General features: G+C 42.4%; 3 protein-coding genes across 3 annotated transcripts; 2 read left to right on the plus strand and 1 right to left on the minus strand.

Annotated features, from left to right (window-relative positions):
* The first annotated feature begins 238 nt into the window (after window positions 1-238).
* selenoe (selenoprotein e) lies at window positions 239-2,338 on the plus strand. Its single transcript, XM_065026814.1, has 4 exons — window positions 239-421; window positions 617-693; window positions 1,259-1,337; window positions 1,999-2,338. The coding sequence occupies exons 1-4, from the start codon at window positions 308-310 to the stop codon at window positions 2,140-2,142; spliced, it is 414 nt and encodes a 137-aa protein (XP_064882886.1). The 5' UTR covers window positions 239-307; the 3' UTR covers window positions 2,143-2,338.
* A 105-nt stretch (window positions 2,339-2,443) lies between these two features.
* zgc:112294 (transmembrane protein 17A) lies at window positions 2,444-5,098 on the plus strand. Its single transcript, XM_029678963.2, has 5 exons — window positions 2,444-3,443; window positions 3,635-3,738; window positions 3,849-3,962; window positions 4,262-4,431; window positions 4,757-5,098. The coding sequence occupies exons 1-5, from the start codon at window positions 3,311-3,313 to the stop codon at window positions 4,938-4,940; spliced, it is 705 nt and encodes a 234-aa protein (XP_029534823.1). The 5' UTR covers window positions 2,444-3,310; the 3' UTR covers window positions 4,941-5,098.
* Window positions 5,099-54,975: 49,877 nt separating this feature from the next.
* Window positions 54,976-103,808, minus strand: LOC115140615 (calcium-binding protein 7-like). Its single transcript, XM_065026062.1, has 5 exons — window positions 103,697-103,808; window positions 62,203-62,346; window positions 61,297-61,409; window positions 56,767-56,917; window positions 54,976-55,106 (listed from the first exon to the last, which is right to left on the minus strand). The coding sequence occupies exons 1-5, from the start codon at window positions 103,806-103,808 to the stop codon at window positions 54,976-54,978; spliced, it is 651 nt and encodes a 216-aa protein (XP_064882134.1).
* Between the last annotated feature and the right edge of the window lie 40,371 nt (window positions 103,809-144,179).

Genomic DNA, 144,179 nt, shown 5'->3' on the forward strand with positions numbered 1-144,179 from the left:
AGTTAGTCAGGGGGTTTCAATCCTGACAGAAAGTGTTCATTAGCATCTTTATTTATATCCAATCCATTGCAAGTAGAACAAGTACTATTCCCATCTGGTGACAATTCCCCATAATGTCTGTCATTGAGTATAACCCCCCCAAAAAATAGGAGAAAAAAAATCAAGGGACCCTCTCCCCCCTCAGCCCTGCATCCTGGTTCAGTCCAACCTGAGCATAGGGGTCTAGTGTCACCCCCAAGGTAATTTCCTGTGTCATTTGTCGAAAGAACTCCACTGAAGACTCAAGAAGCAAGGTTTAGGCTGGAACATGTGGACCTTTTTGTTGCTCACGCTGGCCTTTTCTGCCACAGGAATGACGGAAGAAAATGTCACAAATACAGCTATTGAAGAGAGACCTGTAATAGCCAAGGGCATACTAAAGGTAAGTCTTACCGATGTGGTGATTCAGTTAGTGAAATGACTGTACTTGGTTAAACGTCATACTGCGGAGCAGGACACATATTTATTGCTAACACATGGAGGCTACACTATCTTTAATCTAACTGCAGAGAAGCACATTTGACATGGTGGTCGTGGTGAATGACGAATGCTCATTGTCTGTTCCTCTTTCCCTCAGGCTCCAAGTGTAGTTGGATGAGCCATCAAGAAGATGCCTGAGCTCTATACGTTCCTTATGGAGCGATGGGCATTGTAGTATCCTTCTATTGTGGTTCCTGTGGAGGTTTCAGATAGAGTTATGGGCATTGCAGTAGCATTTTATTGTGGTTACTATGTAGATTTGTAACAGGCTGATGGCTTCTTGTCAGATCAAGTCTGCATTGAACTGTACTGAGTTGTCATTACCTCAAATGGTTACAAAGCCTTTTTGTATTTTCTCACAACCTCCCAGATAAACAAGGCAATTTGTGTTAGCGACAGCCCAGTTTTATACCAGCATGAATTGGCCTCAAACCACAAGTGTGTCTAACCAGGCCTTCGGGAAACATAATGATTTGAAACCATCATGTGTCAGTGTTTAAGTATGTTTAATGATGTTTGACCTCAGTGGAAATATATCCAGAAGTAGATTGTTCTTGTATTCTACAGACAGAGATTGAGCCTAGTCCTGGACTTAAACTGGAGAATCAGGGAATGAACATCAGAGAATGCTTTATGGAGAATCTTCTTAGAAATAGATGTTTAGTCCAGGACTGGGCTTAATCTGTCTTCAGGATATCGGCGGTACATGTTTTTTCCTTGATCCTCCTTTCCACTGAAGTCACAACCTGGAATATGATTCAGGAGAGGAGAAGAATCCACGTCTGATCTTCTATGATGATAAGGATGAGGTTGTTCAGGTTAGATATGGATTCCCATTCAAGGTGTTACATGTCATCTACTGTACGTGTCAGACAAAGATTATCAGCAAAATGCTTGGGGAAATAACATCTATTTTCCTGAGCTTGACTCAAGCCTGGCAAGATTAGGGAGGGATAAATAACTAATTAAAAAAGGCATTACGCAAGGAAAAAACAAGAGCATATCAGTGTAGTCTGAAACAGTTAAAGAGAATGTGATGTTAATAAATCCTCTGTGTCTTTTGTGAACCTGTTGCATTACAGTCATTATGGTCATTATGGTTGTTATTGTTATTATGGTCATTATGGTCATTATGGTTGTTATTGTTATTATGGTTAGTATGGTCATTATGATCATTATAGTTATTTTGGTCATTATAGTTATTATGGGCATTATAGTAATTATGGTCATTATGGTCATTATGGTTATTATGGTCATTATGGTCATTATGGTCATTATAGTTATTATGGTCATTATAGTTATTATGGTTAGTATGGTCATTATGATCATTATAGTTATTTTGGTCATTATAGTTATTATGGGCATTATAGTAATTATGGTCATTATGGTCATTATGGTTATTATGGTCATTATGGTTATTATGGTTATCATGGTCGCTTGCCTGTACTGAATGTAAGCATTTTGTGTGTGTTGTATCAGACTGTCCCTGTGAAGAAGATGAAGGTGGATGAGATCAGTAGCCTACTGGACTCTCTGGGTTTCTACAAGAGATCTCAGAAGGGAGAGGAGGTGCCAAAGGAGTTTCAACACTTTCCCCTGAGAGCCCCCAGGGACGAGTTGTGAGCACAATAAGATCTGGTGGCCAGACTCTGTCACTGCATCCAGTCACAGATGATGAGAGGGGTCCCAAGGCCACAACATGAGCCAGGCCCTAATTTGAGAACAAACGACTCGGTGCAGCTATGCAGAGCAGAGCCTACCACACTGTCTCTTTTAAAATATACATTTGTCAATAAAAGTTTAAACAAGTTACGTAGAATGTGTCTCATGCTGACACTGTGGTATAATATGCTGTCTGTCTTCCATCCCAATAAAACGCTGTACAGTAGAGTTTCAGCAGGTAATGACAGCAGTTAGCGTACCAAAAAGGTAATGTTGACTTCAAAGATTACCTTCATTAATCCTGAACCTATTACAGGGTACTGTTTCATTGGTTTTATGTATACTGAACAAAAATATAAACGCAACATGTAAAATGTTGGTCCCATGATCCCTGAAATGTTCCATATGCACAAAAAAAAAACACACACAGATGCACCTTCAGCTGGGGACAATAAAATGCCACTCTGAAATGTGAAGTTTTGTCACACAACACAATGCCACAGATGTCTCAAGTTTTGAGGGAGCATGCAATTGGCATGCTGACTTCAGGAATGTCCACCAGAGCTATTTCCAGAGAATTTAATGTTCATTTCTTTAGCAAAAGCCGCCTCCAACATTGTTTTAGAGAATTTAGCAGTACGTCCAACCGGCCTCACAACCGCAGACCATGTTTAACCATCCAAGTCCTCCATGTCTGGCTTCTTCATCTGTAACTTACTAAAATCATTGAAATTGTTGCATGTTGCATTTTTATTTTTGTTCAGTATATTTTCAGTTTTTTCCTTATTCATTTTTTAATTTGTCATCTAAAAACCGCTGATTGCCATCATACTTTCTCCTCCCACATATTAAACCCTGATAATAACGTAGTGAATACAGAGACAGAGACACGCTCCTAGGTCTGTCAAGGGTGCTAATCCCCTGTCTTCCTCCTCCCACCACTCCGATAATCTGATTAGCAGACGCTGCTGTCTGGTTCACTGACTAATCCCTGTAGTCCTCAATCAGGGACACACACACTCTGTCTTCTGTTTCTATACACCAATTTATTTTCTATTAGTTTAAGAATAGCATACATTTTTCTGGACACACACAGAGTGGTAGCGGTACATGGTTGTATTGGGCCACAATGCCTGTGTTCTACTCCCCCATACCCCAGAACCTCCGGATGGGCCTGGCCTCTGTCGGTGGATCTGTGTTCACTAACAACAGGACAGGGGACTTTAGCAGTGACTACAACAAGGACCAGGATGATAAAACAGGTTGCCTGCTACAATATATGGAGTACTGTATGCTGTATAATGCCTGTGTCAAATATTATTTGGGATTTTGTTTTGTTTTAGGAAAGTATTTTATATATTTTTGGATATATTTTTGGATATTCAGGAAAGCATTTGTATAATTCAAATTGCGAAACTTCAAATATAAATAGTTTTATGTTTTTATATTCCAGTCAATGAGTTGGTGTCTCACCTACCCCTTCAGATGATCCTGTACTTCAACATATTCTATTTCCCATGCTGGTGGGTCTCTGCTGTTCTCATGCTGGATCTAAAGGTGGCTTTTTCCCTACTGACTTCAGAGGTTTCCCCCAAGGTTTCCCAACTCTCAATTTATTATGTATGGAATACCCAGATCAATAATACAATATGTATTTCTTGTCATAGTTGTATTACCTGCCTGGGTACTACCAGGCTCTACTTGTGACTGGAGTGGTTCTGCTTACCATCTGTGAAATCACCAGGCTCTATCTGGGCTATATCGGAAACCTCAAAGAGAAGGTAACTGAACCTAACTTCCTCTCTGGAAACGCTTCTCCTCTCCTTCTCTCTCCTTCACTGTCTTCCCCCTTTCCCACAAACTCAATGAATATCTGATCTGATACACTGCCTGTTTAAGTACCCTGTGTGAGTAGGTGTGTAAACCTTCCCACTGCGCGCACACTTGGCTAGGACGCCCCACTGAGTGTCTGACTGTGTGTGTGTCTTCATACATCTGTGTGTGTACGTCTCTTTCTCTCTGTGTCTCTTCCACTCTGTCGCTTCAGTCTCTTTCTCTGTGTTCCTCCCTCTGTGATCAGGTGCCAGAGCTGGCTGGGTTCTGGCTGATATCCTTCCTGTTCCAGCTGCCCATTCTACTCTTCTTCCTGACTGACGAGGACATCATCATCCTCCCTCTGGAGAGGGCCGTCCACTCCATCTACCTCCTCTTCATCCTCTCAGAGCTCCTGGCTTCCTTCTTCGCCCTCAGGTAGGATGATGCACTGTATAGTACTGTATGCCATTTATCAGATGCTTTTACCCACAACATTGGCGTTTCTAGTGCCATGCTCTATCACCTGAGCCATATAGGAGCCATCACAGAGGAGTGTCTATGGAAAGCTGATGTAGACTTATACTGTCAGTGGAATCAACCAATCTCATGCAGAGCGTGGACAGCAGAAAAAAGTCTATGTTTACCTCTCAATGGTCATGGCATCTGTTCAGAGACAGTCATGATATGTAATATATTCCTATTCTCTCTCTCCCTTCTTCTTCTGCTTCTACTGCTTCTTCCTCTTCTTCTTCACCCTCAGGGCCATGACCAGGAAGTTAACCCTGCTGTTCCACCTCAGGCAGTTTGGGGAGGTGGAAAACCTTCATCACCTCCACCATCACCACCTCCACATAGCGGGAAAGAGCCCAGCCTTCGGCATGCCATATTATGGGAGGACTGTTCTGCCCATGCCACCACACACCAATAACGTTCACAGTCACTGATAGAGCACAGAGAGACAACCAGGAACACTGTGACTGGGATGGATGGGACTGGGAGATGGGGTATGATCTGGAGTTAAAGGCGTAGGGGTGAATAGTTTAATGTGGAAGAGAGTTCTTGTGAATACAGCCTTGAAATGATTTTCCAAAGAGGGAGGAAGCTTTTGGATTTTGTGATCTTTGTGAAAAGATGAGTTGATGCACTGTTTTATAATTGTTGTGTTTTCATTTCTAGATATAAAACACATGTAAAAAATATTAATGGACACCGGTAGTAGTGATGGTCATAACATATTAGAACCACATGGTGGCACTAAATGGCCATAAGAGGGGTTAGTAATAAACTGAAAAGTGTTGCAAAGTCCCAATTTGTAAGGCAGAATAATCACAAACTGTCATGCTGCACAGATACGGGTTTTTCTGATTGTCTATACAAGTGAAGCTTGTCAGGAGCTGTCAGAAGCTGGTCAGAAGATGTCAGGAGCTGGTCAGAAGCTGTCAGGAGCTGTCAGAAGCTGTCAGGAGCTGGTCAGAAGCTGTCAAGAGCTGTCAGAAGCTGTCAGGAGCTGTCAGAAGCTGTCAGAAGCTGTCAGGAGCTGTCAGAAGCTGGTCAGAAGCTGTCAGGAGCTGTCAGAAGCTGTCAGAAGCTGTCAGGAGCTGTCAGAAGCTGGTCAGGAGCTGTCAGAAGCTGGTCAGAAGCTGTCAGGAGCTGTCAGAAGCTGGTCAGAAGCTGTCAGGAGCTGTCAGGAGCTGTCAGAAGATGGTCAGAAGCTGTCAGGAGCTGTCAGAAAGTGGTCAGAAGCTGTCAGAAGCTCAGGAGCTGTCAGGAGCTGTCAGCTGGGAGTTTGTCAGAAGCTGTCAGAAGCTGTCAGGAGCTGTCAGAAGCTGGTCAGAAGCTGTCAGAAGCTGTCAGGAGCTGTCAGAAGCTGGTCAGAAGCTGTCAGGAGCTGTCAGAAGCTGGTCAGAAGCTGTCAGGAGCTGTCAGGAGCTGTCAGAAGCTGGTCAGAAGCTGTCAGGAGCTGGTCAGAAGCTGTCAGGAGCTGGTCAGAAGCTGTCAGGACTGTCAGAAAGTGGTCAGAAGCTGTCAGAAGCTACCAGGAGCTGTCAGGAGTTTGTCAGAAGCTGGTCAGAAGCTGTCAGGAGCTGTCAGAAGCTGGTCAGGAGCTGTCAGAAAGTGGTCAGAAGCTGTCAGAAGCTACCAGGAGCTGTCAGGAGCTGTCAGAAGCTGGTCAGAAGCTGTCAGAAGCTGTCAGGAGCTGTCAGAAGCTGGTCAGAAGCTGTCAGGAGCTGTCAGGAGCTGTCAGAAGCTGGTCAGAAGCTGTCAGGAGCTGTCAGAAAGTGGTCAGAAGCTGTCAGAAGCTACCAGGAGCTGTCAGGAGTTTGTCAGAAGCTGGTCAGAAGCTCTGGATAAGAGCGTCTGCTAAATGACTTAAATGTAAATGTAAATGTAAGCTGTCAGGAGCTGTCAGAAGCTGGTCAGAAGCTGTCAGAAGCTGTCAGGAGCTGTCAGAAGCTGGTCAGAAGCTGTCAGGAGCTGTCAGGAGCTGTCAGAAGCTGGTCAGAAGCTGTCAGGAGCTGGTCAGAAGCTGTCAGGAGCTGGTCAGAAGCTGTCAGGAGCTGTCAGAAAGTGGTCAGAAGCTGTCAGAAGCTACCAGGAGCTGTCAGGAGTTTGTCAGAAGCTGGTCAGAAGCTGTCAGGAGCTGTCAGAAGCTGGTCAGAAGCTGTCAGAAGCTGTCAGGAGCTGTCAAAAGCTGGTCAGAAGCTGTCAGGAGCTGTCAGGAGCTGTCAGAAGCTGGTCAGAAGCTGTCAGGAGCTGGTCAGAAGCTGTCAGGAGCTGGTCAGAAGCTGTCAGGAGCTGGTCAGAAGCTGTCAGGAGCTGTCAGAAGCTGGTCAGAAGCTGTCAGGAGCTGTCAGAAAGTGGTCAGAAGCTGTCAGAAGCTACCAGGAGCTGTCAGGAGTTTGTCAGAAGTTGGTCAGAAGCTGTCAGGAGCTGTAAGGAGACAGGAACAAATGCAGCACAGTTTAAAAGAGCGCTTTAGAAAATATGCTGGATAACACATCTCAAATTAACATGAATTAAATGACCATCCTGTACACCAGACAACAAGTTATTTGTTCGAAAAGGAAGAAAGTGGTTCTCTTCCAAGATTTAAAAGTTTTCTTTCAATAACACATTTCAACTAAAAACATCTAATAACCAGCATACAAGCAACCTTGTACCTGACCACCAATCCTAAAGGTTGTCTACAAATAACAAAATGATTATATATCACTAAATAGAAATCACAGCCTTAATGTGTTTCGAGTCAAGCTTATCTCTCTCTAGCCGATCAAATCGATCTGATCACTATCTGATCGAGATTTGTGGCATCTACACATGGTAATAAAATGTGTCTCTTATCTTCGTTCATATTGTGACCAGATTCAATGGCCCCTCCCTGTATGCAAATGATTCCAACCTGCTTTGCACCCCTATTATGGCATAAGCTGTATCAATTGAGAGAAAATAGCACACTTTTAGAGTCAATACTTTTATACTCTCATCATTACAGCCTACTTTTGTTATGCAACGATGTAAGACTGGGCGTAATAGGCTACTGTTCCCTATGACCTTGACCTGTCCACAGCCATATAAATAAGTATTAAGGAGAATCTCTCCCATCCCTAAAATAGTCACCACACAAATTAGCTGAGTATCTGGATGTGTTTACAAAATACAATTATTGCACCGTATAAATAAAAATGACTCTTAGCTCCTAATGTAACCTAAAAACAGAAACATGTTCCGTTAAAGAGTAGGCTACAAAGTGCGTCTCTGAATGGCGCAAAGCGATGTCCAAATAGGTCTGGACAGGGTTGTTCTTTTCGCATGGATGTTTATATACGTTGTCTTTATATAATTGTAATCTTGTATTGCAATAACCTTTAGCATAGGGCTAAACAGTACCAAAGGGAAAAAAAAGTGACATGCTGACAGAACGACCCTGGTTTAGTTTCCGCCAATGAATTGACCAGTGATAATTCGCTGACGGAACATCAATATGATAACCTATTGCGAGACGCATGGGGGAAACATCGCTAAAAAGTGCAATCGATAAAAAAAGAGCAAAGGAGCACACATGTAAAGAAAATGGCTTTATAAAGGAATAAAGTGTACATCTAGAAATAGCCTAAAGAGTCCTTCGTTTTGAAGCCTACATAATATTGGACAGTGGCCTCGCTCATGCTTCCAGAAAGCTATGCGCCGTTATGCATCAGTTTGGACATCTTCTGCACTTTATTGAAAGCTGGAAAATGCTAAGACTATTCACCACCCATCCACCGTTCATTCTGACTATTTTTATTTTATTTCACCTCTATTTAACCAGGTAGGTTCTCATTTACAACTGCGACCTGGCCAAGATAAAGCAAAGCAGTCCGACAAAAACATCGACACAGAGTTAAACATAAACAAACGCACAGTCAATAACACAATAGAAAAACTAGATCTAAACATTAGGCATTCATATTATACCTGACCATACACTTGTCATGTACTGCGCTCTTCTGCAGTGACTCCATCATAGTCTGTCCCATGGATCACTAATACAGTTTGAGATCAGTTCTGCTATTACAGTCATTGGCCTTACTGTAGCCTACGATGTTTTTAAATATTTGATGTTGCGTTGGCACTGGACGTGGGAACATGATAACCATTTTTCTCTCATTCTGGATGATATCTCTTTACGCATATTTTTATTTCTATTTAATATAATATGCCTATTTTATTCTGAGCTGGACATGGTATTGGACAGTGGCATCTGACAACAGTCCAGTAGGCGCATAGTGTCTAATGAAGACCATGATCGTAATTCAACTGTCCAGTGTGATTTTTTTGAGAGGGCGTGACAACCGTGACTTTAGCCAAATGTCGAGGCTTTCTTGTCCGTATTCGTTTACACTTCAAGGATAAGATGCATCTTCGACTGGCTCTGGTGGTCAGGAAGATCTAATCATGATCAGATCACAATACGTTTTTTGATTTTCTAAACCTCTTGACAAATCAACTCAAATGTATTTATAAAGCCCTTCTTACATCAGCTGATATCTCAAAGTGCTGTACAGAAACACAGCCTAAAACCCCAAAGAGCAAGCAATGCAGGTGTAGAAGCACAGTGGCTAGGAAAAACTCCCTAGAAAGGGCAGAACCTAGGAAGAAACCTAGAGAGGAACCAGGCTATGAGGGGTGGCCAGTCCTCTTCTGGCTGTGCCGGGTGGAGATTATAACAGAACATGGCCATGATGTTCAAAAGTTCATAGGTGACCAGCAGGGTCAAATACTATTATTATTGTCGAGGGTGCAACAGGTCAGCACCTCAGGAGTAAATGTCAGTTGGCTTTTCATAGCCGATCATTCAGAGTATTTCTACCGTTCCTGCCGTCTCTAGAGAGTTGAAAACAGCAGGTCTGGGACAGGTAGCACGTCCGGTGAACAGGTCAGGGTTCCATAGCCGCAGGCAGAACAATTGAAATTGGAGCAGCAGAACGACCAGGTGGACTGAGGACAGCAAGGAGTCCTCAGGCCAGGTAGTACTGAGGTTGTCCTGAGGCATGGTCCTAGCCTCCTAGGGCTCAAAATCAGGACAATGGACACATGTTAGAACCAGGTATGAACGGAACTTTTGACTGATGTAGCCTATTGAATCCAACCCCTGCTTATGAAATGTAGTCCTGTGTAATAGCATTTTCCTCATGTTCTCTCTATTCCAGAGAAACTGCTCACCAGATGACCCTGCCCTCCCTGACCTTCTCCTGAATCATGTTTACAATGTTTGAACACCATTTGACATTGAAAAGGAATATGGAATAGAAACCATGGTGAGAAAAAAAGAGTTCCAGGATTTATCTTAGAGACAGGCCACTCCGGCTTCTCATCAAATTTCCTTTCATTGGATGAGTGTGGTGAATAAAAGCCTGCTCACTACCTCATCAAATATATTGTTTCTCCTTGTGCTTTCACCTCCCTTTGAAATGGATCTGCGAGTGTCTGAGTGTGTCTCTCTCTGTCTGGAACCCAGCATACTTTTCATTGTATTTCTTCTGGATTTTATTAATCTCCCTTCAGAGTACGGTCTCTCTCTCTCTCTCTCTCTCTCTCTTCTCTCTCTCTCTCTCTCTCTCTTTCTCTCACCATCTCTTTCTCTCTCGCCATCTCTTTCTCTCTCGCGCTCTCTCTTTCTCTCTCTCTTGCTCTCACTCTGCTCTCTCTTCTGAGGTAGCAGACCCGTCTTCTCCTTAATTATAATTGGGTGCAGCTTGAAGGTAATCACAAATGTGATCCCTGGGACATGTGGTGGCGGTGCTGTGAGAGCTGTGTGAAACCTGATGAGAAACAACATCCTCCTGGATCTGAGTGTGTGTTTTTTTGAGAGGGTGGGACAACCGTGACTTTGGCCAAATTTAAAAGATGTCTTTGTCTGTATCCGTTTACATTTCAAGGATATCCTTGTAAGATGCATCCTCGACTAGCTCTGGAGGTGGTCAGGAATATCTCATCACGATCAGATCACAATGCGCCTTTTGATTTTCTAAACATGTTGACAAACGTTGGCAGAATCAGAATGTGGACAAAATCAGGATAACTGATGCATGTTAGAAGGGGAATTTGACAGATATAGCCTATTTAAAAATCCAACCCTTGCTTATGAAATGTAGTCCTGTGTAATAGCATTTTCCTCATGGTCTCCCTGTGAATGAAGCCACCCCTGATCACCCGCACACATTCATTTTTATAGCACCACTTTGCTCGTATAATTCCTTTTTGCATTTATTTGCTCTCCTCATCTCACCTTGTCCCTTTGCTTGTGGACTTCAGTGCACAACACAACAGCTGTCTGTGACCAGGATTAAAAACCTCTCCAAACCAAATCTTCATACCATAAGCACTAACTGCTACACAGCCCACATCATTGTCACCATATTAACGTTATTGTCAACAAACTAGAACTAATGCGCTAGTAAACCCACAATCCAATCCATGACTGGCCCCTGTGGCAATAAATGTATAAACACGAAAGCTTACCTTGACTTGGAAGACTTGCAGTGTTGGATAACCTTAGCCAGCTTAGTTTACATAAATAGCATTCCTCTCTGTTTGTCAGGTTGTTGAGTAGACTAAATTAGCTCTATTAGCTAGCTAAGTAAGTGAAAAATATATGAAATATAGCTAGCTCTTTCTTGCTCTATCTTTCTCTCTCTCCCTGCTACATCACCTTCATTTTTGAATAAATATTTTTTTTATTTTACTCTCTTTGAATCACTACTCACCACATTTTATCCACTGCAGTGCTAGCTAGCTGTAGCTTATGCTTTCAGTACTAGATTCATTCTGATCCTTTGAATGGATGCACAAGATGTTAATTCATACTGACAGCACTGATAGGTTGGAGGACGTCCTCCGGAAGTTGTCATGATTACTGTGGAAGTCTATGGAAGGGGGTGAGAACCACGAGCCTCCTGGGTATTGTATTGAAGTCAATGTACCCAGAGGAGGAAGGAAGCTAGCTCTCCTCCAGCTACACCATTGTGTTACCCTACCGAGTGCTGTTGAGGCTACTGCAGAACTTCATTGCAAAACAGTGTGACTTAATCAGTCATTTGGTGACGTGAATATATTTTGTAGAGTTTATTACAAAAGGATAACTTTTTTAATGTTCCGCTATTTTGATTTTTATGTAATTCACTGAGTAGGATGGTCCTCCCCTTCCTCCTTTGAGGAGCCTCCACTGATGTATTCCACTATTTTTACAACTAGTAGGGTGCATATGTCACAGGCACAATCTCAGTATAGACAATACCAAACATGGACACCTTTCTCAGCCAAATCTTTATTTCTATCCCATCTCTAATGCTCTACCACTGAGCTCAGAGATAATAAATAGATTTTGACACCATCCTCTTATGTATTGGGATGCAGGTGAAGATTGGCGGCGGGAGATTGCCTGTGTTAGGGGAATGCCAGGGCTCAGACTAATTCACTTCCTTTAGTCAGTGGTTTAAATGGCCACTCAGGATTCTGCATTATGAATATGACAGCAGAGTGGGGCAGCTGGGCTCGTTGATATTGCCATGCATCAGCTAACTGAGCGTAATTTGAAAAAATCTATTTCGTGAATAGTATTTCGATTTTTGCAATGATTTTTAGTGTTTTTTTATGCCTGTATTTACCTTGGTGTATTACGTTCATTTAAGTTAACCATTTACTGCAGTGCCACTGCTACTTTCTGGACAACTGTCCCAACTAGTGCAGCTCACCAATCAATGAGCATAATATTACTGCTCTTATCTTAGATTGATCTATATCACAGCTGATAGTCCTCAGAGTCAGAACTCACCTCAAATGAATCACAAAACTACAGTACACTAGCAAGTTCCAAAGACTGTCCAGAATGGGGCGCAAAGACATGTTCCAAAGACTGTCCAGGATGGGGCACAAATCCATGTTCCAAAGACTGTCCAGGATGGGGCACAAAGACATGTTCCAAAGACTGTCCTGGATGGGGAACAAATACATGTTCCAAAGACTGTCCAGGATGGGGCACAAAGACATGTTCCAAAGACTGTCCAGGATGGGGCACAAAGACATGTTCCAAAGACTGTCCTGGATGGGGCACAAATACATGTTCCAAAGACTGTCCAGGATGGGGCGCAAAGACATGTTCCAAAGACTGTCCTGGATGGGGCACAAATACATGTTCCAAAGACTGTCCAGGATGGGGCACAAAGACATGTTCCAAAGACTGTCCAGGATGGGGCACAAATACATATTCAACACTAGGTTGAATAGTGACCATATGCTTGTCTTGCTGGTGTAGTTTTGCTGGTGTAGTTTTGTGATCCATTTGAGCTGAGTTCTGAGGACTCTCAGCTGTGATATAGATCAATCCAAGATAAGAGCAGTCATCATGCTAATTGATTGGTAAGGTGCACTACCTGTGACAGCATAAAAACAAGTAAATAATTGACCTCATCTGAGTTTCACCGGATGGAAACAATTCTCTGCAATTAAATGTAAACAGCAGATACCTTGAGAGTGAGTGACATTTCTGACTGTTTAGTTGTTATATTTTTAAAAGAGGGAGCAGAAGGAGCTTGACGTTTTGATGAGCGTGTGGTTTGAGGACGAAACCAGTAGAGGATTACTCACGATGAGACAACACATCTGGTCTAATAGATCTCCTATGGATTCATCCACAGCTTGATTCACACACTCAGACACACACGCACGTACCGATCGCAGACACACACATACACACACACAGGCACATGCGCACACACACGCACACGCACACACACACAATAATTTCAGACATGCAAATGTGATGTGTTCTGAAATCCTTTCAACCCTTCCCTTCTATGTACTGCAGGCCCCCAAAGCGTCAAAGATGAAAAACAAACAGCATAACTCGTAGTAAAATAACTTAAAAAAGGAAATTCTGTGTACATCAGAACATTTCTTAGGGTTGTAGCTAGGGTTAGAGTTAGGGGTAGGGTTGAGACTAGGGTTAGGTTTAGAGTTAGGTGTAGGGTTGAGACTAGAGTTAGTGGACTCCATCAGAACACAGTGGACTCCATCATTCTTAAATGGTAGAAGTTTGGAACAACCAAGACTCTTCCTAGAGCTGGCTGCCCAGCCAAACTGAACAATCGTGGGAGAAGGGCCTTGGTCAGGGAGATGACAATAACCCGATGTTCACTCTGACAGACCTCCAGAGTTCCTCTGGGGAGATGGGAGAACATTGCAGAAGGACAACCATCTCTGCAGCACTCCACCAATCAGGCCTTTATGGTAGAGTGGCCAGACGGAAGCCACTCCTCAGTAAAAGGCACATGACAGCCCGCTTGGAGTTTGCCGAAATGCACCTAAAGGACTCTCAGACCATGAGAAACAAGATTCTCTGGTCTGATGAAAACTCTTTGCTCTTCGCCCCCTACCATGTCCGTAACAATCCTGACACCATCCCTACGGTGAAGCATGGTGGTGGCAGCATCATGCTGTGGGGATGTTCTCAGCGGCAAGGACTGGGAGACTAGTCAGGATCGAGGGAAAGATGAACGGAGCAAAGTACAGAGAGATCCTTGATGAAACCTGCTCCAGAGCACTCAGGACCGCAGACTGGGGACCGCAGAAACCTTCCAACTGGACAACGACCCTAAGCACACAGCTAAGACAGCACAGGAGTGGCTTCAGGACATGTCTCTGAATGTCCTTGAATGGCCCTGCCAGGGCCTGGCCTTGAACTGATTGAACATCTCTGGAGAGACCTGAAAACAGCTGTGCAGCGAAGCTCCCCAACCAACCTGACAGAGCTTGAGAGGATCTGCAGAGAAGAATGGGACAAAATCCCCAAATATCGGTGTGCCAAGTTTTTTCGTCATAGCCAAGAATACTCACGGCGTAATCGCTGCCCAAGGTGCTTCAACAAAGTACTGAGCAAAAATTGATGAAGGAAAAAAATGATTTAATCCATTTTAGAATAAGGCTGTAACATAACAAAATGTGGAAAACGTCAAGAGGACTGACTTCTTCCCGAATGCAGTGTAACTGTAGCCTCCTCACATATTACAGTGATGCAGTGTAACTGTAGCCTCCTCACATATTACAGTGATGCAGTGTAACTGTAGCCTCCTCACATATTACAGTGATGCAGTGTGACTGTAGCCTCCTCACATATTACAGTGATGCAGTGTGACTGTAGCCTCCTCACATATTTACAGTGATGCAGTGTGACTGTAGCCTCCTCACATATTACAGTGATGCAGTGTGACTGTAGCCTCCTCACATATTTACAGTGATGCAGTGTGACTGTAGCCTCCTCACATATTACAGTGATGCAGTGTGACTGTAGCCTCCTCACATATTACAGTGATGCAGTGTGACTGTAGCCTCCTCACATATTACAGTGATGCAGTGTGACTGTAGCCTCCTCACATATTACAGTGATGCAGTGTGACTGTAGCCTCCTCACATATTACAGTGATGCAGTCTGACTGTAGCCTCCTCACATATTTACAGTGATGCAGTGTGACTGTAGCCTCCTCACATATTACAGTGATGCAGTGTGACTGTAGCCTCCTCACATATTACAGTGATGCAGTGTGACTGTAGCCTCCTCACATATTACAGTGATGCAGGGTGACTGTTGCCTCCTCACATATTACAGTGATGCAGTGTGACTGTAGCCTCCTCACATATTACAGTGATGCAGTGTGACTGTAGCCTCCTCACATATTACAGTGATGCAGTGTGACTGTAGCCTCCTCACATATTACAGTGATGCAGTGTGACTGTAGCCTCCTCACATATTACAGTGATGCAGTGTGACTGTAGCCTCCTCACATATTACAGTGATGCAGTGTGACTGTAGCCTCCTCACATATTACAGTGATGCAGTGTGGACGTGACTTTTTCTTTATTTGACGAAACGTAACAGACGGGACACACGTGTAGTTCAACATTAGTGTTTATAAAGTACAGAACGAAGAAAAATGTAAGTAAATATGTAAAACACTCGTTTTCTAAACCTTGTCCAATGTCGTTTCAACCCATCCCACTGTTTCATACAGACACAGAGGTATAGATCTGGCTCTAGAAATAATATTACAAGGTCTTCTTCTAATGTTATTGGGAAGCAGAGGAGGCTGATCGGCAGAGATTTAGGAGGACAGGCTCATCGTAATTGCTGGAACTAAAGAAATGGAATTTTATCAAACACATCAAACCGTTCCATATATTCCGTTCCAGCCATTACAATGAGCCGGTCCTCATTTCATCCCCCTGCTGCCTTTTTCTAAATATGTTTTTTTCTCACGCAGAGAAGATCACCTCCAAAATATGACAAGCTAATATCTAACAAAAGCACTATCTGTCAACTGCATACAGTGCCGTGAATCATTATTTCCCCCCTTTATTATTTTCTAAATTTTTTGCATTTTTTTTAAATACTGAATGAAATCAGATCTTCAATCAAAACCTAATATTAGAGAAAGGGAACCTGAATTTACAAACACCCCCCAACAAATTGATACTTATTTTATTTATTTAATCAACAAAGTTATGCAATACCCAATTCCCCTGTGTGAAAAGTAACTGACCCCTTACACTCAATAACTGGTTGTGCCACCATTAGCTGCAGTGACTTCAGCCAAAAGCTTCCTGTAGTTGTTGATCGGTCTCTCAAGTCGCTATGTGGGAATTTTAGCCCACTCTTGCATACAAAATTGCTGTAACTCAGCAACTTTTGTGGGTGTTCAAGCATGAACTGCTTGTTTCAAGTCCTGCCACAACATCTCAATAGGGATAATGGGACCCACGTCGTCCAAAAGTTCTACTTTTGAATCATCTGTCCATACAACATTCTTCCAAGAGTCTTGATGATCATCCAGGTGCTTCCAGGTGTTTTTAGACAAACGTAATTCAACTTTTTGAATGACATGTTTAATTGCCTGGTCATGTGACTTCAGCTGCACATATTTAAACACCTCTGTTTTGTGTTTGTTGGCGGCCGCCCACAGGAAGTGATGCAGTCTGGAGGCATGGCGGACCCTTTTAGAAGAGTATGTGATGGCTAAAATATAGTTAGTATGATAAACTAGAATGTATGAAGAGATGGTTCCTTACCTGCTGGACTATGTCGCTTTTTGCTTGGTTTGTCGTGTTGTAAATAGCTTGGTTTGTCATGTTGTAAATAGCTTGGTTTGTCATGTTGTAAATAGCTTGGTTTGTCGTGTTGTAAATAGCATGGTTTGTCATGTTGTAAATAGCTTGGTTTGTCGTGTTGTAAATAGCTTGGTTTGTCATGTTGTAAATAGCTTGGTTTGTCGTGTTGTAAATAGCTTGGTTTGTCGTGTTGTAAATAGCTTGGTTTGTCGTGTTGTAAATAGCTTGGTTTGTCGTGTTGTAAATAGCTTGGTTTGTCGTGTTGTAAATAGCTTGGTTTGTCGTGTTGTAAATAGCTTGGTTTGTCGTGTTGTAAATAGCTTGGTTTGTCTTGGTTTGTGTTGTAAATAGCTTGGTTTGTCGTGTTGTAAATAGCTTGGTTTGTCGTGTTGTAAATAGCTTGGTTTGTCGTGTTGTAAATAGCTTGGTTTGTCGTGTTGTAAATAGCTTGGTTTGTCGTGTTGTAAATAGCTTGGTTTGTCGTGTTGTAAATAGCTTGGTTTGTCGTGTTGTAAATAGCATGGTTTGTCGTGTTGTAAATAGCTTGGTTTGTCGTGTTGTAAATAGCATGGTTTGTCGTGTTGTAAATAGCTTGGTTTGTCGTGTTGTAAATAGCATGGTTTGGAAATCTTAAAGTATAATACAATTATACGAAGTGTCAATGATTTACGGAACTGAAATAAGAATGTGAACTGAGAACATGCTTCAACTTGGATTGCAACTTTTTTTAAATGTTAACTGTCCTTATGTCTGCCACTGCTTCACTCTGCCTGCTCAATCCAGACTTAGAACCTGTCACATTCCACCCCGTGACACTCACATTAAAATCAAAGGAACGTATTACTGTATACTCCCAAAGAACTTCTGAATTGACTGAATGGTTTTTCTACCAAAATATTTCTGATTCTTAAGAGGAAAAATTATTTTTAAACCTTGGCTGATGGAGCTCTTCTCTCTTCTGGAAAGTCTGCATCTGTCACAAATAACTGATGAGGGGTCATTTACAATAAGCACATAACAGAGGCTAAATGTATGGACATGGAGAAGGTACTTTGTTTTCCCACATTCAAAACATTTTCCATCTCATGTCCTGAACATGAGCCGGGTCTATTAAGCTCAGATTGTACACCTGTGAGTGAGAAACAGGTGCAGCAGGTCATTACACCAATGCGAATGGTTGTTTGGCAGGACTAATGGAGATTTACAGTCTGATTGATGATCTTCTGTAAGTGACAGTAGCTAGGGAGAGGAGATTTCCTAACCACTTGACTGGGCAGTAAAAAATAACTGATATAATTTAGGAACTATATTCAAAATATAAGGTAATTGCCAGGGGTGTTGATTGGGCATGGCAGGGCATAGCAGGGTACGGCCGGGTATGGCAGTCGCCATGACCATACTCAACACCAACAATTTTAAATATGCTACTAAAATCATTCAAATCCCAATTTAATATGCAATTTAGCGGTAACAGGGGCAGACTTTAGGAGTGAAGGCTGTTTGTTTGGTTGTCTGGCTTTATGGAGAGCAGAGATCTGTATATAATGACAAGATGTGTATGTCTGCGCCGAAGCAAAGGCGGGAAGGCAGGCGACAAGTTTACTACCAAAATAAACCCATAGAAACGCATTGGTGTTATTTTGGATAGATTTTGGCGTTTGTGCTGCCTACAGAGAGGTTTCAGTTAGATGCAGCTACAGGGAACAGCGGGACTTTTTCTCAACACATTGCAGAGGTAAAAATGGCTGTAGTCCATGGCATTGGCTAGGTAACTGCTGTTTGACATGACATGAAACTAGAGTTTAATCCCGGTGCTGAGCTAGTGGGTAGCAGGCAGCTGATTATTCCTTGTATGATGTGTTTGTAGAATGTTGAATTCCCTATCGACTGAGGTGAATGGAGTTACAGCAACAAGGTGGTAATGGCTGGAGTCAATTTAGCTCATTTCAGCTGTTCTACAAATTGCAGTAAATTAGCTTTAAAAAAGTGTGTTTCCTTATAGAGCAGCTGCCAGTCTGGTGCCTTTATCTCATGTTTAGAAAGCGGAGACCTTGTCAGTTTGCTTTGTCGGTCAGCCGTTTAGGGAGTGCGCAGATTGCTTTGAATTTGATGTAGGCATTTGAACTCGGCCTTGTAAACCTTGTTGTAATCTGATAGCCAGAGGTTGATTAAATTGGGAATTGGCCCAGTAGGCTAGTGCAATTTTGGTTTCATGTATTGAAAATAAACACAACTGAACAACTTGCAATTTAGAGCATTTCCCCAAAATGCATGTCCTGTTTTTATTTTCAAAGGCAATAACAAGCGTAGGCTGTATAACAAATAATGATTACTTAGTCGGGCTAACTTTTTTGTTGTTGCTGTAGGCCTACTTCATCCTCCTCTGTCTGCATCCCTGATTCCTACTTGTAGCCTACCTGCCTCAGCTATAATGCATTTCCATCTTTCTGAATTAAAATGAGATGTTCTAACAGATCAATCTTGCTGGCAAAATGGAACAGTTTCCAACTGCTGTGTGTGTAGGCAATACAATAACATCAGCCAGAGAAAAGCTGCCCTGGGGAAAAATGTGCACCCCCAATTTTCTCTTTTTGATTCCCTTAAGTAGCCTAGAATTATTCTTCATGTATATGTGTCAGATAAACATAATTTACAATTGATACCACCATTTCTAAAGATCTGCGTGTCAGTTATGATTTTAATATATGCCTACGCATTGTTGGCTACTTAACTGTGCCCTCAAAAATATCTTAACTATAGAGTGAGTAGTGGAAATGCATTATAGATGAGCCAGGTAGGCTACAAGTAGGAATCAGGGATGCAGACAGAGGAGGATGAAGTAGGCCTACAGCAACAACAAAAAAGTTAGCCCAACTAAGTAATCATTATTTGTTATACAGCCTACGCTTGTTATTGCCTTTGAAAATAAAAAGAGGACATGCATTTTGGGGAAATGCTCTAAGCACAAATGGAAGAAATCTGTATGTTGTTACTTGATAGCATGTCGGCCTTGTAGTGAGCTAATAGCATGTCGGCCTTGTAGTGAGCTAATAGCATGTCGGCCTTGTAGTGAGCTAATAGCATGTCGGCCTTGTTGTGAGCTGATAGCATGTCGGCCTTGTAGTGAGCTGATAGCATGTCGGCCTTGTTGTGAGCTGATAGCATGTCGGCCTTGTAGTGAGCTGAGAGCATGTCGGCCTTGTTGTGAGCTGATAGCCTGTCGGCCTTGTAGTGAGCTGATAGCGTGTCGGCCTTGTTGTGAGCTGATAGCGTGTCGGCCTTGTAGTGAGCTGATAGCATGTCGGCCTTGTAGTGAGCTGAGAGCATGTCGGCCTTGTTGTGAGCTGATAGCCTGTCGGCCTTGTAGTGAGCTGATAGCGTGTCGGCCTTGTAGTGAGCTGAGAGCATGTCGGCCTTGTTGTGAGCTGATAGCATGTCGGCCTTGTTGTGAGCTGATAGCGTGTATTATGCATCCATTTCATGTATTCCCCATTCCACAAGTAAATTAGTCAATTCATGAAGAGGTTGAGTGGTGGTTGACATTGTAGGCGTACACTCCATTCCACAGACCTTTAAAACTAATGCAGTAAAATATCCCCCCCGGCCAGTGCTAGAGTTGTGGCTCCTGGCCAGTGTTAGAGTTGTGGCTCCTGGCCAGTGTTAGAGTTGTGGCTCCTGGCCAGTGTTGTTGGCTCCTGGCCAGTGTTTGTGGCTCCTGGCCAGTGTTAGAGTTGTGGCTCCTGGCCAGTGTTAGAGTTGTGGCTCCTGGCCAGTGTTAGAGTTGTGGCTCCTGGCCAGTGTTAGAGTTGTGGCTCCTGGCCAGTGTTAGAGTTGTGGCTCCTGGCCAGTGTTTGAGTTGTGACTACTGGCCAGTGTTCGAGTTGTGGCTCCTGGCCAGTGCTAGAGTTGTGGCTCCTGGCCAGTGCTAGAGTTGTGGCTCCTGGCCAGTGTTAGAGTTGTGGCTCCTGGCCAGTGCTAGAGTTGTGGCTCCTGGCCAGTGCTAGAGTTGTGGCTCCTGGCCAGTGCTAGAGTTGTGGCTCCTGGCCAGTGCTAGAGTGTTTGTGGCTAGTGGCCAGTGTTAGAGTTGTGGCTACTGGCCAGTGTTAGAGTTGTGGCTACTGGCCAGTGTTAGAGTTGTGACTACTGGCCAGTGTTAGAGTTGTGACTACTGGCCAGTGTTAGAGTTGTGGCTACTGGTCAGTGTTAGAGTTGTGGCTACTGGCCAGTGCTAGAGTTGTGGCTACTGGCCAGTGTTAGTGTTGTGGCTACTGGCCAGTGTTTGAGGCTTGGCTAGTGGCTAGTGTTAGAGTTGTGGCTAGGTTTGGCTAGTAACAGGGTTATTACAGACATTACATTTCTTCGCATTCTTTTGTTAGCTTCTCAGAAAATAAACATTTCAATGCTCAATTATAATTCCATGAATATCAAATTTTCCAATTAGTGTTTCTAACCCAAAGGCTACAGCTTCCTGTGGAAAGAGAGAGTAGCATTGATTCAATCACAGCAAGAAGTTAGGTGACTTCTGATTCAATTCCCATCTTGGCTGTGGTCCATGACTGTGCCCTGCATGAGAATGTACTCACTTCTCCACCAACGACACACAGACAGGACGTCAGACATCGGCAACATGACACAGAGTCTGTCAGCGTTCATGAAAATTCATGACGCTGCAAATAAATGTAAGATGGATGAGACAAAACATATGTCGATAGCCCACAGCAGCTTGTAGCCCAGCTGTCATGTGTTTACGATGACAACACGATAGGAATTCAAATGGGACGTGATAGGCAAAAAAATATATATCTGTATAGTACATCCTTGTATGTTGCCATACTCGTAACAATATTATAATTTATAGCATCCAATAGTATTATTATGTCCTGCTAATATTGTTAATTCCATTGAAATAATGCAATGTTGATTTCCATTTTTTGGTCATAGAAGACTTGAACCATTTGGCAAACATAAAGTACTATAATAGCAAACCCTAAAAATTCTGGCTACACAACCATAAACCATTTCCAGCCCACGCCACTATTAAGAAATACGCTGACAGACACTGATACAGGCAAGCCTTTTTCTCCAAACATATTTTTCATCCCAATGATGAAATAAAATATAATCCCCCTCAACACAAACAATCCAGTGCTGACTCCCGTGTCAAATTGAGTGACATTTCCCCCTGGCTGGAAAGGTAACAATGTTTGGTTTCCTTGCAGTCGGTTGATTACTCCACAGTCACTGACCTGTGAAATTAAAGGGTGAGGGAACAGGGGAGAGTTAAAGGTTGAGTTAACCTAAATATTTCAGATTTGGTGGTAGCCTATCTATGTGGAACGAGTTTGCTTGTTGCACCAGAACATGTGGGACAATAGTGAGAAATATCACTAATGTAAATAGTGTGGCTTGTTAACCTGGCAAGGAGCTGGGTGAAGGTAAGATGGATCGCTGTATGGCTGTGTGACTGTATCGCTGTGTGGCAGCCCTTTGAAGATGGCTGTGTGTCAGATGGTATGCAGGGGAAGTGGACTGAGGTAGGGTGTAGAGAACTTCACTATGACCATTTGCAGAAACATTTGGAAAAAACCCCACATCTTAAATGGTGTGGACAGGACAAAGGCCTTGTGTAGCTCCGTCCAAACGGAGGGGTCAGGCAAAATGTTAAGGTAATTTTTATCAATAATGACTAATTATGTATACATTTCAATCAGGACTGACTAATCAGAATAATATTATGTTACTGTATATGTACTAATCAGAATACTATTATGTTACTGGATATGTACTAATCAGAATACTATTATGTTACTGTATATGTATGAATTTTATTTTTAATCCTAGAACTGAATATAATGTGTGTAAATATAATCAAGAATTAGAACAATGACTGTCTGTTCCTTGGTAGAAATGAGTGAACTATATCGCCAGTCTGGCTAGAAGGCTTATCTACACAAGCATGGCCTTGGCTCGGTCATATATTATCTTAAATAGGGAGAGACATGTGAGAACCATACAGCCATTGTACTACAGCGGAGATGACATGAGCTGGTACTGAAACTAATGACGTCATTTTCAGTTTATAACCTGTGGTAAAATGTGTAAGGAGCAGTACTCTCGTGAATAAAAGCTGCTGTTTGACTTTAAGACTGGGCTCTGTCCATTTCTATAAAATAAGGGTCATACAAATCCTTATGAATTGACAGAGTGTTTGATTTTAATTTGGTGTTAAAACAGAGGAATTTAATTCCTGCAACACAAAATAAAACAATCCCATCATTATCAGAACATCAGGGCTTTTAACCACTGTGGACTCTGTGAGGTTATAAGGACTGGACTGGACTACTAGCGTTCTCATCCATACACACCATCCATGTGTACGCACACCCACACGCACACGCACACACAAACACCTCAACACACAAGCACACACACACACACACACACAAACACCTCAACACACACGCACACACACACACCTCAACACACACGCACACACACACCTCAACACACGCACACACACAAACACCTCAACACACACACACACACCCACACAAACACACACACACAAACACACACACACACACACACACACACACACACACACACAATAAAGGGCTATCTGACCACTGCAGTGTTCAGTGAGACAGAAAGCTAGCTTATGTAATTGGTAATAAACTGCTGCTTTATCCCATCTTGGATTGGGGAATACGCATTATGATCTGTATGGAAACTTGAGAGGTTAGAATTGATTGTGGTTTACAACAGGTAAATTGTTGCGCATGTATGAGAGTTAAAATGGTTTTTATTTATTTATTAGATTTTTTTAAATGTATCCTTTATTTAACCAGGTAGACTAGTTGAGAACACCTTTATTTAACCAGGTAGGACAGTTGAGAACACCTTTATTTAACCAGGTAGGACAGTTGAGAACACCTTTATTTAACCAGGTAGGACAGTTGAGAACACCTTTATTTAACCAGGTAGGCAAGTTGAGAACACCTTTATTTAACCAGGTAGGCAAGTTGAGAACACCTTTATTTAACCAGGTAGGCAAGTTGAGAACACCTTTATTTAACCAGGTAGGCAAGTTGAGAACACCTTTATTTAACCAGGTAGGCAAGTTGAGAACACCTTTATTTAACCAGGTAGGCAAGTTGAGAACACCTTTATTTAACCAGGTAGGCTAGTTGAGAACACCTTTATTTAACCAGGTAGGCAAGTTGAGAACACCTTTATTTAACCAGGTAGGCAAGTTGAGAACACCTTTATTTAACCAGGTAGGCTAGTTGAGAACACCTTTATTTAACCAGGTAGGCTAGTTGAGAACACCTTTATTTAACCAGGTAGGACAGTTGAGAACACCTTTATTTAACCAGGTAGGCTAGTTGAGAACACCTTTATTTAACCAGGTAGGCAAGTTGAGAACACCTTTATTTAACCAGGTAGGCAAGTTGAGAACACCTTTATTTAACCAGGTAGGCAAGTTGAGAACACCTTTATTTAACCAGGTAGGCAAGTTGAGAACACCTTTATTTAACCAGGTAGGCTAGTTGAGAACACCTTTATTTAACCAGGTAGGCAAGTTGAGAACACCTTTATTTAACCAGGTAGGCAAGTTGAGAACACCTTTATTTAACCAGGTAGGCAAGTTGAGAACACCTTTATTTAACCAGGTAGGCAAGTTGAGAACACCTTTATTTAACCAGGTAGGCTAGTTGAGAACACCTTTATTTAACCAGGTAGGCTAGTTGAGAACACCTTTATTTAACCAGGTAGGCAAGTTGAGAACACCTTTATTTAACCAGGTAGGCAAGTTGAGAACACCTTTATTTAACCAGGTAGGCAAGTTGAGAACACCTTTATTTAACCAGGTAGGCAAGTTGAGAACACCTTTATTTAACCAGGTAGGCAAGTTGAGAACACCTTTATTTAACCAGGTAGGCTAGTTGAGAACACCTTTATTTAACCAGGTAGGCTAGTTGAGAACACCTTTATTTAACCAGGTAGGCTAGTTGAGAACACCTTTATTTAACCAGGTAGGCTAGTTGAGAACACCTTTATTTAACCAGGTAGGCAAGTTGAGAACACCTTTATTTAACCAGGTAGGCAAGTTGAGAACACCTTTATTTAACCAGGTAGGCAAGTTGAGAACACCTTTATTTAACCAGGTAGGCTAGTTGGAACACCTTTATTTAACCAGGTAGGCTAGTTGAGAACACCTTTATTTAACCAGGTAGGCAAGTTGAGAACACCTTTATTTAACCAGGTAGGCAAGTTGAGAACACCTTTATTTAACCAGGTAGGCTAGTTGAGAACACCTTTATTTAACCAGGTAGGCTAGTTGAGAACACCTTTATTTAACCAGGTAGGCTAGTTGAGAACACCTTTATTTAACCAGGTAGGCTAGTTGAGAACACCTTTATTTAACCAGGTAGGCTAGTTGAGAACACCTTTATTTAACCAGGTAGGCTAGTTGAGAACACCTTTATTTAACCAGGTAGGACAGTTGAGAACACCTTTATTTAACCAGGTAGGCTAGTTGAGAACACCTTTATTTAACCAGGTAGGCAAGTTGAGAACACCTTTATTTAACCAGGTAGGCAAGTTGAGAACACCTTTATTTAACCAGGTAGGCAAGTTGAGAACACCTTTATTTAACCAGGTAGGCAAGTTGAGAACACCTTTATTTAACCAGGTAGGACAGTCGAGAACACCTTTATTTAACCAGGTAGGCCAGTCGAGAACACCTTTATTTAACCAGGTAGGCCAGTTGAGAACACCTTTATTTAACCAGGTAGGCAAGTTGAGAACACCTTTATTTAACCAGGTAGGCTAGTTGAGAACACCTTTATTTAACCAGGTAGGCAAGTTGAGAACACCTTTATTTAACCAGGTAGGCAAGTTGAGAACACCTTTATTTAACCAGGTAGGACAGTTGAGAACACCTTTATTTAACCAGGTAGGACAGTTGAGAACACCTTTATTTAACCAGGTAGGCTAGTTGAGAACACCTTTATTTAACCAGGTAGGCAAGTTGAGAACACCTTTATTTAACCAGGTAGGCAAGTTGAGAACACCTTTATTTAACCAGGTAGGCAAGTTGAGAACACCTTTATTTAACCAGGTAGGACAGTTGAGAACACCTTTATTTAACCAGGTAGGCTAGTTGAGAACACCTTTATTTAACCAGGTAGGCTAGTTGAGAACACCTTTATTTAACCAGGTAGGCTAGTTGAGAACACCTTTATTTAACCAGGTAGGCAAGTTGAGAACACCTTTATTTAACCAGGTAGGCAAGTTGAGAACACCTTTATTTAACCAGGTAGGCAAGTTGAGAACACCTTTATTTAACCAGGTAGGCAAGTTGAGAACACCTTTATTTAACCAGGTAGGCAAGTTGAGAACACCTTTATTTAACCAGGTAGGCTAGTTGAGAACACCTTTATTTAACCAGGTAGGCAAGTTGAGAACACCTTTATTTAACCAGGTAGGCAAGTTGAGAACACCTTTATTTAACCAGGTAGGCAAGTTGAGAACACCTTTATTTAACCAGGTAGGCAAGTTGAGAACACCTTTATTTAACCAGGTAGGCAAGTTGAGAACACCTTTATTTAACCAGGTAGGCTAGTTGAGAACACCTTTATTTAACCAGGTAGGCTAGTTGAGAACACCTTTATTTAACCAGGTAGGCTAGTTGAGAACACCTTTATTTAACCAGGTAGGCAAGTTGAGAACACCTTTATTTAACCAGGTAGGCTAGTTGAGAACACCTTTATTTAACCAGGTAGGCAAGTTGAGAACACCTTTATTTAACCAGGTAGGCAAGTTGAGAACACCTTTATTTAACCAGGTAGGCTAGTTGAGAACACCTTTATTTAACCAGGTAGGCAAGTTGAGAACAAGTTCTCATTTACAACTGCAACCTGGCCAAGATAAAGCAAAGCAAAGCAGTGCAACAAAAACAACAACACAGAGTTACACAAAAACAAACGTACAGTCAAAAACACAATAGAAAAGAAAAATAGAAAAATCTATGTAGTGTATGCAAATGTGGAAGAGTAGGGAGGTAAGCAATAACTAGGCCATAGAGGCGAAATAATTACAATTTAGCATTAATACTGGAGTGATAGATGTGCAGAGGATGATGTGCAAGTAGAGATACTGGGGTGCAAAAGAGCAAGAGGATAAGTAACAATATGGGGATGAGGCATTCGGGTGTGCTATTTACAGATTGGCTGTGTACAGGTACTGTGATCGGTAAACTGCTCTGACAGCTGATGCTTAAAGTTAGAGAGGGAGAAGACTCAGCTTCAAAGATTTTAGTAATTCGTTCCATTCATTGGCAGCAGAGAACTGGAAGGAAAGGCAGCCAAAGTAAGGCTTTGGGGATGACCAGTGCAATATACCTACTGCAGCGCGTGCTATGGGTGGGTGTTGCTATGGTGACCAGTGAGCTGAGATAATGCGTGGCTTTACCTAGCAAAGACTTATAGATTACCTGGAGCCAGTGGGTTTGGCGATGGATGTGTAGTGAGGGCCAGCCAACGAGAGCATACAGGTTGCAGTGGTGGGTAGTATATGGGGCTTTGGTGACAAAACGGATGGCACTGTGATAGACAGCATCCAGTTTGCCGAGAAGAGTGTTGGGGGCTATTTTGTAAATGACATCGCCGAAGTCAAGGATCGGTAGGATAGTCAGTTTTATGAGGGTATGTTTGGCAGCATGAGTGAAGGAGGCTTTGTTGCAAAATAGGAAGCTGATTCTAGATTTAATTTTGGATTGGAGATGCGAGTCTGGAAAGGGGGTTTACAGTCTAACCAGACACCTAGGTATTTGTAGTTGTCCACATATTCTATGTCAGAAGCGTCCAGAGTAGTGATGCTAGTCGGGCGGGAGGATGCGGGCAGCAAATGGTTAAACAGCAAACCACTTAGTTTTACTAGCATTTTAAAGCAGTTGGAGGCCATGGTAGGAGTGTTGTATGGCGTTGAAGCTCGTTTGGAGGTTTGTTAGCATAGTGTCCAAAGAAGGGCCAGACGTACCTAGAATGGTGTAGTCTGCATAGAGATAGATCAGAGAATCACAAGCAGCAAGAGCGACCTCATTGATTATATACAGAGAAAAGAGTAGGCCCCAGAATTTAACCTTGTGGCACCCCCATAGAGACTGCCAGAGGTCCGGACAACAGGCCCTCCAATTTGACACACTGAACTCAAAACAAATCAAATGTTATTTGTCACATACACATGGTTAGCAGATGTTAATGCGAGTGTAGTGAAATGCTTGTGCTTCTAGTTCCGACAATGCAGTAATAACCAATGAGTAATCTATCCTAACAATTTCACAACAACTACCTTATACACACAAGTGTAAAGGGATGGAGAATATGTACATAAAGATATATGAATAAGTGATGGTATAGAACGGCATAGGCAAGATGCAGTAGATGGTATCGAGTACAGTATACACATATGAGATGAGTAATGTAGGGTATGTAAACATTATATTAAGTGGCATTGTTTAAAGTGGCTAGTGATACATTTTGTTCATCAATATTTCCATTATTAAAGTGGCTGGAGTTGAGACAGTATTTTGGCAGCAGCCACTCCATGTTAGTGGTAGCTGTTTAAAAGTTCTTGAGATAGAAGCTGTTTTTCAGTCTCTCGGTCCCAGTTTTGATGCACCTGTACTGACCTCACCTTCTGGATGATAACGGGGTGAACAGGCAGTGGCTCGGGTGGTTGTTGTCGTTGATGATCTTTACGGCCTTCCTGTGACATTGGGTGGTGTAGGTGTCCTGGAGAGCAGGTAATTTGCCCCGGGTGATGCGTTGTGCAGACCTCACTACTCTCTGGAGAGCCTTACGGTTGTGGGCAGAGCAGTTGCCGTACCAGTCGGTGATACAGCCCGACAGGATGCTCTCAATTGTGCATCTGTAAAAGTTTGTGAGTGCTTTTGGTGACAAGCCGAATTTCTTAAGCCTCCTGAGGTTGAAGAGGCAATACTGCGCCTTCTTCACAACGCTGTCTGTGTGGGTGGACCAATTCAGTTTGTCCGTGATGTGTACGCCGAGGATCTTAAAACTTACTACCCTCTCCACTACTGTCCCGTCGATGTGGATAGGGGGGTGCTCGCTCTGCTGTTTCCTGAAGTCTACTATCATCTCTTTTGTTTTGTTGACGTTGAGTGTGAGGTTATTTTCCTGACACCTGCCCTCACCTCCTCCCTGTAGGCTGTCTCGTCGTTGTTGGTAATCAAGCCTACCACTGTAGTGTCATCTGCAAACTTGATGATTGAGTTGGAGGCGTGCATGGCCACGCAGTTGTGGGTGAACAGGGAGTACAGGAGAGGGCTCAGAACGCACCCTTGTGGGGCCCCAGTGTTGATGATCAGTGGGGTGGAGATTTTGTTAACTACCCTCACCATCTGGGGGTGACCCGTCAGGAAGTCCAGTACCCAGTTGCACAGGGTGGGGTCAAGACCCAGGGTCTCGAGCTTGATGACGAGTTTGGACGGTACTATGGTGTTAAATGCTGAGCTGCAGTCAATGAACCGCATTCTCACATAGGTATTCCTCTTGTCCAGATGGGTTAGGGCAGTGTGCAGTGTGGTTGCGATTGCATTGTCTGTGGACCTATTGGGGCGGTAAGCAAATTGGAGTGGGTCTAGGGTGTCAGGTAAGGTGGAGGTGAAATGGTCCTTGACTAGTCTCAAAGCACTTCATGATGACGGAAGTGAGTGCTACAGGGCGGTAGTCGTTTAGCTCAGTTACCTTAGCTTTCTTAGGAACAGGAACAATTGTGGCCCTCTTGAAGCATTTGGGAACAGCAAACTGGGATGAGGATTGATTGAATATGTCTGTAAACACACCAGCCAGCTGGTCTGCGCATGCTCTGAGGACGCGGCTGGGGATGCCGTCTGGGCCTGCAGCCTTGCGAAGGTTAACACGTTTAAATATTTTACTCACGTCGGCTGCAGTGACGGAGAGTCCACAGGTTTTGGTAGCGGGCCGTGTCAGTGGCACTGTATTGTCCTCAAAGCGAGCAAAGAAGTTGTTTAGTCTGTCTGGGTTGGTTTTCTTTTGAAATCCGTCATTGACTGTAGACCCTGCCACATACCTATTGTGTCTGAGCCATTGAATTGCGACTCTACTTTGTCTCTATGCTGACGCTTAGCTTGTTTGATTGCCTTGTGGAGAGAATAGCTACACTGTCTGTATTCGGTCATGTTTCCGGTCACCTTTCCCTGGTTAAAAGCAGTGGTTCACGCTTTCAGTTTCACGGGAATGCTGCCATGAAGATGGAGAGGAAAGCACTTTTGAAGAAAAACAGTTTGATGGTTGTTCCATTCTGGGTCATTGGGTCATTGGTCCAGAACAGAACGTCCAGGTTAAGGGTCAGTGGCCCAGAGTAGAACATCCAGGTTATGTGTCGTTGGCCCAGAACAGAACATCCAGGTTAAGGGTCAGTAGCCCAGAACACAACGTCCAGGAACATTACTTTTGATTTATGTTTTTATTTGATGAGCTACTAGTACTGCTTGTTGATTTTTAGGAGGCAGCTACAGTAGCTGGAAGATATTAATATCTTCGTTTTTATTTCATTTAATGTATTTTCTTTTATCTGGGTGCTTACATCACCAGCTAGCACCCTGGTACTACCGGCAGCTTCTGTTCTCCTCAGTCCATGGAAACACAGAAAGAAAGAACAACTTGTCAGATTGTGCATCGAAGACTGATGTGTTTCTGTCCTGGACAGATATATACGACAGCCCTAAAACACAGCCGTGGTGTAGCTCTTCATTTCTTTATGTATTTAGCTTACACAAATAGCATGAATGTGCTCAACACCAATTGGTAGGTGATAATGATTTTTGGTGTGTTCTAAAGCTCAAGGGACTGAAGGCAATTTGCAGGACTAGACAGGGCAAAGCCTTTTGCACACCCATACAAAATGACCCATACCAAACGACCCATACCAAACGACCCATAACAAACGACCCATACCAAACGACCCATAACAAACGACCCATACCAAATGACCCATACCAAATGACCCATACCAAATTACCAAATGCTCTAGATACATTAGGAGAGATAGATGGTCAACTTAAATCTATTCAATAATGGATGCTCTTCAGCTTTCTGGGTGCTGATGGTGTTATGTAATCTAATCTAATGTTATCTAATGTTTGGTTATACTGTACAATCAAATAGAAAGTGTTATAAAATGGGAGGGTGTGTAATGGAAACCCTACTTTTGCCGGTGGTGATCTTTTTTTATTTATTTATTTACTTTTCTGCTCTTTTGCACACCAATATCTCTACCTGTACATGACCATCTGATCATTTATCACCCCAGTGTTAATCTGCAAAATTGTATTATTCGCCTACCTCCTCATGCCTTTTGCACACATTGTATATAGACTGCCCATTTTTTTCTACTGTGTTATTGACTTGTTAATTGTTTATTCCATGTGTAACTCTGTGTTGTCTGTTCACACTGCTATGCTTTATCTTGGCCAGGTCGCAGTTGCAAATGAGAACTTGTTCTCAACTAGCCTACCTGGTTAAATAAAGGTGAAATATATTTTTTTAAAAAGACTTAAAAATATATATATATATATAATAATGGTTATCAAATCAAATCAAATCTAATCTAATTTAATTATATAGCCCTTCGTACATCAGCTGATATCTCAAAGTGCTGTACAGAAACCCAGCCTAAAACCCCAAACAGCAAGCAATGCAGGTGTAGAAGCACGGTGGCTAGGAAAAACTCCCTAGAAAGGCCAAAACCTAGGAAGAAACATAGAGAGGAACCGGGCTATGAGGGGTGGCCAGTCCTCTTCTGGCTGTGCCGGGTGGAGATTTTAACAGAACATGGCCAAGATGTTCAAATGTTCATAAATGACCAGCATGGTCAAATAATAATAATCACAGGCAGAACAGTTGAAACTGGAGCAGCAGCACGGCCAGGTGGACTGGGGACAGCAAGGAATCATCATGCCAGGTAGTCCTGGGGCATGGTCCTAGGGCTCAGGTCCTCCGAGAGAGAGAAAGAAAGAGAGAATTAGAGAGAGCATACTTAAATTCACACAGGACACCAGATAAGACAGGAGAAGTACTCCAGATATAACAAACTGACCCTAGCCCCCCGACACATAAACTACTGCAGCATAAATACTGGAGGTTGAGACAGGAGGGGTCAGGAGACACTGTGGCCCCATCCGATGATACCCCTGGACAGGGCCAAACAGGAAGGATATAACCCCACCCACTTTGCCAAAGCACTTCAACCACCAACCACCATCCTGAGACAAGGCCGAGTATGGCTCACATATATCTCCGCCACGGCACAACCCAAGGGGGGGCGCCAACCCAGACAGGAAGATCACATCAGTGACAAACCACTCAAGTGACGCACCCCTCCTAGGGACAGCATGAAAGAGCACCAGTAAGCCAGTGACTCAGCCCCTGTAATAGGGTTAGAGGCAGAGAATCCCAGTGAAAAGAGGGGAATCGGCCAGGCAGAGACAGCAAGGGTGGTTCGTTGCTCCAGAGCCTTTCCGTTCACCTTCACACTCCTGGGCTAGACTACACTCAATCATATGACCCACTGAAGAGAGAGTCTTCAGTAAAGACTTAAAGTTTGGGACTGAGTTTGCGTCTCTCACATGTGTAGGCAGACCATTCCATAAAAATTGAGTTCTATAGGAGAAAGCCCTGCCTCCAGCTGTTTGCTTAGAAATTCTAGGGACAATTAGGACAATTATACAACAAGACTCTGGAGAGCTACTCTCCTGTTTGTTTTCGGTCCAACCCTGTTCCTGGAGAGCTACCGTCCTGTAGGTTTTCCCTCCAACCCTAATCTAGTTAGCTGGTTGATAAGCTGAATCAGGTTAGTTACAACTGGGGTCTTTCTTATGTCTCAGAGTTAGGATAGACCCTTCAGAACAAACTTCCTTTAGTTTTCTGGGAAGGGACTATCTGTTGTTACATGTAGTAAATCTGCTGTTCAATGCATTTGTGTGGGATAATAGCAGTAAGTCTTTCTTATACACTATATATATACAATTATGTGGACACCCATTCAACACCACTTTTTTTATTCTCCTCAATTAGGTTGGAAAAGTATGCTCGTCGGAAGACTTCCAGTTTGGTGGAGAGCCATTTTCATTCCAATCTTCTGGAAGCTTGCTTCTGGGCCCGGGTATCTTCTGTATTCCAGGAAGCAAATGTTTTATGACAAATGTTTTAGGTTTTTAGAGGTGCAACTGTATTTAGGGTATTACGCAAGGTGAAGTTTAGATCCTCGGTTAGGTGGTTAGCTGATTTTTGTACTCCGACATCCTTGGGTAGGTGGTGGGAGTCTGGAAGGGCATCTAGGAGTCTTTGGGTTGTCCAAAAATGCATAGTGTGTCTTTTTCCAATCTGTGATTGGGGTCTGAGCAGATTATTTGTTGTGTTTTATTTCTTTACTAACCTATTGTTCACCTAACGCCTTTTTTGCACTATTGGTAAGACACTGTAAATAAGCATTTCACTGTAAGGTCTACTACATCTGTTGTATTCAGCGCACGTGACAAATAACATTTCATTTGATTGCAAACATTATAAAATAGTGATCTGATAGTCCAGGATTATGAGGAAAATCATTCAGATTCACAATATTAATATATCTACAAAACTAGATCCAGGGTTTGACTGTGGCAATGCGTAGGTCCGGAGACATGTTGGACAAAAAGAGTCGATGATGGCTCCAAAAGCCTTTTGGAGTGGGTCGGTTGACTTTTCTATGTGAATATTGAAGTCACCAAAAATGTGAATATTATCTGTCATGACTACAAGGTCTGATAGGAGTTCAGGGAACTCAGTGAGGAACGCTGTATACGGCCCGGGAGGCCTGTAAACAATAGCTATAAAAAGTGATTGAGTAGGCTGCATAGATTTCATGACTAGAAGCTCAAAAGACGAAAACAAAGGGAGGGAATATGGTCACTAGTGTAACCAGGATAAGAGGCCTCATTTAACACAGTAAATTCAGCAGGCTTGAGCCATGGTTCAGTCAGGCCGATCCCATCAAGGTTATGATCAGTGATTAGTTAATTGACTATTACTGCCTTGGAAATGAGGGTTCTAACATTAAGTAGTCCTATTTTGAGATGTGAGATATTACCACAATCTCTTTCAATAATGGTAGGAATAGAGGAGGTCTTTATTGCAGTGTGATTGCTAAGGCGAACACCGCCATGTTTAGTTTTGCCAACTTAGATTGAGGCATAGACACGGTCTCAATGAGGAAAGCTGAGCTGACTACACTGACTGTGCTAGTGGCAGACTCTACTAAGCTGGCAGGCTGGCTAACAGCCTGCCGCCTGGCCTGCACCCTATCTCATTGTGGAGCTAGAGGAGTTAGAGCCCTGTCTATGTTGATAGATAAGATGAGAGCACCCTTCCAGCTTGGATGGAGTCCGTCACTCCTCAGCAGGCCAGGCTTGGTCCTATTTGTAGGGGAGTCCCAGAAAGACAGCCAGTTATCTACTAATTCTATCTTTTGGGAGGGGCAGAATACAGTGTTCATCCAGCAATTGAGTGAGACACTGCTGTATAGCTTATCGCTCCCCCTAACTGGGAGCGACACAATTACTTATGCCAACACATCTTTCTAGCTAAGTTACACTCTGAAGTTATGTTGTGCTTGGTGACCTCTGTCTGTGTCATCCTAACATTGTTGGTGCCAACATGGATGACAATATCCCTATGCTCTCTACACTCGCCAGTTTTAGCCTCATCCAGCACCATCTTCAGATTAGCCTTTACTCCGGTAGCCCTGCCCCTCAATGTATGATCGCTGGATGATGATTTTTTAGTCTAATATTGCAGGTAATGGATTCGCCAATTATTAGGGTTTTCAGAGCTAATGGTGGGAGGCTTCGGCGGCTCAGATTCGGGGAATGGATGGAGGAGAGACCTGAGACGGCTCAGACTCTGACTCCAACTTGTGCGCTTCGTCACCCGTGTGTGTGTGTGTGTGTGTGTGTGTGTGTGTGTGTGTGTGTGTGTGTGTGTGTGTGTGTGTGTGTGTGTGTGTGTGTGTGTGTGTGTGTGTGTGTGTGTGTGTGTGTGTCCAACTCTAGAGAATTTGCATTGATTACGTTGTCGTCAAGTTTTGTAGAAGAGAACCATTCTCCACCATGGCATTTTAATTTGTGTTTTGATATGCATCGCTGATGTGGTGCACAGCTTCAGATGCATGTCATTTTCCAAGTATTCTCCTCTTTTTTTCACAAACTTTAATATAATTTGAGCAAGCCAGTGCTGCTGCACAAAACCTTTGAAATGCTACAGACCACCATCGAGCAGTGGCGCACTGAGACCAAAAATCACACCTGGCGTATACAGTGCATTCGGAAAGTATTCAGACCCTTCATTTTTTCCACATTTTACATTTTACAGTCAAACGTAAATGAATCATTTTGTTACATTACAGCCTTATTCTAAAATGGATAAAATATATATTTTTTAAGCTCAACTGAACTCAATTTTAAATTAATCATGGAGAGGTCACAGTCAAACTTAAATGAATCATGGAGAGGTCACAGTCAAACTTAAATGAATCATGGAGAGGTCACAGTCAAACTTCAATGATTCATGGAGAGGTCACAGTCAAACTTAAATGATTCATGGAGAGGTCACAGTCAAACTTAAATGTTCATGGAGAGGTCACAGTCAAACGTAAATGAATCATGGAGAGATCACAGTCAAACTTAAATGATTCCTGGAGAGATCACAGTCAAACTTAAATGATTCATGGAGAGATCACAGTCAAACTTAAATGATTCATAGAGAGGTCACAGTCAAATGTAAATGAATCATGGAGAGATCACAGTCAAACTTAAATGCATAAGGTACCGTTCTGAAGTGAGCTCCACCAGGGCAGTCCCGTTAGTTCTGTTATACTGCTTACACAGACAAGTTATATTTGCATTATTTTGTATTATATTCCTCATTCATAATTAATTATTCATTCATGTTTGGTTTATGCATATGACAGACCAATTCCTCACGAGGCCTCTTCTCTCCTTTCGTTCTCAAAACAAGGTTCTGGGCGTACTGCCAAATTGCAGATACTGATAGTGAGGATTCTGCCTAGGCACATTCAATCAGTCACTTGCATGAATAAAGGAAATGGCTATTAGAAAAGCACATTATTAAAATGTTCCATCTCAAGATGTTTCTACAAATTGATTGGAGTCCACCTGTGATAAATTCAATTGATAGGACATAATCTGGAAAGTCACACACCGGTCTATATAAGGTCCCACAGTTGACAGTGCATGTCAGAGCAAAAACCAAGCCATGAGGTCGTAGGATTGTCCATAGATATCCAAAGAGGATTGTGTCAAGGCACAGATCTGGGGAAGGGTACCAAAACAATTTAGCAGCATTGAAGGTCCCCAAGAACACAGTGGCCTCCATCATTCTTAAATGGTAGAAGTTTGGAACCACTAAGACTCTTCCTAGAGCTGGCTGCCTGGCCAAACTGAGCAATCGGGGGAGAATCACCTTGGTCAAGGAGATGACCAATAACCCGATGGTCACTCTGACAGAGCTCCAGAGCTCCTCTATGGAGATGGGAGAATCTTCCAGAAGGACAATCTCTGCAGCATTCCACCAATCAGGCCTTTATGGTAGAGTGGCCAGATGGAAGACACTCCTCAGTAAAAGGCACATGACAGAACGCTTGGAGTTTGACAAAAGGATCCTAAAGGACTCTCAGACCATGAGAAACAAGATTCTCTGGTCTGATGAAACCAAGATTGAAATCTTTGGCCTGAATGCCAAACATCACATCTGGAGGAAACTAGGCATTGCTTATCACCTGGCCAATACCATCCCTACGGTGAAGTATGGTGGTGGGTGCTCTTGTGTGTAGATTGATGAGCAGAAAAAACTATATAATCAATTTTAAAATAAGGCTGTAATGTAACAAAATATGGAAAAGGTGAATGGGTCTGAATACTTCACGAATGCACTGTATAACACACCGGTCCATTATTTTCCTTGAGGCCTCTATACTGGCCCATTATTTTCCTTGAGGCCTCTATACTGGCCCATTATTTTCCTTGAGGCCTCTATACTGGCCCATTATTTTCCTTGAGGCCTCTATACTGGCCCATTATTTTCCTTGAGGCTCCAATACTGTGCCATTATTTTTCCTTGAGGCTCCAATACTGTCCCATTATTTTCCTAGAGGCCCCCATTATTAGCAAGATTATTATCATTTTGCACAAAAAAAACAAGTTAGACGTATCCACTGTGCAAATAAGCACAGTGGCATTTGCTCAAAATGCCAAATGACCAGTCCGCCCCTGCCATTGAGGCTGGGGTAGAAGTTTAAAAAAATCACTGTATGAGTCAAACTATATTTTTTTGTTTTGTATTAAAATAAAGACTTTTCAGCTTCCAAAAAAAGCTTTTAGTCTCGCATATCTCTGGCCATAAATCATTCCCATGAATACACGGTAGACATCTTTGATATGTTGAACTTCAGTAAGCCCTCTGCTGATTGGTGCAATACGGATTCTGAGTCCGGAGGCTTTTAAAAAATCTACCGTGAGTAACTGAGCCTTCAAATGATCCAGGAGAGATGCTATATTTGGCTTCTGAAAAACACAGTTATCACATCACCTATCCAGCATGGTTGCTTTACAAGTCAATATCAAATGTCCATTTTCATTTCTCTAAACATTTTGTGCATCAAAGCTGTGACCTTGCAATTTGAAGGATGTGACAGTGGCACAAATGTCACATTTTGGATATTCATGTTCAAAATCTGGTCACCTTAGGCTACACAACCATAAACCATGTTTAGCTATATAACCAACTTTCAGCCCACGGCACCTTTAAGAACGCAGGATGCTGGTGGTACCTTCATTGGGGAGAACTGGCTTGTGGTAATGACTGGAGCGACATCAGTAGAAGGGTATCAAATACATTAAACACATGGTTTCCATGGTTTCCAGGTGTTAGATGCAATTCCATTTGCTCCGTTCCGGCCAACATTATGAGCCATCCTCCCCTCAGCAGCCTCCACTGTCTGACACACTGATACAGGCAAGCCTTTTTCTCCAAACACCTTTTTCACCCCAATGATGAAATAAAATATAAACCCCCTCAACACAAACAATCCAGTGCTGACTCCCGTGTCAAATTGAGTGACATTTCCCCCTGGCTGGAAAGGTAACAATGTTTGGTTTCTTGCAGTCGGTTGATTACTCCACAGTCCCTGACCTTTGAAATGGAGAGCTGAGGGGACAGGGGAAACTTAGAGATTTAACACTTCAGATTTGGTGGTATCTTCTATCTATGTAGAACGAGGTCTCCTGGTGCACCAGAACATGTGGGACAATAGTGATAAATATCACTAATGTAAATATTGGGGCTTGTTAACCTGGCGAGAAGCTGGGTGAAGGTAAGATGGATCGCTGTGTGGCTGTATGGCTCTATCGCTGTGTGGCAGCCCTTTGAAGATGGCTGTGTGTCAGATGGTATGCAGATGACCCCCCTAAAATTCACACATTGGGGAACATCTCATCTGTAACAAGTTATGAATAACTCTCTAAGGTATGCAATGACTGACATGACAAGAGGAACTGATGATGCAGCTATCCAATTTAGAAATTGCATCTTGTCCATTCTACATTTACAACTTTTAAGTTTAAAGCCGGACTGAGTTCAAACCCTTCGGCGCCCCACAGTTTGGGAGTTAGAGATCTTCGCTATGACCATTTGCAGAAACATTTTGGAAAAAATCCAATCACATGGTGTGGACAGGACAAAGGCCTTGCGTAGCTCAACGATGAATAAAGTCCAAACGGAGGGGTCAGGCAAAATGAAACAGTCCCATCATTATCAGAGAGATTAAACATTTCTATTTATCTGCTTGGTGTGAACATCAGGGCTTTTAACCACTTTGGACTCTGTGAGGTTATAAGAACGGGACTGGACTACTAGCGTTCTCAGCCATGCACACCATGCACACACACACTCATGCACACACACACTACACATTGGCACACACACACACACACAATTGAGGGCTATCCGTGAGATAGAAGGCTATTTGTCACCCTATGTTCTGTAATTGGTAATAAACTAATGCTTTTTGCAGGCTTGGATTGGAGAATAAGCATGATGATCTGTATGCAGACTTGAGAGGTCAGAATTGGTTGACATATTTAACTTATATTCTCAAATAGCATAAATGTGCTCAACACCAATTGGTAGGTGACAATGATTTGTGCTGTGATCTAATGCTCAAGGGACTGAAGGCAATTTGCAGGACTAGACTGGGCAAAGCTTTTTGCACACCCATACCAAATGACCCATACCAAACGACCCATACCAAACGACCCATACCAAACGACCCATACCAAACGACCCATACCAAATGACCCATACCAAATGACCCATACCAAATGACTCATACCAAATGACCCATACCAAATGACTCATACCAAATGACCCATACCAAACGACCCATACCAAACGACCCATACCAAACGACCCATACCAAATGACCCATACCAAATGACCCATACCAAATTACTCATATCAAATGACCCATACCAAATGACCCATACCAAATTACTCATACCAAATGACCCATACCAAATTACTCATACCAAATGACCCATACCAAATTACTCATACCAAATGACCCATACCAAATTACTCATACCAAATGACCCATACCAAATTACTCATATCAAATGACCGATACCAAATTACTCATACCAAACGACCCATACCAAACGACTCATACCAAATTACTCATACCAAATGACCCATACCAAATTACTCATACCAAACGACCCATACCAAACGACTCATACCAAATGACCCATACCAAATGACCCATACCAAACGACTCATACCAAATGACCCATACCAAATGACCCATACCAAATGACCCATACCAAATGACCCATACCAAATGACTCATACCAAATGACCCATACCAAATGACCCATACCAAATGACCCATACCAAATTACTCATACCAAATTACTCATACCAAATGACCCATACCAAATTACTCATATCAAATGACCCATACCAAATGACCCATACCAAATTACTCATATCAAATTACTCATATCAAATGACCCATACCAAATTACTCATACCAAATGACCCATACCAAATTACTCATACCAAACGACCCATACCAAACGACTCATACCAAATGACCCATACCAAATTACTCATACCAAATGACCCATACCAAATTACTCATATCAAATGACCGATACCAAATTACTCATACCAAACGACCCATACCAAACGACTCATACCAAATTACTCATACCAAATGACCCATACCAAATTACTCATACCAAATGACCCATACCAAACGACTCATACCAAATGACCCATACCAAATGACCCATACCAAACGACTCATACCAAATGACCCATACCAAATTACTCATACCAAATGACCCATACCAAATGACCCATACCAAATGACTCATACCAAATGACCCATACCAAATGACCCATACCAAATGACCCATACCAAATTACTCATACCAAATTACTCATACCAAATGACCCATACCAAATTACTCATATCAAATGACCCATACCAAATGACCCATACCAAATTACTCATATCAAATTACTCATATCAAATGACCCATACCAAATTACTCATACCAAATGACCCATACCAAATTACTCATACCAAACGACCCATACCAAACGACTCATACCAAATGACCCATACCAAATGACCCATACCAAATGCTCTAGATCCATTATTGAATAGATTGATGTTGACCATCTATATCTTCTAATGTATCTTGAGCATCAGCTTTCTGGTACTGATGGTTTTATGTCATCTAATCTAATGTTATCTAATGTTTTGTTATAATGTACATTTAAATAGAACGTGTTATAAATGGTAGGGTGGGGTAGGGGGCAGTATTTTCACATCCGGATGAAAAGCGTTCCCAGAGTAAACTGCCTGCTACTCAGGCCCAGATGCTAGGATATGCATATTATTCGTAGATTTGGATAGAAAACACTCTGCAGTTTCTAAAACTGTTTGAATGATGTGTGAGTATAACATAACTCATATGGCAGGCAAAAAAACTGAGAAAACATCCAACCAGGAAGTGGGAAATCTGAGGTTTGTCGGTTTTCAAGTCTAAGCCTATCCAATTTACAGTGTCTGTGGGGTCATGTTGCACTTCCCAAGGCTTCCACTAGATGTCAACAGACTTTGGAACCTTGTTTCAGGCTTCTACTGTGAAGTGTGAGAGAATAAGAGCTGATTGAGTCATGGGTCTGCCAGAAGGGCATGTGCTCAGTCAGGCGTGCGCCCGTGAGAGTTAGCTCCATTCCTTTTCATTTCTAAAGACAAAGGAATTCTCCGGTTGAAACATTATTGAAGATTCATGATAAAAACATCCTAAAGATTGATTATATACATCGTTTGACATTCCTGATATTGAGTGATTACCATCCACTCTGGCGAAGTTGTATTGATTACATTGTCTTTGTAAAGAAAACATTTCTCCACCATGGCATTTTAAGTCTTTAAAAAATATATGTTTTGCTGATGAGGTACAGAGCAACCTTTAAGTGCATGTTCATTGTCAAAAAACAGTGAACAACTAAATATTATTACATAACTGGTTCCACAGCCTTTTTTTTGTTCTCTCAAAATGTTTGCTCAAAGTGTTACCTGAATCCAACATTTTTAGTTAGCTCAAACAAAGCCCGAACATGAGAAAATATAGGCAAACATTCAGTTAACTTAAAATGATGTGTTTGCTCAATATGTCAGCAAATAAAACAGAGGGTTGAGGAGGTTTATGTATTGGCAATGTTGTTTTGTTAGGGTGCCTGCACGTCACCTTTTCAGTGATATCCAATTGGTAGTTACAGTCTTGTCCAATCACTGCAGCTCCCATGCAGACTTGGGAGGGGTGAAGGTCAAGAGTCATGCCTCCTCCGAAACACAACCCTGCCAAGCTTGCTTAACCCGGAAGTCAGCCGCACCAACATGTCAGAGGAAACACCATACATGAAATCCAAATAAAATTACTTTTAAATTACAGGTTGCAACAAAATAGGAAAAACACCAAGATGCTTTTGCAAGGCACTGTACACCAAACTCCTTAATATACAGTAAGTGGTGACTGTATCAGCGCACAGCCCTAGGGTCACTTAAGCACAATGGGACAAGGGTACCCCAGCCAGCCAAACCCAGATGACAGTGAGCTAATTGTGCAGCACCTCACTGTGATTCAGTGCCTTAGACCACTGCGCCACTCATGAGGCAGCCTTTTTCTTTTCTGTGTGTCTGGGATTAGGTCCTGGTCCGAGGTGAGCAGTATGTCCTACGTCTCCGACTTGTTAAAGTACAAACCTTCATCCAAATCGAGGTTTGTTATCGCTGTTCTGATGTCCAGAAGCTGTTTTTGGTTCTAGGAAATGATGGTGGAAACATTATGTAACAAATGATCAGCGCAAAAAAACACACACAATAGCAGAAATGGTCAGGAGCCCATTGTAGCTTTTTCCAATGTTCCTGCTGCCCCATTAATATCTGTGTTAATAACTTATTTCACATGTATTGCTACACTTTGCACTTCAAAGTAAATCTCAACTCTGTTAAAAGTACATTCAAGAAAAACTATTACACATATCACTCCTTGAGATAGTACTCTAGATGTAGACTGAACCTGCAATAAGACTTGATGGTGTAGTAGGAAGATCCGCATGCCATTAACCTAGAGGTTGTGAGTTCAAATCCCAGGTAAGGACATATATTAAATGCACTCTAAGTGACTTGTTTGATAGACTTAATGATTGCACAAGCACATTATTTTAAATTGCCAGATTCTTGCTTACGTTTTCTCATATTGGAACTAAGTTTGGGCAAACTTAACATTTTAAGTTCAGCTACTGTAACACTTCGACCGAAAAGTTGAGTAAACACAAAAAAAAGGCTGTGGAACCAGTTACTTAATAATAATTACTTAGGGTGTTTTGTGGGTGTTTTTTTTTACAGTGTACTTTTGCAAAGCTCTATAGATCTCCAGTTTAGTAAGTGTGTATTTTAAGACCAAATTTGATCTTTGAGCTAGGCAGTGGTGCTGCACAAAGCCTTTGAGATGCAGTAGACCACCCCTGAGTCTGGGTTTCAAGTCTAATAAAAAATCAGATAGGCCTAAAGGAACTGTATGAGTCAAACTTTTTAAAGATTAAATAAAGTATTTTCGGCTCCCAAAAAAAGCTTTTAGTCTCTCCTCATCTCTAGCGATATGTTGTTCCCATGGATTCATGGGAGACATCTGTGATATGTTGAACTTCAGTAAGCCCTCTGCCTACTGGGACAATACAGGTTCTGAATCCGGTGCCTGAAAACAAAGCTGCCGTGAGTAATTGAGCCTTCAAACAATCCAGGAGATACGCTATATATGGCTTGGGGGATTGTCTTCTAAACAACACAGGCATCATATCATGTATCCAACCTGGTTGAGTAGCTTTACAAGGCTAAAATAATCATCCGTTCCCATTTCTCCAATGTTTGTGCATCGTAGCTGTAACCTTGCATTTTGAAAAATGTGACAATTGGATAAATGTCTCATTTCGACTTGAGTTCGTGAGATCATGTTGCACTTATCCAAGGGGCGAGATTCAATCAGAATTTCATGCAGCCGCGTTACAAGTTCAAACACTCAAATTAGGCAGACAGGCATAAATCCCCTCATTTAAATTGACATGGAAACATCAATGGTTTGACATTTGAGTCATTATTTCTAACTTTCTAGCGCCATTTTGAACTTAATAAGGGATTGGTTTGTGACACATAATAGCAGCCTCTCACCGGCTCCTACTCCTCCAACATCACCAAAACATCTGCTATGTAGATGTTGGCCAATGTTGTTTAAAAATGCTCAATCTAATTGAATCTAAGCCAAGGTTTCTACCAATTAATCAAGCTTAGCTAGCTGACAGTTAGTCCTATCATGAAGAAGTCAAATGGATGTATGTTGTTTTTTGAGTCTCAGTCTGCAGCTTTAATGGGTTAAAACATACACTATACATTCATTTTCAGGCTGTCATAGATCACTGTCTCCAATATATGTTGTGATGGCGGTGCCCCAGCCATTCATTGTTGTTTCTTAGATGTTTGACTCTAATATATATAAGAACTAATGATAAAAAGATGAATGTCATGTCATGTATGTACTTTTGATTACTAGGAGATTCCTTGGGGCAATCGGTGCAACTATTGATTAATGTTGTTACAAAGGAAATGGGATGTTTTTTCTGCTCCTGTACGGAAGACAGAAACACCAAGTCACTCTGATTCATACTGTGACATCATCATTTTACTTTTTTCATTTTACACAAGTACAGAGGGAAATAACACATCCAGGAAATATCTGTGTGAATCGAGGTCAGTAGATTTAAATATCTGTGTGATTAGGAGTCAATAGGTTTAAATATCTGTGTGATTAGAGGTCAATAATACATATCTGTGTGATTCGAGGTCAGTAGGTTTAAATATAGCAAAGGTATAATTTCTAACTTTCTGTGTATACATACTGTTCACTATATTCTGTATATATCGCCACCTTCTCATCTTCGACGACACAGATTTATCTGTTCTAAGTTGAAATTCTTCCCACTACAAGTAGGTTGATTAATACAAACCTTTTAGGTTACACCGTAATATTTGAGCGCTGTTAAAATGGTACCTTAAAGATTACATGGAGAAGCTGGGCCTAAACCCTCGGATGGGCAATGAATATCATAGATCATGAGGCTAGCCCAGGTCTTCTTAACAGGTAAACACATATAAGGCCATTCACCACATTGTTCTATCGGTCTCATTGTTCTATCCTCCTTCATCACTTCCTGTTGAACGCAGAACGAGGGGAAGCTCGGTTTGTTGTTTTGGAAAGTTTTGAAAATCTATTGTAAAAGTTATTTACTAGCTAGCTACCTTTTTGAGTTTGAATCCCACAACGTGGTTGGCGTCAGTTGCTGGGACTACTGGTATCTCTCCAGTGATCCTGCCGACCATGGCCAGTTTTGCGGAGCTGTTATGCGTAGCAGCTAGCCAGCTGCCTATCATGCTAGCAGGGTTTTCTTGAGGGCTTGAACCCAGCCATTGTGACTGGACCGCAGATTGTCCCAGGCTTCTGGCTGTCTAGATCCCTGCTGTTTGTTGTTGTTGTTTTCAATCTCCCCTGTGACTTGTTACAACAACAAGAAAATAGCTTCAAGGGTTTTGTCCAAATACTGGTTGAGTCAACTAATAAAATGGACGACCTGACCAGAGAGGTCCAGGACCTGAAGAACAGTTTGCAGTTATCCCAGGGGCAGCTCAATGAGTTTAAAAAGGAGGACGGCAAGATTACAGCAATCTTTAAGTCATTGAGAGAGGACATCAGTTCCGTATGTGAATCAATGATAACAATGACGGAGAAATCAGATTATCTCTATGGACAATCAAAGAGGAACAACATGGTTGTGGACGGAATTGCAAAATCTCCACATGAGACCTGAACGGAGTCTGAGGACAACGTGAGGGAAATGATCTCTAAGAAACTGAAGATGGACCACAGGAAGATCGAGGTGGTGCGCGCCCACAGGACTGGAAAACCTGCCAACGGTCCAGGTTACAGGCACACCCGCTCCCCCTCCCTGGCGCTCGAGGGTGCCAGGCTGCCCATCGTTACGCACACCTGTAACCATCATTACGCGCACCAGCGCGTCTTCGACTCACCTGGACTCTATTGCTTTGTTGATTGCCCCTTTATAGCTGTCTGCTCCTCAGTTTGTTCCCCGTGTCAGCATTGATGTCGTTATGTTTTCATCTGTCCAGACGCTGTCCTTGTTTGTTTCTTGTCGGTTATCCATTAAATGTTCACTCCCTTTACTTGCTTCTCGTCTCCCAGCGTCAGTCTTTACACTTCTCAGTGTAACCAGTGCCTGCAATCTGGTTCAGGTTATTAATCAACCTTCTAAGGTGTTTATAACCACTACAGAAACAAGATCATCCCCATGTATTGATCACATATTTAGTACTACTGTAGAACTTTGTTCTAAAGCTGTATCCGTACCCATTGGATGCATTGATCACAATATAGTGGCTATATTCAGAAATGCCAAAGTTACAAAATCTGGGCCTAAAATAATGTATAACAAATCAAACAAAATATGTAGCTTTGACTTTTGTGAATAATAAGGAGCATCCAGATGCTGCACATGATGAATTTATGAAATGTCTTCTTCCAATTATTGATAAACATGCACCTGTTAAAAACTGACTGTTAGAACTGTTGAAGCTCCATGGATTGATGAGGAATTGAAAAATGGTATGGTTGAAAGAGATGGGGCAAAAATAATGGCTAATAATTCTGGCTGCACATCTGACTGGCTGACTTGCTGAAAATTGAGCAATTATGTGACTAAACTCAACAAAAAGAAGAATAAACTGTATTATGAAGCCAAGATCAATAATAGAAAGAATGATAGAAAGAAAAACAGTATTTTAAATGAAATTATGGGCAGAATAACAAATTCAACTCCATCTTTCATTTAATCCAAAGGCTTATTCATCACAAAACCATTTGTTGTTTCCAATTATTTTTATGATCAGTTCATTAGCAAAGTGGGCAAACTTAGGCAGGAAATGCTATCAACAAACAGTGAGCCATTGTACTCATGCATAAAAAAATATATAATAAAAGAAAAGCATTGAAAGTTAGAATTTTGTCAAGTTTATGTGGGAGAAGTGGAAGAATTATTGCTATTGATCAATAATGACAATCCTCCTGGCATTGATAATTTAGATGGAAAGCTACTGAATATGGTAGCTGACTATAGCCACACCTATCAGTCATATATTTAAACTGAGCCTAGAGGAAAGTCTTTGTCCTGGAGGGAAGCCAAAGTCATTCTACTACCCAAGAGTGGTAAAGAGTGGCCTTTACTGGTTCTAACAGCAGACCTATCAGCTTGCTGCTAGCTCTTAGCAAACTGTTGGAAAAAATGGTGTTTGACCAAATACAATGCTATTTCTCTGTAAACCAATTAACAACAGACTTTCAGCCTGCTTATAGAGAAGGGCACTCAACAGGTACTGCACTGACATAAATGACTGATGACTGTTTGAAATAAATTGATAATAAGAAGATTGTGGGATCTGCACTGTTAAATTTCAGTATAGCCTTTGATATTATTGATGATAACCTGTTGTTGAGAACTTATGTGTTATGGCTTTTCAACATCTGCAATATCGTGGATTCAGAGCTATCTATCTAATATAACTTTGGTTTTCTTTAATGGAAGATGATCTAATGTTAAATGTGTGGTGTACCACAGGGCAGCTCTCTGGGCCCTCTACTCTTTTCTGTTTTGATCAATGACCTGCCACTGGCATTAAACAAAGCATGTGTGTCTATGTGTGCTGATGATTCAATCATATACGCATCAGCAACCACAGTTGATAAAGTAACTGAAACCCTTAACAAAGAGTTGCAGTTTTGGAATGGGTGGCCAGTAATAAACTGGTCCTGAACATCTCTAAAACTAACAGCATTGTATTTGGTGCAAATCATTCCCTAAGCTCTATACCTCAGCTAAATCTGGTAATGAATGATGTGGCTGTTGAACAAGTTGAGGAGACTAAATTACTTGGTGTTACCTTAGATTGTAAACTGTCATGGACAAAACATATAAATTCAATGGTTGTAATGATGGGGAAAGGTCTGTAATAAAGAGATTTTTTTAACACCGTTAGTTTTTTTAACACTGCACTCCACAAAGCAAGTCCCGCAGGCTCTAGTTTGATCATATCTTGATTATTGTCAAGTCATAGGGTCAAGTGCTGCAAGTGCTTGCTCTTCATTGTAATCAGAGGTCTAATATTAATACTATGCAAGCCAGTCCCTAGAATTTCTAAGCAAGCAGCTGGAGGCAGGGCTTTCTCCTATAGAGTTCCATTTTTTTATGGAATGGTCTGCCTATCCATGTAAGAGACACAGACTCGGTCTCAACCTTTAAATCTTTATTGAAGTCTCATCACTTCTGTAGGTCCTATGATTGAGTGTAGTCTGGCCCAGGAGTGTGAAGGTGAACGGAAGGCACTGGAGCAACGAACCATGCTTGCTGTCTCTGCCTGGCCGTTTCCCTCTCTCCACTGGGATTCTCTGCCTCTAACTCTATTACAGGGGCTGAGTCACTGGCTTACTGGTGGTCTTCCGTGCCGTCCCTAGAGGGGTGCGTCACTTGAGTGGATTGAGTCACTTGACGTGATCTTCCAGTCCGGGTTGGCGCCCCTCCTTGGGTTGTGCCATGGCGGAGATCTTTGTGGGCAATACTCGACCTTGTCTCAGGATGGTAAGTTGGTGGTTGAAGATATCCATCTAGTGGTGTGGGGGCTGTGCTTTGGCAAAGTGGATATGGTTATATCCTGCCTGTTTGGCCCTGTCCGTGGGTATCGTTGGACAGGGCCACAGTGTCTCCTGACCCCTCCTGTCTCAGCCTCCAGTATTTATGCTGCAGTAGTTTATGTGTTGGGGGGCTAGGGCCGGTCTGTTAAATCTGGAGTATTTCTCCTCTTATCCGGTGTCCTGTGTGAATTTAAATTAGCTCTCTCTAATTCTCTCTCTCTTTCTTTCTTTCTTTCTCTCTCTCGGAGGACCTGAGCCCTAGGACCATGCCTCAGGACTACCTGGCCTGATGACTCCTTGATGTCCCCAGTCCACTTGGCCGTGCTGCTGCTCCAGTTTCAACTGTTCTGCCTGCAGCTATGGAACCCTGACCTGTTCACCGGACGTGCTACCTGTCCCAGACCTGCCGTTTTCAACTATCTAGAGACAGCAGGAGATGTAGAGATACTCTGAATGATCGGCTATGAAAAGCCAACTGACATTTACTCCTGAGGTACTGACCTGTTGCACTCTCGACAACCACTGTGATTATTATTATTTTACCCTGCTGGTCATCTATGAACATTTGAACATCTTAGGCATGTTCTGTTATAATCTCCACCCGGCAGAGCCAGAAGAGGAATGGCCACCCCTCATAGCTTGGTTCCTCTCTAGGTTTCTTCCTAGGTTTTGGCCTTTCTAGGGAGTTTTTCCTAGCCACTGTGCTTCTACAGCTGCATTGCTTTCTGTACAGCACTTTGAGATATAAGAAGGGCTTTATAAATACATTTGATTTGTTTTTTGGGGGGTTTTAGGCTGTGTTTCTGTACAGCACTTTGTGACAGCAGCTGATATAAGAAGGGCTTTATAAATAAATGTGATTGATTGGTTGATTGATTGACTAAGAGTTTAAGAAAGGCTAATTGCATCACTTCTTGTTTTTGTAAGAAACACTAATTTGTTTGAAATTCCAATTTGTTTGCATAGTAAACTTAAACGGAGCACTGACACACACACTTACCCCACCAGACATGCCACTAGGTCTTTTTTCACAGTCCCCAGGTTTAGAACAAATGAAAGGAAATGTACAGTATTATACAAAGCCATGAGTGCATGGAACTCCCTTCAATCTCATATGGCGCAAGTGAACAGCAAACCTGGTTTAAAAAAATAAATGAAGCAACACTTCATGACCCAACGCCTCTCCCCCATGTCACATACTTGTTGTGTGTATGTACTGACGTGTACGTGGAACTGATAGAGGCACACACAAACACACTACATGTTCATATTTTAAATGTATTGAAAGTCTTTTGTCTGTAATGTTTTTTCGTTATGTGTCAGACCCCAGTAGTCACCATTGGCGTTGCCATGGGGATCCTAATAAATCAATACAAAAATCCCCACCTGAGGCCGAGCCTGCATACCCATGCTTTAACTATGCAGCAGACTATCTTCAGACATGTCACTCCCCTCTCCCAAATGGCAAACAACATCAAAATGACTGGATACATGAGTTACAATAAAAATGTCTGATGTCTTTTAACATTTCCACACATTGTATCAAGAGCCTAGCAAATACCACATAGTGTAAATTAACATCTCCCAAGTGTGTGTTGTTGGAGGGTAGTTTTCCAGCAGCCTGACTTGCATCAGAACGTTCAAAGGGGTGGATGAAGGTGATAAGAAGCCGAAGGATTGGTGATGATACTGGGTTAGGATCCCAAACATCTCAGTGGAGGATCCATGGCTACAGGAAGTTAGCATCATACCCAGTTGGGATCCACACATCCTGTACATCATAGGATAGCATGGACTGACTATCATATCATCTGTGTTAATGTGCTCGCTAGTTAAACTGCAATGTAAGCATCTTCAAAGTGGGATGCTACCTACGGTTTTAAACCATGTGACAGATTGCACAGCTTGGACTCAGAGACTCTGAGAAATCAAGATGCTACTTCAGATGGAATAGCAATCTATAAATCCACTGAACCCAAGAAAGCCCATCCGTTTATATTGAGTTACAATCTGAAATCATATCAAACAGTATTGTGACACAGTCCATAGAGACAGTCCACAAAGTTGTCAACGTAACGTTGAAACTGGGATTGTAGAATTGATGAATCGAAAGGATTTCACACATCGATGCATTGCGCCAATATACTTTTATTTATGTGAAATACCATTCCACAGACAGACAGGTACATATGGTGTGATCAATGAACATGTGTCACAGCGGGTGGATAATACAACATCGTTTTTGAGACATAAAGTATCAAAGTACAATTAATAGAACTTTAACATTCAGTAAACTATCAACATTTTCAATACAATATGTTTTGTTTCATCTGTAAAAAGAAAATAAATATTTGATTGGTCTTTATATTTTTGTATAGCTTTGCTTTGATAATAAACATGTCTCGGAGTGGTTCATGTCTCAGAGTATAAGGCAAAGTATTAGGTCATGGAACAACATTCTCAACACCCTCTGTTTCAAAATGCAAAATGATCTCATTAGAATATGCCAAAAGTAATGATATGTAACCATTGTAGCCAAATGTCAGCCATGCTGACATATTAGTATCACCGAAGCTGACATATTAGTATCACCCAAGCTGACATATTAGTATCACCCAAGCTGACATATTAGGGTCACCCAAGCTGACATATTAGGGTCACCCAAGCTGACATATTAGGGTCACCCAAGCTGACATATTATTATCACGCAAACTGACATATTAGTGTCACCCAAGCTGACATATTAGTGTCACCCAAGCTGGTATACTAGAGTCACCCAAGCTGACATATTAGGGTCACCCAAGCTGACATATTAGTATCACCCAAACTGACATATTCGTGTCACCCAAGCTGACATATTAGTATCACCCAAGCTGACATATTAGTATCACCCAAGCTGGTATATTAGTATCACCCAAGCTGACATTGTAGTGTCACCCAAGCTGACATATTAGTATCACCCAAGCTGGCATACTAGTGTCACCCAAGCTGACATATTAGGGTCACCTAAGCTGACATATTAGTGTCACCCAAGCTGACATTGTAGTGTCACCCAAGCTGACATATTAGTATCACCCAAGCTGGCATACTAGTGTCACCCAAGCTGACATATTAGGGTCACCCAAGCTGACATATTAGTGTCACCCAAGCTGATATATTAGTGTCACCCAAGCTGACATATTAGTATCACCCAAGCTGACATATTAGTGTCACCCAGGCTGACATATTAGTGTCACCCAAGCTGACATATTATTATCACCCAAACTGACATATTAGTGTCACCCAAGATGACATATTAGTGTCACCCAAGATGACATTTAGTGTCACCCAAACTGACATATTAGTATCACCCAAGCTGACATATTAGTGTCACCCACGCTGACACATTAGTGTCACCCAAGCTGACATTAATGTCACCCAAGCTGGCATATTAGTGTCACCCAAGCTGACATATTTGTGTCACCCAAGCTGACATATTAGTGTCACCCAAGCTGACATATTAGTATCACCCAAGCTGACATATTAGTGTCACCCAAGCTGGCATATTAGTGTCACCCAAGCTGACATATTTGTGTCACCCAAGCTGACATATTAGTGTCACCCAAGCTGACATATTAGTATCACCCAAGCTGACATATTAGTGTCACCCAAGCTGACATATTTCTGTCACCCAAGCTGACATATTAGTGTCACCCAAGCTGACATATTAGTATCACCCAAGCTGACATATTAGTGTCACCCAAGCTGGCATATTAGTGTCACCCAAGCTGACATATTTGTGTCACCCAAGCTGACATATTAGTGTCACCCAAGCTGACATATTAGTATCACCCAAGCTGACATATTAGTGTCACCCAAGCTGACATATTAGTATCACCCAAGCTGACATATTAGTGTCACCCAAGCTGACATATTTGTGTCACCCAAGCTGACATATTAGTGTCACCCAAGCTGACATATTAGTATCACCCAAGCTGACATTTTAGTGTCACCCAAGCTGATACAATATGTACCAACAACAGATGAAGTGGGTTCATATATCAGTTATCTATCATCTACTACCATTTTTTCTGAAGATGTAACATGTATATACAATACTGTAACCATTCAAGATGCATGTACAGTATGTTTTGAAATTGAACACAATCATAATGGCGGTGTATTATCATTGTGTGCATCTACGCCATATTATAAAGTGCAAAATGAAAACAAAGCTATTTGTTTACAGTACGGTGAATTGACAATGTGCAATTGTATTATGTCCTCTGTGACCTTGCTGCAACCTTACTGCGACCTTGCTGCTTTTAACAAAACGCTCAGCGAAATGAGATAATTGTTGTCTGTCTTGACTGTTTTTAGACAGGACAGTAATCATAATTCCATCACCTGGTTGCTGAATTGTAACACCAAAATATTGGTGTGCTCAATCATGTGAAACGAAATAGTCCAATACAGTCGGTTTTATTTAATTGGGCAAGTCAGATAAGAACAAATTCTTATTTACAATGACGGCCTAGGAACAGTGGATTAACTGCCTTGTTCGATCTACCAACCTTTCGATTACAGGCCCAACGCTCTAACCACTAGGCTACCTTCCATTACATTACAAAATAAATGTCCTCAGCCTCCAAAACAGATGTAACTATTTTAGTGAAGTGCATTTATCTTTTAGTTCTTTGTTTTTGCGTCTCTCCAGTGCATTGTATTGTACTTGTCCTAGTAGTTTCTTTACAACAAATCTAATAGAAGACATCATGACCATTTTTAGAATTCCAACAACAATACATATTGATGAGCTATTCAAGTTTCCCTTTTATTTGGCAACTACATAAAAAAAATGGTGTGCTTTTCCATTGACTTGTTTTACTGTTCTCTCTCTTTCCATTCTGAGAGCCATTTACTCCACACAATGGTTGACTTTCATAGCTTTGGTCAAAATGTGTATTATACAGATGAATAGAGATGATCAGTATTCCAAGATGTCACTGGCAATCATGCACAACACTCTAAAGAGCACTGGAACAGCAATGGTGGAAGCAATGGCCCAGTCAAAACTGTTCGCTGCTCTGGCCCCCCAATGGTGGAACAAACTCCCTCACGACGCCAGGACAGCGGAGTCAATCACCACCTTCCGGAGACACCTGAAACCCCACCTCTTTAAGGAATACCTAGGATAGGATAAAGTAATCCCTCTCACCTCCCCTCCCCCTGAAAAGATTTAGATGCACTACTGTTCCACTGGAGGTCATAAGGTGAATGCACCAATTTGTAAGTCGCTCTGGATAAGAGCGTCTGCTAAATGACTTAAATGTAAATGTAAATATTGCCCAGAGTTGGATTAGTGCTTTATTGCAGGGCTTCACAGGCCATTTGATGATCAGTATAGCAAAGTCTGTGTCCCAGAATGGTTTCAGAAGTGTCTTTAAGATGAAAGTGCTTCCTGGTTCTTTTATCTAGTGTGAATGTCATTACTTTTTAATGAAAAAAAAACCAAGATAGAATATATTACTATGGTATGTTCAAAGTCGCCATAGGAAGAGGATTGCATTCCAAGGACAACAAGGAGCTACCAAGGCATGGAAGTGGATTGAAGGTTATTGCTCCTGCTTCAATTCCCCAGAGCAGAGCTTCCTCATGGATGAGCCTACAGTTCTATATTGAACATGTCTAGCCAGCGATATCACATGTGAAATGTATACTTGTGATGTATTGCCTAATATAGCAGTGTATACATTCCATCACATTCATCATATTCCCCGTGTACAGAGCAGACATCTCTGTTATAATGTTATTATGCATATATGTCACATTTCAAGCAAATACTGTATGATTTCCCAGTGATATGCTAATACAACACCCATCACGTCTGAGTTATTGGTTTTTCAATGGCAGTAAGGTATGTTAGGATCCTTATGGCAGTGGCATATGTTGTGATCGTTATGGCAGTAAGATATCTTATGATCCTTATGACAGTGAGATACGTTATGATCGTTATGGCTGTGAGATACGTTATGATCGTTATGGCTGTGAGATATGTTATGATCGTTATGGCTGTGAGATATGTTATGATCGTTATGGCTGTGAGATACGTTATGATCGTTATGGCTGTGAGATATGTTATGATCGTTATGGCTGTGAGATATGTTATGATCGTTATGGCTGTGAGATATGTTATGATCGTTATGGCTGTGAGATATGTTATGGTCGTTATGGGGTGCTCAGTGAAGCTAATAGTCCACAGTATGTCAATAAGAACAGTTGTCCAAAAACTACTTTTACGATATGATCATGTAGTCCACTAAACAGCCCTTTTGATCATGCAGAACTGTGAAATATACATTTATTATGAAATATTAACTTGTTTGTTGTTGTTCGTTTGTTGTTGTTTGATACACAGTACAGATGTAAAACCCATTGTTCATTCCCGCCACTGACCCCTTGACCCGCGACCCTATTAACAAAGTTGGTCACAGTTGGTTCACAATAAGTTAATAATGACACACCTCTGTTTGTTACACAGTCATACGGATATACACTGATAATAAGGTCTACAAATGTTTCAAGAGACGACTGGTTAAATCCATGCACTTCATGCACAGATGATGGTCAACCTGCAGGCCACCGTAGTTAAGGGTCTCAATGGGTTCCATTCAGAAAGGAGATAAAGGAGCATGTTGGGAAATATGCCCTTGAAGTCATTTGGATGAGAGCCATGCCTTTCTGTCAGTTTATTTAGATGGTGGATGAATTGTCTGTTGTTGTTGTTGAGCTGTTCTTTTCTCAGTCATTTGTCCAGGTGTCTTACAGCAGTCTCTTTCAGAGGGTCAGGAGGCCATGGCCGTCCCCGCCTACTTCATGCCACTCCGAAGCACCTGATTGGCTGCGATAAGCATGACGCTGATGATGAAAGCGATGGCAAAAGCACATATCAGGCTCTTGCGTACACACGTCTGCTTGACTTGCTGCGTTGGACTAGCTGCTTGACAGGACAAGGAGACAAGAGGAGAAGGAGGAAAGTGAGAGATTATCAAGAAGGAGAAACATGCACCTGTGAGTCTTTTGAATAAAATCTATTTTGATGCTCTGCACATATCTGATACCGGAGGCAAGTTACATTGTAATCTCATCTCCAAATGTACAAGTATATGAACACAATTATTACGGATGAAAACTGCTTGGAGATGTGTTTTTACACCAGTGTGTACGATAGATAATTACCTAGATTACAGCTCTGATTTCAGTTAGCTCCAAACAAGATAACAAATGCATTGGCACCTGAGAAGCATGATAAAATAGAATATATTAAGGAGTTTGGTGTACAGTGCCTTGCAAAAGTTTTCATCAACCTTGGCGTTCATCCTATTTTGTTGCATTACAATCTGTAATTTGGATTTTATGTAACGGACATCCACTAAATAGTCCAAATTGGTGAAAAAAAATACATAAAATAAAAAAATATGAAAAAGTGGTGCGTACATATGTATTCACCCCCTTTGCTATGAAGCCCCTAAATAAGATCTGGTGCAACCAATAACCTTCAGAAGTCATATAATTAATTAAATAAAGTCCACCCTTGTGCCATCTAAGTCTCAAATGATCTGTCACATGATCTACGCATATATACACCTGTTCTGAAAGTCCCCAGAGTCTGCAACACCACCAAGCAAGGGGCACCACCAAGTAAGGGGCACCACCAAGCAAGGGGCACCACCAAGCAAGGGGCACCACCAAGCAAGGGGCACCACCAAGCAAGGGGCACCACCAAGCAAGGGGCACCACCAAGCAAGGGGCACCACCAAGCAAGGGACACCACCAAGCAAGGGGCACCACCAAGCAAGGGGCACCACCAAGCAAGGGGCACCACCAAGCAAGTGGCACCATGAAGACCAAGGAGCTCTCCAAACAGGTCAGGGACAAAGTTGTGGAGAAGTACAGATCAGGGTTGGGTTATAAAACAATATCAGAAACTTTGAACATCCCGCAGAGCACCATTAAATCCATTATCAAAAAATGGAAAGAATATGGCACCACAACAGTCCTGCCAAGAGAGGGCCGACCACTAAAACTCACAGACCAGGCAAGGAGGGCATTAATCAGAGAGGCAAACAAAGAGACCAAAGATAAACCTGAAGGACCTGCAAATCTGCAAAGGGGAGATTGGAGTATCTGTCCATAGGACCACTTTAAGCCGTACACTCCACAGAACTGGGCTTTATGGAAGAGTGGCAAGAAAAAAAAGCCATCTACAGTATGTCATTTCTTTATTCAGCTTCTTGATATGGCACACTTGTCAGGTGGATGGCTTATCTTGGCAAAGGAGAAATGCTCACTAACAGGGATATAAACACATTTGTGCACAACATTTTAGAGAAATAAGCTTTTTGTATGTATGGAACATTTCTGGGATATTTTATCATGCATCATGGAACCAACGCTTTACATATCGTGTTTATGTTTTTGTTCAGCATAGATGTCTTTCTCAATTAAACTATTATACTGGAAGTATATCAAAGTGTACAATAGGTCTCCTACTGTCCATATTAACCTGAGACACATTAAAGTGGTTACCACAAAGTGTGTACTACAAAGTGTGTACTATAACATGTATACTATAAAGCGTGTACTATAAGGTTTCTTACTGTCTATATCCACCTGGCAGGCCCCTGGGTTCGCTATGTGACTCTCCTCGGTCATGATGATGTTCTCGATATCCTTCATGGTGAGGTGGTCGGAGAATGTATCATACAGCAGCCTCTTCAGCTCCTCTACCGTCAGCTTCTGCATGTCAGTCTGGACACACACACACACACACACACACACACACACACACACACACACACACACACACACACACACACACACACACACACACACACACACACACACACGCACGCACGCACACACACACACACACACACACACACACACGCACACACACACACACACAAACCCACGCACGCACACACACACGCACGCACGCACGCACACACACACACACACACACACACACACACACACACACACACACACACACACACACACACACACACACACACACACACACAGGAACTTATGTCACTACAATGAGATACTGCTCTATGGTTGATTTTAGTTTATACAATGTTTTGTATTTGGGGATGTAAGCAAAGTGATCCTGGAGATTTTAGCCAGAGAATACAACACTGCCCATTGATACATGTGGCATACTGTATGACTGTCTGGACTTAGGGATTCAATTATTTTGAGCATACAGTACACTGCCATAGACCTCCCCTTCAAATTTTTTTTTGACATTTTCAAGAGTCAGATGTGGTTTTCAGGCACCTGTGATGTTTCACATTAATCTTTCACATGTGAACAAATCACATGACAAATGTCACGTGGGGAAAAACATACTTTTTTTTGACACGTGTGAAGATTCACATTGATTGTTCATATTACTCAGACATGTGTGGTCTCCAAACATTTCGCATCATGAGTTTCATATGTTTGCTTTTGTAGCAGGCGGGATTAGAGGCCATGGGAGAAGCCAACGTCTTGACCATTAAACCAAGAGGGCCAAAACTAATTTAGAAGTCGCAGGCGAGACTACTTCATCATGTCACCATGAGCAACCATGTCCGCCGCAGGCCCTCTACATTTTCACATGTGTATCTTCATATTTTAATGTACATTTTAACTATGGGTATCAAATGTACTTGAATTTACTGCAGGTTTTTCTGTGATTAATTATTATGAATCGCAAATTTGGAATTAGCTCAAATTGAGCTGTAATTTAAGATTATTTATGCAAAAAGCATTACAAACATATTTACATCTTGATTTTGTTCAAAGTAATGGTTAGCAAAACATTCTTTAACCTCAATGTCAACTTGTTTTGACGTGGCATAGTTGTTTTCCGCTGTTTATATTATGTATGTTGGATGTCTTCAGTGTACTTGCAAAACAATAAAAAATGTGTGCACAAAAATGACAAAAGATTAAATTGAGATTAAATCAGTTAATTTTAACATGTTAAACAGGATAAATAAGGGCACCCAGTTTTCTAGCATGAGAAACTGAAGTTTGATTTACATATGTTATTGTTTTTCACGTGGAGTTTTGAACATGTGAAACTGCAAATGAGATTTTTACATGTCAAACTGCATAACCAATTTTAATACGGCCAAGCACAAATTAAAAATGTAAGACACGTGAAAATATGGTGTCAAGTGAAATTTTAGCTCAGCATGTGAAAACAGCTATTTCACATGTGAAAATGCTAATTTTATATGTATTTTTTTAAGCCGGGAGGGGCACACACAATAAGATATGAGTTTGTTCTAGAATCTAGATTGTATACAAAGACACTGCATAGATAATGCTAACACAAGCCTGACTCTGAATCAGTCTCTAAATACTTTTTACTATTACTGCTATCATCCAGAAGGCGAGGTCAGTACAGGTGCATCAAAGCTGGGACCGAGAGACTGAAAAACAGCTTCTATCTCAAGGCCATCAGACTGTTAAACAGCCACCACTAACATTGAGTGGCTGCTGCCAACACACTGTCATTGACACTGACCCAACTCCAGCCACTTTAATAATGGGAATTGATGGGAAATGATGTAAATATATCACTAGCCACTTTAAACAATGCTACCTTATATAATGTTACTTACCCTACATTATTCATCTCATATGCATACGTATATACTGTACTCTACATCATCGACTGCATCCTTATGTAATACATGTATCACTAGCCACTTTAACTATGCCACTTTGTTTACTTTGTCTACATACTCATCTCATATGTATATACTGTACTCGATACCATCTACTGTATGCTGCTCTGTACCATCACTCATTCATATATCCTTATGTACATATTCTTTATCCCCTTACACTGTGTATAAAACAGTAGTTTTGGAATTGTTAGTTAGATTACTTGTTGGTTATCACTGCATTGTCGGAACTAGAAGCACAAGCATTTCGCTACACTCGCATTAACATCTGCTAACCATGTGTATGTGACAAATAAAATTTGATTTGATTTGAATATGGGAGGGTAATTATCTGAAAAACTGTCACACAGTAAAAACCTGATTTAATCTAAATGGATTTTTCTTCTTTCGATCGTCAGACTAGTGTATAAAATGGGTGGGGATGGTTGTTGAAAGTCAGGAAGGAAGGACACAGTTCTGACAGAAGAACATTACTAAGAATACTAAGTACTAAGTAGATACTAAGGTTGCATTCCAAACACATAAAAGTCACACCCTATCCCCTCAGCCCTCAAATTAAGTGGACACTTCTGATGATGTATCATGATGTCTGACGAGTTGACACCTGCAGGGCAAGGGGTGAGGGAAGAATGAATGGATTTTAAATGGACCGCTCTCGTTTGTCCCACAGTTGTGTTTTCAGTTATCGTGCGATACAGTCCATTATGATTGGCTAGAAGACAACACCTCCGCAGACATCGAATGCTAGCCAGCTGACTATATCAGGTAAATCGAAAATTACAATGTATAAGTGTGATGTCGGGGAAAGTTGTATGCGCAAGCTAACGTTTCCAAAAGCTAATCAAATAAAAGCCTCATTACTCACGAGGGGTCACTGCCTTATCAACCCTCCACTGAATCTGGGAATTACATTTGTTTTCCTTTCAAGTCAAAAAGTCTCCATACAATGGATAAATGGTGCGATAGATGACAGTTACAGTATAGCATTACATCCTAATCACCCAGAAGCCTTTGTAGCTTGTCAGTGGTAATAAGCAGGAAGGAAGCGGTTGTGAGGTGGTGAGGGTAGGCAACAAGGGTAGGCAACAACATCTCCTCCCCGCTGATCCTCAACACGGGGGCCCCACAAGGGTGCGTTCTGAGCCCTCTCCTGTACTCCCTGTTCACCCACGACTGCGTGGCCACGCACGCCTCCAACTCAATCATCAAGTTTGCGGACGACACAACAGTGGTAGGCTTGATTACCAACAACGACGAGACGGCCTACAGGGAGGAGGTGAGGGCCCTCGGAGTGTGGTGTCAGGAAAATAACCTCACACTCAACGTCAACAAAACTAAGGAAATGATTGTGGACTTCAGGAAACAGCAGAGGGAACACCCCCCTATCCACATCGATGGAACAGTAGTGGAGAGGGTAGCAAGTTTTAAGTTCCTCGGCATACACATCACAGACAAACTGAATTGGTCCACTCACACTGACAGCGTCGTGAAGAAGGCGCAGCAGCGCCTCTTCAACCTCAGGAGGCTGAAGAAATTCGGCTTGTCACCAAAAGCACTCACGAACTTCTACAGATGCACAATCGAGAGCATCCTGGCGGGCTGTATCACCGCCTGGTACGGCAACTGCTCCGCCCTCAACCGTAAGGCTCTCCAGAGGGTAGTGAGGTCTGCACAACGCATCACCGGGGGCAAACTACCTGCCCTCCAGGACACCTACACCACCCGATGTTACAGGAAGGCCATAAAGATCATCAAGGACATCAACCACCCGAACCACTGCCTGTTCACCCCGCTATCATCCAGAAGGCGAGGTCAGTACAGGTGCATCAAAGCTGGGACTGAGAGACTGAAAAACAGCTTCTATGTCAAGGCTATCAGACTGTTAAACAGCCACCATTGAGTGGCTGCTGCCAACACACTGTCATTGACACTGACCCAACTCCAGCCACTTTAATAATGGGAATTGATGGGAAATGATGTAAATATATCACTAGCCACTTTAAACAATGCTACCTTATATAATGTTACTTACCCTACATTATTCATCTCATATGCATACGTATATACTGTACTCTACATCATCGACTGCATCCTTATGTAATACATGTATCACTAGCCACTTTAACTATGCCACTTTGTTTACTTTGTCTACATACTCATCTCATATGTATATACTGTACTCGATACCATCTACTGTATGCTGCTCTGTACCATCACTCACTCATATATCCTTATGTACATATTCTTTATCCCCTTACACTGTGTATAAGACAGTAGTTTTAGAATTGTTAGTTAGATTACTTGTTGGTTATCACTGCATTGTCGGAACTAGAAGCACAAGCATTTCGCTACACTCGCATTAACATCTGCTAACCATGTGTATGTGACAAATAAGATTTGATTTGATTTGATTTGATTTGATTTGATTTTATGATTACTTACCTTCCAGAACACAGAGTCAAAGTCGGTTCCGTGGAACTTGTCTGGCATTCCGGCTGCTGTCAGCTTGGGTCCGAGGAGAGTGACAAACTCTTCGAAATCCACCTGACCATCACCTGTTGATGACAGGAATCTTGATGACACCTGGTATGCTAGTGTGTGTGTGTGTGTGTGTGTGTGTGTGTGTGTGTGTGTGTGTGTGTGTGTGTGTGTGTGTGTGTGTGTGTGTGTGTGTGTGTGTGTGTGTCTGTGTTTGGGTTGGTGGGTGTGAGCGCCGTCTGTGTCGTGAATGCATGCCTGTGTGCATGCTTGCGTGTGTCCGTGTCTGTGTCTGTGTGTGCGTGCGTGTGTGTGTGTGTGTGTGTGTGTGTGTGTGTGTGTGTGTCTGTGTGTCTGTGTTTGGGTTGGTGGGTGTGAGCGCCCGTCTGTGTCGTGAATGCGTGCCTGTGTGCATGCCTGTGTGCATGCCTGCGTGTGTCCGTGTCTGTGTGTCTGTGTGTGTCTGTGTGTCTGTGTGTGTGTGTGTGTGTGTTTGTCTGTGTGTCTGTGTGTCTGTGTGTCTGTGTTTGGGTTGGTGGGTGTGAGCGCCCATCTGTGTCGTGAATGCATGCCTGTGTGCATGCCTGCGTGTGTCTGTGTGTGTGTGTGTGTGTGTGTGTGTGTGTGTGTGTGTGTGTGTGTGTGTGTGTGTGTGTGTGTGTGTGTGTGTGTGTGTGTGTGTGTGTCTGTGTTTGGGTTGGTGGGTGTGAGCGCCCGTCTGTGTCGTGAATGCGTGCCTGTGTGCATGCCTGTGTGCATGCCTGCGTGTGTCCGTGTCTGTGTGTCTGTGTGTGTCTGTGTGTCTGTGTGTCCGTGTGTGTGTCTGTGTGTCTGTGTGTCTGTGTGCATGGCTGCGTGTGTCTATCTCACCGTCCATGTCCAGTCTCTGTATGATGACCTCCAGCTCCACCTCATTGGGCATGTACCCCAGAGACCTCATGGCCATGCCCAGCTCTTGCTTCGAGATGAAGCCATTCCCATCACGGTCAAATACCTTGAACGCCTCGCGAATCTCTGTGAGGAAGACAACACAGAGAATTGTTTTAGTATCAGCCTACCTGTGTCATGTGCCTAAGCACTAAATAACTTCCATTTCGAAAATAAGGTTTTAAATATGCTACACAAATGACTGGTCAATCTCTACCAACGAATGTAGCGGATGCACTGAAGACGATGGAAAAAACAGAACATTTAAATTAATTACAGTTTTTTTCTTCAATAGCGATCATAGATCTCCAAGGGATAAAGTGATGTGAGGTGAACAAATGGCGCATTCACTTTCACAGTGTATAGATTGGATCTTAAGAGAGCCACTGTGGCCATTTTGACAGACCAAAATGCATCTGTTAAAAAATGAACTAGGTTACTGTATGTAAAAGGTCACTTCAGGAAAAAAATGTATGACAGAAACCTAAGAAGAGGAAATGTTGGCTTTTCCAATAGTTATTTTAATTTAAACTAATCTAAAGCATACCAGAGATCTGTATAATGAAGAGATATTCATGTCTCCACCCTAACAATGGGAGTCGTTGTCCCAAAGGCAGGAAAGTAGGCGAAAAGCTTAGGTCTGCATACTAAGCCCATAGAAACGGATTGGGCTTATTCTGGACAGATTTTGGCGAGAGTGAGCCCTCTCATTTAGCCTCTTCCTATCTGAGCATACTGACCAGGTCTGTCCTTAAAATACTTCTCCCATAGCTCAAACGCCCCTTTCCTTACGAGTGACCGAAACCCATCACTCATATGTGTTGTAGACCGTCGGCCAGTAAAATGACTGATTGTAAAAGATCTAGCATACAGGAAACTGGTTCAGGTGATGATGAACAATCTTCCCTATATACACTTGTTGATGGGTAGATCTAGGATGAATCTGCTCCGGTATCTACTCTGACTGTTTTTGCAGTAGCCAAGAATCACAGAACACATTGTTAAAAAAATCATGTACAATATCAGATGTGTTAAGTCAGTGTAAGTCTAATGGAAATTAAATGTAGCTCTGTGAGAGGACATTCTAGATAACATTTGCAGGTGGAAAATAGGTGACTGCAAACATGCTTATGTAAATAAAAAAATATGAACCCCGATTTGAATTTGAATGACATTGAATAAGTCTATAATTGAATATATAAGGGACAATTTTATATATTCATTAAAGTGATTAGAGAAAGCAGGAATGAGTAGATGTACCTATCACTCAGTAAGAATGATCATAATAAAATGCACTTCATTCACTCTGTAGCTTATTGTTAGTGACGTGTGGTGTAGTAAATAACATTTGCTGTTGCATTGATGTAGTGGGGTGTCAGAATAGGGATATGTGGGCATGTCCGTGGCCAGAATAAACCCCTGACTCATTTTGACAAATATTTTGGGCAAGAAAGAAAATGTGAGACGGATGAATGAAGACAGAATGTGTTGTGTATAAATGAAGTGATGCCAATGCTTTAGGAAATAGTTTAGTATTATTTTCAAGGCGCAGAACGGAATGGATACCCATCTGCTACAGGGACAGGGGAACTTGGCTATCATGGATTACAATGTGACACACAATTTATAAGGTGGAGTAGAATGACATTTCCCCACCTCATGGCCACCCCAGCTGCTTCCGATCCTATTAACAACACCTCCAAATCCACCTGAGGTCCTTCACTCCATCTTTTTCTGGTGTTTGCTGTATAAACAGCTCTTCAGCTGAGCAGAGCCCTATTCCATTGAAAAGCCCAAACGCTGCCTCTCAGGAGGGGCGAGACTCTTAGAAGGTCTATATCTCTTACAATTGGCTATGAACTATAAGAGAGTTACATCATAACAACTAATTACAATATACACTCAGTGGCCAGTTTATTGGGTACACCCACCTTTGTCTCCAGAACAGCCTGAACTCTTTGGGACATGGAAAAATGTATCAATTGGTATCAAATAGAAGTTTATTTGTCACGTGCGCCGAATACAACAGGTGTATAACTTACAGTGAAATGCTTACTTACAGCCTCTAACCAACAGAGAACAGTCTATGACTGGGGTGACTGTGGTCTTTGACAATTTTAGGGCCTTCCTCTGACACCGACTGGTGTTGAGGTCCTGGATGGCAGGCAGCTTAGCCCCAGTGATGTGCTGGGCCATACGCACTACCCTCTATAGTGCCTTGCGGTCAGAAGCCGAGCAGTTGCCGTGCCAGGCAGTGATGCTCTCCATGTTGCAGCTGTAGAACCGTTTGAGGATCTGAGGACCCATGACAAATATTTGTAGTTTCCTGAGGGGGAATAGGCTTGTCATGCCCTCTTCACGACTGTCTTGGTGTGTTGGGACCATTCTAGTTTGTTGTCGATGTGGACACCAAGGAACCTGAAGCTCTCAACCTGTTCAACTACAGCCCCGTCGATGAGAATGGGGGCGTGCTTGGTCCACCTTTTCCTGTAGTCCCCAATCATCTCCTCAGTCTTGGTTACGTTGAGGGATAGGTTGTAATTCTGGCACCACCCGGCCAGGTCTCTAGCCTCCTCCTGATAGGCTGTCTCGTCGTTGTCTGTGATTAGGCTTACCACTGTAGATTCGTCTGCAAACTTAATGATGGTGTTGGAGTCATGCCTGGCCATGCAGTCGTGGGTGAACAGGGAGTACAGGAGGGGACTGAGCACGCACCACTGAGGGGCTCCAGTTTTGAGGATCAGCGTGGCGGATGTGTTGTTTCCTACCCTTACCACCTGAGGGCGGCCCGTCAGGAAGTCCAGGATTGTTTATTCCGAGAATCCTTAGCTTAGTGATGAGCTTTGAGAGTACTCTGGTGTTGAACGCTGAGCTGTAGTCAATGAATAGCATTCACACATAGGTGTTCCTTTTATCCAGGTGGGAAAGGGCGGTGTGGAGTGCAATAGAGATTGCATCACCTGTGGATCTGATTGGGCGGTATGCAAATTGGAGTGGGTCTAGGGTTTCTGGGATAATGGTGTTGATGTGAGCCATTACCAGCCTTTCAAAGCACTTCGTGGCTACGGACGTGAGGGTTACAGATCTGTTGACATTTAGGCATTTAGTGTTCTTGGGCACAGGGACTATGGCAGTCTGCTTGAAACATGTTGATATTACAGACTCAATCAGGGACATGTTGAAAATGACAGTGAAGACACCTGCCAGTTAGTCAGCACATGCCCGGAGCACACGTCCTGGTAATCCATCTGACCCAGCAGCCTTGTGAATGTTGAAGGTCTTTCTCACGTCAGCTACGGAGAGCGTGATCACACAGTCATCTGGAACGACTGATGCTCTCATGCATACCTCAGTGTTGCTTGCCTCGAAGTGAGGATAGAAGTGATTTAGCTCATCTGGTAGGCTTGTGTCACTGGGCAGCTCTCGGCTGTGCTTCCCTTTGTAATCAAGAGACCTAATGTGTTCCCCACATTATTACACCACTGCCACAAGACTGTACCATTGACACCAGGCAGGATGGGGCCATGGACTCATCCTGCTAATGCCAAATCCTGACTCTGCCATCAGCATGACACAACAGAAACTAGGATTCACCAGACCAGGAAATGTTTTTCCTCTCTGTAATTTCCCAGTGTTGGTGATCGCGTGCCCACTGGAGCTGCTTCTTCTTGTTTTTAGCTGATAGGAGTGGAACCCGGTGTGGTTGTCTGCTGCAATAGCCAATACGTGACAAGGACCGACAAGTTGTGCCTGTTTGTGGACTGCCTGTTAGCATGAACGATTCATTCTCCTTCAACATGTCATCAACTAACTGTTCTCTCCCACATGGATGCCCCTTACTGGATGTTTTATGTTTGTTGCACCATTCGGGCGGTGGGTAGCCTAGTGGTTAGAGCATTGGGCCAGTTATTGAAAGTTTGCTGGATGGAATCCCCAAACTGACAAGGTAAAAATGTTTCATTCTTCCCCAAAGGCAGTAAACCTCCTGTGCCATGGATGTCAATTAAGGCAACCCACCCACACCTCTCTGATTCAGAGGGTTGGGTTAAATGTAGAAGACACATTTCAGTTGAAGCATTCAGTTGTACAAATGACTAGGTATACTCCCTTTCCTTCTCAGTAAACTCTAGACACTGTCGTGTGTGAAAAGCCCTGGGGGCCAACTGTTTCTGCGATGCTGAAACCGAACCGATAGACCAGAAGGCTTGGGTAGCAACCCTACATTTGTGTTGGGACTATATATTGTGGAAGGATGAAATAGCATGAATAAATGTATCAAAATCAAGTTTTTATTCAAATATGTCAATCATTACTTGCACATGTTGCACATCTCAGACATTAGCACTTAAGCATGTCGCATAACATTTTGCTAGGTATACCTATTGTTTGGTTCGTGAGGAATCATAGTCGAGAGAAGGCAGGAGACACTTTGTTTTGTTTAGCATCACTTAGATTAGACTGCTCCCTTTACTGGATCAGTCAACCAGGCTACACTTTACGATTAGGAGGATGTGGGAGGGGAAGCTTTGAGTGTCTCCGTTAGGGAAACAGGGGAATGGGGTTCAGTGCTTTACTGTTAGGAAAGATTTAGGTTTTTTGTTTCAACAGATCTTTACACATTTTCCTCACTACAAAATACTCATGCAGTGCTTGTGGTTACTAAACATATTTTAGATATGCGTTTATACTCTAGCTTATTCCATGTTCATATCTTTAGTTAAATGACTTCAAATGCAAAACTGAAATTTACTTTGTCGAATGTCCGTGGAGTTGATAAACTATCCAAGCTTAAACAGGTTATTACTAATCTATTGTGTTCCTACAAGAAACTCACTTGCTGAAGGATGAGCTAATTAACATATGCAGGAGATGGCAAGCACAAGTGATGGCATCCTGTTTCTCCTCTCATTCTCGTGGTATTATGGTTTTAATTAAAAAATCTGTTCCATTTCAAATGGAAAATAGTATAACTGATACAGCTGGGTAGATACATTTTGACACAGGAAACTCTTTTGAATGAGCGTATTAATCTGGTTAATGTATATGGTCCTACTGATGATAATCTCAAATTATCTGAGAATTTCTTTCTATTCGTAGTATAGCCTCCCTTCCTGGTAAAGTCCTAATGGCAGGTGATTTTAATTGCACTTTTCATCCTCATCTCGATCACTCCACTTGCAGAGTAGAAAGAGATTACAGCATTTCATTAAGAATACAGAACAAGGTTTTTACATATCTTGGTATTAAAATCACACCAGAAATGAGCTGATTGAGTAGTACAGCAAATGATGAACCCATGGTAACGGGTGTAACAAAATCCGTCAACAGATGGAAATCATTACAGCCTACATCTATTATTGGTAGAATAAATATAATTAATATGAATATTTTGACCCAATATCTTCATCTATTTCAATCAATTCCTCTGGCTCCACCACCTTTATTTTTCCCAAAGATCAGAAAGATACTAACATTTGATCTGGAGCAACATAAAACCAAGGCTTAGACTTTCTCTTCTTTATTTTCCCTAAGACAGAGGGGGTTAAAACGTCCAAACCTACAGTGGCATTACTGGTCTCCACAACAGAGGGCTGCAATGTTTTGGTTTTCCAAGGAACCATACTTACCCTGGCTGCAGACTGAACTCTTATCCACGAAAGGCTTAACTTTGGATGAATATTTGTACTCTGCGCCCTTTCAGAAACTAAGAAGAACACTACTAATCCTTTTGGTAAAAACATCCTATCTATATGGCACGAAGTGCAGCAATATTGTTTGAATCCCCTGAATTATCCAGTTGTACACCAATTTTGGACAATTTCACACCTGATAAAAATGACTTGGGGTTTAAAGAATGGGAAAGAAAAGGTATTGTTAAAGTAATGGACATATACAATGAAAAAGGGCTCATGTCGTTTGAAGAACTAAAGGGCATATTGAACTTACCAGAAAAGCATTTTTTCAAAAACGTACAAATTGAGAAGCTTTATTTTTTCCAGTCCAAAACAATCTGCCCTACAACCTCATTTGACCACTTTAGAAATGTTCTCTGTTGATATGTGTTATGGGAGAGGTCACATGACATAATTATATGGGAAAATGGTAGCTACTCATAATGACAACTCTGATAGTAAGATACTTCAGTGGATACAAGATATGCAAGAAGATATTTCCGAAGAGGACTGGGGTATGATCTGCTCTTGAGCTCAGATACAGACACTAAACACTCGCCGGAAATTGTTGCCAAACAACTGGATAATGAGAACATACATGTATATCAACCTTGTTAAGCTTCCCAAAGTTGACCCTAAAATCCAAGACCCGTGTTTAAAAAAATAAATGCATCTACAGTAGGAACCTTGTATCATTGCTTGTGGGAGTGTGCTGAGATATAAAAGTTAGGGAGCTCAGTTCTGGGCTACGTCTCTGAGATGACCTTTACCCCAATACCAATAATCCCTCAATTTTGCATCTTCAATTTTTTTGTCCGAGAATTTGTCTTTACATAGGAGAGATGTGTTGACCTCTGTCCATTACGAGCTAGACGTTCAAATGCTCTCCACTGGAAGTATGTCAATTCCCCCTCGTCATTGGTTAAAATACACTGCTCAAAAAAATAAAGGGAACACTTAAACAACACAATGTAACTCCAAGTCAATCACACTTCTGTGAAATCAAACTGTCCACTTAGGAAGCAACACTGATTGACAATCAATTTCACATGCTGTTGTGCAAATGGAATAGACAACAGGTGGAAATTATAGGCAATTAGCAAGACATCCCCAATAAAGGAGTGGTTCTGCAGTTGGTGACCACAGACCACTTCTCAGTTAATATGCTTCCTGGTTGATGTTTTGGTCACTTTTGAATGCTGGCGGTGCTTTCACTCTAGTGGTAGCATGAAACGGAGTCTACAACCCACACAAGTGGCTCAGGTAGTGCAGCTCATCCAGGATGGTACATCAATGTGAGCTGTGGCAAGAAGGTTTGCTGTGTCTGCCAGCGTAGTGTCCAGAGCATGGAGGCGCTACCAGGAGACAGGCCAGTACATCAGGAGACGTGGAGGAGGCCGTAGGAGGGCAACAACCCAGTAGCAGGACCGCTACCTCCGCCTTTGTGCAAGAAGGAGCACTGCCAGAGCCCTGCAAAATGACCTCCAGCAGGCCACAAATGTGCATGTGTATGCTCAAACGGTCAGAAACAGACTCCATGAGGGTGGTATGAGGTGGGGGTTGTGCTTACAGCCCAACACCGTGCAGGACGTTTGGCATTTGCCAGAGAACACCAAGATTGGCAAATTCGCCACTGGCGGCCTGTGCTCTTCACAGATGAAAGCAGGTTCACACTGAGCACATGCGACAGACGTGACAGAGTCTGGAGACGCCGTGGAGAACGTTCTGCTGCCTGCAACATCCTCCAGCATGACCGGTTTGGAGGTGGGTCAGTCATGGTGTGGGGTGGCATTTCTTTGGGGGACCGCACAGCCCTCCATGTGCTCGCCAGAGGTAGCCTGACTGCCATTAGGTACCCGAGATGAGATCCTCAGACCCCTTGTGAGACCATATGCTGGTGCGGTTGGCCCTGGGTTCCTCCTAATGCAAGACAATGCTAGACCTCATGTGGCTGGAGTGTGTCAGCAGTTCCTGCAAGAGGAAGGCATTGATGCTATGGACTGGCCCGCCCGTTCCCCAGACCTGAATCCAATTGAGCACATCTGGGACATCATGTCTCACTCCATCCACCAACGCCACGAGGCACGTGGAGGCCACACACACTACTGAGCCTAATTTTGACTTGTTTTAAGGACATTACATCAAAGTTGGATCAGCCTGTAGTGTGGTTTTCCACTTTAATTTTGAGTGTGACTCCAAATCCATACATCCATGGGTTGACAAATTTGATTTCCATTGATCATTTTTGTGTGATTTTGTTGTCAGCACATTCAACTATGTAAAGAAAAAAGTTTTTAATAAGAATATTTCATTCATTCAGATCTAGGATGTGTTATTTTAGTGTTCCCTTTATTTTTTGAGCAGTGTAATTAATGTCAAGCTCTTGAAAAAATGTACTTATATAGTGAAAAAAAAAGAATTTCACGGAATCTGTTTTGAATTTCTGTAAACCGGTGACATTGTAGAACCATTGGAATTGTATATTGGAATCTGTATATTCTCTCTCTTTTTGGATGTGAATATTGGCTATAGTTGAAGCATAATCTGCATTATCTGCGACTGCATATTATTATTTATTTATTTTGACTATTGGGAATGTGAGGATGTATTTTTTTCTGTTTATCTGTTGTTAATGTTGGTTCTTGTTGTTATGTTTTTGTCTTTGTTTTGGGGTTGGGGGGGTGAAAAACATACATTTTATATACATTTTATATTTTATTTATGTAACTGTTGATTGTCCTATTTGAAATAAATAAATAAGTAGTATGTGTAAATGGGTAAAAAAAAAATCCAAATGAAATGAATAAAATAAGAATATGTATAATATAGCATGCACTCTTCAAGGGGATCATAATCCTGCCGATGTCATTTAGTTTTATGGCCACATGACACACAACTCACAGTCCTTCTGTCAAGCTCTCTAATTTTATTTATTTTATTTTATTTCACCTTTATTTAACCAGGTAGGCTAGTTGAGAACAGGTTCTCATTTGCAACTGCGACCTGGCCAAGATAAAGCATAGCAGTGTGAACAGACAACACAGAGTTACACATGGAGTAAACAATTAACAAGTCAATAACACACTAATGAATCTCATATGAATATGATCCGCGATTAAATGAGGGGGACCTTAATATCGGAAACAGAATTTTAAAAGATTCCTGTTCAAAACGATAATGAGGAAGCACACCAGTTATAAGGACATTTCCACCAGTTTCAAATATAACTGTGACTCACATATTACCATGAAGAGGACCGTACAGACAAAGACTACTCTAAAGTGGTTCACCTTTTACAAAGTTGTTTAGGGTGTATCTGCACAATACAACCTGAGGCAATAGTGGTTAAAAACTGGACGAAACAGAGGTTACAGTACAGACTTTAGGGCATGGAGACGATTTAAGATGCATTATAAACTGGGTGGTTCAAGCACTGAATGCTGATTGACTGACAACACATTCATTTATACTGCTCTAATTACGTTGGTAACCATTTTATAATAGCAATAAGGTAGCTCGGGGGTTTGTGGTATATACCACGGCTAAGACCTCAGCGATGCGTCATACATAAGAACAGCCCTTAGCCGTGGTATAATGGCCCTATACCACACCCCCTTAGGACGTATTGCTTAATTAGCACTCCCTAATGACACGGATCAAGTGAATAAGCATTAATGCTCTTGGCCTAGTTCAGATACTGTTTCCTTAGTGCCGCAGCTTTTCTGTATCGGTTTGACCCTCTTTAAACTGGCCCGTATTTGTTCCCTTTTCTTTCATTTGTTCCTGCTCGGTTCGGTGCGCTTCGTAGTGGCCTCCTCTCTCTGGGAGTGTGTGCCGCCATTGAAGACATAAAAAAAAAATTGTACCGAGTGGCATTTCCTTTGATGTAAGAAGCTGCTTCAAACATGCCATTATGTACAGGCCCCTAGGGGCTTGATGGAGTGGAGATCTGGAGAAACTCCTTTAGAGTTTAACCTTACAAGAGAAAGGTGTTCCAGGCTTCTTTTCCCTACATTCCTGTAAATCAATAGGACTAAAACAGACAGCCATAAACAGTGTATCGTTACAGCTTCACAAGTCACTATTTGATCATAGACAAAGTACTTGGGAACCAAACAGTTGAAGTAAGTTACTTTGGGATAGCAACAACATTCACATGAGACTCAAAGGAAACTTCGTATCTGAACATTCTCTGTGGACCTGGATTGATCTTAAATTACGGTGATTTTGGCTCGCAATTCAGATAATGCTAAGTCACACTCTCAGTGACAGTAGCAGGATCGGACTAAACGAGAAACATCCTGCCGAATACGCCAACTGGAATACCTTGATCAAAGGTTTATGGTCAATCCCATACACTTCATACACATTTTAGAGAAGAAATAATGAAACGGTTTAACAATCTTCATCCCTGAATAAAAGCCCACTGCACAGACAATATGGATTGACGTATTTGAGACATCCATTTCCTAAAGTAAAGTTGTTGCCTTGAGTTTAGTTAATAACTTTGTCATTACCAGCTGCAGTGGCTTTGTGAGAGCTTAGGAAAGTGGTGTGGAGAGGAAATACCCTGGGTTCCTCTACACACACACACACACACACACACACACACACACACACACACACACACACACACACACACACACACACACACACACACACACACACACTTCTTTAATCCTGGGCTCCTATCCATGCTTCAGAGCCAGAGAACTTCTCCAGTCAGTCAGAGCCTGTGTGTGTGCATGAGTGCGTGTGTGTATGTGTGCGTGCGTGCGTGCATGAGTGTGTGTGCGTGTGTGAGTGTGATGTACTCCTCCAGTCAAGCTCTCATCTGCAGGACGACTCCCTCACATCAGTAATTGCTGCAGACCAACCATGTATTTATGTAAGGCCCCTAGAAATCAATACTTCCAACCAAAACACCTCTTCACTGTGTTTGTGTGTGTGTGTGCGTGTGCTTTTGCGTGTGCGTGCCTGACTGTGTGTGTGTGTGAGCGTGCGTGCGTGTTTGTGTGGGTGAGGATGTGCAGGTATGTGCCTGTGCTCATTCCTGCACGTGTGGATGCGTGTGACTCTGCTATTTTTAAACAGCTACATTATGACATCCTTAACCCATCGTCTGCTCTAAAGGAGCCTACTTGGGCGCCCCAAATATTCCAACAATTGACAAATTCTAAAATGATTCTTGATTATGGTGATATTATTTATCAAAGTGCAGCTGATGCTACTCTTAAAACTTTGGATGCCATCTACCATAGTGCCCCTCGTTTTGTTACAGGTGACAGTTTTGATCCTCATCACTAAATCCTGTATCAAAAAGTTCACTGGACTTTGCTAAACATTCGTAGATCTCTAAATTCCTCTCATTTTGATCACAAGGCCCTACTTCATGAACTTCTGTCTTATCTAACTTTGCTGTTGAAGTATAGACACCTAAGTTGCTTAACCCGTTCACAGGATTGGTTAAGTCTCCTGAGGGGCGCACTGGTCTAAGGCACTGCATCTCAATGCTAGAGGCCTCACTAAGACCCTGGTTCAAGTCCAGGTTTCATCACAACCGGCCGTGATTGGGAGTCCCATAGGGCGGCGCACAATTGGCCCAGCATCGTCCGAGTTATTTGTGGAAGAATGTAGTTGTTTTCCTGGGTGATATGTGAGGTTTTATTTGTGCTTACCATATCTGTGTTTTTGTATTTAGTGTATATATATATATATATATATATATATATATATATATATATATACATGATGTAACACCTAAATACTAGAAAATATAAAGGGATCAACAACATTGCATTCACTCTGCAATACTGGCCTGTATGACAGAGTGAAAACAGGGAAGCTTGTTTAAAAATCCACTCCAATCATGCATTCTGTTCACAACAAGGCTGTTAAGTAATACTGCAAGACAACGTGGCAAAGACATTCACTTTTTGGCCTAAAAGAAAAACTGCAGGTTTGAGTCAAATGCAATACAACACAACACAAAGTGAAAGCCTCTGTATTTTCAAGTATTGTGGTGGCAGCATCATGTTATGGGTATGCTTGTCACCGGCAGGGACTGGGAAGTTTGTTGGGATCAAAAGAAATATGAAAAGACCAAAGCCCATGTGAAAATTGACAGTTATTTTTGAGCGATACATTTACAAAAATGCTTGCAGTATGTCAAAGCCACACCAGAATGTCTTTCCAATAGGTGTCGAGTGTTCCTGGGTGGTCTAGTGTCAGTCCTACTTAAAAATAGCTTGAAAATCAGAGGTTTGAATATTGCTGTCCATCACTGATACCTAACCAAATGTACTGAGCTTGACGAATTTTGACAAAAAACAATGGAGTGAATTGTGCAAAGTTGGAAGAATATTATTCCAAATGATTCACAGCTGTAATGGCTGTCAAGTTCTTCCACTAAGTCTTAACTACTGGGTGTGAAGACATGCAATCAAGACATCATCAGTTTTTTTTTGGGGGGTTCTTCTAGATAAAAACATCTAAATGAAGACTTTAATTTAATTTTAAGGCAGCAAAATGTGAAGACTGTGCAAGGGGTGTGTACACTTTCACCTGGCACTGTATATTACCACTCAACAACTGTATATTACCACTCAACAACTGTATATTACCACTCAACAACTGTATATTACCACTCAACAACTGTATATTACCACTCAACAACTGTATATTACCACTCAACAACTGTATATTACCACTCAACAACTGTATATTACCACTCAACAACTACGTTACAAAGAGGGCTAAAGTGGACAAGACATCAATAAAGCATAGAGTTCCTTCATCTATAAGAATAATGAATGCAGCCGCTCCAGTGTATAGCTAGCTGTAAGATGGATCTCTGTGTTAGTGTTCATCCTATTTCTGTGGAATATACTGAGTCATTGATCTAACTCCTCTATTCTCCATTTCCACTCCCTCTTCAAAGCTGTGTGCTCAAATAATCTCCCCAGAAACCAAACTGAGTCTCTCTGTATCCTTCAGGCTAAAACCATGAGAACACCCAAAAAGGTCAAATGCAAAAATCAAATGTTCTGCTACGCATATAAACAAAGTTGTCCAAAAAGTTTCTCCTAAATGTATTCAAACTATTTACAAAACATCCATTATGTTCATACCACACTGATCTTATAAAGGACAACTACAGGGTGAGATATTGATAACTGCACAACAGTGAATATATTTTCATAATATAAAATAAGTATACTGTATATGCTTCTATATATCCAGTGAAGATCAAATTACTTTTCATTAAACTGAGACACAACCATCCCTTTAGGATGGTTTCTTTCATTTGACTGAAAAACGTTCAACCTCCAAAACTCATCACAGTTCATTTCACAGGCAATAAAGTATACACAGTCCATCTCTGCAATCGATCAAAGGGGAAATAAATGATTTAACCCTACCTTAACTGACAGAAACTAGCTAGCATCTCTATGAAATTCAGAGGCATTACTTTATCTGGCCCACATTATATTCTATCAGAAAAGTTGAACAAGGGAAGTACAGACCAGTGTCAATCTTGAGTGTGTTGTCAGGTTTTAGAAAGAGCACCCCATGAACAGATCCTAAAGTATATTGATGACAATAACATTTTGTATGACCTTCAGTCCGGTTTTAGACAATCCTATTCTACTGACACCTGTTTACAATACTTGGTTAGTCCTCAACTGGCAGCTTCATTAAATAGTACCCACAAAACACCAGTCTCAATGTCAACAGTGAAGAGGCGACTCCGGGATGCTGACCTTTTAGGCAGAGTTGCAAAGACAAAGCCATATCTCAGACTGGCCAATAAAAATAAAATATGAAGTTGGGCAAAGGAACACAGACACTGGACAGAGGAACTCTGCCGAGAAGGCCAGCATCCCGGAGTTGCCTCTTCACTGTTGACATTGAGACTGGTGTTTTGTGGGTACTATTTAATGAAGCTGCCAGTTGTGGACTTGTGAGGAGTCGTTTTCTCAAACTAGACAATCTAATATACTTGTCCTCTTGCTCAATTGTGCAACGGGGCCTCCCACTCCTCTTTCTATTCTGGTTAGAGGCAGTTTGTGATGTGAAGGGAGTAGTACACAGCACTGTTTATTTTACCTTTATTTAACTAGACAAGTCAGTTAAGAACAAATTCTTATTTTCAATGACGGCCTAGGAACAGTGGGTTAACTACCTGTTCAGGGGCAGAATGACAGATTTGTACCTTGTCAGCTCGGGGATTTGAACTTGCAACCTTCCGGTTACTAGTCCAACGCTCTAAACACTAGGGTACCCTGCCGCCCCTGTACGAGATCTTCAGTTTCTTGGGGATTTCTCACATGGAATAGCCTTCATTTCTCAGAACAAGAATAGAGTTTCAGAAAAAAGTTATTTGTTTATGGCCATTTTGAGCCTGTAATCTATCTCACAAATGCTGATGCTCCAGATACTCAACTAGTCTAAAGAAGGTCAGTTTTATTTCTTCTTTAATCAGACAACAGTTTTCCACTGTGCTGACATAATTGCAGAAGGGTTTTCTAATGACCAATTAGCCTTTTAAAATGATACACTTGGATTAGCTAACACAACATGCCATTGGAACACAGAAGTGATGGTTGCTGATAATGGGCCTCTGTACGCCTATGTAGATATTCCATCAAAATCATCCGTTTCCAGCTACAATAGTAATTTACAAGATTAACAATGTACACACTGTATTTCTGTTCAATTTTATGTTATTTTAATATAGAAAAAATGTTTTTCTTTCAAAAACAAGGACATTTCTAGTGACCCCAAACTTCTGAACGGTAGTGTGTATCTGACATGTTATAGGGGTCAAATATTTTTATGCCGTTTTGTTTCAAAGACTACCAAGATTTGTTTAAGACTACCAAGAAGCACTCTGTGTTACCCCGATTTAGCCCACTGCAGTAAAAGGTTAACATTTATTTAGGCAATGTGGAGTCCCACTCTAATTCTTTGTTACCCCATATTGTATGGAGATAAACTATTAACATATTATAGGCCCACAGGTGAAATACAATATGCAAGGACAAGAATACAATATGTTTTTAAATATGAGAAGTAAAGCCTTGTTGGTGGTCTAAAGAGATGCTGGCTAGATTATCAACAATCAGGAGTAACAAGTTCTTCTCTTTGAGTACAGTACAGTATGAGTATTTGGTCATCCTGCACCCAGAGAACCTGAAAATCAGCCAACACATCTTTGCCATGAAGATTGGTCACTGTCACGTGTTGTTCTCATCACCATGGCAACATGTGTTTCCAATGGACGGTTGGTGTTTGACCCCTTGAAAGTACACCCCCACAACGCCCACAAATTCTGCACAGGCAAACATAATGTGCATCATTTCTGACTTAGCCTACTGAGCATATACCGGATTCTTTAAATATCTTCATTTGTATTCACTCAAGTATTTCCACAGAAATGGAAAGCAAGCCATCACCTTGAGGCTATGAGATGTCAATGTTTCCTCTGCATCTAGAAGGGGAGCAACAGACATATCAAAATAGCCTTGCAGGCTGTCAGTGTCATTATTAATACACTGCTGTTATTTAAAACCTCTTAAACTGACAGTCCCCAAAATCGGGCACTAGAATTACTTTTAGAAATATATATATTTTTACGTAAACATTTTATACAGTGGCAAGAAAAGTATGTGAACCCTTTGGAATTACCTGGATTTATGCATAAATTGGTCATAAAATGTGATCTTATCTTCATCTAAGTCACAACAATAGACGAACACAATCTGCTTAAATTAATAACACACAAACAGTTATACATTTTCATGTTTTTATTCAACACACATTGAAAACATTCACAGTGCAGGGTGCAAAAAGTATGTGAACCCTTGGATTCAATAACTGGTTGACCCTCCTTTGGCAGCAATAACCTCAACGTTTTCTGTAGTTGTGGATCAGACCTGCACAACGGTCAGGAGGAATTTTGGACCATTCCTCTTTACAAAACTCTTTCAGTTCAGCAATATTCTTGGAATGTCTGATGTGAACCACTGTCTTGAGGTCATGCAACAGCATCTCAATCGGGTTGAGGTCAGGACTCTGACTGGGCCACTCCAGATGGCATATTGTCTTCTGTTGAAGCCATTTTGTTGTTGATGTACTTCTGTGTTTTGGGTCATTGTCCTGTTGCATCACCCAACTTCTGTTGAGCTTCAATTCACGGACAGATAGCCTCACATTCTCCTGGAAAATGTCTTGATAAATTTGTGAATTCATTTTTATGTCGATGATAGCAAGCTCTCCAGGCCCTGAGGCAGCAAGCAGCCCCAAACTATGATGCTACCTCCACAATACTTTACAGTTGGGATGCAGTTTTGATGTTGGTGTGCTGTGCCTTTTTTTCTCCCCACATAATATTGTGTGTTCCTTCCAAACAACTCAACCTTAGTTTAATCTGTCCACAGAATATTTTGCCAGTAGTGCTGTGGAACATCCAGGTGCTATTTTGTGAACTTCAGAAGTGCAGCAATGTTTTTTTGGACAGCAGTGGCTTCTTCCATGGTATCCTCCCATGAATGCCATTCTTTTTAGTGTTTTACATATCGTAGACTCGTCAACAGAGATGTGAGCATGTTCCAGAGATTTCTGTAAGACTAGTTGACACTCTTGGATTCTTCTTAACCTCATTGAGCATTCTGTGATGTGCTCTTGCAGTCATCTTTGCAGGACGACCACCCCTAGGTAGAGTAGCAACAGTGCTGAACTTTCTCAATTCATAGATAATTTGTCTTACCGTGGACTGATGGACATCAAGGCTTTTAGAGATACTTTTGTACCTCTTTCCAGCTTTATGTAAGTATTCTGAGATCAATTTTGTTTGAGGCATGGTTCACATCAGGCAAAACTTCTTGTCAATAGCAAACTTAAGGGCCTCCCAGGTGGTGCATTAGTCTAAGGCACTGCATCACAGTGACCGGGAGGCCCATTGGGCAGCGCACAATTGGCCCAGCATTGTCCGGGTTAGGGAGGGTTTGGCCGGCAGGGATATCCTTGTTTCACTTGCTACTCCTGTGGTGGGCTGGGTGCAGTGCATGCTGACCAGGTTGTCAGGTGTACAGTGCTTCATCCAACACATTGGTGCGGCTTGGTTGTGCATTGTGTCAAGAAGCAGCACGGCTTGGTTGGGTTGTGTTTTGGAGGACGCATGGCTCTCAACCTTCGCCTCTCCCGAGTCTGTATGGGAGTTGCAGCGATGAGACAAGACTGTAACTACTACCAATTGGATACCACGAAATTGGGGTAAAATAAAAATAGAAAACTCAAATTTTGTGAATGTTTTTTACATTGCAGGGCAGCTCTAACCAACATCTCCAATCTTGTCTCATTGATTGGACTCCAGGTTAGCTGACTCCTCCAATTAGCTTTTGAGAAGTCATAAGCCTAGGGGTTCACATACTTTTTCCAACCTACACTGTGAATGTTTAAATGATGTATTCAATATAGACAAGAAACATACAATAATATGTTCGTTATTAGTTTAAGCACACTGTGTTTGCCTATTTTTGTGACAGATGAAAATCAGATGCAATTTTATGATCAATTTATGCAGAAATTCAGGTAATTCCAAAGGGTTCACATACTTTTTCTTGCCATTGTAAGTCAGAAGACAGCCATCCAGACCTTCCTATGACAATAAGTAAAGAAGTCATTTTGTGTGTAAGTCAATCATTTGTTTTATGTCGGAGGCAGACACATTGCATATTCTCAGAACAACAATATTGAGCCCTAAACATAGCCCTTCTCCCCTTGTCTGTTAAAATGGCCCAAATGTTGATTTACACTACCGTTCAGGAGTTGGGGGTCACTTAGAAATGTCCTTGTTTTTGAAAGAAAATCTTTTTTTTGTCCATTAAAATAACAACAAATTGATCAGAAATACAATGTAGAAATCGTTACTGTTGTAAATGACTATTGTAGCTGGAAACGGCTTACTTGTAATGGAATATCTACATAGGCGTACAGGAGTCCCGTTATCAGCAACCATCACTCCTGGGTTCCAATGGCACTTTGTGTTAGTTAATCCAACTTTAGAATTTTAAAAGGTTAATTGATCATTCGAAAACTCTTTTGCAATTATGTTCTATAAGACTGCTGAACAATTAATCAAATGGCCACCGGACTATTACATTGACCTTGTTTGTTTTGTACACTGCTGCTACTCGCTGTTTATTATCTATGCATAGTCACTTCACCCCTATCTACATGTACAAATGATGTCTAACCTGTACCCATGCACACTGACTCAGTACCCCCCGTTTGTAGCCTTGTTATTGTTATGGTATTGTGTTACTTTTAATTATTTTTTACTTTAGTTTATTTGGTAAATATTTTCTTAACTCTTCTTAAACTGCACTGTTGGATAAGGGCGTGTAAGTTAGCATTTCACGGTAAGGTCTACACTTGTTGTATTCAGCCCAGCAAATAAAGTTTGATTTGATTTGAAACAAGCCTAAACATTTCACAGACAGGTGTTGATTTTTTTTATTTTCTTTAATGTATTGGCAAAAGATGAGCACAGAGGAGATTCCAGGACTGCCCTATCAGGTGTCAGAAGGTCTTTAGGACTCCTCCTTCTCGTCTCCGTGTGTGATGATGTAACACAGTGACTTGTAGTCAATGTTGCCGGCCACGTCAATTGGAGCCACAGAGAAGGCCTGGTCCACCTGAGGATTTCATCAGGAGAGGACAATGGGGTTAGGCAACTCATTGGGAACGGATCCCAAAAATGTGCACAGATATTGATTCTACTGTCCATGTAGGACTGCACTACTGATCACTCTAGCAATTTGTCAACTGTGTGATTTTTAAAATGTATTCTTCTTGTTAAGGAGTTAAGAAGGAGTTAGACATTACCAACCTAATCTGCTGTGAATTTGATTTGACTTGATTTGAAACCCAGATTTGTCCGTTGGACTGCCAGATGGTGAAGCATGATTCATCATTCGTGAGAATGCGTTTCCACTGCTCCAGAGTCCAATGGTGGCGAGCTTTACACCACTCCAGCCGACACTTGCCATTGCGCATGGTGATCTTAGGCTTGTGTGTGACTGCTCGGCCATGGAAACCCATTTCCTGAAGCTCCTGACGAACAGTTCTTGTGCTGACATTGCTTCATTGAGGCAGTTTGGAACTCGGTAGTGAGGACAGACAAATTTTACGCACTACGCACTTTAGCACTTGGCAGTCCTGTTCTGTGAGCTTGTGTGAGACTAGTCAAGGATCATATCACCTCCACCTTACCTGTCACCCTAGACCCACTGCAATTTGCATACCACCCAATAGGTCCACAGACGATGTAATCGAGGAATACCTATGTAAGAATGCTGTTCATTGACTACAGCTCAGCATTCAACACCATAGTACCCTCCAAGCTCATCATTAAGCCCACCCTGTGTGATTGGGTCCTGGTCTTCCTGACAGGCCGCCCCCAGGTGGTGAAGGTAGGAAACAACATCTCCACTTCGCTGATCCTCAACACTGGGGCCCCACAAGGGTGCGTGCTCAGCCCCCTCCTGTACTCTCTGTTCAACCATGACTGCGTGGCCATGAACGCCTCCAACTCGATCATCAAGTTTGCAGATGACAAAACAGTAGTAGGCCTGATCACCAACAATGATGAGACAGCCTATAAGGAGGAGGTGAGGGCACTCGGGAGTGTGGTGTCAGGAAAACAACCTCCCACTCAATGTCAACAAAACAAAGGAGATGATCGTGGAATTCAGGAAACAGCAGAGGGAGCACCCCCCTATCCACATCGACTGGACAGCAGTGGAGAAGGTGAAAAGTTTTACGTTCCTCGGCATACACATAATGGACAAACTGAAATGGTCCATCCACACAGACAGTGTGGTGAAGAAAGCGCAACAGCGCCTCTTCAACCTCAGGAGGCTGAACAAATTTGGTTTGTCACCTAAAACCCTCACAAACTTTTACAGATGCACAATTGAGAGCATCCTGTATCACCGCCTTGTACGGCAACTGCACCGCCCACAACCGCAGGGCTATCCAGAGGGTGGTGCCGTCTGCACAAAGCATCACTGGGGGCAAACTACAGCACCCGAAGTCACAGGAAGGCCAAAAAGTTCATCATCATCAAGGACAACAACCACCCGATCCACTCCCTGTTCACCCCGCTACCGTCTAGAAGGTGGGGTCAGTACAGGTGCATCAAAGCTGGGACTGAGAGACTGAAAAATAGCTTCTATCTCAAGGTCATCAGACTGTTAAACAGCCATCATTAGTACATAGATGCTGCCGCCTACATACCGACTTGAAATCATTGGCCATTCTAACAAATCACTAGTCATTTTATTAATGCCACTTTAGTAAGGATGTTTACGTATATGGCATTATTCATCCCATATGTATATAGTGTATTTTATACCGTCTATTGAATCTTACCTATGCCGCTCTGTCATTGCTCATCCATATATTATGTACATATTCTTATTCCATCCCTTTACTTAGATTTGTGTGTATTCGGTAGTTGTTGTGAAATTGTTAGATTCCTTGTTAGATATTACTGCACGGTCGGAACGTGAAGCACAAGCATTTCGCTGCACTCACATTAACATCTACTAACCATGTGTATGTGACCAATAAAACTGGATTTGATTTGTGGCCTACCACTTCGCAGTTGAGCCGTTATTACTCCTAGACGTTTCCACTTCACAATAACAGTACTAACAGTTGACCGGGTCAGCTCTAGCAGGCCAGGATTTGATGAACTGACATATTGGAAAGGTGGCATCCTATGACGGTGCCATGTTGAAAGTCACTGAGCTCTTTAGTGAGGCCATTCTACTGCCAATATTTGTCTATGGAGATTGCATGGCTGTGTGCTTGATTTTATACACCTGTCAGCAACTAAGAGGTGTCCACATACTTTTGTATAGATAGGGTATCTGAAGATGATAGAAATCTGTTTTTGAAGAGGATCCATCCTCATTCCTCCCCAATAGTGTAGGAGGAAATGATGAGAACACATCCCCTTAATCCTGGTCTTGTTGTACACACACACTTCAGCCTTCAGAGCAACACAAATTATGGCTTTTGACAACCCTCTCAGGCGCTGGGAGAACGATGCTGTTTGCCTTATCCCCCTGAGTGTCCAATCTGAAAATTGAAAATCAAGTTCTTGGCTATGAGTGTCAATAGTAATTGCCCTGGACGTCCCCTATCACATACCAATGTGCAATTTGGCCGGCTGAAGTCAAAGCTCCCTGCCTCCCTAATCTTCTGGCTGATGCTGATGATTTTAACATCTCCGATGACCAAAGACAATTCCCGATCCTCATCTAAAGAGACTCTACCTAGCAGAGACCTTATAGAGAGCATAGTACATACAGTATACATACAGCGTTTCAGTGGTATTAGACGTGAGAAAGAACTGAAAGCTCTGTGCATCTTCGCTCCCCTTTAAAGCTTGAGTAATGAGATTTCAAATCATTCAAAATAAGCACATATTGTGAATGATAATTGTGATTCCCACAGCTATTGAAAAGGATGCATTAAAATCATTTTTTAAAACACAATGGAGATAATATAAGACTGGAAACAATAGGACACTATGAAAAATCTGGGAAACAGGGCCTGGTATTCATAGCTGACTTTGAAAAGGCTTTTGATAAAGTACGACTGAAATATAATTTTGAAGAATCTCTGGGTTAAAGTGATGTATAGTAATGGCTATTTCTCAGAAAGTTTCAAGAGGAGTAAAACAAGGCTGTCCACTATCGGCATATCTACTATATATTTTGGCTATCGATATGTTAGCTATTAAAATTAGATCCCAAAATAATATCAAGGGCCTAGAAATCCAGGGTTTAAAAACAAAGGTGTCATTGTATGCTGATGATTCATGTTTTCTTTTAAACCCACAATATGGATCCCTCCAAAGCCTCATAGAGGATCTGCAAAATGTTTTTTAATTACAAACAAATTATGATAATATTACATATTGGATCACAAAAAAACTCAACTTTAACATTACCTTGTAGTTAATCAATAAAATGGCTTGACGGGGATGTGGACATACTCTGTATTCATATCCGGAAAGAAGGAAATGATCTCACTACAATATATTTTAATAGAAAGTTAGGAAAAATAGATAAGATCTTACTACCATGGAAAGGAACATTTGTGTAAAAATCACCCTGATTAACTCTTTAGTCATATCTCAGTTAACCTATGTGCTTATGGCCTTGCCAACACCAAGCAATTTTCTTTTTTACAATAACTGGGCCTATTTATATAATGAATATGAATTCAGAGGGCAGAAATGATTAAATATTAAACCATATATGAAAATATACTGATGAAAAAACTATATTTATTTTAAGTATAATTTTTGTCAATTCAATCATAAATAGCAGTGGTGGAGTAATGTCACGCATGCATCCAACAAAAATATATGGAAATCTCTGCTCTACCCAAAATTACAACCAACTAATTGCAGCGTTACCGCAAAAATAGAAGAGGCAAGTGGAAGGGGCAGACAAGTAAGGAACAAGTAAGGAACTGCAAAGACCAGTTTAAGGACAAAAAAATTGACAGATGTGCAATATAGATTGCAATATAGTTGGGAAGGGATTTTCGATGTACCTTTTCGATGTACCTATTCCATGGTTTATGAACTGATATACAAAACGATTCAAAACTGTATGTTTTTTACATTCAATTCTATATATTTTTTAAATCAACCAATAGAATGTTATATAGCCAAGCCAAACCTTGACCCAGAAAATATAAAAAACTATCGGCCTATATCGAATCTTCCATTCCTCTCAACATTTTTAGAGAGGGCTGTTGGGCAGCAACTCACTGCCTTCCTGAAGACAAACAATGTATACGAAATGCTTCAGTCTGGTTTTAGACCCCATCATAGCACTGAGACGGCACTTGTGAAGGTGGTAAATGACATTTTAATGGCATCGGACCGAGGCTCTGCATCTGTCCTCGTGCTCCTAGACCTTAGTGCTGCTTTTGATACCATCGATCACCACATTCTTTTGGAAAGATTGGAAACCCAAATTGGTCTACACGGACATGTTCTGGCCTGGTTTAGATCTTATCTGTCGGAAAGATATCAGTTTGTCTCTGTGAATGGTTTGTCCTCTGACAAATCACCTGTAAATTTCGGTGTTCCTCAAGGTTCCGTTTTAGGACCACTATTGTTTTCACTATATATTTTACCTCTTGGGGATGTTATTCGAAAACATAATGTAAACTTTCACTGCTATGCGGATGACACACAGCTGTACATTTCAATGAAACATGGTGAAGCCCCAAAATTGCCCTCGCTAGAAGCATGTGTTTCAGACATAAGGAAGTGGATGGCTGCAAACGTTCTACTATTAAACTCGGACAAAACAGAGATGCTTGTTCTAGGTCCCAAGAAACAAAGAGATCTTCTGTTGAATCTGACAATTAATCTTAATGGTTGTACAGTCGTCTCAAATAAAACTGTGAAGGACCTCGGCGTTACTCTGGACCCTGATCTCTCTTTTGAAGAACATATCAAGACCATTTCGAGGACAGCTTTTTTCCATCTACGTAACATTGCAAAAATCAGAAACTTTCTGTCCAAAAATGATGCAGAAAAATTAATCCATGCTTTTGTCACTTCTAGGTTAGACTACTGCAATGCTCTATTTTCCGGCTACCCGGATAAAGCACTAAATAAACTTCAGTTAGTGCTAAATACGGCTGCTAGAATCCTGACTAGAACCAAAAAATGTGATCATATTACTCCAGTGCTAGCCTCTCTACACTGGCTTCCTTTCAAAGCAAGGGCTGATTTCAAGGTTTTACTGCTAACCTACAAAGCATTACATGGGCTTGCTCCTACCTATCTCTCTGATTTGGTCCTGCCGTACATACCTACACGTACGCTACGGTCACAAGACGCAGGCCTCCTAATTGTCCCTAGAATTTCTAAGCAAACAGCTGGAGGCAGGGCTTTCTCCTATAGAGCTCCATTTTTATGGAACGGTCTGCCTACCCATGTCAGAGACGCAAACTCGGTCTCAACCTTTAAGTCTTTACTGAAGACTCATCTCTTCAGTGGGTCATATGATTGAGTGTAGTCTGGCCCAGGAGTGGGAAGGTGAACGGAAAGGCTCTGGAGCAACGAACCGCCCTTGCTGTCTCTGCCTGGCCAGTTCCCCTCTTTCCACTGGGATTCTCTGCCTCTAACCCTATTACAGGGGCTGAGTCACTGGCTTACTGGGGCTCTCTCATGCCGTCCCTGGAGGGGGTGCATCACCTGAGTGGGTTGATTCACTGTTGTGGCCATCCTGTCTGGGTTGGCGCCCCCCCTTGGGTTGTGCCGTGGCGGAGATCTTTGTGGGCTATACTCAGCCTTGTCTCAGGATGGTAAGTTGGTGTTTGAAGATATCCCTCTAGTGGTGTGGGGGCTGTGCTTTGGCAAAGTGGGTGGGGTTATATCCTTCCTGTTTGGCCCTGTCCGGGGTGTCCTCGGATGGGGCCACAGTGTCTCCTGACCCCTCCTGTCTCAGCCTCCAGTATTTATGCTGCAGTAGTTTATGTGTCGGGGCTGGGGTCAGTTTGTTATATCTGGAGTACTTCTCCTGTCCTATTCGGTGTCCTGTGTGAATCTAAGTGTGCGTTCTCTAATTCTCTCCTTCTCTCTTTCCTTCTCTCTCTCGGAGGACCTGAGCCCTAGGACCATGCCCCAGGACCACCTGACATGATGACTCCTTGCTGTCCCCAGTCCATGACTCCTAGGACCATGACTACCTGACATGATGACTCCTTGCTGTCCCCAGTCCACCTGGCCATGCTGCTGTTCCAGTTTCAACTGACCTGAGCCCTAGGACCATGCCCCAGGACTACCTGACATGATGACTCCTTGCTGTCCCCAGTCCACCTGGCCATGCTGCTGTTCCAGTTTCAACTTCCACCTGACTGTGCTGCTGCTCCAGTTTCAACTGTTCTGCCTTATTATTATTCGACCATGCTGGTCATTTATGAACATTTGAACATCTTGGCCATGTTCTGTTATAATCTCCACCCGGCACAGCCAGAAGAGGACTGGCCACCCCACATAGCCTGGTTCCTCTCTAGGTTTCTTCCTAGGTTTTGGCCTTTCTAGGGAGTTTTTCCTAGCCACCGTGCTTCTACACCTGCACTGCTTGCTGTTTGGGGTTTTAGGCTGGGTTTCTGTACAGCACTTTGAGATATCAGCTGATGTACGAAGGGCTATATAAATAAATTTGATTTGATTTTGATTTGATTTGATAAAGTGCATTCGGAAAGTATTCAGACCCTTTGACTTTTTCAAAATTTTGTTAGGTTACAACCTTACTCTAAAATGTATTAAATAAAAAATGTCCCTCATCAATCTACACACAATACCACATAATGACAAAGATCGAATCCCAGAGCTGACAAGGTAAAAATCTGTCCTTCTGCCCCTGAGCAAGGCAGTTAACCCACTGTTCCCCAGGCGGCGAAGACGTGGGTGTCGAATAATTCAGAGGGGTTGGGTTAAATGCGGAAGACACATTTCAGTTGAAGGCATTCCGTTTACAACTGACTAGGTATCCCCCTTTCCCTTTCCCAAAAACAGGTTTTTAGACATTCTTGCAAATGTTGAAGAAAAAAAAACGGAAATATCTCATATACATACGTTTTCAGACTCTTTCAGACTACTTTCAGACTCTTTCAGACTACTTTGATGAAGCACCTTTGGCATCGATTACAGTATAGAGTCTTAGGCAGAACACCACAAGCTTGGCACACCTGTATTTGGGAAGTTTCTCTCAATCTTGTTTCTCATGGTCTGACAGTCTTTAGGTGCCTTTTGGCAAACTCCAAATGGGCTGCCATGGTCCTTTTACTGAGGAGTGTCTTTCGTCTGGACACTCTACCATAAATACCTGTTTGGTGGAGTGCTGCAGAGATGGTTGTCCTTCTGGAAAGTTCTCCCATCTCCACAGAGGAACTCTGGAGCTCTGTCAGAGTGACTATCGGGTTCTTGATCACCTCCCGATTGCTCAGTTTAGCCAGACGGCCAGCTCCGGGAAGAGTCTTGGTGGTCCCAAACTTCTCCCATTTAAGAATGATGGAGGCCACTGTGTTCTTGAGAATATTCAATGCTACAGACGTTTTTTTGTACCCTTTCGCAAATCTGTGCCTCGTCGCCATCCTGTCTCGGCGCTCTACGGACAAGTCTTTCAACATCATGTCTTGGTTTTTGCTCTGACATGCACTGTCAACTGTGGGACCTTATACAGACAGGTGTGTGCCTTTCCAAATCATGTCCAATTAATTGAATTTATCAAAGGTGGACTCCAATAAAGTTGTAGAAACATCTCAAGGATGATCAATGGAAACAGGGTGCACCTGAGCTCAATTTCGAGTCTCATAGCAAAGGGTCTGAATACCTATGTAAATAAGTTATTTATGTTTTTATTACTAATATATTTGCAACAATTTCAAAAATTCTGTTTTGCTCTGTCATTATGGGGTATTGTGTGTAGATTGTTGATTTTTTTTTTTCTTTAATCCATTTTAGAATAAGGCTGAAATGTAACAAAATGTGAAAAAATTCAAGGGGTCTGAATACTTTATGTAAATTGTATGTAGACTAGAGAATGGCGCTGGAGGGTTACCGTTTTACTGGCTCCTAACAATTGCGCTATTTTGTATTTTTTTGCATTGTTTGTAGCTTATTTGTTACATAATGTTTCTGCTTAAGTCTGGTATGACCGAAAAGAGCTTCTGAATATCAGAACAGCGATTACTCACCTCAGACTGGATGAAGGTTGTTTCTTTCGTCTGAAGCAAAGGATATACTGTTGCTACGGACCAGGCCCAAAACCCTGTCATTCGCATAAAGAGAAGACGGAGAGGGGGGTGCAGATCCGGGTGCCTTGTAACACTGAACCCAAACCAGCTGCGCAAGTGCGCCATCATGCACCATTTTGCATAAATGTATTTTGTCCCCCTACACAAAACGCGATCACGACACGCAGGTTAGAATATCAAAACAAACTCTGAACAAATTACATTAATTTGGGGACAGGTCGAAAAGCATTTATGGCAATTTAGCTAGTTAGCTTTCACTTGCTAGCTAATTTGTCCTATTTAGCTAGCTTGCTTTTGCTAGCTAATTTGTCCTGGGATATAAACATTGAGTTTTTATCTTACCTGAAATGCACAAGGTTCTCTCCTCCGACAATTAATCCACACATAAAACAGTCAACCGAATGGTTTCTAGTCATCTCTCCTCCTTCCAGGCTTTTCATCTTTGAACTTATATGGTGATTGGCATTTAAACTTTCATAGTATTACTACACCGACCGGCAACACAGTTCGTCTTTCAATCACCCACGTGGGTATAACCAATGAGGAGACATGGGTACCTGCTTCAAACCAATGAGGAGATGAGAGAGGCAGGAGAGGCAGGACTTTCAGCGTGTCTCTGCATCAGAAATAGGAATGACTTCTATTTTAGCCCTTGGCAATGCAGACGCTCATTGACGCGTGCGAGCAGTGTGGGTGTAATAATTGAATTACATAGATTCATAAATGTATTTTGCGCACACGATGCGAGCGGTGTGGTTAACCTGTAAGTGATCCATTCTATTTGCCAACGTGAAAACACTGGATAATAAACTGGTTGAGTTCGGTTCAAGACCATCCTACCAATGGAACATTAAAACTGTAATATGGTATGTTTCACCGAGTCATGGCTGAATCACGACACGAATAATATACATTTGGCTGGGTTTTCCGTGCATCAGCTAAACCAAACAGCTACTTCCGGTAAGACGTGGGGTGGAGGTGCGTGTCTATTTTTCGATAACAGCTGGCGCGCAATGTCTAATATTAAGGTAGTCTCGAGGTATTGCTCGTCTGAGGTAAAGTACATCATGATAAGTTGTAGACGACACCACCTACCAAGAGAGATTTAATCTATACGTTTTGTAGCTGTCCATTTACCACCACAAACTGATGCACTAAGACTGCACTCAACAAGCTGTGTAAGGCCATGAGCAAACAAGAAAATGCTCATCCAGATGTGGACGGAGAGTTTATTGCAGGCAAACTTAAATCTGTTTTAACCTCATTTCTACCAGCATGTCACATGTGCAACCAGAGGAAAAAATACTCTAGACTACCTTTACTCCAATACAGGACTAAGTTTGAATACTACTACACTGGCTCTGAAGCTGGGCAGATGTGGCAGGGCTTAAAAACTATTACGGACTATTAAAGGAGAACATGGCTGCGAGCTGCCCAGTGATGCAAGCCTACAAGACGGGCTAAATGCCTTTTATGCTCGCTTCAAGACAAGCAACACTGAAGCATGTATGAGAGCACCAGCTGTGCCGGATGACTGTGTGATCACGCTCTCCGTAGCCAATGTGAGCAAGACCTTTGAACAGGTCAGACGACAGGCCGCGGGGTCAAATGGATTACCAGGACGTGTACTCAGGGCAAGCGTAGACCAACATGCAAGTGCCTTCACTGACATTTTCAAACTCTCCCTGACTGAGTCTGTAATACCAACATGTTCCAAGCAGACCACCATTGTCCCTGTGCCCAAGAAAACAAAGGTAACCTGCCTAAATGACTACCACCCCATAGCACTCACCTTGGTAGCCATGAAGTGCTATGAAAGACTGGTCATGACTCTCATCAACACCATCTTCCCAGAAACCCTAGACCCACTCCAATTCACATACTGCCCAAACATATCCACAGATGATGCAATCTCAATCGCACTCCATACTGCCCTTTCCCACCTGGACAAAAGGAACACCTATGTGAGAATGCTGTTCATTGACTACAGCTCAGCGTTCAACACCATAGAGCCCACAAAGCTCATCACTAAGCTAAAGACCATGGGACTAAACACCTCCGTCTGCTACTGGATCCTGGACTTCCTGACGGGCCGTCCCCAGGTGGTAAGGGTAGGTAACAACACATCTACCATGCTGATCCTCAACACTCAAGCCCCTCATGGGTGCGTGCTTAGTCCGCTCCTGTCAGGAAGTTAAAGCTTGGTCACAAATGGGTCTTCCAAATGGACAATGACCCCAAGCATACTTCCAAAGTTGTGGCAAAATAGCTTAAGGACAACAAAGTCAAGGTATTGGAGTGGCCATCACAAAGCCCTAACCTCAATCCCATAGAAAAAGTGAGTGCGAGCAAGGAGGCCTGCAAGCCGGACTCAGTTACACCAGCTCTGTCAGGAGGAATAGGCCTCTACTGGGCTTTTACTTGGATTAAATGTCAGGAATTGTGAAAAACTGAGTTTAAATGTATTTTACTAAGGTGTGTGTAAAGTTCAGACTTCAACTGTATAAACTAGAAGTATATATGGGGGATTGGAAATAATGCAGATAATTACATTGATGGAAGCTACAATCTATCTGCAATGTCTACCCCCTGAAAACATTGTGATCATTACTGGCTGAAGGTGATGTATTTTCTTACATAGCTGTTTTTATAATTCCGTCTGTCTAAAACACTACCCTGGCACAGATTTGGGTGTAAAGCCTGAGCGGCTTAGCTCATTGTGAGAGAGTCTGATTGCAGTGAGCCAACACCTTCCGTTTTCTTCTCATATCATTGGATAAATTCTAAATGAAACTGTATCTGTTCAAAGAGCCTGAGGCTAATGCTTACAGATGATAAATAGAACAAAATAAAACAACTAGAATTTGAGATCCATTTGTACTATATACTGTACATGAAAACTCCACACTCTGAAAACTGGGAAATCAATTTGTAGTGCCTTGTCTTCTTTCGTAGGTCACATCATGCAGTCAGTGTGCAAACACAATTCTATGTGCTGTCTTTTCTCTGAAAGTCATATTTGCTCTTAAGGAATGTGACACAGTCTCATGTCGGTTATGTGGGAGTGACGGGTAGACAGAAGGAAGGAATGGTATAAATAACCTCTTAGAGCTATCCCCCTACTTTTTTCAATTTCCGCCTGAAGACATACCCAAATCTAACTGCCTGGAGCTCAGGCACAGAACCAAGGATATGCATATTCTTGGTACCATTTCAAAGAAAACACTCTAAAGTTTGTAAATGTGAATTGAATGTAGGAGAATTTATCACAATAGATCTGGTTTAGATAATACATTGAAAAAAAACATGTTTTTTTTTATTTTTATTGAAAAATATCTTTAAAATTAACAAGATATAACAAACATTCAGATAGGATGATGGGGAGAATTTCAGTGAAAAACACAAGAGGGCAACAGTACTTGTGCAAAGCTTCAGAATGAGAACTTCCAAAATGAGTGTGCTACATGACATTTATCATGAAGTCACCCAGGTGTCCCACACAAGTATCCCAAATGTACCCAAGTGGCCAAATTGGTGAAGGTATACATTTTGAATGGAATAACTATATACAAAATACCAAAATCGTATTCTAACACACACACCCCAAAAATGGAGAAAAAACATGAAGAAAAATATACACATTTACAAAATAACTCATTCAATATTTGGAAGACCCTCAGTCCTCTACACAATATTATGCTGCTGATGCCAGGTGCCATAGCACATCCATGCCTGCAGAAATACATTTGGGCAGATGAACACCACTTGTGGCAGGAGCTGGATGAAAAAGCTTCAGTGGGGGATGGACACCTTGGTACTGGGGGCTGCCATTTGGAGTCAGTGTCACTGTGAAAGAAAATGTTCAGTTAGAATAGTTTCACATATGAGCCCTGTATCAACAGGTATAATAAACAGATATATATATAGAGTACAGGGAACATAAGGTTGAATATATTATTATAGACCTGCTAGATCTACTGCCTCTATTATATTATGACAGACCAGCTAGATCTACTGTCTTTATTATATTACAACAGACCAGCTGTATCTACTGTCTCCATTTCACTTTGGCCATTGTTGTGGGCCTGCCCTCCCCTCAACAGCCTCAAATAGTCTCTTTCATTTCACAAATAATATTTTATATTATTAATTTCAAACAACGGCATTAGCATGAGAATAACTTACCAGTCCAAAACGATGTCCTCTCCGTTCAAAAAATATTCCTCTATTTGGGAATCGCTAAATGAATCGTCCTCGATCAATTTCTTGTAAAATTGTGTGTGCATCTGTATATCTACACTTAGATTTAGCTTTTCCTGACTTAGTCGCCATACTGATTGATATAGAAACAGATGAATATGCGCTTTACCAAAACAATGCTGTGCGCCACATGCGTTGCTCCTTCCGGTATGAAACTTCAATGGCTTATGACCCTCTTTACGCCAGAGTTTACTACATGGGTTGGTCTTCCAACAAATAAACATTACATATTGCCGTTTACCTCAGCTCATTGGCTATCTACCCAGCTAGATTTCAAGACGATCAGTGGTCATTGGGATAAAATACAGTCATTCATGAAACAGCGGGCAAATCATTGGTGCACAATGGTGTCATTACTTGTTGTCTTCAAATCGGTTTCTTTCAGTCAATACGTCCCGTGAAATGATCCATCCATCAGGTAAACAATTTATTTTATTGCAGTTTGTGATTTTGTTACGCCTGTGCTGGTTGAAATAGTTGTTTTTTATGGGGCTCTATCCTCAGATAATCGCATCGTATTCTTTCGCAGTAAATCCTGTTTTAAATCTGACAACGCAAGATTCTAGGCTTTCGAAACATGTGAGACACTTGTATTTTCATGAATGTTTAATATGACTATTTATGTAGCGATCACCGTATGTTGTCGAATTTCAGCCCGCTACCGGGTTCCGTGCGCAGAGGTTAAGCAATAAGGCCCAAGTGGGTGTGGCATATGGTCAATTTACCACGGCTAAGGGCTGTTCTTAAGCACGACGCAACTCAGAGTGACTGGATTTTTTATTTTTATTTCACCTTTATTTAACCAGGTAGGCTAGTTGAGAACAAATTCTCATTTACAAGTGCGACCTGGCCAAGATAAAGCAAAGCAGTGCGACACAAACAACAACACAGAGTTAAACATGGAATAAACAAACATACAGTCAATAACACAATAGAGAAAAAAAGTATATATAAAGTGTGTGCAAATGAGGTAAGATAAGGGAGGTAAGGCTATAAATAGGTCATAGTGGCGAAATAATGTCAATTTAGCAATTAAACACTGGAGTGATAGATGTGCAGAAGATGAATGTGCAAGTAGAGATACTGGGGTGCAAAGGAGCAGCAAACAAAATAACAGTATGGGGATGAGGTAGTTGGATGGGATATTTACAGATGGGCTATGTACAGGTGCAGTGATCTGTGAGCTGCTCTGACAGCTGGAGCTTAAAGTTAGTGAGGGAGATATAAGTCTCCAGCTTCAGTGATCGTTCCATTCATTGGCAGCAGAGAACTGGAAGGAAAGGCGGGCAAAGAAGGAGTTGGCTTTGGGGATTACCAGTGAAATATACCTGCTGGAGCACATGCTACGGGTGGGTGTTGCTGTGGTGACCAGTGAGCTGAGATAAGGCGGGGCTTTACCTAGCAAAGACTTATAGATGACCTGGAGCCAGTGGGTTTGGCGATGAATATGAAGCGAGGGCCTGCCAACTAGAGCACACAGGTTGCAGTGGTGGGTAGTATATGTGGCTTTGGTGACAAAACAGATGGCACTATGATAGACTGCATCCAATTTGCTGAGTAGAGTGAAGTCAAGGATCGGCAGGATAGTCAGATTTATGAGGGTATGTTTGATACAGTCCTTAGCCATCGTATATTGGCAATATACCACAAACACCCAAGGTACCTTATTGCTTTTATAAACTGGTTACCAACGTAATTACAATAGTAAAAAGATATGTTTTGTTATACCCATGGTATATGGTCTGCTATACCACGACCTTCAGCCAATCAGCATTCGTGGCTTGAACCACCCAGTTTATATTCATGCAAAAGACACAGCAAAGAACAATGTTGGTTTCTCCTATACCTTATTCCATCTGTCTGTTGACAAAATAAGCAACTACACTCCAAAAGGGTTCTTCAGCTATCCCCATAGGTGAACCCTTTTTGGTTCCAGGTAGAACCCTTTTTGGTTCCATGTAGAACACTTTTTGGTTCAATGTAGAACCCTCTGTGGAAAGGGTTCTACATGGAACCCAAAACAGTTATTCCTCGAACGAAAGAGTGTTCTTCAAAGGGTTCTACTATGGGGAGAGTTGACTAACCTATGTTTTTCATCTGATATGTTCTCTGTTTGCTGGTTGAGAGAGGGACAGAGAGAAAGACAGAGAGACAGACAGCAAGACAATTATACAGACAGAGGGTCAGAGAGAAAGTGAGACAGAGGGACAGACATAGAGACAGAGATGTATTCCCAAAACTACTAACAGTTTGAACAATCCTGTTGGCATCCACTCTACTGTAGGTGTCAAAAGATATTCAGAGTGTTAATTTAACACATGCTCAGTCTATCGGAGTTGAAACTCATCATCCAAACTAAATGATAGAATCTCGCTATTACCATTTTTCAGCAAGCTCTTGTAATTGAAACCAGTCGCAGCACTGAATGGGTTTCCTCTACTGTGCCAAGCCAAAGTGTGTGTGTGTGTGTGTGTGTGTGTGTGTGTGTGTGTGTGTGTGTGTGTGTGTGTGTGTGTGTGTGTGTGTGTGTGTGTGTGTGTGTGTGTGTGTGTGTGTGTGTGTGTGTGTGTGTTTGTGTGTGTGCGTGCCCCTGTGAGGCTGTGCGTGCATATGTGACTCGAGATTCAATTAACTGTTCATCTCGTTTCTGTCCCAGCGAATTTCTGCATCAATAACCACGGTGGAGACGATCTCTCACAAGACCTGACCAGCGACACACAATCAGATGCTGTCATTCACACTTACGCATGCATTCTGTCATGGTCAGATTGGCCAACATGTAATTCATTTGGATTGTCTTACAGTACATTGATATACATCTCCTCAATCCTAAACAGCACAATATAGCAATAGTCAATCCATCAGAATCAACCGTGCAACCAAGTGCTGCTGTCTGTGTCATAGTATATACCGTTACTGGAGAGTGGGTTGACTGCCTTAGGCCTGCTTCCCTCTCTGTATCTGCACTCAAAACTATTGTGTTCCCTTGAAATACAATCTATAAATATACTCTATCAGATCCATAAACCTCAATCAGATGACAGGGGATTGTTGGGGAGTGTTGCAGTGTATAAAGCCAGCCAGACACAGTAAGACTGAATCCAACCCTACAATAGTAGATGTCTGTCACAATGTAGGCATTCAGTCATTGAGGTGATTCATCCACTGGATTTCTATTCCAATACAAGGCGGAGGAGTGTTGTAATATGTATAGCTAGTAAGGCAGCCAGCCACCACAACACTGAATGTAACCCTACAATGGGAAATGTCTGTCACAATATTTACATCAGTGAGATTCACTGTGACAGGGGGATAGTAGCAGTGTGTGATTCAATAGTAAACCAGACAGATCCCACAACAATAAATACAGCTCTAAAATAAGCTTTCTGTCAAAAAGACAGATTTCTGACATAATACATGTGAGCATGTCTGTGTGTTGTAATGTGTATTACAGCCAGCCAACACAATACTGAATATAACCACACAATACTTAAAATAACCCCACAATACTGAATATAACCCCACGATACTGAATATAACTCCACAATACTGAATATGACCCCACAATACTGAATATAACTCCACAATACTTAAAATAACCCCACAATACTGAATATAACTCCACAATACTTAAAATAACCCCACAATACTGAATATAACGCCACAATACTGAATATGACCCCACAATACTGAATATGACCCCACAATACTGAATATGACCCCACAATACTGAATATGACCCCATAATACTGAATATGACCCCATAATACTGAATATGACCCCTGTCGTGTCTTTGGCATCATTAAAAGTGAAGACTGTTATTTTCTCAAATCAATTCTCTGTAATTATTATTATGTGATTAAACTCATCAGGTAAATGTAATTAACTAGGAAGTCGGGGCACCAAGGAAAATCATCAGATTACAAAGTTATAATTATCCTAATATAACTCTTCAGATATTTTAATATCTGATCAATTAGTCTTCTTATTAATGAATTATTATTTACCTCACATTAGCGTCATTCCAGACGTCGTAAATTGTTGGTTATCTGCACGAACCAGCCTTAACTATGAATCATCCATATACCAATTGGCTAAATCAGTGATTTACTAACTAATTAAATAATCACAGAAATGCATAAACAAACAACACAGTAGATATTGGTTATTAACACAGGACAGGGAAGATGCCCTAGTGGGCCAAGCCGATATGACTGCTTGGTGGACAAAGGGAAGTGGGTGTGGACTGAGCGAGAATGGGAAAGACCAGATGGATCACTACACACAGTACTACTATAATTATATTAATTGAAATGCTAATCCTTTGCACATGAACACTCACTCACTCGGGAATAATTGCAATCAATATATATTCACATCCAGGTGTCATCGTGATCTCTGTTGGAATCTTCAGTCCGTCTGCTGGAGACTCAGTTCATCCGCATCTCTCTCTTTCTCTGCATCCCTGAAGATCAAAGTCTTTTGTGGTTAGAATAGATACTTCAGAGTACCATTCAGAAATGTTCTCATAGAGTAGATGTTTTGGCGGTTGTCGGTAATAGCATCCCAGGTTTACATAATTTCTAGCTGCAGACTAGTAATTAGTATCTAAGATTTGTTCTTATTCTGTCGGGATCGATCAACCATTTCCAGCCGTGTAGCCAATGCTCCACGTGGAATGGTTAGGAATTCAATAATGATTCGCAATCGCAGCTCATGCTGTGGGTTTGCTCAGACTTGGTATTCAAACCTGTGCCACCTCAGCTGACACCGAGGTATTAGTGGTCTGAAGAGGATTTCCTCAGGAGGGGTTTTTATTCGTGATAATAGGAAAGGACTGTTCCATGATACCAGATCATGTCTGTATTCACTGGGGCGGGCCAATGACTTTGTTAAACTTTAAAGGGAATACAATTCTCTAACATTAAAGGTTTAACATCACATTACATCATTTCACAAATGGTTTCATCTTTACTCATTCATTTTGTGTCCACGGCCCAATACCACCTATTCACAAGTGGACATTTAGTTTCAAATTCTCATTTTGGGAAATTAGGAGTTGGCCATGGGAAATTAGGAGTTGGCCATGTGAAATCCTTTGTTCTCTCTGTCACTCTTTCTGCATGTCCAGGAGGAGAGAGTCTCTGCAACGAATTTACGACCAGAGATAACAGAACTCGGGTGTAGGAGAGAGCGGGAAGCCATGATCTAAACCCAGAAGGAGCCACACCATGACACCTCACAATACTGAATATAACCCCACAATACTGCATATAACACCAGAATACTGAAAATGAGCCCACAATACTGCATATAAACCCACCATACTGAGTATAACACCACAATACTGAATATAAAACCCAACAACACTTAATAGAACCACACAATACTGAATATGACCCCACAATACTGAATACAAACCAACAATACTGGGGGAAAAACACACTACTGAATATGACCCAACAAAAATGAGTATAACCCCAGAATAGTGAATATAACCCCCCAATACCTAATATGAACACACAATACTGAAAATGACCACACAATACTGAATATGACCCCACAAAAGAAATATAACACCGAAAATACTAAAAATAAGATCACAATACTGAATATAATACTACAATACTGAAAAAACACAGAATACTGAATATACACTAAATGCTGAAAATAACACCACAGTACTGAATATAACACCACAATGCTGAATATAACATCACAATACTGAAAACAACCCCACAACACTGAAAAAAAACAATACTGAATAAAACCCCACAATTCTGAATATTACAACACAATACTAAATTTTACCCCACAATATTGAATAAAACACTACAATACTGAATATAACACCACCATAGTGAATATAACTAAACAATACTGAATATAACCCCACAATACTAAAAATAACCCCACAATACTGAATATGACCCCACAATCCTGAAAATAACTCCACAATATTATTATATTAAGTGGAATTGTTTAAAGTGGCTAGTGATACATTTTTACATCAATTTCCATCAATTTCCATTATTAAAGTGGCTGGAGTTGAGTCAGTATGTTGGCAGCAGCCACTCAATGTTAGTGGTGGCTGTTTAACAGTCTGATGGCCTTGAGATAGAAGCTGTTTTTCAGTCTCTCGGTCCCTGCTTTAATGCACCTGTACTGACCTTGCCTTCTGGATGATAACAGGGTGAACAGGCAGTGGCTCGGGTGGTTGTTGTCCTTGATGATCTTTATGGCCTTCCTGTGACATCGGTGGTGTAGGTGTCCTGGAGGTCAGGTAGTTTGCCCCCGGTGATGCGTTGTGCAGACCTCCTATCCTCAGGAGAGCCTTACGGTTCTGGGCGGAGCAGTTGCCGTACCAGGCGGTGAGACAGCCCGAAAGGACACTCTCGATTGTGCATCTGTAGAAGTTTGTGAGTGCTTTTGGTGACAAGCCGAATTTCTTCAGTCTCCTGCGGTTGAAGAGGCACCGCTGTGCCTTCTTCACAACGCTGTCTGTGTGGGTGGACCAATTCAGTTTGTCCGTGATGTATACGCCGAGGAACTTAAAACTTACTACCTTCTCCACTACTGTCCTTTCGATGTGGATAGGGGGGTGCTCGCTCTGCTGTTTTGTTTTGTTGACGATGAGTGTGAGGTTATTTTCCTGACACCACACTCCGAGAGCCCTCACCTCCTCCCTGTAGGCCGTCTCATCGTTGTTGGTAATCAAGCCCACCACTGTAGTGTCGTCCGCAAACTTGATGATTGAGTTGGAGGCGTGCATGGCCACGCAGTCGTGGGTGAACAGGGAGTACAGGAGAGGGCTCAGAACGCACCCTTGTGGGACCCCAGTGTTGAGGATCAGCGGGGTGGAGATGCTGTTATCTACCCTCACCACCTGGGGACGGCCCGTCAGGAAGTCCAGTACCCAGTTGCACAGGGCGGGGTCGAGAACCAGGATCTCGAGCTTGATGACGAGTTTGGAGGGTACTATGGTGTTAAATGCTGAGCTGTAGTCGATGAACAGCATTCTCACATAGGTATTCCTCTTGTCCAGATGGGTTAGGGCAGTGTGTAGTGTGGTTGCGATTGCATCGTCTGTGGACCTATTGGGGCGGTAAGCAAATTGGAGTGGGTCTAGGGTGTCAGGTAGGGTGGAGGTGATATGGTCCTTGACTAGTACCTCAAAGCACTTCATGATGACGGAAGTGAGTGCTACGGGCGATAGTCATTTAGCTCAGTTACCTTAGCTTTCTTGGGAACGGAAATAATGGTGGGCCTCTTGAAGCATGTGGGAACAGCAAGTTGGGATAAGGATTGATTGAATATGTCTATAAACACACCAGCCAGCTGGTCTGCGCATGCTCTGAGGACGCTTCTGGGGATGCCGTCTGGGCCTGCAGCCTTGCGAGGGTTATAACGTTTAAATGTTATACTCATGTTGGCTGCAGTGAAGGAGAGTCAGCAGGTTTTGGTAGCAGGCAGTGTCAGTGGCACTGTATTGTCCTCAAAGCGAGCAAAGATGCTATTTAGTCTGTCTGGGAGCAAGACATCCTGGTCTGCGACGGTGCTGGTTTTGTTTTTGTAATCCGTGATTGACTGTAGACCCTGCCACATACCTCTTGTGTCTGAGCAGTTGAATTGCAACTCTACTTAATCTCTATACTGACATTTAGCTTGTCTGATTGCCTTGCGGAGGGAATAGCTACACTGTTTGTATTCGGTCATGTTTCCGGTCACCTTGCCCTGGTTAAAAGCAGTGGTTCGCGCTTTCAGTTTCGCGCGAATGCTGCCATCAATCCACGGTTTCTGGTTCGGGAATGTTTTAATCGTTGCAGTGGGTATAACATCGCCGATGCACTTTCTAATGAACTCGCTCAACGAATCAGCGTATTCGTCAATGTTCTTGTTGGACGCAATGCGGAACATATCCCAATCCATGTGATCGAAGCAGTCTTGAAGCGTGGAATCAGATAGGTCGGACCAGCGTTGAACAGACCTGAGCGCTGGAGCTTCGTTTCTGTCTGTAGGCTGGAAGCTACAAAATGGAGTCGTGGTCAGCTTTTCCGAAAGGAGGGCGGGGAGGGCCTTATATGCGGAGTCTTGTTTTCAGATTAGCCTTGTTAAAATCCCTAGCTACAATGAATGCAGTCACAGGATATGTGGTTTCCAGTTTACAAAGAGTCAAATAAAGTTTGTTCAGGGCCATCGATGTGTCTGCTTGGGGGGTAATATATATGGCTGTGATTTTAATCAAAGAGAATTCCCTTGGTAGACAATCAGGTCGACATTTGATTGTGAGGAATTCTAAGTCAGGTGAACAGAAGGTCTTGAGTTCCTGAATGTTGTTATGATCACACTACGTCTCGTTAATCATAAGGCATACCCCCCCCCCCGAACCCTCTTCTTACCAGAAAGATGCTTGTTTCTGTCGGTGCGATGCCTGAAGAAACCAGCTGGCTGCACTGACTCCGATAGCTTCTCTCGAGTGAGCCATGTTTCCGTGAAGCAAAGAACGTTACAGTCTCTGATGTCTCTCTGGAATGCTACCCTTGCTCGGATTTCATCAACCTTGTTGTCAAGAGACTGGACATTGGCGAGTGGTATGCTAGGGAGTGGTGCGCGATGTGCCCGTCTCCGGAGCCTGACCAGAAGACCGCTTCATTTGCCCCTTTTACGGCGACGTTGTTTTGGTTCGCCGGCTGGTATCCGATCCATTGTCCTGGGTTGAAGGCAAAACACAGGATCCGCTTCGGGAAAGTCATATTCCTGGTCGTAATGATGGTGAGTTGACATTGCTCTTATATTCAGTAGTTCCTCCCGACTGTTATGTAATGAAACCCAAGATTACCTGGGGTACCAATGTAAGAAATAACACGTAAAAAAAACCTAAATACTGCATAGTTTCCCAGGAACGCGAAGCGAGGCGGCCTTCTCTGTCGGCGCCGGAGTATGGTATACTGAATGTAACCCAACAATCCTGAATATAACACTGCAATACTGAAATCCACAATACTGAATATAACACCACAATACTGAATATAACACCAAAAATGTAATATGACCCCACAAAACTGAATATAACACCACAATGTAATTTTACCTTTATTTAACTAGGCAAGTCAGTTAAGAACAAATTCCTATTTTCAATGACAGCCTAGGAACAGTGGGTTAACTGCCTTGTTCAGGGGCAGAAGAACAGATTTTGTACCTTGTCAGCTCGGGGGTTTGAACTTGCAACCTTCCGGTTACTAGTCCAACGCTCTAACCACTAGCCTACCCAGGCGACCCACAATACAGAATAGAACCACACAAAAGGGAATATAACACCACAATACTGAATAATACGATACAATACTGAATATACTATAACCACACAATACTGAATGTCAAACCACAATACTGAATATTACACCACAATACTGAATATAACCTCAGAATGTTGAATATAAAACCACAATATTGAATTTAACACCACAATATTGAATGTTAATCCACAATACTGAATATTACTCCACAATACTCAATATTATCCTATAATACTGAATATAACCCCACAATACTGAATACAACCCCACAATACTGAATCTAACACCAGAATACTGAATATAAAACCACAGTACTGAATATTACCCCACAATACTGAATATAACCCCACAATGGGATATGTTTGTCACAGTGTCAGCGTTTTCTCATTTAGATGATTTCTCCACAGGGTTTTCTATGTAATGGAGCTTTTGTGTCTGCCACAGGCTTACATCTAATTTTCTGTTCATATAGATGCTGATAATCTTGCAATAGGGAAACTTCTTGCGTGAGGATCAATACATACAAACATTAACAATGGTGATCTCTAACCCTTATCTGGGAAAGTTAGAGGGAGCAACACCTTCATACTAGAATGTTACTGATGGTCAGTCACTGACTTGCAAGTCCACCATGAGACAATTACAACATACAGGTGTGCTCTCCTTAAAATTACCTTACATTAGAAATAAATCCCAAATAAATGATCAGTGATGAGCTAAAACAAAATTGAATCTCAATCTTATCTGGGCAAATGGTGGATAGGCTTGTAGAACTGTCTTTAAAAGATAATCTGTGGACATCCCACGCCTCTCACAAATCCCCTTTCACCTGCAAACACAACATGTTTATACTACACACAATTGGCCCACTAACTGACGATCAAATAAATGGATTAATTGATAACTTCATAACTAGATCAACTATAAAGTTGAGGTAGCGAAGTAACAAATTATCTGTGAGTGACAATCTACAGTGGGTGGACGCTATTCCAAACGGAGTCGCACCTAGTCAACATGGTGAGGCAAGGGACTGATTCAAATACGGACTCCCTGAGCGGCGCTGTCCGTGGTGCTGAATCTACTTGCACTGATGGCGACAGTCTAAAATAACTCACCGCTCTCTTGCCATTACTTTGACTCAAGACCTCTCTTCACCAAGTGTGAATTGATAATGAAACGATTATGTGAGATGAAAGGCTACAGCATAGCTGCGAGCTGGCAATGGAACCAGAGCTGGGAACAGAACCAGAGCTGGGAACAGAACCAGAGCTGGGAACAGAACCAGAGCTGGGAACAGAACCAGAGCTGGGAACAGAACATGTTAACTCTCCTCCTCACCTTCCACCTCGTCCTCGGGCAGGTTGACCGGGGCTCGGTAGGCGAGCATGTCTGGGATGGTGCAGATGCCCCGGTACATCAAATTGGAGGTGATTGGGTGCATGATAGGCATGGCTGCGGTGACGGTCTGGGGCTGCCACCTGTGCCCTGATCTTCATATAAGGGAGAGTTCAAGAGAGTCACTCACAACTTTTCTCCAGTTTCAAACAGGGTGCGGAGGATCAAGTCCATGAATAGAAAGGAACAGATGTGGTCCCAGATTCGAGAGGCAGGAGAGAAGAGAGGATCCGTGGTAGCCTATCCCCCGTTCCTTGGTGAATGAACACGGAGAAGACTAGTGGATTATTGTTTTTATATATAAATATAAACTTGACGTTGTCACTGTATCTCCTTTTTATTTTTCTGGATACTTGACAGTTATTTGTTACACAAATTGCGAGATATATCTAGCCTGGGTTGAGGAAATTAATTGACAATCATCAAGTTGAATTAATTGCCTAAATTGTCACACTTACACAGGCTATTTGCTGAACAAGACTAAACACATCACGGTGGCTCCATCTGCTGAGACACACCGCTAGTGAGATGTACAGCGGTTTCTCTCACTGGATTAGAAAACAAACAGATAAAATCCAAAAACAATGAGATCATTCAAAGATGCTTAATCCGTTGTTTTAGTCCAGTCATTAGTGCAGAAGCAGAATGTTCGTTCATCCACTTGTTGGATCTTTTGGATGCTTGTTATTTTCCTTGTAGGCACGGTGTCCTTTTACCTTTCCATTGAGCTTTTAGTGAAAAGATCCAGGTGAGAAACACAAAATAAATACGGACAGGGTAGAAATCAAAAGTCCAAATGTACCTTCACTCAAACACAATAAATGTAAAGTCACCGAATCCTTAGAACTGAAAATAGCCTATGCATTCAGCGCGTGGGCACACTCGCTCGCTCTTATTTGGTCATTGGAACGGGGGCGGCTTTCCATCTCCAATTCACTCTTCGCTCCACAGGTGAGGGGACGACGCTCTGTGTGGATTTTGTGAACTGCAACCCTGGCTCCTGTGTATAGTCAGCTATCTCTCTCCCACAGGAACACACACACACATTCCGTACCCTGACTCCAGTGTGTGTGGCTCTCTCGAACTGCGTGAATTCTGTATTCCACACAGCGCACGCACTAAATCCCGGTCTTGCTTGCCCGTAGCGACACACGTGCTCCCCGGGTACCAAACAAACCATGAGAGCTGTGATTAATGACCACGAGCCACATTGTAGGATACGGATGATTTCTACCCTAGCATCTCTCCTAATGGAAATTCATATATTTTAATCTTAAGCCTTAAATGACATACTCTAGATGTTATACACTGAACAGCCAGGTGTTATATTGTGTCTGTTGACCAGAAACCATCGAAGGTGAAGCCAGTAAATGAGTAGAATTGAAATCATGCTAGTGGCTGTCATAATGCAGTAACAGTAAGTAACACACGTTTCTCATTAAGTTGATATGGATGAAAAATGTTTCTGTTTTTTTCAGATAGCGGTTCATTACTGGCCTGTTGTTGTGTGGTTTAATAAACTGCTTAGTGTTTTAAAAGATAAGTCACACACCCTTCCTTCCCGAGAGTGGCTGCCGAGGCAGATATATTTGCATAAGAATGGACAAGGGCATATACAGTAGGTTAATTTGCTTTTGAAAACCTTCACAATTTTGCATCATTAGCCCTTATCAACACTGCTGTGTGTGTGTTGCGCTTCGGGGGAAGTGGTACTCGCTAAGAAAGAAACGTGATGCCCATAACACTAGCAAGGCAGAGGTTCTGGTTTCTATTCTTGGTGTAGCCTGAATTAAGAGGAAGTGGTTCTCGCTTAACAAGCAGCGTGACGTCCTTTTCACATGAGTGTGTCTCTCTCACCCTTTCTCCCTCCCCCCTCTCTCTAACCCCCTTTCCCTCTCTCTCTCTCTCTCTCTCTCTCTCTCTCTGATGCACCAAAAATTCTTCCTGACTGGGTATGATAACATTGTTTGATCACACTGTGGTTGAAGCTATGTTGACGACTGTGGAGGACAAGGTTGGGTCAATTCCATCTAAACTGAGGAATCAAATTTCCAGTCCTGAATTGAATTCCAACATGGCCGCAATCCTGGTGTTGTTGAGTCATGTTTAATTCTTAGAATTGAAAAGTAATGACATTACATCAAACAAATCATGAGTATACTGTTAAGAGTAAACAGACACACACAAACAAACACACACACACACACACACACACACACACACACACACACACACACACACACACACACACACACACATACACTACCGTTCAAAAGTTTGGGGTGACTTAGAAATGTAATTGTTTTTGAAAAAAATGTATATTTATTGTTAATTAAATTAACATAAAAATGCTCAGTTGTGCACCGGGACCTCCCACTCCTCTTTCTATTCTGGTTAGGGCCAGTTTGCGCTGTTCTGTGAAGGGAGTAGTACACAGTGTTGTATAAGATCTTCAGTTTCTTTGAAATTTCTCACATGGAATAGCCTTAATTTCTCAGAACAAGAACAGACTGACGAGTTTCAGAAGAAAGTCCTTTGTTTCTGGCCATTTTGGGCCTGTAATTGAACCCACAAATGCGGATGCTCCAGATACTCAACTAGTCCAAAGAAGGCCAGTTTTATTGCTTCTTTAATCAGAACAACTGTTTTCAGATGTGCTAACATTATTACAAAAGGGTTTTCTATGATCAATTAGCCTTTTAAAATGAAATAATAGGATTAGCTAACACAACGTGTTATTTGAACACAGGAGTGATGGTTGCTGACAATGGGCCTCTGTACGCCTATGTAGATATTCCACAAAAAAATCTGCAGTTTTTCCAGCTTCAATAGTCATTCACAACATTATTAACAATGTCTACACTGTATTTATGATCAATTTAATGTTATTTTAATTGACAAAAAATTGCTTTTCTTTCAAAAACAATGACATTTCTAGTGACCCCAAACCTTTGAACGGTGGTGTACATATACCTGTGAGACACACATGACATCCTGTGGACCTCAATTGTATTAATCCTTCCTCTGATCTCTCTCTCTCTCTCTCGCTCTCCCTCTCTCTCTGTTCCTCTGATCTCTCTCTCCTTTGCTCTCCCTCCATATCTCGCTCTCTCCCCTCTCTCTATGTCTCTCTCTCTCTGTCTTTCTCTCTCTTTCTTTCCCTGCCTCTATTCCACCCTCCATACATCCCATCCCTGTGTTAAATCAAAAGGCTGAGTAAAAACAACTCTCCACGTGATTGTTTGTTTCAACCAAGCATGGTCTGTGACTAACAATACCCTTCTCAGAAGAAACATTGAAAGCTTCTTTGGCATCTCCAAAATGATTCTCTGCAGCTACCACTTCCTCCTTATTGTCTAAAGGAGAAAACCCATTGCACCGAGTGACGGTTTGCCGGTTCACCATTTCTCCACCGTTCATTTGGCACTGTGTGTTTTAGGGACCAAAACACACCGTCACTCTGTTCAGAGATGCTAAGTAATCTCGGCCGGTAAATGCTACCGACCGGTGTGTCTGTGCCTTAACAGCACAAACCTGGACTCTCACACTTTTCTGTTCATAAAGCAGCCTACCTAAAGTCCACTCAATGGGGAGGCACTGAGAAGGTCAGACTGCTTTGTGCTTCCAATAGACACTCAATAGCCCTGACGTTTAGAACCTGATGCAGTCAGGGCCTTCCTTTGTAACTGCAGGTATATAATGATTTCCCTTTCCTGTGTAAGAGTATGTATCCTACTGTTTCTGGTTCACCTCAATGTCAGTGGTTTGGTGTGTCTGTCTGTCTGTTTGTCTGTCTGTCTCACTGTCTGTCACAGCGCTAGCACTAGATGGCAGTGTTCCTACCATTACTGCCCACACAACACTCACTGCTTAAGCCCTCTCAATTTACTGAATTCCAAATTGACAAATATACCTTGTACCCCTAAGGCAGCTGTGTAGATGCGAGAAACAGTTAGGGGGAAGAGGATAGATTTGGAATTCAGTGTATGTTGTCTGGTAGATGTTCCCCATAAACATTATTTTTGCTGACCCTGTTTCAGTTCTTAGGAACAACTTCTTCCCACTCTGTGTCCATGAGTTATGAGATAGTGTAGCATAGAGACAAGGCATGCCTGGGCTGGGCTTGGAAGAACTAGAAGCCAAGAGATCACATAGCATGGAACTAATGGGCTAGGGGAGCTGGGGTAGGGTATTTAAGTTAGGGGAGCTGGGGTAGAGTATTTGAGTTAGGGGAGCTGGGGTAGGTATTTGAGTTAGGGGAGCTGGGGTAGGTATTTGAGTTAGGGGAGCTGGGGTAGGGTATTTGAGTTAGGGGAGCTGGGGTAGGTATTTGAGTTAGGGAGCTGGGGTAGGGTATTTGAGTTAGGGGAGCTGGGGTAGGTATTTGAGTTAGGGGAGCTGGGCTAGGTATTTAAGTTAGGGGAGCTGGGGTAGAGTATTTGAGTTAGGGAGCTGGGGTAGGTATTTGAGTTAGGGGAGCTGGGGTATGGTATTTGAGTTAGGGGAGCTGGGGTAGGTATTTGAGTTAGGGGAGCTTGGGTAGGGTATTTGAGTTAGGGGAGCTGGGGTAGGTATTTGAGTTAGGGAGCTGGGGTAGGTATTTGAGTTAGGGGAGCTGGGGTAGGTATTTAAGTTAGGGGAGCTGGGGTAGAGTATTTGAGTTAGGGGAGCTGGGTAGAGTATTTAAGTTAGGGAGCTGGGTTAGAGTATTTGAGTTAGGGGAGCTGGGTAGAGTATTTGAGTTAGGGGAGCTGGGGTAGGTATTTGAGTTAGGGGAGCTGGGGTAGGGTATTTGAGTTAGGGAGCTGGGGTAGGTATTTGAGTTAGGGAGCTGGGGTAGGTATTTGAGTTAGGGGAGCTGGGGTAGGTATTTGAGTTAGGGGAGCTGGGGTATGGTATTTGAGTTAGGGAGCTGGGGTAGGTATTTGAGTTAGGGGAGCTGGGGTAGGGTATTTGAGTTAGGGGAGCTAGGGTCGGGTATTTGAGTTAGGGGAGCTGGGGTAGGGTCTTTGAGTTAGGGGAGGTGGGGTAGGGTATTTGAGTTAGGGGAGCTGGGGTAGGGTAGCTGAGTTAAGGGAGCTGGGGTAGAGTAGCTAAGTTAGGGGAGCTGAGGTAGGGTATTTGAGTTAGGGGAGCTGGGGTAGGGTATTTGAGTTAGGGGAGCTGGGGTAGGGTATTTGAGTTAGGGGAGCTGGGGTAAGGTATTTGAGTTAGGGGAGCTGGGTAGGGTAGTTGAGTTAAGGGAGCTGGGTAGGGTATTTGAGTTAGGGGAGCTGGGGTAGGGTATTTGAGTTAGGGGAGCTGGGGTAGGTTATTTGACTTGGGGGTGCATAACGGGGGGCTCCGGTGATGCCCATCAGGTCTCTGATGACAGCTTGGCATTGCAGATTTAAACTTACTCACACAGAGCCTAGCTCCTCAGCTGCCTGGCAGTTATTCCCCAAAGACAGGAGGCTCACAGGAGGCTGATAGCCTTTTCCTTAGACTATTTTTCTCTATCGCACCATCTCTTTAGAGAAGAGGAAGAAATGACAAGTCTGTAACAAGGACCAAGTGGAGGAGAGAGGCAGAGCTTTTTGGGAAGAAGCCTGATTGCATTGTTCCATATGAAAGAGAGGGGAGAGATAAATAAGTAGAAAAGACAGAGAACGGGAGGAGGGGAGAGACAGAGAGGAGATTGAACATTTGAGAAAAAATAATTTAATCCAAATACATTTTATAACACAGAATGCAATAATAATCTCAAATCCTTCAAAGTACACTAAGCAGATTTAGTTTTAAATTCGCAAATTGACATCAGCAGTTGGAGATTTAAAGAAAAAATGAATACAGCAGAAACACAGGCAGGCTGACGTAAAACTACAACCCCAAAGTAAAATGATAGGAACATTGTGTATGTAATTTCAGAACACTCTATTGAAAGACATCCAGATTGTACTACCATGTCCATCCATCCCCCCAGAACCCAGTTAGGGATGAGCAAGTCTGTTCGTCTGTCTGGGGGGCTAGTACCCTTCACTTTCTTTCATATTTGCCCCTGAACCAATCATCCTCTCCATTCAGACCGCATTTCTCGCTTGCTGCAGAGAGAGCCTCAGAGCAGCCAGGAAACTACAGTACTTGGGAGTGAATAATGGCCCACATTGCAGCTTATTCAGCTGCAGCCGGATTAGGGATACGTCCCAAATGACACCCCTTTTCCTATGGCACATAGCACTCTGGTCAAAAGTAGTGCACTATATACGAAACAGGGTGCTATTTGGAAGATTTAAACTGCAGACTGGAGCCACAGGGACATGCAGGCTGAAGGATAAGAAAGCAGGAGAGAGAGGGGAAAGGGCTATTTTTCTGAATTTGGGACTGAGGAACACAGACTTTATGGTCATTTGGATAAAAGCACAACACACTAATGCATATTTATTACCGGCGGGCCACTTTCTTTCTATGGGATCCATTTAGATTTGTTTTATTGATGCACTGAATGTTTGTGTAAGCAGTAAGCACTGACGTTGTGCAACATTCACTACAATACAGGATCAGACAGAGCTTTGTTCCAATTGGATTTCCCCTCCATGTCCCATTTCAAACGTTCCCATTTGGTAAGCATTGGCACCGCTAGACTTGTTTCAAATCCTCTTTTGCTGACTCTCATACTGCTGGTCTGTGCATACTCACTGAAACACACAGCAGACCTAGTTGGTCCATCACATCATTTAGACATGGAACATGGGATAATATTTGGTAGATACGTAGATTCATGATACTTCAACCTATTTTCATTTACATTTACATTTAAGTCATTTAGCAGACGCTCTTATCCAGAGCGACTTACAAATTGGTGCATTCACCTTATGACATCCAGTGGAGCAGCCACTTTACAATAGTGCATCTAAATCTTTTAAGGGGGGTGAGAAGGATTACTTTATCCTATCCTAGGTATTCCTTAAAGAGGTGGGGTTTCAGGTGTCTCCGGAAGGTGGTGATTGACTCCGCTGTCCTGGCGTCGTGAGGGAGTTTGTTCCACCATTGGGGGGCCAGAGCAGCGAACAGTTTTGACTGGGCTGAGCGGGAACTGTACTTCCTCAGTGGTAGGGAGGCGAGCAGGCCAGAGGTGGATGAACGCAGTGCCCTTGTTTGGGTGTAGGGCCTGATCAGAGCCTGGAGGTACTGAGGTGCCGTTCCCCTCACAGCTCCGTAGGCAAGCACCATGGTCTTGTAGCGGATATGCGAGCTTCAACTGGAAGCCAGTGGAGAGAGCGGAGGAGCGGGGTGACGTGAGAGAACTTGGGAAGGTTGAACACCAGACGGGCTGCGGCGTTCTGGATGAGTTGTAGGGGTTTAATGGCACAGGCAGGGAGCCCAGCCAACAGCGAGTTGCAGTAATCCAGACGGGAGATGACAAGTGCCTGGATTAGGACCTGCGCCGCTTCCTGTGTGAGGCAGGGTCATACTCTGCGGATGTTGTAGAGCATGAACCTACAGGAACGGGCCACCGCCTTGATGTTAGTTGAGAACGACAGGGTGTTGTCCAGGATCACGCCAAGGTTCTTAGCGCTCTGGGAGGAGGACACAGTGGAGTTGTCAACCGTGATGGCGAGATCATGGAACGGGCAGTCCTTCCCGGGAGGAAGAGCAGCTCCGTCTTGCCGAGGTTCAGCTTGAGGTGGTGATCCGTCATCCACACTGATATGTCTGCCAGACATGCAGAGATGCGATTCGCCACCTGGTCATCAGAAGGGGGAAAGGAGAAGATTAATTGTGTGTCGTCTGCATAGCAATGATAGGAGAGACCATGTGAGGTTATGACAGAGCCAAGTGACTTGGTGTATAGCGAGAATAGGAGACGGCCTAGAACAGAGCCCTGGGGGACACCAGTGGTGAGAGCACGTGGTGAGGAGACGGATTCTCGCCACGCCACCTGGTAGGAGCGACCTGTCAGGTAGGACGCAATCCAAGCGTGGGCCGCTCCGGAGATGCCCAACTCGGAGAGGGTGGAGAGGAGGATCTGATGGTTCACAGTATCGAAGGCAGCCGATAGGTCTAGAAGGATGAGAGCAGAGGAGAGAAAGTTAGCTTTAGCAGTGTGGAGCGCCTCCGTGATACAGAGAAGAGCAGTCTCAGTTGAATGACTAGTCTTGAAACCTGACTGATTTGGATCAAGAAGGTCATTCTGAGAGAGATAGCGGGAGAGCTGGCCAAGGACGGCACGTTCAAGAGTTTTGGAGAGAAAAGAAAGAAGGGATACTGGTCTGTAGTTGTTGACATCGGAGGGATCGAGTGTAGGTTTTTTCAGAAGGGGTGCAACTCTCGCTCTCTTGAAGACGGAAGGGACGTAGCCAGCGGTCAGGGATGAGTTGATGAGCGAGGTGAGGTAAGGGAGAAGGTCTCCGGAAATGGTCTGGAGAAGAGAGGAGGGGATAGGGTCAAGCGGGCAGGTTGTTGGGCGGCCGGCCGTCACAAGACGCGAGATTTCATCTGGAGAGAGAGGGGAGAAAGAGGTCAGAGCACAGGGTAGGGCAGTGTGAGCAGAACCAGCGGTGTCGTTTGACTTAGCAAACGAGGATCGGATGTCGTCGACCTTCTTTTCAAAATGGTTGACGAAGTCATCTGCAGAGAGGGAGGAGGGGGGAGGGGGAGGAGGATTCAGGAGGGAGGAGAAGGTGGCAAAGAGCTTCCTAGGGTTAGAGGCAGATGCTTGGAATTTAGAGTGGTAGAAAGTGGCTTTAGCAGCAGCGACAGAAGAGGAAAATGTAGAGAGGAGGGAGTGAAAGGATGCCAGGTCTGCAGGGAGGCGAGTTTTCCTCCATTTCCGCTCGGCTGCCCGGAGCCCTGTTCTGTGAGCTCGCAATGAGTCGTCGAGCCACGGAGCGGGAGGGGAGGACCGAGCCGGCCTGGAGGATAGGGGACATAGAGAGTCAAAGGATGCAGAAAGGGAGGAGAGGAGGGTTGAGGAGGCAGAATCAGGAGATAGGTTGGAGAAGGTTTGAGCAGAGGGAAGAGATGATAGGATGGAAGAGGAGAGAGTAGCGGGGAGAGAGAGCGAAGGTTGGGACGGCGCGATACCATCCGAGTAGGGGCAGTGTGGGAAGTGTTGGATGAGAGCGAGAGGGAAAAGGATACAAGGTAGTGGTCGGAGACTTGGAGGGGAGTTGCAATGAGGTTAGTGGAAGAACAGCATCTAGTAAAGATGAGGTCTAGCGTATTGCCTGCCTTGTGAGTAGGGGGAAGGTGAGAGGGAGAGGTCAAAAGAGGAGAGGAGTGGAAAGAAGGAGGCAGAGAGGAATGAGTCAAAGGTAGACGTGGGGAGGTTAAAGTCGCCCAGAACTGTGAGAGGTGAGCCGTCCTCAGAAAAGGAGCTTATCAAGGCATCAAGCTCATTGATGAACTCTCCGAGGGAACCTGGAGGGCGATAAATGATAAGGATGTTAAGCTTGAAAGGGCTGGTAACTGTGACAGCATGGAATTCAAAGGAGGCGATAGACAGATGGGTAAGGGGAGAAAGAGAGAATGACCACTTGGGAGAGATGAGGATCCCGGTGCCACCACCCCGCTGACCAGAAGCTCTCGGGTGTGCGAGAACACGTGGGCGGACGAAGAGAGAGCAGTAGGAGTAGCAGTGTTATCTGTGGTGATCCATGTTTCCGTCAGTGCCAAGAAGTCGAGGGACTGGAGGGAGGCATAGGCTGAGATGAACTCTGCCTTGTTGGCCGCAGATCGGCAGTTCCAGAGGCTACCGGAGACCTGGAACTCCACGTGGGTCGTGCGCACTGGGACCACCAGATTAGGGTGGCCGCGGCCACGCGGTGTGGAGCGTTTGTATGGTCTGTGCAGAGAGGAGAGAACAGGGATAGACAGACACATAGTTGACAGGCTACAGAAGAGGCTACGCTAATGCAAAGGAGATTGGAATGACAAGTGGACTACACGTCTCGAATGTTCAGAAAGTTGAGCTTACGTAGCAAGAATCTTATTGACTAAAATGATTAAAAATGATACAGTACTGCTCAAAAAGACAGTCAAAAGTGTGTTGAATCCCAATGTGTTATCGCTATGCTTTCAACCATCTAAAAGGACAACAAATTCCAATGGAAAATACAATGTTCGATTTTTGATTTTTGTTGTCACCTAAATGTGTTATCACTGCGCTTTCCACAATTTAAAAGCACACCAAAGTTTAAATTGGCAATACAATGTTCGATGTGTTGTTTATTTATACAACAACTTAAAGTGTTCTCAGTCTGCTTCATCTAATAGCACAACCAAATGACCTGTACTGCAGTTAATTGAGATTTACAATAAAGTAATGGTGCAAGTGATCAATCCTGTTTGAGATTCTATGCAGATTATCGTAGCAATTTTGAAGATTTCTACAGACCTGCGACTCTGAACATACGCGCTTTCTATGATTACATAAGAAAACTCTGGTTACAACCCTGGATAGGAGACGGAAGGGATAGCTGTAGATAGATCAACTCTCCATTAGGAGGTGATGCCAGGCCTATAGTTTTTTTCTGTTAGTTGACATAACGTTGAAAGTCTGACATTGTTACAAAGGTACAAATTCCACATATTTTACACAAGGTTTGTCTATGTTGCAAATATGTTACCATGATGACATAAAGTGGTAAAATGTTACCTAAAAACAGCAGTTTACGTTAATAATTGCAAAAACAAATCCAGTGTATTTTTCACGTAGATTCCACATCACAATGCATTGACAAATTTCATTGAAACAACGTTGATTTAACCAGTGTGTGCCCAGTGGGGAGCTGCCAAGAGGAGTAGAGCCAGACTAAACCCTTCTCTCTAAATTCTGCAGTGTCATAAATACACTAAACAGAAAGGGGTTTTTTTTGGATGAAAAAGAATCCAACTCTTTGAGAGGCCTTTTTTATTTGGCTTTCTCTTGGGCATTGTGTTCATCTCCAATCATTCCTCCCCTCTTTCCTCTGTTCTCCCTCCCCTCTGTTCTCCCTCCCCTCTCCCTTCTCTTATCTCTCCCCTCTCCCTCCCCTCTCCCTCTCCTCCCTCTCTCTCACTCTCCTTTCTCCCTCACTCTCCCTCCTCCCTCTCTCCCTCCCCTCCCCTCTCCATCCCCTCTCCCCTCTCGTCTTTCTCCCCGCTTCATCTCCTCTCTGATCTCTCCCCTCTCCGTCCCCTCTCTCCTCTACGCTCTCTTCTCTTTTCTCTCTTGTCTCACCTCTCCCCCTGTCCCCCTTTTCCTCTCTGAGGACAGACCATGCTGAGGACAACACCCCAGCTCCTGTTTTTGAAGTGTTGCTCGGTTATTTGACGAACTTCCGCTGTGAGGAGGTAGGGGGTAGGGGGTAGGGGAGAAAGGTAAGCGGAGGAAGGGAGGAATAGACTTGGATGTGCGGAAGTGGAAAAGAAGAACACAACTCCTGGTGACAAACGGATGAGACAGCTCAGGCTCCCCCGGTGCCACGCTGTTGATCCGATGCCTCTAAATAAACCAAGGCTTTGCAGGAGTTCTGAAACGCTTTGAAGATATCTGAGGAAATCTTGGGAGTGGTAGAGAGCTCCTTGTGGCGTTGTGCACATTTGCATAGACAGAGTGGTGTATGTGTTTGCAGCTTTTTGTCAGCATGAGTGGGTAAGGTAATGTATACTGGTATGATATAATTAATGTTGTTTTTCTCAAAGACCCTCATATTCTCTGCAGTCAATCAGTCAATCAAATGTATTTATAAAGCCATTTTTACATCAGCAAATGTCACAAAGTGACAGAAACCCAGTCTAAAACCCCAAACAGCAAGAAATGCAGATGTAGAAGCACGGTGGCTAGGAAAAACTCCCTAGAAAGGCAGGATCCTAGGAAGAAACATAGAGAGGAACCAGGCTGTGAGGGAAGGCCAGTCCTCTTCTGGCTGTGCTGGGTGGAGATTATAAAAGTACATGGCCATTTAAGGCCAGATGGTTCTTCAAGATGTTCAAACGTTCATAGATGACCAGCAGGGTCAAATAATACTCGCAGTGGTTGTAGCGGGTGCAACAGGTCAGTACCTCAGGAGTAAATGTCAGTTGGCTTTTCATAGCTGAGCATTCAGAGGTTGAGACAGCAGGTTCAGTAGAGAGAGAGTTGAAAACAGCAGGTCTGGGACAGGGTAGAACGTCTGGTGAACAGGTCAGGGTTCCCTAGCCGCAGGGAGAACAGTTTAAACTGGAGCAGCAGCACGACCAGGTGGACTGGGGACAGCCAAGAGTCATCACGCCAGGTCGTCCAGAGGCATGATCCTAGGGCTCAGGTTCTCCGGGAGGAGAGGGAGAGAGAGAGAGAGAGAATTAGAGGGAGTATCCTTAAATTCACACAGGACACCAGATAAGGTAGGAGAATTACACCAGATATAACAGATTGACCCTAGCCCCTTGGCACATAGACTATTACAGCATAGATCCTGGAGACTGAATCATGGGTGGGTCAGGGGACACTGTGGCCCTGTCCGACGATACCCCCAGACAGGGCCAACCATATTTATGTAATACATGTATCACTAGCCACTTTAAACTATGCCACTTTTATGTTTACATACCCTATATTACTCATCTCATATGTATATACTGTACTCGATACCATCTACTGCATCTTGCCTATGCCGTTCTCTACCATCACCCATTCATATATCTTTATGTACATTTTCTTCATCCCTTTGCACTTGTGTGTATAAGGTAGCAGTTGTGGAATTGTTAGGTTAGATTACTCGTTGGTTACTAGTGCATTATCGGAACTAGAAGCACAAGCATTTCGCTACACTCACATTAACATCTGCTAACCATGTGTATGTCACAAATAAAATTTGATTTGATTTGACTATGCAGGATATAACCCCATCCAATTTACCAAAGCACAGGCCCCACACCACTAGAGGGACATCAACAGACCACCAACTACTAACCTGAGACAAGGTTGAGTTTAGCCCACGAAGATCCCCTCCAACGCACAAGCCCGGGGGGGGGCACAAAACCAAACGGGAAGATCATGTCTGTGACTCAACCCACTCAAGTGACGCACCCCTCCTAGGCACAGCATGGAAGAGCACTAGTAAGCCAGTGACTCAGCCCCCGTAATAGGGTCAGAGACAGAGAATCCCAGTGGAGAGAGGGGAGTGTGGCGATCATGTCATCAGCTGACAGTATTTCAATGTAAACAATATAATAATAAACTTAAACAGATGTCATTGGATTAAGTGATGGTCCAATTAAACCAATGCAGAGTACACTCTTTACTCAGTGCCAAGCTTCAGATGAATAAATGTTCTGAAGGAGAAAGTGCTTAGGTGGTGTTACTCTAGTATTCTACACGGTTATTCATAGTTTTGGCTATGATAAATGACCACCTATTTGGTAACGGAGTGATAGTGTGGAGACTCAAAACCTACCAAATTAATGCACAGCTGTGATAATATTAGGATAGATAAATGGTAACTAAAGTATTGATATGATGGAATTTCTCTCATGGAGGCCTTATAGCTCAGACACACCGGTAGGATTGTCAAACGTTTGCCTGCCAACAGTACTTAGCACCTCTGAACTGTGCCGACAGTCAATCTCTTTTGTGTTCACACAGCAAAGACCTTGAAGTCGTCAGCCACTCAGCCGTGTTAAAATACTCCAATCCAGGTGGCCGAAGCATTGTTTGGCAATAAATGTTCATGTATGTTATTTCAAGAATACTTTTGAGGAGATGGGAAACTCCATTGGAATCGTATTAACGGCCATTATGTATGTTGCCCATGCGACATCAATGGGCTGTGCAGTGCATTCTGGATGATTCTGGGACAAGGTCACTCCTTCAATGAGTGAATGGGAGTCAATTGAGCGCTAAATCAAAAACCCAAAATTCGCATGAATTATGTGCACAAGAAGTACAGCATTACAAATAATTTCAGAGATGTGAGATTATTAACTTGTTCTCTCTAGTAGTGTATAGCTTTGAAATCTTAACATAGGTAGATTTCTCAACTAACACCCTGACTTTTAGAAGGGATTGTGTGACAAATAGCTTAGCCTCTGCGTAATGCAGCATTGCAACATGAAAGCGATTGGACTACATTCTTCTGGGCAGAGCGTTATACATTTCTCCATTCTTACTGTATCTCCTCCTTTTCTAATATCTCTGGTTTCTTATGGTCTAGATTTCTATGTTAGCTAGCTAGTTAGCTGCGCTAATGTTGCTATTTTGTAGATAGGTCCTTGTTGTTTCTAGCCAGATGGCCAGAGCTAACTAACTAACTAGCAAGATGACGAAGGAACCATTTAATTCCCACTCCATAATCCCATACTGCCAGTGCCAGCCCATAACAAAATGTTTAGCTAGCTAGCTAGTTAACCTATTCACTAACTAACACAACATAGCTAGCTAGATAGCAAAGGCCACTGCACTAACTCGGCAGCCAACACAAGTAGCTCTTTCATGGAAACTAATCCATTGTGATTTAATGATAATTTCAATACTAGCTACAGTGGTTAGCTAGCTTGCAGGAAGTATTTAGTGTTGGGTGCATTGTGTCTGTGCACTTAGCTCGCTAACATCCCATAGCCACGTTACATATGAAGTGTGACTGTCTCATGATATTTAATTGTGGATGTATGGAGAGAATGCCCTATATTTTTTATTTTTGCTGTCACTCCTGTTGGCTCCCCCATGTGTGGGTTTGTACTCTCTGATCTGGAGAAAGTCAAGTTGTTGGCCACTGACAACAATTGCTATTCTACAAGTAGAAACGGTAGGTTTGTCGCAACCTGGTCGGCATGCAGAAGGTATCGCATTTGTTCTAGCTAAAGAAAGGAATGGTCTCCCACTGTGATAAGTACCTACGTATCAGTACGATTTTTGGTGTGTTTCATGCTTTAAATTCCACATAGGAATGATTCCACATAGGAATGAAGGTCCAGATGTACTAGCATCTCAATTTGATAACGCTATTGTTACAGGAGATGGAAACTTGTAGTGTATTCGAGGTTTAAAAAGGGCTTAAGTTTGTAATTTCCACTCAGACTTTATTTTCCCTAACAAAACATTTTATAAACCCCTACAAAAATGTCCATTAATTATAATCCACGCAATATTTCAAATTTCCTGTTGCCGCAGGATTATTTTCCTGCTGTGAGAAACTGGTCAAATGAATTTCTTACATCTGTAAGTAAATAAGGGATGTCATTACCCTATTGAAACAATAAATCAAAGGTTCTGGTATAGAATAGAAGAGTAAAAGGCTGGCTTGGGAAATAACGCCGCAAACGATCATCTCATAAGATGAGGAAGGACGATAATTTGTTTTTGTGAGCACAGCTTTATTTCTATTACAGCAAATTGAATCACTGTCATTCATATTCCATTCACCCAGCACAATGTAACATCAATAGGTTTAGGCTATTACATGTTACTCAGATTTTCCCTATACCCATCATGAGGTAGCTACAACCTAGCCTATGATTGAAAATGTACAACTTACTGTAGGTGCAGACAGTTTGAGTAATCAAGGTGACAGACACTGACACATTCAATACCACCTTGCACACTCTTGCCTGCATCTTGCTGATCTAGGGTGTAATCATTAGTCCAACAGTTGCAAATCAGAGTTTCTATTGGACAAATTCAGGTATGTTTTTCCCAGTTTCCTTCTGTTTGTTTCCAATTAAGAAACGTTTTACAACAAAATCTGCGGAACGAATACTTTCACAGCAGCCACATACAAACAGCATTGTCCCTTTGATCGTTGTATAATTCCTTTTCGCATTTATGCACTCTCCTCTTCTCACCTTTTCCCTTCGCTTATGGACTTCAGTGCACAACATATCAGCTGTCTGTGACCAGGTGAAAAAACCTTTCCAAGCCAAACCTTCATATCATAACCGCTAACCACTACACACAACCTACATCATTGCCACCATATTAGCTAACGTCATAATCAACATAGCTACTGGAACCAAAGTTTTAGTAAACATTCATGCTGTACAGTTTAGCTTTTAGACCTAGCTATAGCCAGCGGGCTAACATTGTATCCCTCTCTGTTTGAGCCAGGTGTTTGAGTAGGTAAACTAGCTATCTGCAATTTCTAGCTAAGTGGAAGTGAAAGTGAAATGAATACAAATATAGCTACATTTGAAATCGGAAGTCACAAATTTCTTGTTAACAAACTTTAGTTTTGGCAAGTCATCTACTTTGTGCATGACACAATTACTTTTTCCAACAATTGTTTACAGACTGATAATTCACTATCACAATTCCAGTGGTTCAGAAGATTACATACACTAAGTTGACTGTGCCTTTAAACAGCTTGGAAATTTCCAGAAAATGATGTCATGGCTTTTGAAGCTTCTGATAGGCTAATTGACATAATTTGAGTCAATTGGAGGTGTACCTGTGGATGTATTTCAAGTCCTACCTTCAAACTCAGTGCCTCTGTGCTTGACATTATAGGAAAATCAAAAGAAATCAACCAAGACATCAGAAAAAATGTAGACCTCCACAAGTCTGGTTCATCCTTGGGAGCAATTTCCAAACCCCTGAAGGTACCACGTTCATCTGTACAAACAATAGTACGCAAGTATAAACACCATGGGACCACGCCTCCATCATACCGCTCAGGAAGGGGATGCATTCTGTGTCCTAGAGATGAATGTACTCTGGTGCGAAAAGGGCAAATCAATCCCAGAACAACAGCAAAGGACCTTGTTTGAGGAAACAGGTACAAAAGTATCTATGTCCACAGTAAAACGAGTCCTATATTAACATAACCTGAAAGGCCGCTCAGCAAGGAAGTAGACACTGCTCCAAAACCACCATAAAAGAGCCAGACTCTGGTTTGCAACTGCACATGGGGACAAAGAACGTACTTTTTGGAGCAATGTCCACTGGTCTGATGAAACAAAAACAGAACTGTTTGGCCATAATGACCATAGTTATGTTTGGAGGAAAAAGGGGGAGGATTGTAAGCTGAAGAACACCATCCCAACCGTGAACCACAGGGGTGGCAGCATCATGTTGTGGGTGTGCTTTGCTGCAGGAGGGACTGGTGCACTTCACAAAATAGATGGCATCATGAGGAAAGAAAATTATGTGGATATATTGAAACAACATCTAAAGACGTCAGTTAAAGCTTGGTCGCAAAAGGGTCTTCCAAATGGACAATGACCCCAAGCATACTTCCAAATGGACAATGACCCCAAGCATACTTCCAAATGGACAATGACCCCAAGCATACTTCCAAATGGACAATGACCCCAAGCATACTTCCAAAGCTGTGGCAAATAGCTTAAGGACAACAAAGTCAAGGTATTAGAGTGGCCATCACAAAGCCCTGACTTCAATCCTATAGAAAATGTTGGCAGAACCGAAAAAGCGTATGCGAGCAAGGAGGCCTACAAACCTGACTCAGTTACACCAGCTCTGTCAGGAGGAATGGGCCAAAATCCACCACATTTTATGCACTGCAGTGCTAGCTAGCTGTAGCTTATGCTTTCTGTACTTGATTCTTTCTCTGATACTTTGATTGGGTGAACATGTCAGTCCAAGCTACAAGAGCTCTGATAGGTTGGAGGATGTCCTACAGAAGTTGTTATAATTACTGTGTAAGTCGATGGAAGAGGATGAGAACCATGAGCCTCCTAGGTTTTCTATTGAAGTCAATGTACTCAGAAGAGGATGGAAGCTAGCTGTCCTCCGGCGACACCATGATGCTACCATACAGAGTGCTACAGAGTGCTCTTGAGGCTACTGTAGACCTAAATTTGCAAAACAATGTGTTTTAATCAATTATTTGGTGACATGAGTATATTAAACATGTGACCCGTTTCAGGTGTATGTCGCGGTCACTACTTCACAGGAGAGCCATTTGAAGGTAAACATATTTTTCTTTTTAATATGGGTTCTTTGGCAGAAATGCCTTCTCGAACATGTGAACTTTCATGTGCCTTAATAACAAACTTGTATGCCATCTGTAAATATGAGTACAATTGTTAAATTACGAGCCTAGTTGGTTAAGCCACAGAAAAAGGGATGATGATTGGCTGAGATAATGAGTGGGCTGGACAAGCCGAGAGATGAGTTTAGATTGATCTGCCATATAACACACTTCTGTCTATTTGAGCTGGTCAGTTTGTGTTGGTAATCCTGTCTAACGCAGCTTTTTTAATGTATCACGTAGCAGAACTTAACAAAAGACTCAGCTATACAAGTATCAATTTCAATAGAACGTCACTGCAACAACTGTTTCAGAGCACTCTCGTCTGAGTGTGCCAGAGCGCAGAATAACTGATGAATTGACCAACGCTTAACACCGGTTGAATACGGCAATTGTTGCCAGGGGCACAGTTACAGTCACCAACACTCTGGATAACATGAAAACAGCCTAACCAGCCCTGCTTGGGTGAGTAAAATGGTCTGAGTTTGGGTGGGGGTTAAAGCTGAAGATGATTCTTGTGGCATTGCACACGGTCAGTGTGAACCAGAGTGACTTGACACAACAACGGGCCAAGCAAGCTGTACAAACAAAACGGAAACGACACAAAATGTCTTATTTAATGGAAGGGGTTGTAGTCTATCATGAAGCATTCATCCATGTATACGAATAAGAGTACAGCTACAGTTTCAGATATTATACGTTTCTAAATTTGTCAGAAAGCTGCTTTCATTGCAAGTTAATTAAAGCTTACTCTTAGCTAGGTTTGTATTGCTAGTACTCTGTTTTATTTCACTGTGGAGCCTTCAGTCCAGCTCAACATGCCTTAGATAGCTCTTTCGTCCCACCCCACACACATGCAGAGACCTCACCTGCCTTAACTTGTCCCTCCAGAGACGAAACCTCTCTCATCGTCACTCAACGCCTAGGTTTACCTCCACTGCACTCACATCCCACCATACCCTTGTCTGTACATTATGCCTTGAATCTATTCTACCACGCCCAGAAATCTGCTCCTTTAATTCTCTGTCCCCAACGCACTAGACGACCAGATCTTATAGCCTTTAGCCATACCCTTATCCTACTCCTCCTCTGTTCCTCTGGTGATGTAGAGGTTAACCCAGGCCCTGAAGCCTTCTGTAACCTCAAAAGCCTTGTTTTCATGAAGCCTTGTTTTCAGAAGCCTCCTCCCTAAGTTTGTTTTATTCACTGCTTTAGCACACACTGCCAACCCTGATGTCCTAGCCATGTCTGAATCCTGGCTTAGAAAAGCCACAAAAAAATCGGAATTTTCCATACCCAACTACAACATTTTCCGCCAAGATAGAACTGCCAAAGGGGGTGGAGTTGCAATCTACTGCAGAGATAGCTGGCAGAGTTCTGTCATGTCCTCCAGGTCTGTACCCAAACAGTTCTAGCTTCTACTTAAAAAAATCCACCTTTACAGAAATAAGTCTCTCACTGTTGCCGCTTGTTATATACCCCCCTCAGCCCCCAGCTGTGCCCTGGACACCATATGTGAATTTATTGCCCACCATTTATCTTCAGAGTTTGTCCTGTTAGGTGACCTAAACTGCGACATGCTTAACACCCTGGCCGTCCTACAATCAAAGCTAGATGCACTCAATCTCACACAAATTATCATGGAACCCACCAGGTACAACCCTAAACACCGTAAACACAGGCACCCTCATAGATATCACCCTGACCAACCTGCCCTCTAAATACACTGTCTTCAACCAGGATCTCAGCGATCACTGCCTCGTTGCCTGCATCTGTAATGGGTCTGTGGTCAAATGACTACCACTCATCACTGTCAAACGCTCCCTAAAACACTTCAGCGAGCAGGCCTTTCTAATCGACCTGGCCTGGATATCCTGGAAGGATATTGACCTCATTCCGTCAGTAGAGGTTGCCTGGTTATTCTTTAAAAATGTTTTCCTCACCATCTTAAATAAGCATGCCCCATTCAAAAATGTAGAACTAAGAACAGATATAGCCCTTGGTTCACTCCAGACCTGACTGCCCTTGACCAGCACAAAAACATCCTGTGGCGTTCTGCATTAGCACCGAATAGCCCCCTTGATATGCAACTTTTCAGGGAAATTAGGAACCAATATACATAGGCAGTTAGGAAAGCAAAGGCTACCTTTTTCAAACAGAAATTTGCATCCTGTAGCACAAACTCCAAAAAGTTTTGGGGCACTGTAAAGTACATGGAGAATAATCGCACCTCCTCCCTGCTGCCCACTGCACTGAGGTTATGAAACACTGTCACCAATAAATCAATAAGCATTTTAATATGACTGCATGCTTTCCACCTGGCTAACCCTAACCGGTCAGCAGCTCTGCACCCCACACAGCAACTTGCTCAAGCCTCCCCATTTCTCCTTCACCCAAATCCAGATAGCAGATGTTCTGAAAGAGCTGCAAAATCTGGACCCCTACAAATCAGCTGGGCTAGACAATCTGGACCCTCTCTTTCTAAAATTCTCCACCGCAATTGTTGCAACCCCTATTACTAGCCTATTCAAACTCTCTTTCGTATCGTCTGCAATCCCTAAAGATTGGAATGCTGCCGTGGTCTTCTCCCTCTTCAAAGAGGGTGACACTCTAGACCCAAACTGCTACAGACCTATATCTATCCTACCCTGCCTTTCTAAAGTCTTCGAAAGCCAAGTTAAAACTTCTTCGGGATAGGGGGCAGTATTCGAAAGTTTGTTTGACTGAGGTGCCCAAAGTAAACTGCCTCTTACTCAGGCCCAGAATCTAGGATATGCATATAATTGATAGCATTGGATAGAAAAAAACTCTAAAATTTCCAAAACTGTTAATGTAATGTCTGTGAGTATAACAGAACTGATATAGCAGACAAAAACTCAAGGAGAATCCATCCGGGAATTTTTGGGGGTATATAAATGGAATGCGGGGCGCTGTCCTCAGATAATCGCATGGTGTGCTTTCGCCATAAAGTATTTTTGAAATATTACAAAGCGGCTGGGTAACAAGAAGTTACTCTTTTAAATAACGTAAGACAATTGTATTTTCATGAATGTTTAATATAAAGAATTTTGTATTTTGAATTTTGCTTTCTGCAATTTCACCGGATGTTGACCAGGTGGCCAACTAATGCCTCCCATGTCTAAACAAAAGACCACTTCACCAGATGATTACATGACCCATCAAATTAGCCAGGTGTGTCTGATGGTGATTGTATAATAATGCCATAATATATGAATCTGGAATTTGTCTTTCAGCATCAGTAGAACACGCTTCACTCTCCTCTACCAGTCATACAAGGAGAATGGTCTAATGCCTCCCATCAAAAAGAGAGCTGGCCCAAGCAAGCACAGGTGACACCTGAAGCATGAGGACTTGCAGTGAGTGGTGAACTTCATCAACAACTACGCAGAGGATAATGCAACAGTACTACCAGGACGCCACCCAGACCACAAACACTTTGGTGGAAAGCTGCTGTCATCCCATGTGACAAAAGCAGCAATGTGGCGTCTCTACAAGGAATCAATGACAACACTTTGTAGCATAAACAACACGTTTTGATTATTTAATTGACCTCCAACATGATGGGCACTACTTTTATTGATCTCACGTTATTTCTGTATTTTCCAGAGGTACGTGAAGTCGGGCTGTGTGTTTTAACTTTCAGTTTACCTGATAATGATGCTTTAAAATTTTTTATTGCGTTTGCCGTGTTTGGTGTCTGCTGTGAAGGATTACCACAACAAGTCAACTACTTGATTGATGAAGGCATGTCATCAAGCAAACCATTTGGCTGTACTGTTTCCACCTTCTGTAGAGACCCATCCTCTTAGCAATATGTGGCTGGGTGTTATAGCATGTCTTTCACATGACCCATCAATTTAGACAAGTGTGTCTGGGTAAGCGTCATCTAATATTTTTTAAATATTGTTATCTGGACACTCTATTTACCTGGAATTATTCTTTATTGTAGGCTATTACTTTTACCACTTTTAATCTTAATCTTTACCACACTACTCACTGTTTAGCACATGACCTCACATGTGAATCCTTAAAGAGATGGGTGGGACTAAGGCTTAAGAGGGTGTGGACAATGATGCATGGGTGTAGACAAAGGAGAGCTCTACAGTATGTATCAAAATACTCAAAGGTATTTTTGTCAAAAGTGAGTTTACAAGTTTAGCAACTTTCAAAGCAGAATTACTTTCCCATTGTTCCTCAAATGCAGCATATGACATACCATTTTGAATCTCTACTTTTATCCAATGTAAAAAAACACAATTTCAAATGTTGGTACATAAGACCAATTTGAGCCGATCGGTCACATATATTTTCATATATCTAAAAAGGATAACTTTCTAATGTTTCACTATTAAAAATGTTATGAACTTCCCTGAGGAGGATGCTCCTCGCCCTCCTCTTCTGAGGATCCTCCACTGATCTCATCACATACCCGTAAACAGACAGAAAGAATGAAAAAAATGAAAACAAACAATGAGGGAATCCCATAATCTTGAGCTATATTTAGTTTTAACCCACGGAACTGAATTCATTTAATTTCTCTAGAAATTATTGCAATTTCCCTCAAGTTACGGTATATTAGTGGGGGGGTGGGTGTAATGTAAAGATCTTTTTGGAAAGATAGGCATTGAAGCCTGAAAGTGTGTGGCAATATTTGATACCCTCCAATTAATTATTTGTCAGTGGCCTAATGGGCCTCCTCGGTGCTATAACTCTGTCCCCAAATGCAAATGAACCTGAGCGAACTGGACCAAGCCCTAGGTATGTGAGCAGTTTTTAATGCAAAGATAATACATTGCATACATCACCCAGTCACAGCGCTCATTAAAAGTCAATCACCTCCTATACGACATGCCATACGTGGCTACGCTTTCTATTCTCATTTAAATAAAGTCTAAGTCAGTGGTACATGGCCAATTGACAGGGGGTACTTCAGAAGACTCATGAGACCATAGGCCTACTGGTAAAATGGCACATGATGGGGTACTTCAGGGCCACTCCTGGCAGAGCACCACTCGTCTAAGTGTTCATCAATCAGACTAAAGGATTTGTCTGGTCATTACTGTTCATGGGTATTGAGATTGAGATCTCTCTCTCTCTCTCTCTCTCTCTCTCTCTCTCTCTCTCTCTCTCTCTCTCTCTCTCTCTCTCTCTCTCTCAATGATACAGAACGGACTTGCCATGCAAAAGCTTTTAAAAATCCATTACCACATCTGCCCCATGAATCTCCCCAGGCGCCTGCTGGCAATGTTAGACAGAATGACTGACCATTATATATGTACACCCACAGCCAGAGGCAAATATGGAATACTAAAACACGGATCAAGACTTTAGGCCTGATAAGAGTTTTCCTGGTGGAGCTTATTTACCCTGAACCTCTGCAGAGTTTTTGGGCATCGTAAAAAAAAAAAGAAACAGTCAAGACTCCTTCCATTGTTTCTCTCAGACTTCAAAGCTGTTAAAACCAGGGCAAGATGTCTCTGTCATATTTCCTCTTCCACCAGTGAGCTGCAGTTTGTTTGCACACACCTTTAGAGGGGAGCAATTTTGACACATAAGAACCTCTGAGTCTGCAGGCTGTGAAACGACTTCCTCCCAGTAACCCAGAAATGCGATAGTTAGGAGCTACCGATGGGGAAAAGGGATAAAGGAGAGCCTCCGTTGAGCTCCCAGTGGGGATGTGATCCTTCTGGAAAGTTCAGCAAACTCCAATTTCAGCTAAATATTTGAGCCAAGTCAAATAAAATTATTGGGACTAGATTGCAATTGACTCTTTGCCCTCATTGAAAAGACAATTGAACTTGTGTCCTGACTCCACTATCAACTAAAGTTTCAAGTCTTTGTAATCAAAAATACTGAATTTACCCATTATGTAACCTAAAGTAGACTTTCCAAAACCTTTCAAAGTATTGGTTCCAAAGGGTCTATTGCAAATCATTGGTGAGTCAAGTCCTCCCCATGTATTTCAATTGTAAATAGTTTAAATCCCACTTTCCAATTTCTGAAATCAATTATTCCCAGCTGATTAATGACAAATTGAGTCCTGACAGTTCACTGAGTGGATTCTGAGAGGCAGTGCCCTGGACTGATTCTGAAACTCAATGGCTGTCACGTCTGTGGATGGTTCTGGCTGAGTCCTGACAGTTCGCTGAGTGGATTCTGAGAGGCAGTGCCCTGGACTGATTCTGAAACTCAATGGCTGTCACGTCTGTGGATGGTTCTGGCTGAGTCCTTTAACATAGAGTTAATGATGCTGCTCTGCCGGAACGGTCTGTATGTGTGCCTCCCGCGCCTCACCCCGCGCCTCTCTCTCCTGGTTCCCCCTGACCCATCCAGCCTGCCCTCTCCTCTACTCTGCCTCCCTTCTCCTCCCCCACCTCCCAGGCTCATCTTTCCTATGACCGTACCCTGCTGGGGAAATGTGGTTCTCTGAGGGGTCTGGAACAGCAGATATGAGAATCCCAATGTGGTTCTCTGAGAGGTTTACAACAGCACATATGAGAATATCACAATGTTTCTCTCCCAGAGAAGTGTAGTAATTCCAAGGAATAGCTGACCAACCAGTGTTAAATCACAGGGAAGGAGTGTGTGTGTGTGTGTGTGTGTGTGTGTGTGTGTGTGTGTGTGTGTGTGTGTGTGTGTGTGTGTGTGTGTGTGTGTGTGTGTGTGTGTGTGTGTGTGTGTGTGTGTGTGTGTGTGTGTGTGTGTGTGTGTGAGAGAGAGAGAGTGTGTGTGAGAGAGAGGGAGAGAGAGAGTGTGTGTGTGTGTGTACGTACATTTGTGTTTAAGTTTGCAAGCATTTAGCCAAGTGTGCTTGCGTGTGAATGAGAGAGAGAGAGAGAGAGAGAGAGAGAGAGAGAGTGTGTGTGACAGAGAGAGCAAGTGTGTGAGTGAGAGAGTGTGTGTGTGAGAGAGAGAGAGTGTGTGTGTGTGAGTGTTAGAGCCGATTTGGACATATTTGTATAAAAGACTGAACGTATGGAGCTCCATGTATATTTGTGTAAATATATCAAATATTAATGTACATGATGAAATATTCCGTACGTACCTTTATGATTTATATTTACCTGATTGAGATATATTCATTTGTTAGTGTAACTCAGTTTTTGCAACCCCCCCTCTTGCCTATTCATTGTATTGTGGTAAGTGTGTTAGGATAAAGGCAGGAAGTTGGGCCTTCGGGGGAGGAAGTCCTTGCTAGATGCGGGAGGGGTATAGTTTTTTGACCATACAGACATACATACAGGTCATAATATGTATTTTCCATATCAAGTATTATATGCTTTAAGTTGATTGGAGAATCATTTATTTGTTAGATATAAGAAGAATAAACATTTTTGTTGCACCATATCCCTGGATGTCATTGAATGTTTGGCCATTTGGAAACCTTGAGTGTGGACTATGCGTACAAAACAACCCCGCTTCAGGCTAGGGCAGTGGCTATGGTAAAGAGGAAAGGAAGCCACTACAGTGAGTGTGAGTGTGAGAGAGAGAGCTTTTGCTTTTCCTTGGCAGAGAACTTGTCCATAACTGTTTTTTTAAAACAATTTGAATAACCCTGATCCTCTGCCAGTGGTAGAAGAATAAGTTGAAGGCCAATATATGCATCTTCTACAGTATCCGAGTCCTTGCTGTTCAAAGCAAGAGGCTCTGTAAAATGAGTTTTGCCCACATATAATCAGACACTGGGCAGGTCCGTTTGGGACTTTAGAAGCCTTTTTAAACCTTGAGTACATGCTGTGCAGGACAATACTCAGCTCCAGAAAGAGTGATCAAGTGTGAGAGAGTTTTTATTTAACTTTATTTTGAAAGGAAAATAAATATATACAGTGCCTTGCGAAAGTATTCGGCCCCCTTGAACTTTGCGACCTTTTGCCACATTTCAGGCTTCAAACATAAAGATAGAAAACTGTATTTTTTTGTGAAGAATCAACAACAAGTGGGACACAATCATGAAGTGGAACGACATTTATTGGATATTTCAAACTTTTTTAACAAAAAAAAAAAAATTGGGCGTGCAAAATTATTCAGCCCCTTTACTTTCAGTGCAGCAAACTCTCTCCAGAAGTTCAGTGAGGATCTCTGAATGATCCAATGTTGACCTAAATGACTAATGATGATAAATACAATCCACCTGTGTGTAATCAAGTCTCCGTATAAATGCACCTACACTGTGATAGTCTCAGAGGTCCGTTAAAAGCGCAGAGAGCATCATGAAGAACAAGGAACACACCAGGCAGGTCCGAGATACTGTTGTGAAGAAGTTTAAAGCCGGATTTAGATACAAAATGATTTCCCAAGCTTTAAACATCCCAAGGAGCACTGTGCAAGCGATAATATTGAAATGGAAGGAGTATCAGACCACTGCAAATCTAACAAGACCTGGCCGTCCCTCTAAACCTTCAGCTCATACAAGGAGAAGACTGATCAGAGATGCAGCCAAGAGGCCAATGATCACTCTGGATGAACTGCAGAGATCTACAGCTGAGGTGGGAGACTCTGTCCATAGGACAACAATCAGTCGTATATTGCACAAATCTGGCCTTTATGGAAGAGTGACAAGAAGAAAGCCATTTCTTAAAGATATCCATAAAAAGTGTCGTTTAAAGTTTGCCACAAGCCACCTGGGAGACACACCAAACATGTGGAAGAAGGTGCTCTGGTCAGATGAAACCAAAATGGAACTTTTTGGCAACAATGCAAAACGTTATGTTTGGCGTAAAAGCAACACAGCTCATCACCCTGAACACCATCCCCACTGTCAAACATGGTGGTGGCAGCATCATGGTTTGGGCCTTCTTTTCTTCAGCAGGGACAGGGAAGATGGTTAAAATTGATGGGAAGATGGATGGAGCCAAATACAGGACCATTCTGGAAGAAAACCTGATGGAGTCTGCAAAAGACCTGAGACTGGGACGGAGATTTGTCTTCCAACAAGACAATGATCCAAAACATAAAGCAAAATCTACAATGGAATGGTTCAAAAATAAACATATCCAGGTGTTAGAATTGCCGAGTCAAAGTCCAGACCTGAATCCAATCGAGAATCTGTGGAAAGAACTGAAAACTGCTGTTCACAAATGCTCTCCATCCAACCTCACTGAGCTCGAGCTGTTTGCAAGGAGGAATGGGAAAAAATGTCAGTCTCTCGATGTGCAAAACCAATAGAGACATACCCCAAGCGACTTACAGCTGTAATCGCAGCAAAAGGTGGCACTACAATGTATTAATTTAAGGGGGCTGAATAATTTTGCACGCCCAATTTTTCAGTTTTGGATTTGTTAAAAAAGTTTGAAATATCCAATAAATGTCGTTCCACTTCATGATTGTGTCCCACTTGTTGTTGATTCTTCACAAAAAAATACAGTTTTATATCTTTATGTTTGAAGCCTGAAATGTGGCAAAAGGTCGCAAAGTTCAAGGGGGCCGAATACTTTCGCAAGGCACTGTATATACTGCTCAAAAAAATAAAGGGAACACTAAAATACCACATCCTAGATCTGAATGAAGGAAATATTCTTATTAAATACTTTTTTCTTTACATAGTTGAATGTGCTGACATCAAAATCACACAAATTATCAATGGAAATCAAATTTATCAACCCATGGAGGTCTGGATTTGGAGTGACATTCAAAATTAAAGTGGAAAACCACACTACAGGCTGATCCAACTTTGATGTAATGTCCTTAAAACAAGTCAAAATTAGGCTCAGTAGTGTGTGTGGCTTCCACGTGCCTGTATGACCTCCCTACAATGCCTGGGCATGCTCCTGATGAGGTGGTGGATGGTCTCCTGAGGGATCTCCTCCCAGACCTGGACTAAAGCATCCACCAACTCCTGGACAGTCTGTGGTGCAACGTTGGTGGATGGAGCGAGACATGAGGTCCCAGATGTGCTCAATTGGATTCAGGTCTGGGGAATGGGCGGGCCAGTCCATAGCATCAATGCCTTCCTCTTGCAGGAACTGCTGACACACTCCAGCCACATGAGGTCTAGCATTGTCTTGCATTAGGAGGAATCCAGGACCAACCGCGCCAGCATATGGTCTCACAAGGGGTCTGAGGATCTCAACTCGGTACCTAATGGGAGTCATGCTACCTCTGGCGAGCACATGGGGGGCTGTGCGGCCACCCAAAGAAATGCCACCCCACACCATGACTGACCCACCGCCAAACCGGTCATGCTGGAGGATGTTGCAGGCAGCAGAACGTTCTCCACGGCGTCTCCAGACTCTGTCACGTCTGTCACGTGCTCAGTGTGAACCTGCTTTCATCTGTGAAGAGCACAGGGCGCCAGTGGCGAATTTGCCAATCTTGGTGTTCTCTGGCAAATGCCAAACGTCCTGCACGGTGTTGGGCTGTAAGCACAACCCCCACCTGTGGACGTTGGGCCCTCATACCGCCCTCATGGAGTCTGTTTCTGACCGTTTGAGCAGACACATGCACATTTTTGGCCTGCTGGAGGTCATTTTGCAGGGCTCTGGCAGTGGTCCTCCTGCTCCTCCTTGCACAAAGGCGGAGGTAGCGGTCCTGCTGCTGGGTTGTTGCCCTCCTACGGCCTCCTCCACGTCTCCTGATGTACTGGCCTGTCTCCTGGTAGCGCATCCATGCTCTGGACACTACGCTGACAGACACAGCAAATCTTCTTGCCACAGCTCGCATTGATGTGCCATCCTGGATGAGCTGCACTACCTGAGCCACTTGTGTGGGTTGTAGACTCCGTCTCATGCTACCACTAGAGAAATTGAAATTTATTGTCAATCAGTGTTGCTTCCTAAGTGGACAGTTTGATTTCACAGAAGTGTGATTGACTTGGAGTTACATTGTGTTGTTTAAGTGTTCCCTTTATTTTTTTGAGCAGTGTATATATACACATATTAAAATACATAAACACAGTTATCGTAGGCACAAAAAAAACATCACAAATCACCCAGAAAAACAACTACATTCTTCCACAAATAAAACCCCAATCAATATTTTAAACTGCCCGAACGGTTCAAGCAATAAGGTGCACTAAAACTAAAGTCAGATTTATCTAGCTTGGAACCTCAAGAGTTAACCAATCCTGTAAACGGGTTAGGCAACTCAGGTGTCTATACTTCAACAGCAAAGTTAGATACGGAGTAAGTTTATGAAGTAGGGCCTTGTGATCAAAATGAGAGTAATGTAGAGATCTACGGCTCTTTAGCAAAGTCCAGCCAACTTTTTGATACAGGATTCAGTGATGAGGATCAAAACTGTCACCTGTAACAAAACGAGGGGCACTATGGTAGATGGCATCCAAAGTTTTAAGTATAGTAGCAGCTGCACTTTGATAAGTTAAAAGGTTGACTGAATAACCTGCTTCCTACTGTTTAGAGAAAGGCACCATCTGTTTCCTACTGCTTAGAGAAAGGCACCATCTGTGTCCTACTGTTTAGAGAAAGACACCATCTGTTTCCTACTGCTTAGAGAAAGGCACCATCTGTTTCCTACTGCTTAGAGAAAGGCACCATCTGTTTCCTACTGTTTAGAGAAAGGCACCATCTGTTTCCTACTGCTTAGAGAAAGGCACCATCTGTTTCCTACTGTTTAGAGAAAGGCACCATCTGTTTCCTACTGTTTAGAGAAAGGCACCATCTGTTTCCTACTGCTTAGAGAAAGACACCATCTGTTTCCTACTGTTTAGAGAAAGGCACCATCTGTTTCCTACTGTTTAGAGAAAGGTACCATCTGTTTCCTACTGTTTAGAGAAAGACACCATCTGTTTCCTACTGTTTAGAGAAAGGCACCATCTGTTTCCTACTGTTTAGAGAAAGGCACCATCTGTTTCCTACTGCTTAGAGAAAGACACCATCTGTTTCCTACTGTTTAGAGAAAGGCACCATCTGTTTCCTACTGTTTAGAGAAAGGCACCATCTGTTTCCTACTGCTTAGAGAAAGACACCATCTGTTTCCTACTGCTTAGAGAAAGACACCATCTGTTTCCTACTGTTTAGAGAAAGACACCATCTGTTTCCTACTGTTTAGAGAAAGGCACCATCTGTTTCCTACTGCTTAGAGAAAGGCACCATCTGTGTCCTACTGTTTAGAGAAAGACACCATCTGTTTCCTACTGCTTAGAGAAAGGCACCATCTGTTTCCTACTGCTTAGAGAAAGGCACCATCTGTTTCCTACTGTTTAGAGAAAGGCACCATCTGTTTCCTACTGCTTAGAGAAAGGCACCATCTGTTTCCTACTGTTTAGAGAAAGGCACCATCTGTTTCCTACTGTTTAGAGAAAGGCACCATCTGTTTCCTACTGCTTAGAGAAAGACACCATCTGTTTCCTACTGTTTAGAGAAAGGCACCATCTGTTTCCTACTGTTTAGAGAAAGGTACCATCTGTTTCCTACTGTTTAGAGAAAGACACCATCTGTTTCCTACTGTTTAGAGAAAGGCACCATCTGTTTCCTACTGTTTAGAGAAAGGCACCATCTGTTTCCTACTGCTTAGAGAAAGACACCATCTGTTTCCTACTGTTTAGAGAAAGGCACCATCTGTTTCCTACTGTTTAGAGAAAGGCACCATCTGTTTCCTACTGCTTAGAGAAAGACACCATCTGTTTCCTACTGCTTAGAGAAAGACACCATCTGTTTCCTACTGTTTAGAGAAAGACACCATCTGTTTCCTACTGCTTAGAGAAAGGCACCATCTGTTTCTGTAAAAAAAGCAACTTTAAATCTTAGCTTCTTAACCAGCTCATCTACAGTATGTATATGTTTTTTAAAGGTCAAATCCATGTCAATCCAAATGCCTAAGTATTTATATGCAGGAACACGTTCGATTGGAGAACCATTTAATGAGTGACCATGTAATTAATCTGAAACATTGTTACGAGTTTAAAAACAACATTAATTTAATTTTGCCCTTATTAAGTTTTAAATCAGCAAGGGATTCCTGCATAGCTATAAAATATGACTGTAGTTTGACAATAGCATACATAATGGTATAATCCGTATATAGATTACGTTTGAAAAATCAACAGATTGACCAGGGGGTTTATATAAATAGTTAAGAGAACAGGTCCCATAATCAACCCCTGCGGTACACCTTTATGCACTTCAAGAAATTCAGACTTAACCCCATCAATCACGATGGCCTGAGTTCTGTCACTAAGATAATCATAAAACCATGAACAGGCGTCAGAGCTCAGGCCTATCGAGGACAACTTGTTCAATTAAATAGCATGATCAACAGTATCAAAAGCTTTTGACAGTTCCACAAACAAAGCAGCACATTTCATGTTAGTGTCTAAAGTGTTGACAAAATCATTATCCATTAAAGTGGTTTCTGTAATAATGCTATGCCCAGGCCTAAACCCTGATTGGTTTAAATTCAAAATATATTTCTCAGATACCATGGATTGGAGAATCTTAGCTAGACAAGGAAGCCTTGAAACATGGCGATAATGATCACGACTGTCCCCACTCTTGTGGAGTGGGAGCACAAGAGCTGTTTTCCATACTTTTGGAATATTTCCTGGTAACAATGTTAAATAAAAACATGTGGGTTATTAAGGCCTCCTGAGTGGTGTAGTTGTCTAAGGCACTGCGGCGCAGGATTGCTGCATCACTGCATGGGTTCGGGACTCCCAAATGGCGGTGCATAATTGGCCCAGTGTCGCCCGGGTTAGGGAAGGGTTTGGCCCGGGGGGCTTTACTTGGCTCATCGGGCTCTAGCGACTCCTTGTGATGGGCAGGGGGCCTGCAGGCTGACTTCGGTCGTCATTTGAATGGTGTTTCCTATGACACATTGGTGCAGCTGGTTAAGCGAGTGGGTGTTAAGAAGTGTGGCTTGGTGGGTCATGTTTCAGAAGATACATGACTTGACCTTTACCTCTCCCGAGCCAATTGGGGAGTTGCAGCAATGAGGCAAGATTGTAATCATGAAAAAGGGGAGGAAATGAAAGTAATGTGGGTTATTGAGCCAACAATGATGGGTGCTATACACTTAAGCAGACCAGGATCCAATTGGTTGGATCCTGTGGATTTCTTGTTGTCTATTTCTAGCAAAGCATCCAGGACCTGGTTCTCTGGAAATAGCCTAAAAGAAAAGCTTTGACTATAGTTTTTCTGATCATTCATCAATCAGCATCCAGTCCAATATCAATGTGAAGAGGCTTAGAAGTTATTTCAAAGAGATAGACTGCTGAAATAAAATGGTGATTAAATGCATCAATGATGGTCTTTTTGTCTGTAATGAGGCCAGTGTCTGAATTAATTTGTTGTGGTAGAGCGAAGGAAGTAAAACCCTTCAGGGATTTTCCAGTTTTCCAGAATTTAGTTGGGTTCCCGTTACAATCCTTTCTGATTTTTTTTTTTTACACAATGATTCCTTAGTTGCTTAAAAGCTTGCCAGTTCGGGCCTAAGCCTGTGTTCCTGGGCTTGACCCAAGCATCATCTCTTTTAGAAATTACTTTAGATAATTCCAGAGTGTACCAGGCATTCCATCTACCTTTAACCCTTCATTTGAAAGGAGCCTGATTATCCACAATAGTATTGAAGACATCTGCAAAGAGCCTCTAAGCTAAATGAGGTCCAGGGATAGCTGAAATACAATGAAGGTCACTCAAATAAAAATTGTGTATAAAAGTCTGTTCACTGAAGTTTTTAAAGTTCCTCTTTGTGAAGACACGAGGTTTCGAGTTTTGTATTCTCACATCTCTAACACAACAACTGGGAAATGGTCACTAATATATCGGACAAAGACACCAGCAGAAACATATTTCTCTGTTGTATTCATTAAAAAACTAAGATCAATCAGAGTTGACTTTGAAGGATCTTTAGGGTTGGGAAGTGTAGGTTTAGGCACCATATGGGTTGGGTTTAGATCATCACAAATGGTTTTTAGATTGTCTGAAGCCTGCATTCCCAATCGTAATTTAGGTCACTTTGGATTTAGTAAAAGATTACAACAAACCAGTTAACTCTTCGAGTGCACAAAGCTTATTCGAGGGAGGACGGTAGACCCGTATAACAGTTATGGATACATTTTTCCCCATTCAAAAGTGTAAAGATTGTAGCTCAACTTGGATTTCAGAATTACAATTTTATAAAAATGGCCATTCCACCACCTCTACCCTGTCTGTCAGCTCTGAACACATGATAACCCTCAAGTCCAAAATGTCCCAAGAGATCCATGTTTTAGTCAACACCAGAAAGACAGGATTCATCAGCATAGCACAGATCTTAATGTAATCCTGTTAATGAAGTAAGCTCCTAATGTCCAGCTGCATCAACCCAAGTAATAAAAAATAAAAAGTAAGTCACATGGAAACTCCAACTCAAACGATCTATGTTCAGTAGGCGAATGCAGGGCCCTGTCTGAAGGTTTATATTGATATAGTTGCTATGGCTATAAGATTGCATAGAACTGCACCATTTGGTCTATCCCCATTAGTAACAGAGGAAGGAAAAAAACATTGCAATTAGCCAATGTCAATAGGAACTGTCAGAGTAACCAATGATGCAATGTTATAAATTGACATGGGCTTTGGTTGCTATAGTGTAACAGCCCAAGCCCTCTACATGATTTGAAACCGAGGGGGTTTTCAAGTTTATGGAATTCACATTGGAACTCTTTTGAGCTAACAATAGCAGATTTAAGAGTGGAGTTCAAATGAATGGGTACAAGATTACAACTGACAACACCCCTGGCAGTACAGACAACAGTACGACAACAACACAGAGGATGGAAGATATTACCTGAGCGGGGCTTGGTCTGTTTTTGAGTTAATATCAAGATGGTCAGATGAGGCAATTCTAACTTAACGGATATATGAGTTTTACACAGTTTTAAGGTTAGGAACATGCTTCATCACAATTGGTTATCAATTTCACCTAACTTACTAAAATGTTTCAGTTCATCTTTTAAGTGACAAACCCGGTCATCTATGTTTCTATAAATCTGGTTCAATTACACATATAATATAATAATAACATGGGCAAACACTAATTGCTACAAATAGTCTTGTTTAGTATTCCAAGCATATTCAAGCCTGAAGCTTGCATTTTGCGTAAAACAACCTCTCTCTCTCTCTCTCTTTCTCGCACACGCACACACACACACACACACACACACACACACACACACACACACACACACACACACACACACACACACACACACAAACAAAAAATTAGAAAAGTAAGAGAAAAGTGAATGCCCTCTGCATTCGTCCCAGCAGAGGAAGGCTGTCTGAGGCGTATTCAGGGGAACAGTGGGCTCCAATCAGGTTTACCTGGTACCCATGCAGGTGTCCTTGTTGTGAGTGGAAACACTGACTGCGGGTGGGCTGGAGGCGATGCCAGCAGGTGGGCCAGATAGACAGATGTGAGCACCATTCATTGATCGTTTGTTTGTTTGGCTCCCTCTCAGTCCTGCACCCCTGCTCTTTTTTCAGGCACTGGCCTCAATAATATGCATCCTGATGAACGTCCAGTTGTCTGTCTCTTGTTGTTCCTTTTCCTCTCTGGGTGTCCATCATCCATCAATCTGTTTGTCCTCTAAAACCTATTCTTAGAGGAAACATCTGGTGTCCATTAGAGTTCATGTAGTATTTGATTTATTAGAAATACCTTGAGCATTTGATTGACCCCTAGCTGGGGTGACTCACCCCTACCTGGGTTGCCAGATGGGCGGCTTTTGGGACTTGGAACTGTTTAATTGGTTCCATTGCTGTCATGGATCCCTCTGGAACTTTCATTGCGCACACCTGGCCCGTATTCCCACTGATAGTATTTGTATATATATGTGCCCTTTGTTCACCATGGTTTGTTACAATGTCCAATGGTGCATGTGAGTACCTGTGCTGTGTGTTTTGGTCTTTCATGCACTTGTGGATTACACAGATGATTACGGGTCTCGTCCCACGTGTTAATCGTTGTGCGCGTGTGTTATTTATTCGAGGTGCTCCTCGCTCTTTTGCTTTGGGTTTCAACCCTGTGTTTTGTTACGTGTTTGTTTGGGTTTCGTCCCCGTGCCTTTACACGGCACACCGCACACCGTAATGCTGCAGAGTAATGTCTTACATAACTGTTGCTCATTTGACACCACAGTATCTAAGCCCCTGAAAAATCATTCACAACCACAGTTTCAGAAACAAATTAAATAGTGAGAGCGTAAACCTCAGGTGCTAGTATGGAGCAGAGTGTAAACTGGTACCATATGCTACTAAATATACTTAAGAATGCCAACGTATTACTTGGTGTACTTTGAGGACAGTCTCAGTAAAACAAAGACACATTTCCAGTCTGTCTGTGAGTCTTCATTCTCGGTAGCCTACTTCCCTAAACAGGTTGATAGCGTAGTGGTCTGGGCACGGTATGGACCCTGCCAAGGTCAGAAGGACCTAAGCAGTTATCAAGTCCCCCAAAGACAGGCTGAGAGTCAGGGTGAGATTAGAATGAACATTTAAAAAAATAAAAAGTGTAAGCTTTCCCTCCATCCTTATACCTTCAAGCCAGACAGATTTATTTAAAACTGAGAGATGGATTTGCAATGTGAAATAAGCCTATTTTAAATGATAGCCTTAGCTTAATATTAACACTTCATGTAGTGAGTGCATACATTTTCATACTGATCTCCCAAGGGAATCAAACCCACAACCATGGGTTGCCAACACCATGCTCTACCAATGGAGCTACACGAGACATTGTACACCAATACAAAGAATCTGTACTGACTCAACAAATGACTATTTTTGATGTTATTATACCACAGTATACAATGGTAACAAAAATCACAAATAGACCTACACACTAGACAAAAATGTCCTCCAAAAAATGTAATTAAATATACCTCAGCTCCAAGTGAAAATACTCTATTTCTACTGTGTTTATCCTCTCTCATCCACAGGATCCCCACAATGGTAAGAGAGTGTGTGGGTTAGAGATTGTTTCCACCCTCCTGAATCCTGTATGAGTCAGAGCTGTGTTTCACTCACAGTGAGAGGAGATGGGATGGGAAGCTACTCAACCATTACATACAATGTGCTCCCCGGGGCTACCCTGAGTGTGATCTGAATAGCTGAATAGCTGACAGGAAAGGGGTTGCATTGCACTCCTTGCTATCACCATAACAACAATACTTGTGCTTTGATTAGAACCAATGAGGCACAAACTCATGATCTCTACTAATATCAGCATAATAAGGTGGTGTATTTAGTGAAAAGTCTTGATTTACATTTCTTAGAAGATTTGTTTACATGACTCTTTATTACTTTTTCAGTTAGTCAAACATATCATTCTAAGGTTCCAGACTTGACAGGAACTTGAAAGGTATTTGTGTCACAGACAGACAGGAGCATGTTGAGAGACAAACACAAAGCTGAGCTATAGGGTGAATGAAGTCAAAGCCTCTGAAAGCAACCAAACCACATTCCCCTCTCCTCCTCTCCTGCTGCACCCAGGCTTCGTCTGGCTTTGCTGTCCTTTGCAATGGGAAACAGAGGGACATTCAGAGGCGAATGTATTACTGCCTGTCGGGGGGATATCAAGCTGCTGTCTCATGGGAAACAGAAAGTGATCTTCATTAGGCTCAGAAGGCGTCCCCTGCCTGCTTCTCACTGTGGAAACGGCTTCCCCGTTCGCCTCTTCGGTTCTGAGAGGAGATTAGGAAGGCCCCACAGCCTCCTGCTGGACCAATTGGGTAAAATCATAAGCTACCTCCTTGAGTTTTACATCAGGAACTGGCAACCCGTCTTCATATGAGAAATATTCTCTCTCTCTCACTTGCTCTCTCTCTCTCTCCCTCTCTTGCTCACTCTCTTGCTTAATTTCTCTCTCTCGATAATCTCTCTCTCTCTCTCTCTATTAAAGTCATTGTCGATGCTGTTAATGAGGAGCCCCTTGGCTAGGCAGGCAGTGTGATTATATTAACGGGTATGTTTGACACTTTCTCTGACAGTTGTAGTTAGAATTCATAATTGATTTAGGATAGAGCATAGGTCAAAGCTTAAATTCTACTTACCGGTAGTGTGCATGCATGGAATCGCACACACACACACACACACACACAGAGTCTGTCAATCACAAGTCCAATGAGAAATTGAATTCCATTATAAGTAGGTGCAGACCTGTTAGTCAATATTAGATTGATTATCATCGTAATCCTTACTGGGAAAATGTATGACATTTGATATTTAGTTTGCTGTTAGTTCCAATTACAGTTTTTTCCAACTGCTTACACATGTTTTTTCAAAACGGTCTCCTTTTTTCAAAACTCTACACACAATTCCCAAAACTGCACACACAAAATGCCTCACATCTCCTTCAAAATGTAACACTGCATTCAAAATGCCATAAACACATGTCAGAATGAAGCATTTGCATCAAATGGCAAACACTGCTTTCATAATAGTACATTTTTGGATATACCATGTAAACACTGTTGTTCTAAATCTAAAGTTCTTTGGTCTTTCATAGGCTTATATCTACATTTCAATACAATGTTCTACAGTGAAAGTAATCTGCTGAGCGGGGTAACAAGTACACTGTAAACACCAATGCAATGTAGAAACAGAACATATTTATTAGGCCCTACCTGACACCCTAGACCCACTCCAATTTGCTTACCGCCCAAATAGGTCCACAGACGATGCAATCTCAACCACACTGCACACTGCCCTAACCCATCTGGACAAGAGGAATACCTATGTGAGAATGCTGTTCATCGACTACAGCTCAGCATTTAACACCATAGTACCCTCCAAACTCGTCATCAAGCTCGAGACCCTGGGTCTGGACCCCGCCCTGTGCAACTGGGTACTGGACTTCCTGACCGGCCGCCCCCAGGTGGTGAGGGTAGGCAACAACATCTCCACCCCGCTGATCCTCAACACTGGGGCCCCACAAGGGTGCGTTCTGAGCCCTCTCCTGTACTCCCTGTTCACCCACGACTGCGTGGCCACGCACGCCTCCAACTCAATCATCAAGTTTACAGACAACACTACAGTGGTAGGCTTGATTACCAACAACGACGAGACTGTCTACAAGGAGGAGGTGAGGGCCCTCGGAGTGTGGTGTCAGGAAAATAACCTCACACTCAACGTCAACAAAACTAAGGAGTTGATTGTGGACTTCAGGAAACAGCAGAGGGAGCACCCCCCTATCTACATCGATGGGACAGTAGTGGAGAGGGTAGTAAGTTTTAAGTTCCTCGGCATACACATCACAGACAAACTGAATTGGTCCACCCACACAGACAGCATCATGGAGGCTGAAGAAATTCAGCTTGTCACCAAAAGCACTCACAAACTTCTACAGATGCACAATCGAGAGCATCCTGTCGGGCTGTCTCACCGCCTGGTACGGCAACTGCTCCACCCACAACCGTAAGGCTCTCCAGAGGGTAGTGAGGTCTGCACAACGCATCACCGGGGGCAAACTACCTGCCCTCTAGGACACCTACACCACCCGATGTCACAGGAAGGCCATAAAGATCATCAAGGACAACAACCACCCGAGCCACTGCCTGTGCACCCCGCTATCATCCAGAAGGCAAGGTCAGTACAGGTGCATCAAAGCTGGGACCGAGAGACTGAAAAACAGCTTCTATCTCAAGGCCATCAGACTGTTAAACAGCCACCACTAACATTGAGTGGCTGCTGCCAACACACTGACTCAACTCCAGCCACTTTAATAATGGGAATTGATGGAAATTGATGTCAAATATATCACTAGCCACTTTAAACAATGCTACTTAATATAATGTTTACATACCCTACATTATCCATCTCATATGTATATGTATATACTGTACTCCATCATCTACTGCATCTTTATGTAATATGTGTATCACTAGCCACTTTAAACTATGCCACTTTTTTTACATACCCTACACTACTCATCTCATATGTATATACTGTACTCGATACCATCTACTGCATCTTGCCTATGCCGTCCTGTACCATCACTCATTCATATCTTTAACATCTGCTAACCATGTGTGTGACAAATACATTTGATTTGATTTGTAAATTGCATGCAGAAAAGTGAGCATATGGCCGGTGTTTTACGGACCCAGTGTGGCATTGTGATAGAGGACCCCGTTTTGAGTGATGGCAGCACACATAGTTATATTACCCCCACGCTGTCCAGGGACATTGGTAATTGCCCTCTGTCCTATTACATTTCTTCCGCGGCGCCTGGTTTTGGTGAGGTTGAAGCCAACCTCATCCACATAAATAAATTCATGGCCGAATTACATGGGCATCCAGCTCCAATACTCTCTGTAACAGACAAAAGGATATACAGATGAGTAAATATGGTATGTCTGAAGTACTGGAAGTAGTGTTGCATACATACCTCTACGAAGTCATGTCACATATTCTTGACTCTGTCAGAGTTTCTCTCAAATGGCACCTTGTAAAGTTGTTTCATCGTCACTCGGTGTCGTTGGAGGATGCGTTGTATGGTCGACAGGCTTACAGCATTGATGTTGTTAAATATGGTATCATTATTCAAGATATGCTCTCTTATCTCTCGAATCCTAATTGCATTGTTGGCCAAAACCATATTTATAATTGCAGTCTCTTGTACATCTGTAAACAAGCGTCCGCGTCCTCCATGATGTCTTTGCCTTTCCACTCTGTACAGAATTCAAACACAGTATGTGTTCAGCATAGGAACTGTAAACAATGTACAATAAAATGTAGTACAGCATGATAACCAACCTCATTCATTCAATGCAGTGCAGTAAATGGATGGCTTAGAGTTACAAATGTTTATGCAATACTATGAAGTCATACGCATTTTACAGTACATTACTGTAATGCTAAAATAGTCATTAGATAGTTGCATACCTGTTCTCATTTCTGAAGGTTCGAATTATGGACGCCACTGTAAATCAACTCAAGTTGGGCTGGACTCTCAGTCCAGCCTATCTCAATGTCAAACCGTGGTTGATCACATGATCAACAAGTGTTGCACTAATCTCATCAGAGATGGCTCTCCTTCCTTCTCTTCTTTGCCCTCGTCCTCTTCATCTCCCTCCTACTCCTCTTGCTCTCTGTCCATTGTTGGCATCCATTGTTCAAAACAGGTAATCTGACCTTTGACCTATTTATAGGCCTATACTACAGTAAAGCAGTGATTGGTTAGTGATCAGTTGAGCTATTAGTGTTTGCACATGTGAGGAGTGTGTGTGTGACCTGGTGAATAAGTGTAGCATTTTGATTGGTTGTGTTTGGAAAAGGAAAGCAAGTCACTTCCTGTTAGATTTTTGTGTGTGTGTGTGTGTGCACACGAGAGAGAGAGAGAGAGAGAGAGAGAGAGAGAGAGAGAGAGAGAGAGAGAGAGAACACACCACTGGCTTCACACAGAGCTCAGACCATGTTGCGTGTCTTTTAGAGCCCAAGTTTTAAAGTCCTCCTTCCTCAACTATTTGCCTAGATAATCACTAGCAGAATATGCAGCTTTTATTTATTGTTTTTCATTTCTTATCTCTGTATAATTACGTCCTC

The sequence above is a fragment of the Oncorhynchus nerka genome, linkage group LG13 (assembly GCF_034236695.1).
Source record: "Oncorhynchus nerka isolate Pitt River linkage group LG13, Oner_Uvic_2.0, whole genome shotgun sequence".
NCBI classification, from domain to species: Eukaryota; Metazoa; Chordata; class Actinopteri; order Salmoniformes; family Salmonidae; genus Oncorhynchus; species Oncorhynchus nerka.

Excerpts from the sequence above, each read along its gene's own strand:
- zgc:112294 (XM_029678963.2), top strand. The coding sequence starts at position 3,311 with ATGCCTGTGTTCTACTCCCCCATACCCCAGAACCTCCGGATGGGCCTG. Across the intron at positions 3,444-3,634 it reads GGACCAGGATGATAAAACAG|TCAATGAGTTGGTGTCTCAC; the intron begins GTTGCCTGCTAC and ends TTTATATTCCAG. Across the intron at positions 3,739-3,848 it reads TTCTCATGCTGGATCTAAAG|TTGTATTACCTGCCTGGGTA; the intron begins GTGGCTTTTTCC and ends TTCTTGTCATAG.
- LOC115140615 (XM_065026062.1), bottom strand. The coding sequence starts at position 103,808 with ATGCCTATCATGCACCCAATCACCTCCAATTTGATGTACCGGGGCATC. Across the intron at positions 61,410-62,202 it reads ACAGAGACTGGACATGGACG|GTGATGGTCAGGTGGATTTC; the intron begins GTGAGATAGACA and ends TGTCATCAACAG. Across the intron at positions 55,107-56,766 it reads CTGCCAGGTGGATATAGACA|CAGCTAGTCCAACGCAGCAA; the intron begins GTAAGAAACCTT and ends TGTCCTGTCAAG.